General features: G+C 38.9%; 1 protein-coding gene and 1 long non-coding RNA gene across 15 annotated transcripts; both read right to left on the bottom strand.

The window, feature by feature from the left end:
• Positions 1 to 30,434: 30,434 nt before the first annotated feature.
• RBM26 (RNA binding motif protein 26) lies at positions 30,435 to 111,098 on the bottom strand. 14 transcript variants are annotated; one of them, XR_005884921.1, is made up of 24 exons: positions 110,552 to 110,652; positions 88,095 to 88,213; positions 87,271 to 87,407; positions 85,480 to 85,568; positions 83,996 to 84,213; positions 80,724 to 80,984; positions 79,173 to 79,412; positions 78,290 to 78,460; positions 77,529 to 77,684; positions 72,450 to 72,561; positions 71,343 to 71,502; positions 68,375 to 68,539; positions 67,290 to 67,421; positions 66,065 to 66,136; positions 60,469 to 60,594; positions 60,094 to 60,168; positions 57,926 to 58,093; positions 56,456 to 56,560; positions 50,592 to 50,798; positions 47,786 to 47,872; positions 38,463 to 38,576; positions 35,696 to 36,853; positions 35,056 to 35,114; positions 30,435 to 31,321 (listed from the first exon to the last, which is right to left on the bottom strand). XR_005884921.1 is itself a non-coding variant. In XM_040991254.1 (22 exons), the coding sequence occupies exons 1-22, from the start codon at positions 110,620 to 110,622 to the stop codon at positions 36,764 to 36,766; spliced, it is 3,036 nt and encodes a 1,011-aa protein (XP_040847188.1). In that variant the 5' UTR covers positions 110,623 to 111,098; the 3' UTR covers positions 30,435 to 36,763. The 14 variants fall into 14 exon arrangements, 9 of the variants coding, with proteins under 9 accessions (XP_040847188.1, XP_040847189.1, XP_040847185.1 ...); XR_005884923.1 differs by having other exon boundaries at positions 30,435 to 31,318; XR_005884920.1 differs by having other exon boundaries at positions 35,056 to 36,853.
• A 5,203-nt stretch (positions 111,099 to 116,301) lies between these two features.
• LOC121163494 lies at positions 116,302 to 133,807 on the bottom strand. The gene is made up of 3 exons (XR_005884901.1): positions 133,511 to 133,807; positions 132,870 to 132,972; positions 116,302 to 116,405 (listed from the first exon to the last, which is right to left on the bottom strand). It is a non-coding gene; the product is annotated as an uncharacterized LOC121163494 (long non-coding RNA).
• Positions 133,808 to 144,179: the final 10,372 nt, after the last annotated feature.

Raw genomic sequence — 144,179 nt, 5'->3', positions numbered from 1 at the left:
CATACACAACCAACCCAGTGGTTAATTGGCTCCAAGGTGCGGCTGTCAACCCACCGTGTCAAGGCTTCTCCTGTTTCCCAGCTAATCAAGGATTTTCCTCTTTTATGATCTGCTTGCATCCCCAAGAAACAAACAAAAAAAAGTGCTATCTTGTCTGTTCGTTTGAAGATGTACTAATTAGTATCAGAACAGCTTTCAAGTCTGAAGTCTTACTGAATGCAATTGCAGCAGAAGTCAAAGGCGGGCTCTACTTTCTGAAACCACAGGATCCATGACAAGGACTGTCGGTGACGCTTCCGTTTCAAGGACGTGTTGGAAGCCATTCCGCAGCATTTGCGTGTGCAGAACCTACCACCAGAAAAGTGTGAGCTTGAACCTTGAGCCCAACATCGCAAGTTTTACTAAACTGCTCTCAAGTCCTTCTGTTTTTCCATGTGTGACACAGTCTTATTAACAACAGCCTCCCCTTTGGATTATCATGGTACTGGAGGAGATAATGACCATAGTGTAGGTCCTGGCACACAGCAATATCTTAATGTTAGCTATTGGTTTAAAAATATATATATCATTTATATAGTTTGAGTATATCACTATCCTGTTTACATGACCAGTTGTGTGATTATTAATAATTTACATTTTAGGACCCAGCACAATAGCTCAGTAGCTAAATCTTCTGCCTGCAAGCATTGGCATTCCATATGGACACTGCCATCCAGCTCCCTGCTTGTGGCCTGGAAAAGAGGCAGAGGATGGCCCAAAGCCTTGGGACTCTGCACCATATAGAAGACCCTGAGGAGGCTCCTGGCTCCTGGCTTCAGATCAGTTTAGCTCCAGACATTGCAGCCATTTGTGGAGTGAACCACCAGATGGAAGATTTTAAACTCTCCTTCTCTCTGTAAATCTGTCTCTTCAATAAAAATAGAATATATCTAAAAAAAAAAAATACATTCAGGCCCAACGCAATAGCATAGAGGTTAAGGTCTTCGCCTTGCACATGCCAGGATCCCATACGGGCGCCAGTTCTAATCCCGGCAGCTCTACTTCCCATCCAGCTTCCTGCTTGTGACCTGGGAAAGCAGTCGAGGATGGCCCAAAGCCTTGGGACCCTGCACCTGTGTGGGCAACCCAGAAAGAAGCTCTGGGCTCCTTGCTCTGGATCAGCACAGCACCGGCCATTGGGGAGTGAATCATCAGATGGTAGATCTTCCTCTCTGTCTCTCCTCCTCTCTGTACATCTGCCTTTCCAATAAAAATAAATAAATCTTTAAAAAAAAAATATGTTCTAGGGGCCAGCACTGTGGTATATCAGGTTAAGCAGTGCCAGCATCCTATGCGCACTGGTTCAAGTTCCACTTCCAATCTAGCTTCCTAATAACAGCCTGGAAAAGCAGCAGATTATAATAACCTCTTCCTCTCTCCTCAGACCCCTCTCTGTCTCTGCCTCTCTTGTGGTAACTCTGCCTTTCGATAAAATAAATTTTTTGGTTTTAATTTACATTCCGACAAAGTACAAGGATTCAGACTTTGAATCAGGGTAAGTATTTCAAGCAACTAAAACAATCATTTCAAACATCCTCCAGCTGCTTCTTTTTTATTCATCAAAATAAGATAAATTATCTGATAGTTTTAAAAAAAGAATAGAAAGTATCTGATGCTCCCACATTTGAATGCTGTGGGTACAGAAGAGACAACACACGAAGCAGTGGGTCCCCAGGTAGAATATTCACTCTCGCCTGCTTCTATTAATGAGCCTCCCCACAGGAACATGCCAGTCCATGACCAATTGCTGTGAAAGGAGCAAACAGGTTGAGCAGGAAAGCAGGTAAAAGCCACCGCCAATGCACAGAGTTTCCACTCACTCACCTGAGACAAAAACACTGCAAGCATAACATGGCTATGTTCGGGGCAGCAGGAAGAGAAGCATACATAAAAGGGGAGTGGTGGTGCCTGCCTGGTTTGTAAGCAATGAGAGTAATCACGCATCCAGTCTCCAGGTCTCGGTCATTATGATGTATCAAAGCTATTCAGAAAAAAAGCTGCTACCGAACTGCAAATCCAATCAAACAAAACATTTCACAGCAGGTATTAACAGTTTTGCAAAACCTCTCCGAAAATAGTTTCATTTACACCACAATTTCAAGAACTTATTGTAACTTCTTTTTGATCCTAAACTGACTTTGCCCCAGGCGGTTCCCACCTCCTGGTCTTGAGAGCAGTGAAAGCAGGGCCTCATCCTCCAATTCAATCCCCTGTGGGATGGGAACCCTAATTGCTTTAGGCAATTAAGGAATTTCCTTTACATAGGAAAGTGTTACACTTCTTTCAGAGGCTCCTTCCAATTTTCCTCTCTTTTCTTAAAAAATAAAGCATTTCAATTAGTTCCCCTAGTTGCTCTTGTTATCCCCCCTAACTTGCATTTTCTCTCACAGTCAAACTACTGAAAGCAATTATATTCATTGACTCCTGCTGGTTTTTTTCAATTTCTTCCTTCCATTTAACTTTCATATTGTATCTCCAGATTTGCCACTTGAACCAAACCTTCTGCAAAAACAAACAAACAAAGGTTTATTTTTTTATTTGGAAAGGCAGATTTACAAAGAGAAGGAGATGCAGAAAGAAAAATCTTCGGTCCACTGGTTCACTCTCCAAGCGGACCTGACTGCTGGAACCGAACTGATTCAAATCAGGAGCTAGGAGCCTCTTCTGGATCTCCCACATGGGTGCAGGGTCCCAAGGCTTTGGGCCATCCTCGGCTGCCCAGGCCACAGGCAGGGAGCTGGATGGGAAGTGTAGCGTCTGGGGCACAAACCAACGCCCATATGGAATACCGGCACATGCAAGGTGCGAACTTTCGCCACCAAGCTACATCTCTGAGCCCTACTTTCATCTCTTGAGCACCCAATGTCACATGTCTGGAACTGTACACAGCATTCCGTTTCCCCCAGCCATTTTCAGTCTTTCTAGGCAGTTAATCTTTTTCCCAAATGTGAAACATTAGTGAACTTTGACAATTTTCTCTTTTTCAGCCAGAAGTTTTTTATCTGTCCTCAAGAATTATTAACAGTCTTTTTAAATAAAATATTTCTTTTCTGTGTTCTTCCCTTTTGACCATGATTATACTTACTGTGGCGCTTCATATGTCATATTTACACCATTGAAATAATCTTAAAAAAAAAAAAGATTTGGGCCCAGCACGATAGCATAGTGGTTGAAGTCCTCGCCTTGAACGCATTGGGAACCCACACTGACGCCAGTTCTAATCCCAGCAGCCTCACAATTGAGGCCGTTTGGGGAGTGAACCATCAGACGGAAGACTTTCATCTCTGTCTCTCCTCTTCTCTGTATATCTAATGTTGCAATAAAAATAAATAAATCTCTTTTTAAAAAAAGATTTATTTATTTTTATTAGAAAAGCAGATACACAGGGCCTGACGTGGTGGCCTAGTGACTAAAATCCTCACCTTGCGTGTGCCAGGATCCCATACAGTTACTGGTTCTAATCCCGGCAGCTCCACTTCCCATCCAGCTCCCTGCTTCTGGCCTGAGAAAGTGGTTAAGGACAGCCCAAAGCCTTGGGACCCTGCACATGTGTGGTAGACCCAAAAGAGGTTCCTGGCCTCAGATTGGTTCAGTTCTGGTCATTGGAGTCATTTGGGAAGTGAGACAGTGAACCGAAGGTCTTCCTCTCTCTCTCCTCCTCCCTGTATATCTACCTTTGCAATAAATAAATAAATATCTTAAAGAAAGATTTTTTTTTAATAAAGCAGATATGTAGAGAGACAGAGAGACAGATCCTCCATCTGCTGGCTCACTCCCCAAGTGGCCACAACAGCCAGAGCTAAGCTGATTTGAAGCCAGGAGCTTCTTGCTGCTCTCCCACACAAGTGCAGGGTCCCAACGCTTTGGGCCATCCTCGACTGCTTTCCCAGCCACAAGCAGGGAGCTGGATGGGAAGTGGGGCTGCCAGGACATGAACCAGCACCCATATGGGATCCTAGCAGTTGCAAGGCAAGGATTTAGCCTGTCGTGGCAGGTCCTGAAATCATCTAACTAGTTTCCCTTTCTTGCAATTTCAGCATGCCACCTGCACAATCATTCTTCATTGTTTCTTTGATTATGTTCATCTCCAGAGGGGAGGCTCTTTCACAGTTCCCACAGGATAACTCCTTTTCATCATTGCAGCTTTCATCTTGGACAACAGAATCCTCCTAAATGAAATCTGAGGCCAATGGCTGGCATCATGGTGTGCCTGTACTGCTGGCTTCCCATTTGAGTGCCAGTTTGTACCTGGCCTCTCTGCTTCCTATCCAGTTCCCTAAATCCTAGGAAAAAGATGGTCCTAGTGTTTGGGTTGCTTTCATGCGTGTGGGAGGCCTGATGAAGCTCCTAGATGCTGGCTTCAACCTGGCTTAGCTCTGCAATCAATCAGCAGATGAAAGATCTCATCTCTCCTTCAGTCTCTGTAATTAATGTGCCTTAGGGCCCGGCGCGGTGCAGTGCAGTGGTTAAGGTCCTCACCTTGCACGCCCGGGATCCTATATGGGCACTGGTTCTAATCCCAGCAGCCCCGTTTCCCATCCTGCTCCCTGCCTGTGGCCTGGGAGAGCAGTAGAGGACGGCCCAAAGCTTTGGGACCCTGCACCCGCGCGGGAGACCCGGAAGAGGCTGCTGGCTTCAAAGGCATAGCATCGGCCGTTGCGCTCACTTGGGGAGTGAATCATGGATGGAAGCTCTTCCTGTCTGTCTCTCCTCTCTGTATATCTGCCTTTCCAATTAAATATAAAATTAGTGTGCCTTAAATGTCTTAGGAAGAAGTCTTGGATGGGATCACCTATATTCTCTTCTTCTGCTTTCCCTATTCATTACTTCCACCTGATATTCGGATCATCTTAGACATGCTACGCTTGTCGTGTTGAGTCTCATACCAGTGCCTTCCTAAACTCTGTCTGCACTACAGGAATCAGAGCATAACTTGTATGCAAGCAGTCACAGAATAGCAACCCACAAAATGCCCTAGTTTTGGCTTTTCTTAATTTAAACTATGCTTAGTGCTTTTAGGGGGTCAGAACTAGTCTTCAGTTCCTTAGCAAATGAGTTTGAAAACCCAGGATTACTGCATGTCTTGCTGGTAGTATTGTTTTATTTCCTAATCTTCACAATTTTTCAACAATGTGTTTTGTTTATTTTTCTACTAACTTGCAAGTCTCCTAAGGTCAGGGAAATGTTTTATCAAATTAAAAATTTAAACAGCACAAGAAAAGTGGAAAGCACTTGGTAAACATAATTAGCCAAAGAGTTCTTAGATGCAACACAGACTTTATCCCAAGTCCAGGAAGATGTATCAGAGTCACTCGGGGATGGCAATGACTTTAATTGACTTCCACGTTAGTTGATAGATCCCTTCCGCCTTTTACCCCTATTTAAACTTAATACTCAAACAAAAGCTTCTGCAACAGCATCGATTTATAAGAACTGATTAGGAGAAGAAATTTTCAAACAAGGAAATCCAGTAAGAAAAGAAAAAGGAAAGGTTCTTTCAAAGAGCAACCTCAAATTAAGCATGGGAGTGGACAAAAGAACCACAGTTGATTACAATGCTTGGAAGTTGAAAAAGAAACCACCTACAAAAAATATTTTGAGAAAAGAGCAAAGGGGAATATAGTAATGATTGAAAGAGCAAGCAGTGCGTATTTGGATGTTCAATGCCGGCTGATATCATGGTGGCCCTGAAAGACTAGTGTACACCGTTGTTCTTACCCTAAAATGAGAAATGAAATCTCCACAGTATGACCTGAGGTTTCCCAAGTTCCTCACCAGCAGCGTCAAGATTCAAACTAGGACCTCCATTGACCTGAAGGCCTGCATTTTTGGAACTAGGCCAATAGAATAAAATGGAAACAGTGGGCCTGGTAGCTGAGTGTTGACGTACTAGTTTGTAATGGTTGGCTCACGGGACAAGCATTAGGAGTAGTAGTGAAGGCAGAACCTGAGAAACCTGTCACCCCTGGCCCACTGACTGGGTTCAAGTCCCAGTTCCTGCGCCTGACCCAGCTCCCTGCTAATGTACACCTTGGAGGCAGCTGCTGATGGCTCAAGAAGTTGGGTACCTGCCATGTGTTTGAGACCCAGGTTGAAATCCTGGCTCCTGACTTCAGCCAGGCCCAGTCCTGGATATTGTGGACTGGGAGTATCTCTCTCTCTCACTCATTCTCTCTGTCTCTCTTCCCTTCCCTTTTTCTTTCCGCCTCCATCTTTAAGGAAAAAATGAAAACAAATTTCAAAGGTTTGTAAAAACTTTTTGTGTTCAAAAAGGATTAGAAACAGAAATGAAGAAGAGCAGTTCTGTTAAATAAAGAATGGCAGAGAGGGCCCGGTGCGATAACATAGTGGTTAATGTCCTTGCCTTGCACATTGCTGGGATCCCACATGGGTGCCGGTTCTAATCCCAGCGGTCCTGCTTCCCATCCAGCTCCCTGCCTGTGGCCTGGGAAAGCAATCGAGGATAGCCCAAAACCTTGAGACCCTGCACCTGTGTGGGAGACCTGGAAGAAGTTCCTGGCTCCTGGTTTCAGATTAGCTCAGCTCCAGCCATTGCGGCCACTTGGGGAGTGAATCATCAGATGGAAGAGCTTCCTCTCTGTCTCTCCTCTTCTCTGTATATCTGCCTTTTCAATAAAAATAAATAAAACTTAAAAAAAAAAAGAATGGCAGAGAATTATTGCACAGTGAAATGAGCAAGAAAGGGGGTGTCAAGCCAGAAATACAAAAGCCCAAAGCTTAATTTAGCGCATTCTCTGCCTGGCCTGTGTCTTTGAGGGGATGCAGACCACCAGCAGGAAATTCCAGCAAGACCAGCACTGGTGAGGGCAGAGGATATGGCTGGTACTGTCAGCTGGCTCAGTCTTCTGGATGGCGATTGACAAAATTTTCAAAAATTGTAAGATGTTTATGACATGAAACACAAGATTACTTCTAGAAAATGATACAAAATGAATAATATGAAATGTGGAATGGATACAGAGAGTTGCATTTATTTATAAGAGAAAAATAGAGTCACAGGGATTGGTGCTCAATGCTGTGGCACAGTAAGTTAAACTGCTGCCTGCAGTGCTGGGTATCCCATGTGGGTGCCAATTCAAGTCCAAGCTAGTCTACTTACAATCCACCTTTCTGCTAAAGACCTAGCAAACAGTAGAGAATGGCCCAAGTGCTTGGGCCCCTGTCACCCACAGGGGAGACCTGGATCAAGCGCCTGACTCCTGGCTTCAGCCTGATTCAGCCTTTTTAAAACCACCTGGGGTATGAACCAGTAGATGGACGACCTTCCTCTGTGTCTCTGTAACTCTGATTTTCAAATTTAAAAAAATCTTTAAAAATAGTAATCATGTGAATGCTTGGGGAAATAGTAAGCAAACTATGGAATATTAAATAAACCCATTAACATGGTCAATATAAATCTTTGAGACCTTAGAGAAGTATTGAACATTGGTAAGAAAAACTGTAACGCAATACTCTTGAATGCAATGCATCAAGAGACACTATTTTGAATTTGCCGTCAAACTACGCTCTACACCTATCATACACATTGGCTAAGTCAAGTTAATAACTACCCTGTGAACACAGTGTTATTATCAAGTGCACTAAACTGAAGAGAGATCCTAGAGAAGGATGCAAGTTCACATAGCTGCTATGAGAGTGTGACAGGGTTCAGCCTCGCAGGGCCTGGCTCTTGAGTTCATACTGCTAACAACCATGTAAGTCCCGCCTTCACGCGGATCCACAATTCCACTGGCAGAAATGGGAAGCACGTGTGGACAAGGAACATGGAACAGTGCTGAAGCAGAATTGACATGGCTTGCGGTAGCATGCAAATAAAATAGAGTTATTTTGTTACGGCGGTAGCTCATATAAGGCTTTGTGATAAGTGGTTTAAGAAGGAACTCTTGGGTAATAGTTTCATTCAACCCTCCCCGATGTATTATGGGAGGTTTTGTGGACTTCTCTGAACTTTTAGTCTAGAAATATAAAATATCTCATTAACAATATTTACCATTCTGATTCATACACACCTAGTTGAAATATATGTGTACAAAGCCACAGTGATTTGCAGTCACAAAATGAGAAACAAAGACATAAGAATCATGATTTATAAACAACATATCAGGGAACTTATTCCCCTGTCAAAAAACTCAACTCCTACATTTTTCATGCATATTTTAAAGCATTTCATATCATAATCTAACTTCTTTTGAACTGAAATGGGATAAAACATTGTAACATATTTATATGCACTTAACATTTTAAATCATGTTTATTTTTTTTTAATTTATTTTTACTTCTTTTTAAATTGTTGCCATCAATCTATAATACAGCTCCATAGGCCCTGGGTCAAATCCGGCTTAATTCCTCAGCATCTTTGGGCTGTACAGCAAACAGAGTGACATTCTTTACTTGAGGGTTATAAGTGTATAAAATGAGATAGCTGCATATGTTTGTAAATTCATTCATTTATTGACACATTCAAATGCACATGCATTCAACTATTTCTTCCATTGATCTACATCATGTGACCTATTAAAAATAAACCCAAGGGAATAGGGCAATAAGTATTGATACATGCAACGCTTGCTACAGCCAACTTTTGACACGAACAGTCACTGTAATGTCACGTCTCATTTCAACCCGACTTCAAGACTATCATCTTCCAATTCTCAAAGGTGATTTAACCTATATTCAACCTTAAAAGGTTTCAACTTTAGTTAATGTCATCTTCATTGATGCTTAAACATTACATAGATAAATTCCTGGGAATGAATTAATTCAGCAAAGCAATCACAGATATAGTTAGAAACAAAAACACACATTTTTCTTTTGTGACTTCTAGAAATTGAGTTTGCATGGTTTTAAATGGCATTTTTAAAACAACCACCTGGGTGTCCACAGAAAGGAAATACTAAAGTCTATTTATAATAAACACTGAATTGCATTGTGCTTATTGCCCACATAGGTTTTCTAACTGCCCGTGTTGCATCCCATTTAAACAATGCCCCTGTGATTGAGTAGCATAAGTAAAAGAATTTTACTATTGTTTCTCATGCTATTTCAGGTGGAACCATTTCCAATTAAAATTTTAAAAAGTAAATAAATAATGAAAAAAATTATAAAGATTTATTTTTATTGCAAAGTCAGATATACAGAGAGGAGAAGAGACAGAGAGGAAGATTTCTCTCTGATGGTTCACTCCCCATGTGGCCACAACAGTCAGAACTGAGACTATCCAAAGCCAGGAGCCAGGAGCTTCTTCTGGGTCTCCCACACCGATGCAGGGTCCCAAGCCTTTGTGCCATCCTCAACTGTTTTTTCAGTCCACAAGCAGGGAGATGCATGGGAAGTGGAGCTGCAGGGACTAGAACCAGTGCCCATATGGGATCCTGGCACATTCAAGGCGAGGACTTTAACCACTAGGCCACCATGCCAGGCCCGAAAAAAAATTTTTTAATACACTGTTATGACAGGACAGGCATTAGGAAATGAGCATGTACTCTTTAAGATCTGTTATGTAATCTCTATTTTCAGAGAAAGAAAAAAACAGCACATAGATATTAAGGGAGCACAAAGCTAGATACAACACCCATGCTTACTTTATTCCTATGAAAAGATTATATAAAGAAGTAACGTGATCAAATGGACCAGCACATGGAGGTACACACCAGCATTGTAAAAATCAGTTTAAGAAGTGCAACTGCAGTTGCCTTTCCTGCGTTTTTAATTATATGCTTGTTTGCCAGAGTGGCCTAATTTAGTCAGGGATACTTGCCCACATTACAAGCTGGTAGGAGAGGTAGCTGATTCCCAGTGCGGGCTGTGAGTGCTCAAGAGCTTAAGAGCTGCTCAGACAGAAGGAGACGCCAAGACACATTTGAGAAGGGGGTCCACATGACAAACAGTGCAAGGCGAGCAAATCAAATTTTTCACAATTAGTTGAACAACAACTGTGACAGGTTCAATGCTTAGCATTTTCATTTGTGTGCTCAAATTTGGTTATCTGTCCTCTTTTATGCAAATGCAATGTGACAGGAGAAGCTAGGAGCACTGGAGCAGGCCAATCACTCACAACAGGGGCTAGGGCTGCTGGGCTGAGGGGCCAGGATTAAATGGACTGAATGCTGATGGATAAATGACAGGAGCCCCGTTGAAAGCCTCATGAACTGATTTAAAACTTCTAAGGGAGAATGCCAAGAATATAATTATGCTTTATGCCCTAGCCTAAACTGTCAAAAATAAGAAGATAAAAGAAGAATAGAAATTGTACCAAATGAATACTATCAGCATTCATTATTTAACTAAACCCAACATGTTTATCCTGTGCTGGAAAACAGATCAGATTGGAAAGCTGTGTTCTTGTATCACAGGCCTTAGGCCTAAAGCAAAGTTTAAAAATTCACAAGCAGAGTATAGTAGAAAGAAACTCAGGCCAAGACAGGCCTCTTCCTAAAGTGGTTCCACTGTCAGCGAGTCAGGGTGTCCTCGCCAACGTCAGCACCACCCGCTCATCCTTCAATGCACCTTCACTCTGCAGAGAAGCACCGAAACAGGGTGGCATCAATTTGCACACAGGGCCAAGGAGACAGCACGCAGGAGATGCTCAAGGGCCGTTTCCATGGAGTCAAAAGGCTCCTGTCCTCTCTGCCACCCAGCACTGACATGCCATGGACCAAAACACACCAGAGCAGGTTAGCTTGTTTGCTTCACCTAGGACTTATACTTTGTTTGAGTAAATACAGTATTTTTTAAAACATGTTTGAATTGTTTATTTGAGCTAGAGCTCTTATCTACCTTCTATAAAGTTATTTTTGTGTATTATTTATATAGTTTGTGACAGAGGGTTTATTTATGTACTTTGTATTTGATCATATACAAGAATGCAAATAAACAGGCAATGACTTTAAACTTTTGGTTATAGTTTTTAATTACAATTCACTTAATACAATAAAATAATGTACATACAAGAGTACTTTAAAATACTTTTAATTTTTAATTTAATTTTCAAATAAATATAAAAATACTTTCAATTGAAACATGGAATTAAAAGATAAGTCAATCGCAACCTAAATTTTATTTTATTTATTTTTATTCATTTTTTATTAATTACGTTGCATTACGTAACACAGTCTCGTAGGCTCTGAGATTCCACCGACCCCTCTCCATGCCCTCCCCCCATGATGGATTCCTGCTTTCCTCCACCTTGTTGTAGTATTACTGTTCAAATTCAGTCAGGATTCTTTCTTTCTTTTTTTTTTAGACATTTTCTTTTTTTTTTTGTATTATATTTTTGACAATCTTTACATAGTTGATTAGGGTTAAAAGGTTCAAGGGCTATAGGAAAGTAGGTAAGACTATTATTTCCATATTGTTTCCTTCATGTTTAAAGGGGGGTATTAAGGGAGAAGGCCCACCCAATTTCCCACCCTCCCCAGGTCCCGCATGTAGGTTCTTGCTCAAGTGTTTTTGATAGTTCACCAGTTAGGAATTGTTGCCGATTTTGCCACTCCAAGCAATCTGAGGTCTTTGAAGAATCCACTGATTGACATAGTTCATCACAGAGTCTCTGTTTGCCCTGTATTTCGCTCCCAACATATAGCTGAGATGGTTGATTGACCTGTTCTGTCTTCTCTCTTTCCTTGGTTAGGGTTTCGATTGGGGAGATCCCCAAAGAAACTTTGTCTGCGGTGTTCTCAGAACAGATTCTTGCATGTGCTAGCAAGCACAGGGCCCAGCACAGTCCATCGCCCTGATCAGCCGGTGGTTGCAGTTGCTGGGTTGGTTCTGTTTCTATCCCTGTCTTCCTTTGGAACCAATGGGTGTTTGCAGTCCAGTCTGGTTCTGCCCAGCGCATACTTGGCCCTTACATAAACCAGTGGAAGCTGCAGCCTAGTTGGAGCAAACCACAAAAAAACCCAACCAGGCCCACCCCCCACCCTATTTTGCTAGTATGTGTGGCAGACTAATCCAGTCTGTCCCACATTCCCTTCTGCTCTCATACATGTCAAGGGGTATTAAAACCTTGTTCCATCTAACCAGCTCTACTGTCCAGGCTTCATGGATATTGTTGGGTGTCTGTCTAGCCACCCCTGCCCCTGTCCTGGTTTTCATGCCCTCCCATGGGGGGTAGCAACCCAAGAGGGAGGAGCCCACTATTTCCCTCCTAGACCATTCCCACTCCCAGTTATGCACTGTCCAGGTGGTTTAACTTGACAGAACTAGCCCCCAGTTCCAGCTTCTGCCAGCTGATGCTGTGGCTAAGCCCCAACAACCCTCACCCACTCTGATTGTAGATTACACAAGTAGGAATAATCAGCCCAGCCTGGTTTTTCCCTGATCTAGTCCACATGAGACGCACAGGTGTCACAGCCCTGCCTAGTCTGGTCTACCCGCATCCCAGCTCATGCTCTCCAGTAGGAGTAGCTGAGCACCCCAACTCTTGAGCTAACCAGTGGGGCTAGAATTTCCACTGAGTTTGGCCCACACATCCCTCACAGAATCTATCCCCAGTTATGGTTCTCGAGTGCTAGTTAATGTAATGGTCCTGTTTAATGTGACCCGTCTGCTGATCCATCATCATGTCAGGTAACAGGATATGATTCTGCTGGACAAGCCCCGAGCCATAGCTTTTGCATGGACTGGTATTTGGTGGTCAGCTTGTTCAGTGATTACAAGTTTTTCAAAGGAAGAGTTACTGTCATTGGGAACCTTTACGATTGCTTCACATCTTAGAAGCACAGTGGGTTCAACCTGGAGCTACCTAAGCAGCGATTAAAAGAATCAAAACCCCAGAGCTCCCCGGCTGGGCAGCCAGCAGGCAGAGCCTGGCACCAAATGGCGCAGCAGCCCGGGGACAGCTCACCACATGCACATGGTGGCTGGTGTCTGGGATCCAGGCATGAGATGCCCCGTCCTGAGACTCACCACCAGGATTCTTTCTTTAAAAGTGTATACCAAGCATAGAGTCCAGCATCTTATTATCCAGATAAATTCAACAGTTTCTTGGGGAGACCATCTCTTGTCTGAAAGCAGAGCTGGCAGAATATCATCCCAATCAACTGAAAGCCCCAACATAACATCAACATCAATTTACAATATTATGGAATTAATTGACATGGTATTGAGTAACCAATATGTTAAAAAAGAAAAAATCAAGTTCTTAACCACAACCTGTGACTACTTCATTGACATCTCAATTTTAGTTTATATACAGAACCCGCTGCTGTATACCTTAAAATGGCTATAGGGTACTATTCAGCTGTCTCATGTCTATTTTCATTTTAGCAGTTAGCAGTTTATAGTGTTTATGCATAATTTTGCTGAACTTGGCAGATTTTAGGATAGTCTAAACTGGCTTATAAGCCTAACAAGGCATTTGTCAACAGTTGAGCTGCAGAATACTTTTAGGAGGGATGTGCAGAGAAATCTTCAATACCTTAGTGAGGAGTAATTAATCTTTGTGTCCTACCTAGTAAGGTATGTGTGAGTCCATGCTGACCATTTGCTGTCTGGTTCTAAGCTTTCCTTGTTGTTCTCTATATATTCTAATTTGGGGGCCGGGGAGGGGGGCGGGCGGGCACTCTGGAGCGACCCTGATGATCTTTGCAAGAGATGGTGGGGATCCAAAGTTGGAACTAAGTAAGGACCAGAGAAAGTTCCCCTCCCTAGTCCTGAAGGAAGTTCACTGTTCTTCTGTTTCTGCAGACAGCTCAGGGCTCCTGGCTGTTGTTCTGATGACCGTGGATCCTACAAGGAAGGATTTGGGTTTCTTCTATCCCATGTGGTAGATCCAAATGGAGGTGGGTGACCTCAGAGTTCTTGGCCTCCCAAGGCACTCCAATTCCCTGTGGTCTCCTTGGCAGTTGGGATGTAGTCCTTGATGCCAATACTAATAGTCCTTGGTGAGGATCCAGGAGTCTCCAGGGTTGGGATACACGCCTCCTCCACTCTGGGGTCCCCCCTGCTCTGTGCATATGGCCTCCTGTTAAGAGGTTGTCAGGATCACTCTTGATTCCACCTATAGTTCTTTGTAGTTTTACTATTGTCTAATGCTGATTCGAGTCTGTTGTCTATGAGTTACCTGTTATGTTCCTGATAGGTTATACTTCACTTCTTCCTCACACATTCTAAGGTGATGGAAGATTTCTCTGCTCTCCTGCCCCATTTCTGAGTAGCTTAGGGTTTTAAAAGTATATTAGGTTTTACACTTCTTTGATGTAGGTCATAAGCAATCTGACTCACATTGATTGTTGGTTCATTGGTTACATCACAATATCTTATTGCATGAGATACAGGCTGTTTGGGGTTGGAATAATATTACAGTTTACAGGTACTGTTTTTCAGATTGACATTATTTCATCTTAAGTTAAGGCAAACATGTGGTATCTAACCTTTTGGGATTGGCTCATTTCATTTGCCATGATGGTTTCCAGTTGGGCCCATTTGGCCGCAAAAAAAACTGCATTTTGTTTTTTTAATAGCTGGGTAGTATTCCATGGAGTAGCTGAATCATAGCTTTCTTATCCAGTCTTCTGGTGATGGGCATTTCATCAACCTAAATTTTAAAACCTTGAAATCCATGTATCTTTTTCGTAATACAATTTATGATTTATGAAAAGCTCTAATATCAATTACCTTCTTGATAACCTATAATAGCCTTATAATAAAGAAATATAAACCCATTTTGTTTATATATCATATTTATACCTACTTTGACCAAGTTTAATCAACCACTCATATTCATTACGGTCCTTTAACTGAATCAATCCCTTTATATGAAATTCTAATATTAGACAAATCTAATATGTGGTGTATGATAGAAATCAAAGCAGTGGCCACTTCTGATTTCCCACAATTTTTAAATCTCACGAGGAATTGGAATCTGGATCTCTTGTCTGCAAAAAGGCCTCAGGTTTGGAATTTTTCCAGACACCAACACAGACTGCAGAAATTATTTATGAGTTGTTAAAAAATATACAGGGCCCGGTGCGATGGCGCAGTGGTTAAGGTCCTTGCCTTGCATGCCCAGGATCCCATATGGGCGCCGGTTCTATCCCGGCAGCCCTGCTTCCCATCCAGCTCCCTGCCTGTGGCCCAGGAAAGCAGTCTAGGAGGACGGCCCAAAGCCTTGGGACCCTGCACCCGTGTGGGAGACCTGGAAGAGGCTCCTGGCTTCGGATTGGCACAGCATCAGTTGTTGCGCTCACTTGGGAAGTGAATCATCAGACGGAAGATCTTCCTCTCTGTCTCCTCTCTGTATATCCGCCTTTCCAATAAAACTAAAATAAATCTTTAAAAAATATATATATACATACTAATGATGACATTTTCACTCACTGGGATACAATCAGCCCGTTTGTCCAGGACACGCCTTTCTCTGGCAATGGGCTAATCTTCAGCCTCACCCTAACAGTTCCCTTGTAACTTTATATTTCTCTGTCACTCTCCAGCAGGAGACACTGCTTCCCTCTCCACATTCCCAGAGAGAGTGGGTCCTCTTTGGGCTGCTGCTCATTTCAGCTACCGCTTTCCAAACTCCCTGATAGGCGTCTCGAATGTTCCTTCCAACATCCCCATGCACCTGTCTGTTCTCCCTGAGCATCTGGTTTGGAAAAGCACAATTCTAACAGCTCTCTCCCAATCTGTCCACCGGGATTACCTTCCAAGAATACGGAAACTACCCACCTCTCCCAGGCAGTCAAGTCACATTTCCAGGTGCACATTTTCTGAGCATGGTTTGTTAAACAAACATAAGAACAATCACTCACAGGGATACTTCCATTTTGTAGAGTTCATTTCAACTGAAACAATTCTCCCAAATGCAAATAATTTGTGGAAGAAGCTCCCTTTTAAACTAATTTATCATTTTCTTTAAAAGCACTTACAGAAAGAAAAGGAGAGGCAGAGACACAGAAGGAGAGTGAAATCTTTCATCCTTTGATTCATGTCTCAGTGGCTGCAACAGGCAGGGCTGGGCCAGGCCACGCCAGGAGCTCCGTCCAGGTCTGCCAAAGTAGGTCAAAGTGCTACCTCATTACTGCTAGAGGATGAACGAAAGTCATGCTACCCAAGGCTCTCTCCATCTTTCTACACTTGGATTTTGAAATCCACACCTGGTTTCTTTGTAACACATATTGCTTATAAAAGTTTAAAGCTCCCTTATATGTGTGGATTTCAAAAATGTTTGTACTTACCATGCGATTCTAGTTTCCATACTTTTTTTGAAATGCTCTTGTATATAAATGTTTTTTTATATGTATGATGCTATACTCAAATTTTCAAAAGTACAACACACAAAAATATTTTAAATTTGCAAGAGAAAAACATCAGGTAACTTTTAATGAAATTCCCATTAGAATGACAGGTTGCAATAGAAGTACTATCGGCCATGAGAGGATGAAGAGATACAGTACAGGTTATCAAAGAAAGGAAAAAAATGCCAGTCTAGAAATTTACCCTGCAAAGTTCTCTTAGCTAAATGAAGGTGAAATGAAGACTTCAAAAAACAAGCAAAAAAAAAAAAAAAACCTGAAGAAATTATTGATCACCAAAGCACCTTTACAAACGATACTTAAGAATGTAATAAAGAGAGGGTCCAGCACAGTAGCTCAACAGCAAAACCTCCGCCTGTAAGTACTGGCATTTCACATCAGTAACAGTTTGTGTCCCAGCTGCTCCACTTCTGATTCACCTTTCTGCTTATGGCCTAGGAAAGCAAAAGAAGATGGTCCAAGTCCTTGGGCCTTTGCTCGCATGTGGGAGATCAGGAAGGAGCTGCACAAAAGTATGTAAAAATATGAAATCCACTAGAAAATCAAGGACCCTAAAAACAAAAACAAAAGAATTTTTTACAGAAGCTTTATTTGTTTTTATTGAAAAGGTAGAGCAGATTTATACAGCAAGAAGGGAGACAGAAAGATCTTCCACCCATTGGTTCATTCCCCAAAACGACTGTAAAGGCCGCATCTGAGCCAGTCTATAACCGGGAGCCAGCAGCTTCCTCCAGGCGTCCCACACAAATGGCTTTGGGCCATCCTCCACAGCTTTCTTAGGTCACAGTCAGAAGGTTGGGTTGTAAGTGGAGCAGTGGGGACAAAAGCTAGTGTCCATATGGGATCCTAGTGCATGCAAGGTGAAGATGTAGCCATTGAGCCATTGCATCGGGCCCTCAAAAAATTTTTTAAAGGAAAAATGGCAAGCCTGATTTATTATTTATCAATGATAACTTTGAATGTAAATAGAGTATTTATCCTAATTAAAAGATACAGAGTGGCTGAATGGAGTAAAGGGAAAAAAAAAACCAAACATATCCAGCAATAAGTAATTCACTTTATTCACAAAGACACAGACAGAAAATGAAAGCATGAGTATTCCATAAAAATGGAAATTAAATACAAGCCCACGTTTCTTTATTAGTATCAAACATAGTAGACTTTAAGGCAAAACTGCCAAAAAATACAAAGGTCCATTCAACAAGAACGTAGAATCACAAATGCACACATACTTAATGCCACCATAACTACTGTTATAAAATAAATTAGAAGTTCTAGTGGGAGACATAGCTTCAAAACAATATTTAAAAGATGTAGAAAACCTGATTAAATGAGCAGCAATTCTGAGACTGAATCAATGATAGTCTCCAAATAAAGAAAAGCTCATCCAGATAAAGAGGAAAAAATGATGATATTAGTGTGGAAACAATGGTATTACCCACTTTCCTGTAGCCCTTGACCTTTTGCACCCTTATCAATTAAGTAAGATTATTGAAAGAAAGAAAGAAAGAGAGAGAAAGAAAGAAAGAAAGAGAGAGAGAAAGAGAGAGAGAGAAATAAAGAAAGAAAGAAGGAAAGAAAGAAAGAAAGAAAGAAAGAAGGAAAGAAAGAAAGAAGGAAAGAAAGAAAGGAAGAAAGAAAGAAGGAAAGAAAGAAAGAAGGAAAGAAAGAAAGAAAGAAAAGAAAGAAAGAAAGAAAGAAAGAAAGAAAGAAAGAAAGAAAGAAAGAAAGAAAGAAAGAAAGAAAGAAAGAAAGAAAGAAAGAAAGAAAGAAAGAAAGAAAGAAAGAAAGAAAAGAAAGAGCAAGCGAGCTCAGGACCAGATGTCTCAGTGATTAATTTTATTAAGCTTTTAAAAACTCTCTCCAATTCTTCTCAAACTATTCCAAACTGAAAGGGAGGGAACTCTTCCAATCTCATTCTATCAGCATTACCTTAATTCCAAAAGCAAGCAAGGATACAATAAGAGAAAATATAGACCATTATTCCTGGTGAACGGAGATGCAAACATTCTCATCAGAATATTGGCAAATTGGGCCCGGCGCGGTGGCGCAAGTGGTTAAAGGTCCTCGCCTTGCACGCCCGGGATCCCATATGGGCGCCGGTTCTAATCCCGGCAGCTCCGCTTCCCTTCCAGCTCCCTGCCTGTGGCCCGGGAAAGCAGTCGAGGACGGCCCAAGGCTTTGGGAACCTGCACCCGCGTGGGAGACCCGGAAGAGGCTCCTGGCTTCGGATCGGCATAGTATCGGGCCGTTGCGCTCACTTGGGGAGTGAACCATCGGACGGAAGATCTTCCTCTCTGTCTCTCCTCTGTGTATATCCGCCTTTCCAATAAAAAATAATAAAAATAAATCTTTAAAAAAAAAAAAAAAAAGAATATTGGCAAATTGAATCCAACACCACACCGAAAAGATCCTTCACACTGACCAAATGGGATTTATCTCAGAGATGCAGGGATGGTTCAACACAAACAAATCAACAAATCTCACATCTCACATCTAAGGATTTGTGTATATGTTTCTCTTTACATCTCAAATAAATGAATAAGCAAATGAGCAATTCATTAAAGCAGTGAAAGACAAAGGAATGCAATGAAAAATAAGCCCAGGGTAGTTTAAGAAATTAGGAATTACAGAAATTAGAAAATAAGACTAATTGTCTATATTCTTTTTGCCACTTATTAATTTTTATTGGTTTTCACTGTATAATCTCAAAATCTCTCCACCGAGATGGTGCTGCCACCAATGCCAAGGAGAGGCCAGGGAGATCTCAGGACTGCCGTGCTGGTATTTGTTTAGACTGTTTAATTGCTGCAGATGCCTGTCTTTTTCACATAAAAATGCTATGTGTAAGATGTATATATATATACACACACATACACATATATATACAGAGAGAGGGGAAAATAACAACTACATCAAGAAGTAAAGGCAAGACACTGCTCTCTTTGTCAGAGCATGAGCTTAAAATTCTCTGAAGAAATAGACTTGATGCTTCCAAGTGGGCCAGCAGGGATATAAGAAAGAAACAGAGAATGTTGAAATAAATTAAAAGCTCAGATTCCTCAGTCTCTTTTTCTTTGAGCAGCAAACTAAAAGATCCTCTCAGAGAGTCAACACCCAGGACACCTCATTACCAGAAATATAGACGCAAATGAGAAAGAGAGCAAAGAAAAAACAGTCCCACAGTCTGAAAACAGATAAAAGCTGACAAGCAAAGTCCTGGATGGGAAAACACAAAGGTTAGCCGTTGAAGGATAAGCAATGAAATCAACTATTAGCAAACAGCAGTGAGAGCCTTCAGGAAAACAATTTCTGATTTTTTTGTGGACCAAGGGAAAAAATTGTATGTGCCCTCTGGTTGACTTTGGGCTATATGCATCCATTCGTGTCATTGCATGATTCACAAGCGTAGAAGACACAGCAGTGACCCTGTAGGTCTGCTTCTTCCAAGACTGGGGGTATCACAACAAGGTAGCAATATTCCTGTTTTATCAAAAACCCCCAAAGGAAGTGGTGATGGCAGTGAGGTGGCTTATTTGTGTAGTGTCACTGTGACACAATCTAACACATATAGATGCCTCCGCAATGCCAGAACGGGCTCTAAATGGTATTTCCCACACTGATCTAACTGCTGGCTCTAAGTTAGCTTCTACCAATGGGAAGTAGGTACGCTGTGGATCCAGGAGGGAGACTAGGAGGAAGTTCCTGTCTCCTGACTTCACTCTGGCCTAGTCCTGGCCAATGTGGCCATCTGGAGAGTAAAATACAAGATGGAAGATCTCTCTCTGTAATTCTGAATTTCCAACAACAAATCTTTTTTTTAAACTTCAGATATGATCATCTCCCACTTTCTCACTTTTGTCTCTGATTTCCCACCATTCAAACCCTTCCTTTCTTGCAAATTTCCAAAGCCTTTAAGACACATCAAGATGATGTACAGCCTTCTTAGTGTGTGCTACCCCTAAACCATGTTTCCTTCTAGACTCCTGTTCAAGCTCCTTCCATTTTCATTAAACTCATTTGAATTCATGCTCCTTAGTACTCTGAGTAGTTACTTGCATGAATTGATATTCAAGAAGCATCATTTTTCTAAATATGATATAGGGAAGAGGAGTAGACAAAGCAGAAAAGGATTAACTGTGAGTGGCAAGATGTTTGTTTAACCACTAGAGCTTGAGGCATTTAGGCAGAAAGTAGAAGGAACTCTGTTCAGAAGACAAACTTTGACCATGTTTAATGCATATGAATTCTAGGAACAAATATTGACACAGTCAGGTCACTGTCTTCCTCAGACCACAGGGAAGCTTTGGTGCCCTATGGGAGTGGAATAGGAGGGAGGGGTTAGATCATGGGTCTAGGTGCACCTAGCACAGTGGTGTCTTACGGTTGGCATTAAGAATCTTGGTGACTTTGATATGTAAGACTATGAAGGAAATAGTTGAGACTGAATATTTTAGGGGATCTCCAAATATCAGAGGTAAATATGGGGTGGGAGGAGAAATAGGAGAGTTCAGGAGTTACACTGATGGGGACTATGCAGCAAAGCATATCTTTACTACCACTAGTTGGAGGCAGGGAGTCATCTATGGAGACTATTCTTTTGAAGATTTATTTATTTTTACTTGAAAGAGAGAGAGAGAGAGAGAGAGAGAGAGAGAATGATTCCATCTTCTGGTTCATTTCTCAAGTAGCCCCAATGGCCAGACTGAGCTGATTTAAAGCTGGGAGCCAGCAGAATCTTCCAGGTTTCCCACCCTGGGTGCAGGGGTTCAAGGCTTTAGTGCACTCTCCTCTGCTTTCCTAGGCAATTAGCAGGGAACAAAATCAGAAGTGGAACAACCTGGACTGGAACCAGCACTAATATGGGATGTCAGTGCTATAGGCAGGGGATTGGAGTCTTGCATCACTGTGCCAGTTGATGGAGACTCATCCTATTGCCAAATTGAGAAACAAAATGAAAATTGTTTTACATCCCTGAGCCTCAAATTACAATGGAAAATGTCTCTATTCCTGTTAAGATCAGACCCTCTAAATTGGACTGTGTTTTCTTTCCCCCTTTATCCTTTTAAGGAATTTTACATTTTAATAACTGCCCATTTTGTCATCCACCTGGTAACCCAGAGATTTAAGTCTGGCCTCTCTTGATCTCACCTGTTCTACAAATGCTTAGTGTCTCTTCTACCTTTAAAAACTGCCTCAAAAACATGTCTATACTCTATCATCATATCCTCACTTCCTTTGACTCACAAAATCATTATTAAAAGACCATCAAGGGGGAGGCATTGGTGGAGCAGTTAGATGGCCCATTCACATGGGAAACACATGAAACTCCTGGCTCCTGTATTCAGCCTGATCTGGTGTTACTCATTGTGACCATTTAGGCAATGAATCATTAGATGAGATTCTCTCTTTCTGCCCTCCCTGTATGTGTGTTGTTCTTTTCAAATAAATAGATGAAAAAATCTTCAGGGGGAAAAAAACACTGCTTGGGATCCATATCCCATCTCAGAGTGATTTGACTTGAGTCCCAGCTCTGCTCTTGCCTCCAGACTCCTACCCATGTGCAACCTGGAAGTAACAGGTAACAGGCCAAGTCCTGGGTCCTTGCCATCCATGGGGCAGACTTGAGTTTCTGGTTCCTGGGTGAACCATTCCTAAGCATTAAAGGATTTGATGAGTGAACCAGCCTAAGGAAGACCTTGGTGTGTGTGTATTCTAAGTAAAAAGCAACAACAAAACCCACATTCCAGGGTCATCAATGAAATCTAAAGCATTGTTTTGAAAACTCATCTTTCACCTTGCAACATTGTTTATCACTCACTCATTCCTAAAACATTTTTCTTGAATTCCCATAACTTCCTTTCTTACTCTTCCTGTTCCTTCTTCAACTGTCCATTCTCTCTTTTGCAAATCAGCCCACACCAGGACTTAATGCAGAGTTCCTGTGTTACCCTGAATCTGCTACTGTTTCCCAGAAGAGCTGTAGGATCGTCTATCTTCATTATCAATGTGTGAGTGACCCAGCTTCTCTGCAATCTGCAGCATTGTTGTTGTTGTTTTCTTTGGCTAGTCTGATGTCAAGATGGCTCATGGTTTTATCACTGTTTTGCTAAAACTGTGTTGAACATCTCTTAAGGTGCTTGTCTGACATCTTGCCCATCATCTCTGTTGAAATGTTTACACATTTTGCCCGTGTTCACTTGGATTCTTTCCTTTTTTGCTGTTGAGTTTTGGAGTTACACATTCTGCATACTGGTGATTTGACATACAGGAAAGCATGGTATTTTAGTAGAAAATACACTGTCCCGCTGCATTAATGATCTTTTCATCCATTGCAAATAACCATTTTTACTTTCTATGAAATCAAATTTAGTATGCTTTCATGGATCATGTTTTTCATGTTAAATCTACAAACTCTTGCCTAGCTTTATGTCCAAAGATTTTCTGCTTAAAGTTTTATTGAATTAAATAATTGCTTAAAAGGTTTGGTGGGTGGGTGGGTACATAGCCTGGTGCTCACAATGCTGTTTGTAGTGCCAGCCTACCATATGGTGAGCCTTAGTTTGAGCCTGATGTCCTGCCATGTGGGAGGCAGCAGGTAACAGCTAGAGTAACCGAGTGCCTGCTAGCCTCACCATAAACCAGAACTGAGACTCTAGCTCCTGGTTTCAGCCTGGCGCAGCCCCAGTCACCAAGGATATTTGGGGAGTGAACTAGCAGTTGGAAATAGTTATTTTTTCCCTCTCAATAAATTCAACAAAATATTTTAAAGTTTCAAAGGTTTTAAACTTTACATTTAGGCCTATGATGCTTTGTAATGGTTGTGTTTATTAAGATGTGCACACTTCAGTATTTTGCTTCTTCTTCACGATGTTTAATTGCTCCAGAATCTCTTAAGAAGGCTTAATTTCGGCCATTCAATTGCTTTTGTACTGCAACAAAGATCAGTTGCACATTTGTATTGTTTATTTGGGGGTTCTACACTCTTTATTAGATCTAAATACATTCCTCTATCAAGATCTTTCTAACAAGCTGTTTTGATTACTGTATCCATAAAATAGATTTTCAAATTGCAGTTTCCCCCAGGTTTTCAAAATTGCTTCAGCTGTTCCACTTTTCTTTTGCCTTTCCACATAAGTTTTAGGATACTCTTAAAGCATATTAAGATTTTGTATAATGTTATATATTTTATACACACAAAAAATCTTCTATGTATTGTTAGGCTTGTACATCAATTTTGAGACAATGCATTCTGTTAGGTACTCAATCCATTATCACAGACTGTCAATTTCCTAAGATGTTGATTTCATCAGCATTTTGCAGTTTTCTGCATACAAGTTGCACAATGTGTTAGATTTACATCTAAACATGTCATTGAAAAACTGGTATTACATCTGTGTGTTATGCCTGTACAAATAAATACAACTCACTTCTGCATGTTTTTTATCTTGAAATCAAGCTACTCCTCTTACCATGTAGAACACTGGGAATCTTCTCTCCAGGCCATATATTGCTTTTCTTCTTGCTGTACTGCTTTAGCTAGAATCTCCAGCATTATGTTGAATTAACAGTGGTGTAAGCAGAAATAATTGCCTTTCCCCCATCTTGGTGGGAATATTTTAGTAGCTGACCACAATATACATATTAGTCCTATCGCACTCTATTAAAATTGAGCAAGTTGGGCCCAGTGCGATGGCTCAATGGCTAAATCCTCACCTTGCAAGTGACAGGATACCGGCCCTGGTTCCTGTCCCACCGTCCCAGATGTTCTACTTCCCACTCAGCTCCCTGCCTGTGGCCTGGGAAAGCAGTAGATGGCCCAGTGCTTTGGGACCAGGCACCCACGTGGGAGACCTTGAGCGAGCTTTTAAAAAACTCTTAAAAATTTGAGGGAGTTATCCTTTATATATGTATGTACAAATATATATTTCTTATCATGAATACTGACTAGTGAAGGGTTGCTTCTTTGATTGCATGATCATTAATTATGGTATTTTTTTCTCTAGCCTATCGGTGAGTAAATTCTAAATCAGTTTTATAACTCTGGAGTAAAATCGACTTGGCCTTATTAATATTGCTGAATCCTTCATGGTATTTTTGCTAAAGATGGTAATATCGATCTATATTCATGAAAGGTATTGGTCAGTAGGTCTTGGATTTTTCCTGTACTTCCTGTTCTATCAGAACACTATCTTTCTAAGATAAACTATTAAGTGCCCTACTACTTGGAAAATGATCAGTGGAATTGGTATTACTTGTTTAAATCCTTGCTATAATTCTCCAGTGAAACAATCAGACATGGGGTTTCTTTTGGCAGGATATGCATGTGTGTGTGGGCAGGGAGAGAGCACTTTTAAATTACAGGCAAGATTTTCCTAAGAGTTTTAAGACAATGCATCCATTAAACTTTTGGAAAATAAAGAGGAAGTGATGGTGTAACAAGAGCTATTTAGGAGACAAAAGTCCAATATAACAAAATCTGGGTTAAACTAGAGTACTAACTTCTGGTATATATTTTTAAATAAAGATTTATTTACTTTATTGGAAAGGAAGATTAGATTTACAAACAGGAGAAACAAAGATCTTCCAGCCACTGGTTCACTTCCAAATTGGCGGCAACTGCCAGAGATGAGCTGACCTGACTCGAAGCCAGAAGCTTATTCCTGGTCTAGTGGTGCTGAGTCCCAATGCATTGGGCCATCCTCTACCATTTTCTCAGGCCAGATGCAGGGAGCTGAATGGGAATTGGAACAGCAGGGACACAAACTGACATCTATATGCGATCTTGGCATTTGCAAGGTGAGGATTCAGCCATTGAGCCATGATCTCAGGTTCTCTAGTTTCCAATATTGTAAAGCCATGGATTTCTTTGGGCAATCTGAAAGAGAACCAACACAAGCCCAGCTCTGGTTATTTAGGTAGGAACAACATGCACCCCCTTCCTTGGACCACGTTGCCTGGTAAGGGGTACTGATAATCTGGAGGGATGCTATCCTGAGTCAGTTGGAACTACACATAACTACAGGTCTAACTGGGCAAGAGTAGTCAATTTAAGTTATGAGGAACTGTAGAGCAGTATTTGGGACATTAAGCCTTGACCACAACTGTGAAGAGCATGGCTTATACCTTTATGTGATAAGATAAATTGTGCTGTGAAGTGCTTTCGTAGCAGGGAAAATAAAAGGATACTTTTAAAGCCATTCAGATGTTAATTACCTCTATGTTGAATATTACCCCCACGGGGAGCCTGAACTTTTAAACATACACTTTCCTTGAAAATTTTGTCAGTGGCTGATACAGCTTACATAAACTGTACTAAAAAATAACTCATAAATATAGGATTAAACTTGCAACCTAGCTTCCTCATTCAACTGGTCACCTTAAATATTTGTGAGTGGTTTGAGAATTGCCATTATCATTGGAAATGTAAAGTTAGCAGCAGCTAGCTAGCATTGTGGTGTAGTGCGTCAAACTGCTCTCTGCAATGCCAGCATCGCACATGGTCATGTTCTGCCCCTGCCAACGGCCTGGGAAAAGCTGTGTAACATGGCTCGTTTGGGATCCTGCCATCCACATGGAAGACTACAAGGAAGCGCCTGGCTACTGGCGTTGGCTTCTCCTGGCCAAGTCCTGGCTGTTGTGGTCATATGGTGCCTAGTGAACTGGTGGAAGGAAGACTGATCTCTGCCCCTAATAATAAATCTTAAAAAAACAAAAAACCCCAACAACCTGTAACTTGTTCATTACAGCCCAAAGCCAAGTGTCAAGTCTATGGAGGCTTCCCGCCTACGGTTTCAGCCATCATTACTGCCTCCACCAGGGGTGATGCTTCCTAGCAAGAAGCTGAGGTGGAGCTAGGCTTCAGCTAAACTAAACACTGCCTTAACTTCCTGGAATTAGGTTTGTTATTTCCATGAAATGGCAAATACCCACTTATATTTGCAGATAGCCTAAACAATCTGACTTAAACTAGACCTTTTGAGTAGAGACATTTTTACACTAAAAATGTTTTAATACTAAAGACTAATGGCTTGCTTTATCTGGTTAGTTTTGTCTCTGAAAATCTTCAGTATGTTGGCCTTTTCATTAGCCCATGCCATAAACTAAAAACACAGTATATGGTGTATTATTTAGAATCATGCATCAAGATGTATCATTGCACACAAAACACACACTTGTAAAAAAAAAACCAAAGTCTAAGAATTATTTCTGTAACACTGAAAACCTTATGATAAACACTGTATATTATGTCCAAAATGTTCTCATTTTCAAATAAAAGCCAGCAGTGTCTGGGTAGCTCAGGAAAATATTGATGGTCCATAAAGAAGTTATGTAAAACATAAACAATCTACCCTTCCAATAAGTCTTTCATGTTTATAACGGAAAAGATGATGGAAATGCCACTTTCCCTTATCCAAATCTCTCATTTCATACTCTTTTTCATGCTTTGTGTGTAGCAATGTAAATTTTCCCCCCAAAAAATTTGGGAGTTAAAAAATGTAAACTTTTTTTTTATTCTCATGTGGTGGATATGGGTATTCCTTCAGTAAATACAGCAACAGAACTGCTAGTTACAATTCTGTTTCTGCCATTTACTTACAAATTACTTGCCACTCTTTTATGAAAATTTACAAAGTAGTACAACAAAATTATTAAAATTTTGAGGTTCCAAGAAAAAACCATGGCATACTCAACTTTAGTAACTTCACAGTGTGTAAAAGAACAGTACCAGTCATGACTGCTTGAGAATTTAACTATTTTCCCAGCCATAATTTGTTACACTATGAATATGGAATGAATTTAGGAAGCTTGAAAGCTGAAAATTGAACTTGTGTTATTCTCCAAGAATCTATGTATACATGTTGCTTTGTAAAAGATTAAATTCAAAATACTTGAGAAATTTTAGAAACGAATATACTTTAACTAATAGTTCTGAGGTTATCTATCACAGAAAAATCATCAAAGGTAGAAAGATGTTTAAGTTCACCACAACATCATTTATATTAAAGAAACAGAAAGCTGTTAAGTGCCCCCAGTGGGAACTGATTCCATGAGAATTCATTTCCATCTGGAAAAACTCTTAAAACAATGATAACCTTCAAGACTGTCAAACCAAGACTTTGCTTTAAATTCCAAGCTTTTCTACAGTGACACAAATGGCAAATAATTTTTAAAAGATTTTAAAAGAACAAGCTCATTCATACTTTGTGGAGGTATTTCTTGGGTCAAGTAAAGACTTACATTATTCCCAGTGTTCAAGGGCTGGCTATATATATATAGACATGCATGTTTTTACTAAGTGCATTGTTACTAATAATCAAAGCTAAGACAATTTTACATTCAAATCTTTCAAGTTAGATTTTAAGACATATGCACTTCTGAAATGTGACTTTTCTTCCCCCCCACAGAATTGGCATCCCAATCAGAAGACATGTTACCACATTTAATTCACTCATACTACAGATCACAGAAGGTATATCTGCAGTGAAAATAAATATGTAATACTTATCATCCAGTGAAATTTAACATGATACGAACCTGCTGAATGTGAACAATAGGCCAAACAAGATTAGGAGGCAAAAAAAGTTCAGATGAAACTCTAAGAAGTTTGGGGGCTGTTGTGAAGGCTTTTAATGGCTTTGAGAACTGATAATATGAGCACTTCATGGTTAATTTCACTTAGGAATCTAAAGCATTCCTTGTAATTGCAGTATTTTTATACTTAAGAATGCCTGACAAATTGAAACAAAGAACAAGTTTACAGCAGTAGAGTCAGGAATTAGAAAAGGTAACGAAGATATATGTGAGATAAGGAACCAAGAACACACTGGGCCAAAACTGTTTTCAAATCAAACCGTGAGAAAGGTAGGTGAAGACAAAGAGAATGTAGAGCCATTTCTTTCTGTAAATATTTTTGAGGCTCTAACTTTCTTTTCTACAATCTATATTAATATAGCGGATATAAGAGCTTGGGAAATTTTAAAACGTTAACAACTGTTTTTAGTAAGACTATTTTATTTTCAAAATTCTCAAAATATAAAAATAATAAACATGAATATTTAACAAAACATAATTCAACTATAAATAAAAATGTTGACAATCTCACATAAATATGTAATACTATAAACACTCCAAGCATACAAGAGTAATTTTCTAGTTCAAGTTTTATCTTTCAGTTCAAGTTTTATGACCACTTTTTAAAAAATAAACAAAAAGCTGCTACAGCTTAACAAATTGCTTTTGCTCCACTCGAAGAGCAGGGAATATTTTTTCCCATGCCAACACACATTCATGAAATGGGATATTTATGGGCACAGGTATTAAAAATCCAGTCTCCAGACAAGACTCCTTTGGTGTTTTCAGATTCAAAAGTCCACAGAAATTGTGTTAAAATAAACCACTTGTTCAAAGAAATCTGGTGCTGAAGTAATTATCATACCCCAAACAAGTTTAAGATTTTTAAGAATCAAAAATAAACATCTACGAAAACTTTGTTGAGAACTGTATCCTATGAACATTCACTTGGGTGCTGGAATGAAATCTTGGAAACAAAACAAATCTACACATTAAAGCAAAACTTTATAATAAAATAATACAGCTCATTAAAATTCATCAATGTTTCATAAATATTTAGGAATTACTCTTCCTCCTACTGAATCAGACTAATGGAAATTTAAAGCAGAACCAGATCATGTAACATTTCAGGATTTGAAAAATTTTCCATCTGAAATGAGAGAAGAACCCTGCTGGATATTATTTTTGACTCTAGCCAAAAGAACAACTTTGTTCTTATCAAAATAAAGTACTTGGGTGAGGAGGAGGGGGGCACAAAGTGTGCACTTTGCATCGTTTCCTTAATTTATGAGGTGTTTTTAAATGGGCTGGGTAAATTACATAACTCAGCACAGATCACTTTTATAATTAAGCTGCTGGATTAGATTAAATCACAAGCAAACATAAATTAAACCCTAGCAAAAGTCTAAGCAACAGGTTAAGAATGAATACTGAAAGGTTTTGTAGCACCATAACAATTTCCTAAGACACTTGAGGGGTCAGTTTCACTTTAAAGTATTATTCATCTTGTAAACAAGACCAAAAATATTTAGTTGATCTGTATACTTTGAGCATAAATATTTATAAACTCTATTTAAAAAAAAACCCAAATATAGCATGACTAGAGCAGCTAATACTGTAAAATCCAAGTATACTGAAAAATAGAAATATATAAAAGGCTTCTATAATGCAATCATGCAGAGTTAAACTGCTTCATTTAATTACACAAAAGTGATTTTGTACATTTATCTATACATGGCTCCATGAGAATCTTATTCAGGAAAATGAAATAATGTAACTTACTTTAAATTTACTGACATATGAGAATTTAATCATGTAACTGGTCAACTGAATTTTAGCAATTTTCAAAAGGCACAATGATCTTAATGATCATGAAACAACACTGACTTCCAGTTCTCAATAGCTTCTTATGGGAGGAGGTTGCAGGTAGGTGCTGCTTCTGCTTTTATTTTAAAAGCTCAGGGAAAAAAGGAAGATGGTAAAAGACATCTGAAGGTGGTCCTCCAGAAACTAATCAAAATTATTAACAGCAAGTGACATCTTTTCAGAGAATGTTCTATGGTTTCTAGATTGGTAGTGAAACCATAGTGTAGAGATGGAGAATCCTTCATTGAATATGAAATGTAGCAAACTGACCTTGGAAAATATTAACTTACTTGTAGCTACCTAACTGGCAAATATGAAACAAAAGCTTACTTAAGAAAAATGCCTTATCGACTGTTAGGTTCCACTGAGAAGATTTACATAAGCTGCTTCTTCAGCCATGCCATTCTGAATCAATGTGGATCAAAATAGATAGTTTACATGACTTATGTGTTCACTACATTTTATTTTTTATTTAAGACAACTACAATGCATATTCAAGGGGAGAAAAATGCAGAATAGTCAGCTTTGCATACACACACGAAAAAGGATGAGTATGGCTGAATGGAACTAAAACAAGGGCAAACATAATCTGTACAACTTAGACTTTTCTGACAGTACCAACAGTAACAACTTCTCAAATGTCTCCTGATAATCTACAAAAGAAAAAACAAACACTTGGTCAAAAAAATGTTTTATGATGTCCACTATAAAAAGGATATGTGAGTGAATATTCAGGATGAGATTTAATCATATCTGTCATAAGTCTAAGCCACATTATTTATAAATAATTTATACAAATACTTCTTAAGGTGAAAGCGATATTCTAAAGATTGTCTTTGTACTTCATGTCTTGATTGCAAGTAAAGAAGACATAGGAAAAAAAACCCCTGTAAAATTAGACATTTAATAGATATGTTTTAATACTGGTATTCCATATCATCATCTATTATTTTCAAAGAAAGAAAATTTGTTTTGAAGAAATAAGAATAAAAAAGAAAATTAAGTGGCCATGGCAACATCAGTAAGTACATTCAGAAGAAACAGGCAAGTTATAGCATGTAAAAAAAAGTACTTCATCATGTGTTCAAAATTACTTTAAGTGATTCTTAATCCCAGAAATATATATTAAATCCCAGAAAATTTTGAACCAAAATCATATTTAAATTTTTCAATTCATTTTCTTCATTCTAAATTGTTCACACAAATGAACACAGTATCATGGCTTTGTAGAGTTCCCAGACACACTCTGCAATTTAGTTGAGACTGAATGTATCTCATACTACAAAACCAAGAGGTCTTATTCCTTTGTGAAGTATGTTAAAAAAAAAAAGGCTAGAAAGAAAACATTTGAAAATAAGGTCAGAGTACACATTTGGATACATTTCTAGATTCAGAGGTACTCAAACTGTAAAGATGATAATCCTGTACATGTAAACATCTATTCAAATTAATAAAGGGCACACAAAAAATGACAAGATGATAATATTTTAACAGTCGTCTCCAGACAGGAACAGGTCTTGCTCTTGTAGGTCACAAAACTAAATTCAGGCAATGATGATTTCTCTCTGCTGGAAAAAGAGAATACTATTAAAAAAAACCTTTGAAGACAGTAAACATATTTAAAAATTGAATCACACCATATACTGATGTCCAACTTCTACACACATTAAAAGAAAAGCTATTTGAGAAAGAACTTAAAAAAAAAAAAGGTTGCAGACAAATTACACAAAAGATCATCTTTGGGCTAAAATTATTTTTAATAAGAACTTATACTACGCTTCCTGAAGTGACTAGCTTCAAAGATCATAGACCCACCATATGGCTATGATCTAAAATCCTTGGTTAGAAAATCTAGTAACAGCATATTTTCAGAGAGGTGAGAATAGGCAAAAAAAAAAAATTTTTTTAAGAAATCAGGGGGAAAAAATTCTGAAGCATTGTAAATAAAATCAAAAGCAATCTTCTGTTTCCCAAAGATTTAAATTGCAAGGTGTGTGCAATTTCCTTTAAACACTCTATAATAATCATTTCTTTAATCACACTATAAAATGTGAAATTCTACACTAAGCATAAAAGGGCAGAAAAAAAAAGATTAAAGAACACATCAAAATGAGAGTGGTATTTGGAAGGCTAACTTTTGATGATGGCAAGATGGATGGAATAAACAGACAAGAAGGGAGGAACTTAGGAGGTAACAGTTATAGAACTGACACACAAAAGTGAATCAAATTAAAATGGTTTCAATTACATTTAAGTAATGAGTACATAGTACCAATAAACTTCAAGGAAAGTTACATCAAGTTAGATGTCTTTCAGGTAAGCATGCAGTCATTGGAAATTCCTGTGAACGGCAGTCATTTTCACCGAGACTTCTTACTGTCCTAGGACTTGCAGGTTGCTATTTTGGAGGAGCATCTGTTTTATTTGGTAAGTATGTAACGATGAGAGAGAGAGAGAGACTGAGACACACTGACTCCTCTCTGATGGCCTTTATACATACCTCAAAGCAACTAGCCAAGTCAAGAAGTTAGCAAGAACAAGGTAGTTCCTGAGATCGGGGATAAGGAAATGTCCTTTCTGCCTTACATACGCTTTTGATCAGTTTTAATTTCTAACATCAAATTTTCGGTTTTTAGTTGATTGGATTTTTTAAAAATACAAAAGGCCTGTGAAAATGATCAAAAGTGAACTAATTTAGTAACAGAATTCCATACTGTTTTAAAAGGCTGGCAGTCCTTTGTAAAAAAAAAAAAAAAAAAAAAAAACAAAGCAAAACAACAAAAAACATGTGGGGCGTGGAGGGAGGCTGGACCTTACAAATACTTAAACAAATCATAGAAGGACTAAAACTGAAAGGCCATAATTAATCATTACATGTTGGGGGAGGGGTGGAAAGGAAGAAAATATGACAAAGTTTGCATAAAACCCTAAAATAGCCATTGATGTTTCAACATACCAAAGAAGTTGCTTTCTTTCTGAATCTTCTTAACTAATGGCTAACGTCCCAATATTAGAAATATAAGCCCTTCAAACCGATGCTAGTTATAAAATATTTCCTTCATTTAAGTTCAGTCATAGTCTCTACAGTTAATCAGCTAAAACAAAGAAATTCTGACTTTATAGTAAACTACTAATTGTTACACTTAATCATACTACAATGAAACAATAGCTATGGGACACTCTCCCATTCCTATAACATGTTTCCATTAAATCTGTGGCCATCAGTTAAGTAACTACTGAAATATTAACACTGAAAACACTGCTTAGAGCCATAATGATTGAAATAGGTTAAAAAAAATTTATGTAAAATGAAAATGCAACCATCCCCTGAGATGACCCTAATCAATCTTTGAACAGTAATTTATTTTTCCTTATTTGTTCCTATAGAAGCTGTCCACATCATCCTTAATCTTTTACCCATTTCCAACCCATTCTACACAGCCCAGTTCTGTACTAAAGCAAAAAACTTGTTAGAAGAGCTGTAGAATTAAAAAAGGCATTTATAGTTTTAGGCAGCACATTATAAAAGGCATAAGCAAAGTAAACTGAGATGCGAAGACAAATACATAGTGGTTGGGAGACTGATTGTATCTGGATACAGGTACATATCTGTGGTTTTAAACACTGAGTGCAGAAGCAAAATGAAAAGTTCTAATTAGGAAGGGAAAGGGCCAGTGAAAATAGAAGTTATTCCATAAACTTTACGTGGAATTTGTGCTGGCAAATGCAAGCACTCAAGAACACTACATAAAAACTGTACCAAAGAGTACCAAGAGACAGTGTATGAATGAACAAAATCAAAGTTGTTTCCACTGGTAAGAGGATAGAAACAACCGTAACAGCACATGGGAAGCATTGGCTTAAATTTATTAAACTGATTTAGCAAAAACATTAATATTGTACCAGGGAAATTTCTTAATTGAAAGAGACCTCAGAGATCATCTAGTCCAACCCTTTTCAATGAGCAAAGAAACAATTTCGAATGAGGCAAAAGACTTACTGAGGCCACAGAGTCAAACACATAGTTGGACCAAAATTGTCTTAACCACACACTAGTTTGCTTTTAATATAAAGTAGTGGGATGAACTAGATTGGTGACTGTCAGCCTTTATAATCGCAGACACTGATAGAAATTAAGACTTTTTACCCCTGAAAATGACTGCAACATTAATACTCCAAAATATTAATAGTAAAATTACTGTGGAAATTCTATTCAGGATTACATGTGTATACCTCCAGCAGTACTAGTCACACCACTGAGAGAAGCTTAACAGTTTAACTGTATCAGTTATTTAGCAAAATGGTCCTAAAAATTGGACAGACCTTCAAGAGAGATACTTGGAAAACTTATAAGAATGAATAAGACAGGTAATCCTCACTCTATTACTGGAAATTTAAATATGCACTCATTCATTACTTCATCCAACAAACATCTAAGTGCCCACTATGATTCGGGCTTTCTGATAAGCACTAAAGATAAAAAGATGAATAAGACATGGTCCCCTTCCTAGAGGAGCTTGCAATCTAGTGGGGAAGACAGACATATAAACCAGATAAATTAATTACAACATAATTACTGTAACAGAGATATGAACAAAGTGCTATACTAAGAGGCAGCGTAAAAGTAGAAACTGCCTAATGATCAAGAACTTCTACAGTAACATAAACATAATCTCACAATCAATAAGTAGCAAAAGGCAACAATATGTAGTTTAAAAAAATGGCACTGAAATAAGAATGACTACATTTAAATGTAGTCCCTTCCATTTGCTAGCTACAATTTGGGGCAAGTCACTCCACCTGTATTAGTGTAAAGTTTTCTTATCTGTAAAATGAAAATTCACTGCTTCCAGGAAATATCTTAATATTTAAATGAGAACATATGAATGTACATATGGAATTCTAGTATTTATAAATAAATTCATAAATAAAAAATCAAGGAACATAATTACTAGCACTTATAACTCAAATACAAATGCTCTCTACAAGCATTAATTGTGAATCTAATCAATGTTGGTAACATTATTCCCATTCTTTGGGACCAATCTGAATCATACCTGTCTTTTAAATAACTAAAAAATATGGCTTAATACAGTTTAAGTTCCAGCTACTACAGAATTTCACAGTAAGGGAACTGGCTATTTATCGATTGAAATAAACAGAAAAGGTCATTTCAGTCACATTATAAGGGAATTTTACAAAATTTTAAAAATAGGTTAAATTTATTAATCAAATTATAAAGCCAAAAATCAGTATGGAGATATTTAACTGGCCTTGGAAAGATTTACTTTCTTTATAATACCTGTTTGGTGTAAAGAGAAGAAACGTGAGCCTCTGCCAATTTGGCATCTTTCACGACTACTAAAAAGAAAAGAAAAGAAACTTACCTAATGAATCAGAATAGCACATAGTCAACATACAAGAGACTACACAAAAATGTATCATAGAACTTAGTAGAGAAATTTTTGTGTAAAGTCACTATCTTGAAAACTGAAACTCGATTTAAAAATTTTAAGTATAAACATGTGCACCAATTGTTATTCAAGCATTTCTGTGGAATGGTACTAACAATAACACCACTTTAATCCCTAGTGGGGGATGGGGTCAACAAGTTATTCTACTAATAGAAAACTATGATGGTGGCAGAATTAATAGTTTTTAATTGTTAGGATCTCAATATGGAAGTTACTTTTAATGTAATTTCTAATATTATCACTAAATCTCAAGAGAAATACTTGCAATTAAAATGACTGATTTTAAAAGATAAATAGGTAAACCCATTCCCCATGCATTTATTTCCTAGAAACTACTGTATGAACTTTCAACGATCATGTTCACTTGCCAGAGAAATCCACTTAAAATCACAATATTGTTGTAAATTTCAAAGATTTTTATGCAGGAATAGGAAATACACACTTAAAATATCAGACTGAAACACTTACCAAACAGTGTTTTCCTAAAGTAGTATCTATAGTACATTTCTTTATTCATATATCTTCAAATGCTCAAGTTTTCTTTCATACATCCAAAATGTAATGTGATGTTTTCTTATTCACCAAATGTTAGCTCTACTTGAAGACTGGTTCCAAACTAATCAGCCTGCTTTTAAATTTTAAGACATCTGTTGAAATTTATAGGATCAAACCAAACTGAAGTGGTATAAATTTTAAACATTGGATTGAACATTATTGTAAAGGTGCTGGAGTAGATGAGTGATTATAGCTTTGGTGATAACTGAGGGGCACGGGGAAGTGTATCTCGCCATCTGGAATGGTCTTACGTCTTTTAAATCTTTTTTTCCTTTTTTTTTTTTTCTTTTAAAAATGAAGGAACATTGTCTTGGTCTTTTTTTTTTTTTTTGTCATTGCTTTTTCTTTTCTCTTTCTTTTTTTTTTTTAAGAGACCATTCCACTTTATTTTTTTAACATCCAGATGCATAAGGACTCATACGTAAAGCAGTCATACACCATTATCATTAAAACCCATATGGTAAAATACATACACAAGTCCAACAAAAGGCTAATACATAGTAAAGCCTAAGCATACTACTATGTAATATGAATACATAACTTGTAGATTTTAGTTAGAGCACTATGTTATCTACTCAATTTTTGAAAACATTCATTAAGATTTTAAATGCAAATTCATTCCTTATTTGGAGTAAAACAAAATCCTCTAAGTTATAACAAGTATTGGTCATAAGTTTTCAGACCTATTCATTAAATTACAAAGAACCCAAATAATTCTGTAATGTTCAGAAGTATGTAATAAAAACATTGCATATGTTTCTAGTGTGATGTCTTTAGCAACTGTTTACTGAAATAAAACGTAAATATCAATCTTTCAAAATACAGGATCAGAAGGTAGTTTTCTTCTTTTTTGTCTATTTGTGAAATCCATCTTCATCACATTTTAGCAAAAATTGTTTTTACAAATATGTAAAGTACATTAGATAATCCTAATGCAACACAGGTAGAGTTCTAGCATATGCAGATCAATGATCAGGCAAATCATCTTCTCCAAGAACGAGATTCATTGTCCTCTTCTTCTTCATCATCATCTTGAAGTAATGAATCATCCACCAAAGACTCTTCCTGAAACTTTAGGTTAAAATGTATTTAGGAATTTACCCAAAAAAACAAAAAAGAAAAAGAAAAAAAAGGTAACTTTTAAATATTGATCTCTCTCAACAGAGCTGAATACAAAAGGTATTTCTATAGCCAGAATATTAAAGAAATAAAGAAAAGTAACTTATCTACTAAATGGTTTTCTATAGTATCTACTGCTTGCATGAAACAGGCACTACAGAAACACCGTATGAAGTCGCTGTATACACTGTTTGTCCTCTTTACCAAATAAAGCCACTTTCTACATACTAAAAATGTTGCTCAGTATTTTCTTTAAAACAGAAATCAGAACGTTTCTGACTTATCTTGTCTAACCCTGAACACTAGTGAATCAGTAGCTTGTATAAAATTCTACCAAGATATCTACTTCTTTTCTGCAGTAAGTAGCAAATATTTTCTCGTATAGCATTTCTTTTTTTCCACCATTCCATTTGTAAGTTTCTCAGACTGCTTTTTTCAAACTTTAAAATACCTAATACCAGGAGCTCTCCTGCTTTTCTCCCCATTGAATTCAAACTCATGGAAGGACAAAGGTATAATCTAAAATATAAAATGACAAATCATGTATATGAGTTTCATAACATACATTTTATTTTTGCATTTAACTATGGATATGTATAACAGCCTTGAAATGCTCTTCAAACAAAGTGAAGTGTTATTAGCCGATCTAATACAGCCAAACCATGACATACTTTCCTTACCTTAAACTTTTTTCTTACCTTAAACTTTTAAAGACTTTTTCCTATAGTTGCTTCATGATTAAACAAAATATATACTTCTAAGTCTTTTATATCTAAGGGCACTTTCATTTCTCTGTTCTGTATGCACACATCTCTCTCATTAAACTGCTTATTGCCAAGAAAAATGCACTTTTCCAAACCTATCCTAAAGTTTATCATTGCCTGAAATGCCTTTTTTCAACTATAATTTCCAGCCCAGTTTCTGGTAAAGGAAAGCTGTTTCATCACTCAAGGGCCAGCTCTACTGTCAATACCTCCTGTAAGACTCTTCTTGACAGTAAGTCATGTTGTTCAACATCTTTATTAAACATATAATTCTGCCTTTTATCATAATTAGTTTCTCATACATCTGCCACCACCCCTCCTTCCAGATTATAAGCTCCTTTGTATCGGGACCGTGTCTTATTCATTTTTGTGCCTATCACCATATCTACAATATAGCAGACATTCATTTTAATGAACTAAAATGACATGAATTAAAATAAAAGGAAGCTGAAATGTTGATAAAGCAACTGAATCAAATAGATATTCTAAAAAAATATCGCAAGATTTCCTGTGGATAAAAATCTAATGAATAATTATTACAGTCTAACAGAAAATGAAACTAAGTATATATATATATGTGTGTGTATATGTGGTTTTCGTATATTCTCTTTGGATAAGTAACCCAGAGCTCTTCTTATTAATCTGAAAACTTAAAGTTGCCTGTGTTTATCTGATATCCCTTGGCTGGAATATGGCTCGGGAATAAAAGCTTTATGTTAAAAATCACAGCCATTAAAATCACTTTATATAAAAACTAAGAACACTTAAGGGCAAAAACAAGTGGGAAAAAAACATACTTCCTCTTCATCAGCTTCAATTTCTTCTGTTTCCACTGCTGAAATGTTAGCTATTGGTTTATTCCATGCCAATTTTAGATCCTGCCCTTTAAAACGAGCTCCATGAACTGCAGCCTAAAATAATTAAGAACATAGGAATACAAAACATTAGTAATGTCTGAACCAAAAAAATGTTTATGTTGCCTAATATTTAAACAAACATAACTAAACATAGTTGTCTATATTTAGCAGTTATCCACATCTAAATTTACTGTTTTTATTGTAACTTATCATGTTTATGTACTCTAATTTACTATTTTTGGCTATTTATCTCTAAAATTGGACTAGTGTCTGGAAATATATCTCAAAAGAAAAAAGACACAGTTATTTTATCACTGGCTAATACATCTGACCAGGAGAAATATATCTGAATATTTACTACATGATGATAACTATTTAACATAGTCATCCTAAGACATTTCAAGAGTCTAGGTCTCATTTCTGAAATAATGCCATTGGTGATAAGTAGTAATTAACTTGAAGCCTTTCACAAATATAAAAATAATTTTACATGTGTAAGGTAGGTACCACTCCATATTCAAATTATATCAGATGATCACAACTACTATAAAATGTCTGATGTGTAACTACTATAAAACTTAAGTAATCCAATAAATGAGAAAAAAAGCAACTAAAAATACAGTATTTCCTCAAAGCTCAAAACTGAGTATGAAAAATGTAGGATTTGGGAAGCAGTCAACTGTAAATGCTTGCTACCTTACGTGGTTAGTTTGCAAACGGTGAATTCAAATTAAAGTAACACAAAATAACATAAATCAATGTTAGCAACATACAGAAATAATTCATAGTCACAAAGATTGATAGTACAATCTCAAAGTATGGCATAAAATGAAATGTAGAAACAATTACAGGTTCAATGACATTTGAACATGAGCTGTGTGATATTAAAGTCCCTAGGTATAAATTTTAACACTTAACATAAATTTATGATAAATTTAGAAGTTTTCAAGCCCATTAAAATACAGTTTAGGAGTTTTTAATCTATGGTTTCAACACAATGTTAGATAATTAGAATTTAAGTACTCACATATATTTAAGTTGAGAAAGAAATGGCAAATTTTTAAAACCATAATTATTACATTAAACACATCATGCTACTGTAACAAATCCCAACTACCACATGCAAAATGACTGCTCATAAAACTCATCTTCTTATTCAGTTAAAAACAACTTCTTCTAAAAATCAAAAAGTGTCGATGTGTTCCATAATTTGAGAGAAATTCAAAAGATGAGCTGAGCTTCTAAGAGTTTCAATTATGTAACAATCATGTACCGGAGGCAGACACTGTGATAGCGGGTCAAGCCATAGCTTGTCATGATCACATCCTGAAATCAAGTCCTGCCTCTGCTTCTGATTCAGCTTCCTTCTAACGAGCCTGGCAGACAGAGGATGGTGTTCTCCAACACCAAGACACTGCCACGCACATACAGAAGGCTAAGTATATTTAACTTTTTATTAACTTTACTCCACTGCAAACTTGACTATTAGGCTGTGTAAATTTTTTTGAAATAACGGGTTTTGCTTCATGAAAAAGCAAATGCATACAGGAGAACAAAAATTTCTAATTTATAAGAAACATTCATGGTTCATAGTTATTTTCACTTTAATAAATCATTTTAAACTAACAGAAATTAATAGGCAATATCTCAAGTAATTCACTACAGGAAATCTTTAATTTGTTCTGTAACCTACCCATTTTTTTTAAAGTCAGAATTTCAGTGCACATAATGTAGAAATATTCTAACACATGCTTATCCTAATATCAACAGATAACCACTACTCTATGAAGAGTTTGGAATAAAGTTCTGCAAGTATTTTTCCACATATATACTAGAAGCTTGTATATTCACGAATGTATATTTATACATTTTACTTACAGCTTATTACATTATAATGTTCAGATACTTTTAATACCCATATCAAAAGATGTTATTTTTCTTCAACAATTGGAAATTTATATACCTATGCACTTTTGTGCAGATAACATACAGCTGCACATATATGTAGTGTACACACACTCACACAATAATGAGTCTAAGAACAATTTTATATATTTTTCAAAATTTAATGCGACTTTCTACAGGAATAAAATACTCCCCTACACCCTGAAGTAGCCTCCTGGTATTCTTCTAATTGAATGGTTTGTCCAATTTTCCAGCTGAATCTTCATTATGTTTATATATACACATAATGTATGTTTTTACTGAAGGATGGTTTTGTTTCTTCTAGGAAGTTTCAATTTTTTATACATTGGAATTTATCAACATTTTGCTTTATGGATATTGTGCCATGCACTTTAAAAGTCCTCTCCACACTTATTATTTTCAGAAATTCCTTGGTCTTTCCTAGTTCATAACTTCAAATGAAGGTAAAAAAATCTGCTCACTTCAATTAAAATATAGCTAACAAACTAGATAAAAGATTTTGAAAAGAAACTACCAAATATAAAGTGAAGTTTTCATTTAAAAGTCCATAAAAATCATTGCTACCAGAAAGTTTCAAAGGATGTTATAAAAATCATCAGATCTGTGTAATTTCACAGGTGAAACACATCCAAGGCTGTACTTAAATTACCCCAAGAGTTTGAACAAAAATGGAAAGCTTACCCCTCTTTTTTTTTTTTAACCAGGACAGGTAATATAAGTACCTAAAAAAAAATATTCCTCCCGAAACCTACAAAACAGTCTTACTTTTTAAAAAACCGATTCTAGAAGTAAAAATAAAAAGGATAATGTTGGTGATTTATCAAAGAAAAAATACAGTAAAATAGGATTTATACTAAATGTTAAGTGGCTAGTACAAAAAAGCAAAAGATAAACTTAATCCATTATTCTATAAATACAAATGCATGATAAAACAATTTGATAAAAAGTATCTTCATAGTTTTTAATAAAAAGCCAGTATCACACTGTTACTAAATATACTAGAACCAGTATCTTCATAGCTTTTAATAAAAAAAAGCCAGTATCACACTGTTACTAAATATACTAGAACCATTTTCATATATTTACCAAAGAAATCCTATTATCAATGCTTAAACATTTTCTGAAAAGCACTAACAATGAAATAACAGTGTTAAGTGTAGAAAAGTAAAAGATACAGGCAAAACTTAGATTTTGATGAAGTTATGACTGGATGACTAATCCAAAAATATAGAAAATAAAATTTAAAACAATCAAAAATTAACACGGTAGTTATATATCTAATAAAAACAGATGAACACTCGTCCAACAGAGTTAGCATGAAATATAATGGAAGATTTCGTTTAAAATAGCACTGAAGATACGCATTATTGGAGGGAAATTTATAAGCAAATGTGATCTATTTAAAGTAAACTTCACAACTTTATTAAAGGATAAGAACAGACTAAGAACTTAAAAAAAAATGCTGTTCCCAGAGGACGTTATAGTATTAACATGTTGATGCTCATAAATGTTTCTACAAACAAGGTTATTCTAAAGTCTGTCCATAAATTTTTTTTTTAATTTTAAAAGATTTATTTATTTTTTATTGCAAAGTCAGATATACAGAGAGGAAGAGAGACAGAGAAGATCTTTCCTCTGATGATTCACTCCCTAAGTGACCGCAATGGCCGTTGCTGAGCCAATCCAAAGCCAGGAGCCAGGAACTTTCCTCCATGTCTCCCACGTGGGAGCAGGAACCCAAAGCTTTGGGCTGTCCTCCACTGCTTTCCCAGGCCACAAGCAGGGAGCCAGATGGGAAGTGGAGCTTCCAGGATTAGAACTGGCACCCATATGGGATCCTGGTACATTCAAGGCAAGGACTTTAGCCGCTAGATCATCACACCAGGCCCCATAAATATTTTATGACGACCTATGTGGAGTAATTAGAGGTAGGGAGAGAGAGAGGAAGTTGTCTGCATCCCATTCAGGAGTACCTGGGCTCAGATCCCAGCTTGACTTCCAATTTGTTTTCTTCTAGTATGCACAAAGCCACAGGATGGGTCATGAAGTTAGAACATGCCACCAGGTGGAGTGTTTGGCTTCTGGCTTAAGTCCTGGCCAGTCCAGGTTGTTGCAGGCATTTTAAGAGAAAACCAGCAAATGGGAACTGTCTAGCTCTTCTCTCATTCTTACTTTCACATTTAAATATACACACACGCACACTGATTTTTAAACTTAACATTATTACCATAAAATTAAGACATCTGAGAACCATTACACTCCAGTTTATATTCTTCTCACTTGAGAAAAACTTCAATGTTTTTATTACTTTCAAAAGTAAATATTATAAACATCAGAGAAGCTTCTGGCTCACGGACACATTATTAATTTGAGAACTTTCACTATTAAATTCAAAATATTTACTAAAGCAGATGTGGCTATTCCACCTTCAGCCTACTGAGTAGTAAATCCAAACAAAATTGCATGTATTCTAAACAGTAACTCTCATTGGACCCACCATTCATCTTAGTTATTCTGTCATATGTTCAATTTCACATAATTCAGTGCTACTTATTTATTAAACTTAGTATTTTAATCAACATGTACTCATTTTTAAAAAAAGTATCTATCATATATGAACATATAAAGATAGACATGTAAGGTCAAAAACCCAACAAAAACATGTCATGAGGTCTTATTAAACAGCAAATCATCCAAAACTTAGGTTAGGACATTTTTTTTAACCAAGTAACCAAGTAGCCAAGGCATAGTATACACATTGTTTAAAGCTCCTATTAGATACTTAATATTTGTAATATTTGAACATTAACTAATAATAGTAGCTCTTTCCTTAAAAAAAAAATTGAGAAGTGCTGCTCAATTGACAAATCTTGCAAAAGATTTTTAAAGGACAGAGTACTCAGAACTAGTTTTTTTTTTTTAAAAGATTTATTTTTATTTTATTTTTATTGGAAAGGCGGATATACAGAGAGGAGAGACAGAGAGGAAGATCTTCCGTCCGATGATTCACTCCCCAAGTGAGCACAACAGCCGATGCCATGCCGATCCGAAGCCAGGAGCCTCTTCCGGGTCTCCCACGCGGGTGCAGGGTCCCAAAGCTTTGGGCCGTCCTCGACTGCTTTCCCGGGCCACAGGCAGGGAGCTGGAAGGGAAGCAGGGCTGCCGGGATAGAACCGGCGCCTATATGGGATCCTGGGTGTGTAAGGTGAGGACCTTAACCACTTGCGGCACCGCGCTGGGCCCCAGAACTAGTTTTTAAAGACAAAACTCTTGAGCCCAGTGCAGTAGCCTAGTGGTTAAAGTCCTTGCCTTGCATGTGCTGTGATCCCATATGGCCGCTGGTTATGATCCTGTAGGCCCTGGCTTCCCATCCAGCTCCCTGCATGTGGCCTGGGAAAGCAGTCCAGGATGGCCCAAAGCACCTGTGTGGGACCCTGCACCTGTGTGGGAAACCAAGATGAAGCTCCTGGCTTCTGTCTTCAGTCCAGCTCAGTTCCAGCTTTGTGGCTACTTGGGGAGTGAATCAGTGAATCTTCCTCTCTGTCTCTCCTCCTCTCTTTGTCTGATTTTCCAATAAAAATAAATTAAAAAAAAAAAAAAAGACAAACTCTGGAGTGTCAAGAATCTATTCTAAAAATAATTCACTACCTGCTCCATCCACTATCACGAAGTAGACAGTTCCAGGGCTCCAGGGGAACACTTCTCAAGACTCAGTCTAATGTTAAAATGCCTGAGAGCTACTCCTTCAACTACGTTTTCAACAAGGGATCATTTTAACGGCAAAAAAGCAGAGTATAAGTCAATTTTAAATGTTCAAAACTTAGATAACAATAAAAATTTAAACCATTAGAGAAGTATTTCAATCTGCCAATTATACAGAGTTAATTGCTTGGAAAATAATACCATTCTTGAAAAAAAGGGGCAAGGACAAATACTTCATCTTTTCAGTAATTCCTTTTTAAAAAAAATACACTAGGCTATGAAGTCTTCACACTGCTCTCACTTTTGTTTTTAATGTTTTAATCCCAAAATTTGTATTTATATGCATATAAATATATTTATTTATTTATGGCCAGTCTTTGGAAAGACAATTAAGTTATCAGATTAAATTACTAACAATATCTTCAGAGCTAGAACATACGGATGCTTTAAGCATAATAAAGGAAGGAGCAGAGGTCGTGTTGGAGGGTACGCGGACCTGCCGGCACTTCTCCATTGGAAAGCAGCAGGTGGAAGGTAATTATGGCTGAACATCAGGATCAGTTTCTATCTTATCCCTCAACACTCACCTCGTCGAAAACAGATATTGTGCTAAGTCAACTGAGGAAAAAAAAAAGGTGGAAACCGGAAAGGCCTAATCTATAAAATGAAGAGAAAGTTCCAGCAGTAGGCAACTGCCTGAGTTGCTGGGTACCTTGGAAAGCCTTTATTTATTGGGAGAAAAACAGCTAAACCTGGCAGGTATTCTGGGTCTGGTTTATACAAAATTTGTGCTAACTATACCTATGTGCTAGTATAGTTTCCTGTTCAAATAAGAAAAGAAAAGAAAAAGTTAAAACATTAAGATATTTTAAAACAGGCGGGTCTAACATGGTGGCCTAGTGGCTGAAGTCCTCGCCTTGAACGCACCGGGATTCCATACAAGGGCAGTTCTAATCCCGGTGGTCCGGCTTCCCTTCCAGCTCCCTGCCTGTGGTCTGGGAAAGCAGTTTAGGATGGCCCAAAGCCTTGGGACCCTGCACCCGCATGGGAGACCCAGAAGAAGCTCTGGGCTCCTGACTTCAGATCGGCTCAGCTCCAGCCGTTGTGGTCACTTGGGGAGTGAATCATCAAAAGGAGGATCTTCCTCTCTGTCTTTCCTCCTCTCTGTATACCTGGCTTTCCAATAAAAATAAGTAATGCTAACATAAATAAATAGGCAAACAAATAAATAGAGATTTAGTGGGAAATGCCAAACGGGGTGGCAGGGTGTGGGGCTAGGAGGACGTGAGCTCCGTTAGGCTGCAGCACCCACTGGGCCCTTCCAAGACCAGGACTAAGCGCAGAGCATGCCAAGCAGGTCAGTGGCACCCACTGGCACAAGCAAACTATTGGGCTGGTAGGGAAACTTGGGGAACTTCCTTGTTAGGCTAAAGCTCCTGCTGGGGAGCATAATGGTTTGGGCTGGGCTCAGGTCAGGCCAGGCTAGGTTAAAGCATCCACCAGCAAATCCGAGATCCAGGGCTAGGAACTGGCATGGTAGCGGTTGCTGGGCACTCTTCTTCTGGGGAGTCAGGGCTGGGCAAGTTTGCAGCAACCATCCAAATGCATGCAGGCTATGTCGGGGGTTGGAAGGAGGGCAGACTAGGTTCAGCTCCAGCACCCACTGGCACTTGCAAGAGCCAGAATGGATGAAGAACCAGCAGCACTAAGCTGAGGCACTTGCCTCTTCATATGAGAGCCAGGTCAGGGGATGGACAAGGCTGCAAAGTAAGAGCTGGAATGAATGCAGGTCAGTTGGGCTAAGCTGCAGTACTTAGTGGTGAGTGCCAGGACTGGTGCCAGCCATGTCTAACTGGGTCACAGCACCCACCAGCACATGTGAGATCCAAGGGCGGGAACAGACCTGGTATGGGAACTCGGTAAACTACCTTACTTATTGCAGCTTCTGCTGGGGAGTGTGAGAGCCAGGGCAGGCCAGGGCAGGCTGTGCCTATCAACAGCACCCATCAGCATAAGTGTGAGCCAGGTCTGGGGGCAGGCCAAGCTGGGCCAATCCATAGCACACAGGGCACAACCAGCAGCCAGGACAGAGAGCAGACCAGGCCAGGTTGGACCAAAACACCCACCAGTGCACATGTGGGCTGGGGTGGGCCAGCTCAACATGGCAGCACTATCCAATGGCATACATGAGGATTGGGTCCAGAACAGGCCAGCCTGAGCCAAGCTGCAGTACCCATGTGCATGCATGAGAGCCAGATGGGATGCAGAATAGACTGGGCTAGGTGGCAGCACATGCCACACAAAAACCAACATCAGGGGCAGGCCCAGTAGGGGTTATTGGGCTTGCCCCAACTAGGTTGCTTCCCAGAGGTTGTGTCAAGACTGGACCTTTGTCAGGCTGAACTAGGTTGAGCTAGGCCGCAGCACCCATCAGTTAGCATGAAAGATAAAGCTGAGGGTAGGACTGATCAAGTAGCTTCATCCACCAGCACGTGCACTGGCTGGTGCAGGTGAAGGATTGAACCTGATTCTGTACTGGCTGGCACATGCAGAACCAGGTCTGAGATCACCCCAGGCAAAGTTGCTTGGGGAACTTCCCAAGTAGACGGTCGAACTCAAACCCTGGCCACACAGAGAAAATCCTAAGATACTGGTTCGACCTTGGAGTACATGTATCAGGACTGAGCCTCCTCAGTTGCTGATACATATATGGTGCTCAGTATGCCCAGATATACACAGGGAATATAATGGCCAGCTCATCTAGGTCAACAGAGGAGTGAGTACCTCATCAGAGGATGGAAAGTAGAACAGGTTGGATCATTCTCCTGGCCGAGCTTACCAACATATTGCTAGGCCTGGGCATGCACTGAAGTAGACTTGGTCAGCCAACAGACCTTGGAAAGATTTTCTCAACCTGGGGGCAACAAAACCTATGATGTCTCAGAGCTATCAAAACAACTTAAGTAATGCCCTCCAACACTCTTCTCCACACTGGGGTCTCTAGGGCACCATCAAATGAACATCTCCCATCCCCAGGTGCTGATGCAATTTGACAGCAAGGAGTGGGCCCCACACTTTCTTTACAGACACCAGAGGGAAAAAATGGAAACATTTGTCCCACCCACCTTCTTCCACACTTCAATCCTAATAGGAGACCCACAAGGGCATGTACCCCTCAACTATGTAAACAATACTAAAAATAAAATTAAAAACCAAAACCTAACAAAAAGGCAAGTTTTCTGACCAAAGAGAGAGAACAATCTGACATTGAACTAAGTGAATGCCTTGAAGTATTCTAATTATATTATTTTATATACAGATGTGTCTAACTAAACTAAGATGTTTCAGGTGGACATGAATTCCATTTTATAGATTCTACTTATTGGTCAAACATGATTACTCATGTAAGTTTAAAAATATTCATCTAAAGGGAAAAAAAGAAAAGTAGGAAGGAAAGAGGTTGAGGGAGAGCAAAGAAGAGAAGTAGGAAGGGAAGATGGTTATCTTAGAATTGAATCTATAAAATACATGAGTTGTTTTATAATAATAAAAATTTAATCAGTCTATATTAAAACTTACAAGCAGTGTTTACACATTTAAATTTGAATTTTTGGTAAGTTTTTTTTAATACTTACTACTTCAGCGTCTACTCTTGTCTTGAATGTAATTACTGCATGAAGTGAAGAGTCATCAATCTGACAATCTTCAATTTCACCATATTGCTTTAAATTAGAAAAAAGTATTTCCCCCAAATAAATATTTTGAAATATTCAAAAAACTTTTAATGGCATTTACAACATTAAAATAGTAATAAATATAACAGAGACTATGTACCAATTCATTCCGGTTAACAAAAAAATGATCAAAAATTCATTCTAGTACTTGATATTATAAGATAAAGGGGTGGCCTTTTTTCCAGTATTATTTACATAATTCTACTCTTTGAATAATTAGTAAACCTTATAATTAGTTGCAATACTGTTGAACTGAATGAAATAATGGTCAAAACCCGATTTTCTGATACTCATTAATCTCAGTATACACTACGTTCTTTTTAATAGTGTATCAAATTCTTAGATCATTCCCTGAGGTTTTTTGGCATAATTCTCAATAAATGGGAAAAACTGATGCATTTATTTTAAATAATTTTCCCAAAATAACTAACTTCCAGGATTAGATGCAGTCTGATTCAGAGTAATGATATCCAAACTATACCATATACTTTATCATACCACATAATCTGTTACAGATATTTAAAAGCCAACCACATTACATATGCCTGCTTTTAGTGTGCCAAATCTATGTACAGGAAGATTCTTCCATGTGATCAAGTCCTTTGTATATATTTATATATAACTGCCAATACATTTTTACCCCCATTAAAAAATTATATCCATAATCTCACTGAAATACATAAAGCATATGGCGAAATTATGCAACTGACTCTAAAATCAACTATGCCAGTTACTAGCTATATAAATCTAAACAAGTTACTTTACCTCTTCTTGTATGACTTTCCTTATCCTTAAAATACTGGACATAACAATACCTACCTTATAGGAGTGTTCAAACAACTTGCAATAAGGAATTATTATAAGGCATTCAAAACTAATAGCTAGCACACAATATAAGAGCTCTGCAAGTTTCGGCTATAATCTTTTATTATGACTAATTCCGATAGATATTTAAATAAGCATTTTGTTCATCCTGATTTTAATAGTCACAGATTCTTTAAAAATGTAGGGTTTTTTTCCTGGTATCTGTTAACTGTTCAAATCACAGACTGAGATTAAGAAACTTAATGTTAGACCTGCATTCTTATTTAAGAAATAGTTTCAGAACCTGAATTATCCCTATTAACCTTTGAGTGGAGTTTGATTCTCTAGATGCATTTAAGAATTTTTGTTTAGAGGCTCTGAATGTTTCTTAAAGCAAAACCATACTAAGGGTGGGAGTCAGGCACAACGGTAAAATCACCACCCGGGGATACAGGCCTCCCTTTCATGGCCTGTTTTGAGTCCCGAGTCCTCTGCTTCCAACCCAGCTTTCGGGTTAACTCACACCCAAGGAGGCAGCACAGGATGAGGGCACAAGTGCTTGCACTGCTGCTCATGCCACCACACGCAAGACCCGAACTGATTCTGGATTCCTGGTTTCAAGCTGGCTTGTAGGCTTTTTGGGAGTGAACTATTGGATGGAAGATCTGTTTCTTTCAAGTAAAATGTAAGAAAAACATTTAAATTTCACCAAATCACAATTATACCCAACTCATTTTATTTGTATGTATTATTTTAGCAGATTCATTTCTGGTTTCCTGATAAACTCCTTAACATGCTTATGTTACCCAGGTATCACTTCCTTTGTGGAAGGGTATAGAAGTGAGATGCACAGTAGTGAAGAGTTGGGCTATATTATACCCAAACTCTTTTCTTTTCCCTTTGAGCACACCAAGGATAGGATTTCCTATATTTCTTATCCTTAATCATTTTAGTTATTTTTAAAATAATTTCTTCTAATACCTCTTACATCCTAACAGTCTCTAATTGTTGTAAGCCTTCCCACACTTAAATGTGACTTTCACAAGGGTAAATTATTTGTGTACTGATCTACAAAAGCTTATCTTTACTGAATGATCTAAGCTCTAATTTTATTATCTCATTAAACTACCTCTATTTTTTCTTCCATCCTATGCCATTGTAAAAGGCACTTCTCAAATTTAATAAAGTATTTATGGTGTTTAATAAATTTAACTTGATTGTAAATTATTTTCATAGCTTAACTGTTTTTGTGAAACCAATATATGTAAATGCATGTCTTCAGGGTAAAAAACTGATTATTTCCTTCCTGTCTCTGAGTAATTACTGTAAGCTGAGGTTAAAACTGCTGTTTAGTAACTAATACTTGGAAAACCATGAAGAATCACAATTCCTAAGCCAGAAGGGCCTATGGCATGTGGAGTCTTCTCTGTTCTGTACATGAACCTAATGAATCTCAGAGAAATACAATTCAATAATAGATTAGTTATGACTAGAATGTCATTCTCCTTTCTTAGATCAATCATCAGCTCACAGACTCCTTGCTATACCCTGGTACTTAAAAAAAAAAAAAAAAAAGACTGTGCAGCAAGTTGAACAGCTCCTTAAAAGTAAATATTTTATATGATACTAACTAAAGGAATTTCTTCTTTGAAACACTGAGAAATCATTTTTTTCACAGTATTTTTAAAGGCCTACCAGTAAGAGTTGTGACATTCTTTCCAGATAACTAAATAAAAAGTCTTACAATTTGTTTTAGAAAATTTTTAGAAATTACAGATTACTCCAACTCTTTGTTCAGATTAATGGTTTTAAGTTACTCGTGTCGCTTTCATCATTTCCTCTTTAATCATATCTAGTATCTAAATGGTCATCACTGGCATTTATTTGGTGTGTAAGAAAGTACCGCAAAATGAGGCAGAAGATCTTCTCTATCACTCTCTGTAAACGCAGAAATCTCCAACGCCCTGGGACGGTGATCCACCACAGCGTGACCGGGCACACCTCGCCCTCGGCCTCGACCTCGACCCCTGCCACGGCCGTGAGCTGTACCTCGACCTCTTGAATGAATTCCTCTACCTCGACCAGAGGAAAGAATCCCTCGTTTTGCAGCCTATAAGAGATCAGACACACAGGTTAAAGAATGTTGCACTACAACTTCAACACCCCTTTAACAAAAACATTGGGGTCCAAAAATAATTCAGGTTTTACTTTTCCAGATACTAGATTATTTACGTAGTTGTCCAGCTACACTTCTCTAATCCTCAAATCCAAGTCTTTTTAGTATTTTGAATTAGATGTCAACCTGTCTTAATACAAGCAAGTGTTAGAATGGCAGATGAGTCGGAATTTTATGCAATGTCAGCATATTCAAATAATGCTCTTTAAAAAAAAATAAAAGAGGGGCCAGTACTGTAGCTCAGTAGTTATGCTGCCAGCCAGGATGCCAGTATCAACATGCATTAGTGCAAGGCTTGGCTGCTCCACTTCCGATCTAGCTCTTGCTAATGCTCCTGAGAGCACTGTGGAAGATGGCCCAATGCTTCAGTGCCCGCCATCCACAGAGGAAACCTGGATGGAGCTCCAGGCTCCTGCCTTATGTGGCCATTTTGGAAGTGAAACAGTGAATGGAATCAGTCTCTCCCTCTCTTTCAAATACAAAAATCTTGAAACAAAACAAAAACATTATATTAGTTAGGATCTTAGTTTTTTTTTTTTTAATTATTGATTACATTGTATTATGAGACATAGTTCTATAGGTACTGGGATTCCTCCCACCCCTCCCCCCATGGTGGACTCCTCCACTTCGTTGTGAAACCTCAGTTCACATTCAGTTGAGACATGGATCTTAGTTTTTAAAATGCAATCCTTTCAAGTAGCTAGAAATTCAGATAAAAGCCTTAACATTAAAGTTTTGAAGTTATTAAAAGCACCCCCTTTCTAAATTCTTGTTCTCTAAATTATCAGGACACGCCACAAAATGATCCGTGTCTTTAGATTTCTAAATAATAGACAATGTTAAAGGTAATTTCAGAAACCATGAAAACACACAAAACACACCACAAAGTGGAGCTTTCCAGTTTGGACATTTAAGCATAATGTTTGTTTCTTTGCTGATTTAGTGGTGATCTTGAATTAATCATATATCACAACATTATTATAAGACCAATGTATCACACTAATTCATCATATGCATAGTGTGCCATTTCATTATGCTCCAAATATTTAATGAACATTTCCTATTAGAGTTAAGTCCTTGCCATCATGAAAATCAAATCTTAAAGAAGAGATATTAAACAGTATAGTATTTAATTAATTAATGAGAGGTTGATAAAAAACAAATAACTTAATTTTAATATGATGTATAGATATGAACAGGACACAACATTCCAGATAGGCAGTGAATCAACCCAGCAGAATGAAATTTCCCTGAAGGTTTTTTCCTGTTTAGTCTGTGCTTTATTCCTAACATCTGCAACACTTGCTTGCAGGCTGTATTTTACTATTTGTTCAACAAAGAAACAAAGGAATTAAGAATGAAAAAGCCAAGAGATTGGAGTATAATATGAATAACAGCCAAGATGAAAAGAAATACAGTTTTACAAATAATGAATAAAATGCAGTAGAGCTGGATGTGGCTAGAGTGACAAACAAATTCAAATCATGCACCCAATTCTAAGAATTTTGACATTTATCTCAAAACCCATGAAAATCAATTAAAAGATCTTAGGCAGTAAAACAAAGTGATACAATCAAATTAGTTTTGAAAATGAAGACAAAGCTGGAAACCATTCAGCAAGCCACTTTACTAATCTTAGCACTTGAAGACAAAGGCTTGCAATCAGTTATGGTGATAGAGAAGTTTTTACAACAGAGAATTAAACATATTTAAGATTTATTTAGGAGTAACATGCAGTCTCAAAAGGCAGAACTAGAGGCAAAACTGCAGCCCAGTATCCCCACCTGGATTCTAACCATCTCTAACAATGTCACAGGGAGGAGGAACATGATCCAAAGGAGGCAGAGCTGAAGAAACTGCTGGTGCTCTGAGTCCCTGTAACTACTAGTAATAGTCTGAGAGAGTATTGTGAGAAATGGGACATACTGACAGACTGTATGATAGAGACCCCTAAAAATAATGTTCAGAGGCTTTGGTTCTGTGACTTCCTCTCATGTTGAAGAAGTGGATGCAGCAGTGTACCCTTGATTATACAAAGTTAATGGGCATGTACTGGAACTGAGAGCTGGCTGTAGAAGGGACACAATGAAACCAACCTGGTGCCCTTCTAACACTGAAGATTTTTGTTGATAGTATTAAAGAAGATATAGAGAAATACAATTTGAGAGACTACTTTGAGAAGCACAAAAGCAGCGAAACCACAGAATAAGAAAGGCAAAGCAGGAAAAAAGAGATTTGCTTTTGCAACTTTTGATGGTAACACAGGTGATAAACAGGTCCTTTCTAAACAAGAAGTACAGCCTGCTACTGGATTACCAAGAGCCTGTGGAAGTGGATCTGGCAGCTTCATGGGTCATGGAGGAAGCTAAGTTGTAAGAGGAAGCTAAGCTGGTGGATATGATGGCAACAGGAAATTCTAAGCTGATGGTGGATGCAATGATTTTAGATGTGAAGGCAGGCAACCATAGCAGTGGTCCTGGTTATGGTAGTAGAGATAACTCTGGTAGTGGCAGACCAGAATATGGCAAACAAGATGGAGGAAGATGCAATGGTTACATGATGAAGGAAATTTCTGAGGTAACTACAATAATGGTGGAAACGACAAGGACTTTAAAAATTATAGTAGAAACCAATTATGGACTTATGAAAGGGGCAGTTCTGGTAGGAAAAGCCTAGGCATGATGGTTATGGATCTGGTAGTGGGGGTGGTGGGCATGGTAACAAGAAGTTGTAAAAGCAGAGGGTTACAACTTTTAGCCAGAGAGTGAGTGAGGAGTTGTCAGGAAACTTGGCAGGAGTCGGCAGGTTACTTGGAGACAGCTGTCCCAAATGCAATAGAGGAATAATAAAAATCTACCACAGAAAAAATAACAATCTGTAGTCATAAAAATCACTGCAACAGGAACCGTTCTTGTTAAGGACTGTCACAGCCATAGTTTCTAAGAAGCACAGTAATTCAGCATAGAGTTGTTAATTAATGCAATGCAGTGACAATCAGATGCACATCTATGAGGTCTTTCATCTTTGTAGCTTTGTCTTTTTCATCATTATATTGCTCCAGAAATTTTAACAGTGGCACAAATACAAATATTAAGGAATCACAAGAAAAAAAAAAAGTAATCAAGTAAAATCTGTTAATTAACTGAATATGGGCACTAAATAAAAAGGGTAGAGTGAGTTAGATGTCCAGATTTTGGGTTGCACGGACTTTAGGAATTAGCTAAATGAGAACACTCTGAACAGGCTGAGAAGACGCTGAGATTTCCAAATGGAATGTCAAACTGGCACAACTGCTGAACCTCTGCTAGTATTTCAGCTTCTTCACCTTAAGATATTGAATCTTACCATTAGCTAGAATAAGCATGTAAAATCCAAATATAAGACAAGTAAAAAAATCCAGGCACAGAAGTGCAAATACTGCACTAATTTACTTATATGTGGAATCTAAAAAACTACATACACAGAAAGAGAGAACAAAATGATAGCTGTCAGGTTCAGAGTGGGCAGATCAGGGCCTTCCTTGTCTGAAAGCCTTAAGAATCCATAGGACATTTTCTTGAACCTGCATACCATTTGCATTATTTGAGAACCTGATTTAGTTGCATGTGTATTCTGCCCAAGATAATAGATTTGGGAAAAGACTTCTTATGTGTTATTGTAGAAATTGTAGAGATTTTCTGCTAATGTCATTGTGACTTTAAAATTTCATTTTCAAAACGTTGACCCACACTTTTTGTAACTAGGTAATAGTGGCACCAAAATTCTTTATCCAAGCTTTTCCCTCATGTAACTTAACATTGCATGACTTGTTCTGTTTTTGTTTTAGGATAGCTTATTTAGTTTGCAGTACACCTTAGCTTATACCAGTAATTAGTGTGTTCATTCATCATACTGTGTTTCTTGTTAATGGATGTGAAAAAAGGATTTTGAGGTTGTAAAGATGTGGAAGATTTTCTTTTTTTTTTTTTTGAAATCGAAAGGCAAAGTTGAAGATGTCCTCGTGTGAATAGCACATTTATAAATATATACATTTGGGCTCGGCGTGGTGTCCTAGTGGCTGAAGTCTTTGCCTTGAATGCACCAGGATCCCATATGGGAGCCGGTTCTAATCATGGCAGCCCCATTTCCCACCAAGCTCCCTGCTTGTGGCCTGGGAAAGTAGTTGGGAATGGCTCAAACCTTGGGACTCTGCATCTGTGTGGGAGACCCAGAAGAGCTCCTGGCTCCCTGCTTCAGATCAGGGCAGCTCCAGTCATTGTGGTCACTTGGGAAGTGAATCATCTGATGAAAGATCTTCCTCTCTGTCTCTCCTCCTCTCTGTGTATCTGCCTTTCAATTTCAAAAAAAAAAAAAAGAAAATCTTCCACATCTTTACAACCTCAAAATCCTTTTTTCACATCCATTAACAAGAAACACAGTATGATGAATGAACACACTAATTACTGGTATAAGCTAAGGTGTACTGCAAACTAAATAAGCTATCCTAAAACAAAAACAGAACAAGTCATGCAATGTTAAGTTACATGAGGGAAAAGCTTGGATAAAGAATTTTGGTGCCACTATTACCTAGTTACAAAAAATGTGGGTCCACGTTTTGAAAATGAAATTTTAAAGTCACAATGACATCAGCAAAAAATCTCTACAATTTCTACAATAACACATAAGAAATCTTTTCCCAAATCTATTATCTTGGGCAGAATACACATGCAACTAAATCAGGTTCTCAAATAATGCAAATGGTATGCAGGTTCAAGAAAATGTCCTATGGATTCTTAAGACTCAGACAAGGTAGGCCCTTAGGAAAATCTGGTAGCTGCTAAGGATTAATACGTGGAAGGCAGTACTCATCACTGTTTCCTATTGTCAATTCCCACCCTCCAAAAATTAAGTTGTCAATAAATTTGAAAAACAAAAACATCTTCAGGTTAAACAAACCATAAAACATTTAAACTACTGTCACACAATGGTTAAGTACAGACATGTACTAAGTATAGTAACGACACTAATCTCTCTCTTCTGTATTTAAAATGTAACTCTACCTTTCAAACATTTTATGTTGAATTTTAAAAACTGTCATGTCATGAAACAGGACGTAAGTTTATTATATAGGTCATGTTTTTCTTATATAAATAACCAGAACTAAATTAAGAGAATTTATTTTCTTTTATAAACATCAACAGCACCATCTATAGGTAAAACTTAAGTTAGCATGTTTTTCATTGAAAGTCTGATTCTTCAAGCAATTCAATATGCCTTTGTCTACAAAATGCATATGCCAGTATGTGCATGTGTTTCTAGGAATTTCTGAAAAGTCTTTAATAGTCTATAACTCCAGGGAAAAAAAAATACAGAGAACAAAATCCACAAGAGAGAAAGAAGCTAATGGAGGTTTATAGAAGGAACTACCACTAGTCATTAAATGAGATTTTCACTGGCTCTGAAAACTTTAATCCCTTTCCTGTATCAACATCCCAACACAAATAGCTATCAGGAATTGTTGACTACCATGAAAATATTTTCAGAGTAACCACTGCAACTGTATCTTTTAAATGTTCCTTTTAAGTGTAGTCCGGACTTGTACTGAAGCCTACCTCCAGCTGTAATTCTGTATACTTCCTCCTAAGTTCAGTGACTTCTTCTCCAGCTTGCATCTTCTTATATAGATCCAACTCTGTATCAAGCAATTCTTTTTGCATCTAAAAAGAAAAATGAGCATTTTAGGTAACAACGCTCAATATATTCAATTTCTATGAAAATTTTTATGGGGAACTTTTATATATCCCCATTTATATTCCCATATATTCCTTTTTTTATTCCCAGCTCACTGTACTTGAAGCCATCAACCCTCTGTCCCACAATGCTGAAACAGCCTCCTTGCTATTATTTCTACTGTTTTTTCATAATTCATTTTGGGTGCAACAGCAAGAGTGAGATTTGATGGGATGATATCAAGCCATTTTCACAAAATAACTGAGAAAAAGCCGTTTTAACAAAAAGGGAAGGACACAACCAAAAAAACAAGGTGCTAACAAGCAATATATAAAATGCTTTTCTAGGGTCAGAAGCGTGTCCTAGCGGCTAAAGTCCTCGCCTTGAACGCACCGGGATCCCATATGGGCGCCGGTTCTAATCCTGGCAGCTCCACTTCCCATCGAGCTCCCTGCTTGTGGCCTGGGAAAGCAGTAGAGGACGGCCCAAAGCCTTGGGACCCTGCACCCGTGTGGGAGACCCGGAAGAAGTTCCTGGCTCCTGGCTTTGGATAGGCATAGCATTGGCCACTGTATTCACTTGGGGAGTGAATCATCGGATGGAAGATCTTCCTCTCTGTCTCTCCTCCTCTCTGTCTCTCCTCCTCTCTGTATATATGACTTTCCAATAAACAAATAAATCTTAAAAAATAAATAAATAAAAATAAAAGAGTAAGGATCTGTTTAAAAAAAAAAGTAATCCTATAACAGACTTCTGATTTTATATTTTTTGTGGAATATACAGGTATTAAGTCAGTAAAGAATGAAATAAGTTTTTATGTTTACTGCATTTTCATGTTTAGGTGTTGGAAATAGTATCATTGCAGCAATTTTGACACTGTTGAATGTTTTACAGGACTATCTATGAATAATATAATGCCATCAGTAGCCACAAACTGCCTTTATAGAGACAGAAATTAAGAAGAAAAAGAACTACATGGTATAAGACTACAATTAATAGTTTTAATGATTTTACACATATACATAGAGTAGAAATATTGTATAATACTATTTTTCTTTAATCACTTATTAAATCTGAAATCAACTACTTTATTTTTATCTAAAAATTCATCTACCTGGATTTTTTTTCCTTTCCAATCAACGCATTCTGTACAGCGCTGCCAGAGTATTACTTCTCTTTTGTTAACTATTAAATCACAATCCACTCAGTTAAGCCAAACTCTTCACTCAATTACCTTTACCTTTTCAAGTTTATCAGATTGTCCTGATTACTGACTTTGCAACTGTTAATTCCACAGTATTCAAAAGATTGATAGTGTTTACTTAAAGAAGTATGAACACAAATTAAACTACCTGAGTCTTGGTCTTTATACTTTTTGGAAGACAGCGACCAGGAGACGCAGCTTTGACCTCATCTTTCAATTTGGTGATATTTTTTGTCAAAACTTCAAGAGTTTTCATGATTTCTGCTTTATCTTCAGATTTCATTGTTTTATTTTTCTCCAGTTTTGAAATTAGCATCTGTAGAATTTTTAAAGAGAAAAATCTGATAATTACTTCTACCACAATTAAAAAAGCAAAAGTAGCAAAATATGTCTAAAAAGTAAATAATACCACCTTTAGTTTATGCGTTCGACTTAAAACTACTAAATATTTAAAGAGAACAGCAGACTTGAAGACACTAACTAAAACTCCATTCAAGTCTTACTCTCATTTTGTTGTTGTTGTTTAGAATTACATTGCTACTTAAAACTCTCAGAAAATAAGTTCAAAGCACACAACCAGGCCTGGCATGATGGCTCAATTGGCTAATCTGCCCCTCTTCAATCACTGGGATCCCAGCTGGGTGCTAGTTGGTATTTCGCTGCTCTACTTCCCATATAATTTCCTGCTTGTGGCCCAGGAAAATAGAGGAAATAGCCCACAGCCTTGGAAACCTGTGCCCAGGTGAGGGTCACAGAGGATGCATCTGGCTTCGATCATCTCAGCTCTGGTTGTTGCGAACATTAGGGAGTAAGCCAGCAGATGGAGGATTGTTCTATCTTATTTAACTTTCCATTAAAATAAAATAAGCAAAATCAAAACAAAAGAACACACACATACAACCAGCAAAATTTCAACCAATTCCTGAGATGATGTCAATATGAAACATCAAAATTTGTACTTTCTAATCCAGCTGTTGACATTATTATCTCTTAAGTATTCACATACCCAGTGGAGTACACAACCTAGAATTTGCGGTGGGACCATTTTATAAAGCCTATCATACAATAAAGTATTAGAAAAACTGAATGTTTACACTATCACAGGGAACAACTGATTAACAAATAAAATACCTGACATGGTTAGGAAGGTTATTTAAAAAGGATGAAAGAAATCATAAAATGAATAGTTTTAAGTCAAAATGTATTCAGTCTTAGATGCTAAGCTTCATTATTTTCTCCTTATCAACTGCATTCAAGTTTGAATTAGAAAAGAAAATTTCAAATTGAAATGTGATTTCTGTTTTTCAAACTTTTCAATGTTATACTAATACCTTTCATTAACACGCAAAACAACTGACACAATCAAAAACTAATGCTGATTGAATGTCAAAAAATTAGAGCCACACTGTCCAAAAGAAATAATGTGAGTCACATAGATTATCTTTAAGTTTCCAGGAGTAGTTGTGTAAATACACTTAACTCAACATAGTAAGGATATTACATTTCAACAAAAATTGAAATTATTTTACTCTTTTCTTCATCCTTAAAATTCACTGCATATTTTAGACTCACATTTCTATTTGATGAGACACATTACAAATGCTTACTTAGTCCCACTACTATATTGGACAACAGGACTTCAGGATCCCAAGCAAATAACCACATCTATCAACCTTGAGGAAAAGGTTCCCAATTCTTTATCTGTTGAGTAAACTTCTGCACAGCAAGAGCTAAATAAATACTATTTTTCTTCACTTCATGTTAACGCACTTAAATGAAATGCATCTAAAGCATACTTATCTAACTTAAGCTTTTCTATTTCAATACCAGAGTATTTCAAAAGGTATAGAAAACACAGCTAAAAAGGTTTCTTTTGGAGCAAAATATCTTATAAACCCAGGTACTGTTTTTGATAATATGCATTTTCCATGGATAAAAAAGACCTCTCGTGCACCTGAATTTCAAAGCTTTTCTACACCAAAATAACTTACATATATTATAGCTCCATTTTCCATGAGCTTTTTGTAATTACCTTATACTTCAGCTAACAGAAATTCATGTCAATTCCTAAAAAGTTTTCAATTTGAAATAGCAACAACTGTATTTTGTTATTACTGCTTCTAAGTAGTTCTACTCTGAATATAATCTGTAATGTATATTTACATTAATAATAAAACACATTAGACTGATAGTAGCAGAAATATTTCCCTTCACCAATCATAGTAATATAATTGGTCTGTCTACTCTTTTTCAGATTAAATTCACTATAATAATATTTGCAAATATATTCTGCCAAATATAACTTTAATATTTTACCTTTTGTGTTTCAATGTGCTTTTCTAAAATTTCTTGTTTCCTTTTTCTTACATCCTGCTGAAGTTTCAGTGCCTCCTAGAGGATAAAAAAAATTATACAAGAGAAGTGTGGCTGTAATTGTATTAGCATGGCAACAAAAATTAGACGCAAACTTTTGCAATTTAGAGCTTGAACACATGTGTGTTTAAAAAGAGCAATTAACAGAAACTTTTAAATAAGAAAACTGTTTCTAGTACAATATGAAAAATCAAAGTTTTAGTGGCAACCAACACTTTTTAGTCTTTTATTTTATGATATGATAACCTTCGAAATGGCACTTGCACCAAGAAAAGCCCCTCACAAGCAAATTCTGTGCACTATACTCTGTACACTTACCTGCTTCTTTTTCTGTGCTTCATTATTATCAACTGCAGACGTGGAAACCAGTAAGGTTTTTTGTGCAGCCTTCAATGCAGCTGGGTTATACACTGTTTTAGTTAGACCAGTAGATGTAGACAACACCTATTAACACAAATTCAATTTCTTAAAAATGTCATTAACCATTCATCATGATTTCCTAAGTCCTACTTTCTGCAGAAATTTTGCACATTGTGCTAAATACACTCCATACTTACAGTAACTAAATTGCAAATGGTGATTTGAAAGGAGCAGAAATGAGAAAATAAGCCCTAATATTTAAAAAGTTTTCAATTACCAAGTATCTACAGCAAAACAGAAAAAATAAAAAGCATCAAATTAAGATAAAACATTACTCTTGCTATATCATTCTGAATGCCTTACTGCTATTTGAATGGAATAAAGCAAAAACTACACTCAAAAATACGGCACATGAAGAAACTAGGTGTTATCCTTCAAACAATTTGTTATATTTCGCAATCTGCAATGTTGAAATTAATCCTATTACGTTAATTCTCCAATTCTAGCTAGCAAAGTTATCTTCAGCCCGAGGTGATCTTATCCTCTTAAACACAGCTTAGTGTAACAGGATCGAGACATTTACAAACTCTCAACGATTTCACTCTTCTACCCCAGGTCCACATACAAAATCTATTCTTTCAGTTAAGAGATAGAACCCTAATAGTTTCTTTTGGCTAGCACTACCAATTTGGTAAAAAGAATATAACAAAAAAAAAAGGAATGTAATATGTATTAGTTTATGCATCTTTGTGTTGTTTGCTTATAATGAATCTTAAAAGACCACACCTTTTTCCTTTCAACCTGCTTCCAGAATTTCAGACTCACTACATAAATAAGTCTGAGCAGAGATAAGATTAAGCATCTTGGGCCCGGCGCGGTGGCGCAAGTGGTTAAGGTCCTCACCTAGCACGCCCGGGATCCCGTATGGGCACCGGTTCTAATCCCGGCAGCCCCGCTTCCCTTCCAGCTCCCTGCCTGTGGCCTGGGAAGGCAGTCGAGGACAGCCCAAGGCTTTGGGAACCTGCACCCGCGTGGGAGACCCGGAAGAGGCTCCTGGCTTCGGATCGGCATAGTATCGGCCCGTTGCGCTCACTTGGGGAGTGAATCATCGGACGGAAGATCTTCCTCTCTGTCTCTCCTCTCTGTATATCTGCCTTTCCAATGAAAAAATAATAAAAATAAATCTTTTAAAAAAAAAAAATTTATTAAAAGATTAAGCATCTTTTGGGCCCTCCGATTGTTCATCTATAAAAATAGGAAATTAAATATGATGGTGTCTGATTTTTTTTTTAAGAAAAATCCCGCAAAGCTAAAGATTGTTGATGCTGTTGTTTCCACGCATCTTAAAGGTATAAGCAGTGCCAAGGCTCAAAAAAATTAACATTTCTGCAATAAACTGAAATGACTATAAGTTAAAGAGAATATTCTTTCCTATAAAGGATGAATTTTTAAAAAGTGTTCATAGGCTGGCCTTTGTTTCCTTTAAAACAAAAATTACAAATTTAATGGGATGGTTATTGATTACAGAAATAAGCCTATGTATCTTTTTAGCAACATCTACCAATGTTATCAAAACTAAATATGAAAACTTATGTGTGAACACCACCATTTTCCAGAGGAAAAAAGTATTTTTGTGTCTTAGGAGTTTATGATTTAAAAAGATTAAAATAACTATGCAAATGAAGAATAACAGCAATGAGAAAATGGTCCTATCTTTTAGCTAATTAAAGGTTACCTGGTTAAACACCATAGTTATAGTAATCCAGAAGCCATTTCATAAATTTTTATGAAGAAATTAGATTAAGGAACATTACATTTGCTTAAGCAATTCATCACTATACTAAGAATGCCAGCTTATAAAAGAAATAAGTGAAATGAAAGCCCAAGCACGGTTAAGGTATCAGTTGGGACAGCCTCATCTTGCTTAGGGGTACGAGGGATGCAACGTAGCTTTGCTCCTCATTCTCATTTCCAGTTACAACAGATTTTGGGTGGCAGCAGGTGATGGCTCAAGAAAATAGCACCCTCTCAGCCGTGTGGGAGACCAGAACAGAGTTCCTGACTCCTGGGCTTAACCTAAGTCCCAGGTACAACAGGCATTTAGTCAATGAACCAGCAGTGGAAACTGTTTCTCCCTCTGTTTCTTAGATAAAAGATAAAAACTAAAAACAACTAAGTTCAAAAAACAGAAACACAGAATATTATAATTGTTCCACAGTACAACTAATATTTGAAAACGAAAGTTCTTAAATATTACATGATACATACCAAAATTTGGCAAGTTTCTTCAGTGATAAAAAAAAACTCACACCTGGGTAGGTATCATCAATAGTATTAAATGACTGTGTCATTAAAACATAGCATGAACAGATTTAGTTTGTAGTATAATTTCAGTGACTGTTTCCTACAATTCTAGAGAACAACGTCCTTCACCCTCTCTTATCATGTCAAATGTTAAACTTTTTGATGCATGTTTTTAAGGGTAAAAACACAGAAAACAATGTTTTATAAATTTTTCTTCATGAGGGCCTTCTAACAAAGGAAAAATTGAAACCAAAAAAGATTCCTATTGCCAAGTAAGTTGAAAACAATATTACCATACTATTCAGGCTCAATGGTTATTATCATAACAAGAGCAGTGAAAAGTATTGAAGTAAGGAAACCCATATAATTGATCTAATATCGTATTTCTCCAACTTCAATGAAGAGACTATTCCTTCTCAAAGTATCCTCACATCTGAAAACAAAGCACAGCTGGCTCCAAGTGAGTAAGTAGTTGAGAACACTCTTACTCCTACAAGCACTCCCATATCATTTTTCTCCCAGGAACTTCCCTCTCTAAAAATACATTTCCACTCACATATTTAATCAAATCCAAGGAACAATGTCTGTAAAAAATACTATACTTTTATATATCCATTTTAAAGAAAGCTGCCTGTTATAATCATAAACACCAATAGCTATGATATGTAGTCTAATTTCAGAGGTTGTTAAAACACAAAAATGTTTTAAAACAAGGAATTTTATGATTACAGATATTTCTCATTATTTTTCATCTATTTCGTTATAGAATTTGGACAGCCAGAAGACGTATGAAATATACATATGCAGCAGTGACAAATCCACCAGAAAAGAAGATGCTACAATTCCTTGAAAACATAGTCAAAGCACAGAGTGGCCTTTCTAAGCAATCATATCTTTTCCAAATGGAGTTCTGCACGTTGCAGCAAAACAAATATTTTCAAATAAACCTAATTTTCTATAAGAAAAATAACCAAGGTAACATCTTGAGACAGGCAATACATTAAAAGATGAAAATCAAAAATACTAACACTTATAAGAAGGGTGAGGAGCCTAAGTCTTCGTATTTAACATGCAAAACTATGCAACAAATCCAAACTTCAAAATACCAAAGAGTTACCAGAGAAACCATACATGTTAAACATGTTCAGCCTCTTACACTGTGGCAGCTGCTAAGTCAATAGCTAAAGCCTCTATACTATGCAGTGCACTTGCAGTTATGCATACATTTTCCCTTTTTAAAGTTCTGTGATACAGCTGTGATGTAGTTATAAATCACCATGCAAAACAACCAAGATTTTCAGATTGCAAAACCATTATGTGATCTTCAAAAGTGCAAAAAAATGCACATTACGAAAAAAATCCATTGATTTCAAATTTTTCATCAAAATAAAGTTTTAGTTTCGTTTTTCCCAAGAATCTTCTGAAGTTACCCTTAAAGTAATAGTATTAGCTCTAAATGAATATCCATTTATTCCAAAGGTATACAATTCATCTCTAATGGCAATAATGAAAAGAATATACCATAGTATTTTGTAAGTCAGAATTAAACTTCAATTTTAGAGTCCAAATCTTAACATAAAATTACGAAACATAACCAGATGTTTACACACATCCAGCAGTATGTTAACAGATTTTTTAATGTTTTTAAATTCTTAAATCACTTATCAGAGCACAAATCTAAACAAAATGAATATTTGATATTGCGACATTTAGTAGCACAGACTAAATCACACAGAAACTCAGAGGAACATCAAAGTCTAGTCAGATATTGACCTTTAAAGAATGGTGAGATTTTAAACAGGTAAACAAAAAAAGAAAGAAAGAAACAGCAGGAAAAGGAATGAGGAACATCAAGCAGAAAAGTACATCCTATGGTGAAAAAGAAAGACTATATAGCAAAAGTCACAGAACCAGAATAACTGAGGAACTGATGAGCTGTGAATCAAGCAAAGTAAGCTGAGAAACTTAAAGTTTCTATAATGAACGAACATTAAAGTAACCCTGAGAGTAGGATGGTATTAGTGTAATTAGGGAGGAAATTCTAGGATGCTAGCAAAGACAGGCATCCAGAGGCCAGTGATCTAAAAGTAGTAAACAAAACACAAACAGATTACAAAAAAAAAAGACTGTAAAGCTTTCAGATTTTATGGTTTAGGAAGTGGTGGTATCACTTCCAGAGTTGGTAGCTAGAAGTTAATTTTTATGGGACCAAATGAATGTATTTCAGGCATGTTATGACTGAGACATCCAAAGTAAAGTCTGATGCACAAAATGAGATTCAGATTTCAATTTCCAGTACTGCCTGTTTAACACAGCAAATAAGGAAAAAATATTAAGGAACAAGTAAAAAAGAGCAGGTCAGATGTTTGGAGGTTTTCTTCATCTGTGAAGTCAATTTCCGTTGTAATCTTCAGCATGGTAAGAACCATAGAATAGGAAGCCCAGATTCTAATTGTGGCTTGGTGGTAATGCATAGTCTGTAGTGTAATTCGTAATTATTTGGGCTTTAATTTTTTAAGTAGATATATACATTTGAGAGATTATCTAACTCTAATATTCTATAATTCCATATACCTCATTTAAGACTAGAGATCATAGTAATTACTAACACATAAACAGAAAAAAATATCTACACAGAAGACTCTAAGTCAGATGCATAAGTGGTCTTAAAACAATCAGTATTTATGCCTTCATGTAAAAGCAAATGAGTAAGTGTATTGTCAGAGTACATCAACAACTGAGTGCAATAAAAAAACAATTTAGAATATTCTTTCCAGTTTACAAAACGATTTATTTAATCTTTACAAAACCAGTGAGCAAAACAATTATCATTACCATTTTTCAGATGAATAGAAAGATTCAGAAAAGTGAAGAGTACTGCCCAACATCATGCAGTTAGTAAGTAAAGGGCTAGGGCTCAAACTCAGGTAAAACGCTAACTCAAGGCCCTAATAATTAGGCTTGTCAGTGTTTTCAAATTACATAATACAGTATCTCTAAAGAAAATAAGTAAATAAAAAAACAATGGAGCACATAAAAATACAGTGAGGCAAGTATTAAAATGCTGAAGCAAAAATGTAAAAAAAGATAAGCAAATATTCTTTTTCAGCAAATGGAAAGCAAAAAGGTTGGAACAAGATACAGATACTATTAAGAAGCAAGTTTGAAACTATGAAAAAAATTAAAAATTAAGATGCCACCTGAAAACATTTATGAAGCCAAGACAAACACATCATGCTATTCTTCTTACCTTTTCAGTTGCTGAAACAGATGGCTTTGATACAAAACCCAACCTGTCCTTCACAGATAACTTAGTTACATTCTAAAAAAATTAAAATGGACATATTCAGTGTTTTCCCAAAAATATGTCTGCTGGGATTTCGAACATTCTGATTTTATTATGATATACAGAGTCTACGTTTACTAATACTAATACAGAAACGTAGGCCTTTGGTTAAAAAAACAAACCAAAAAAGAGACAATGTGTGTGGAAAACAAACAAACAAAAAACAGTATGCAATATTATTGCAGCATGAAAAAGCATGATGTAAAGTAAGAGGTCTGAATCTGGTGGTTGCTAAAGTCTCTTCCGCTGGTACAGAATCACCAATCTTTAGAATCTTACATTAACAAAGAGCTTACATTTTAAATAACAGATATAATTCAGATAAGTGCCTACGTCTACATAGAAATTAAATGTTCTTTTTCCTAAAGTATGTTTTGTACCTAAATATATTGTATTTGGTGACAGGACATAAGGTTGGGGGAATTTTTAAAAATAATATTTATTGAATTACACTTTGCATATTCTGCATGATACTCTTTGAAAGACCAGAAAGGTGGCATCTATTAGCTAAGTAAGGTTCTACATACTAACCCTGTTTCACACAGTAAATGCTGAAACATCTGGAGACAAGCAACGGTTTATTTCAGAGAGCGAGAATGTAGAAACAAGAGCCTGCCACTCGAGAGTAGAAGGAAGTGGGGAGGAAGTGACATACAGAAGAGAATCCCAGACTCGGGACCAAGTGATGCAAAGGTCTGAGAGTTGGTTAGTGCTCAGAATGGTAGACTATTAAGCAGGATTTATCCATCACAAAACTTTCACATCAGACTACTACAAATATCTTTGCAACTGAATTCTAAGTAACAAGATGATAGAAAAAACAAGACTGAGTGCATTCAATTTCGTTCTTCAGGTGGTTTTGTTGAAAATATCTTTTCCATAAAGTAAAAAAAAAAAAATCAACAAATATTAATTAGAGCAAAGAATTTAAGATTCAAATACTGTAAGAGAAGCAGAGAGAGAATGTTATGGAAATGGTAAAAACACAACAAAAAACCAATAAGTGATAGACAAAGCTCAAACATGTAAAGACCGGTATATCTCTGTGTACAACTTACACAAGTAACTATAATCAACAACCACAGAAACTACATTATGTCACAAGGACAATGGTAAACCTTGCATTTACCTGAGGAAGTTCTGCACTGGCACTCTGGGCTTCTGCTGGCTCAACAGTACTTGAAGGTACTGGACCCAACCGCTCTTTGACTGACTGTTTCACAACAGGCAAAATAGGTTGCTGGACTAAAGGCTGTAGGACCTAACAAGAAGGAAAAAAATGCAAAACAAACCAATTACTTTAGAAACATGAAAATTAACTTGCGATCTTTTATACTAAATTATCCCTGCACAGAAACTTTTAAAAAATGTAGTCCACAGTTGAAACGACTTTTGGATCTCTTACACATGAGTAAAAATCTTCTCTTTAAAAAAAGAATCATTTATTCTTATAGACAAAAAACTTAAATCCATCCTTCAATCAAAAATAGAATTATAATAAACCTCTACAAATGATCAATCTAACACCACACAGTAGGCCTTCTTTTGGGAGATACGTAAGTACACTGTTTCATTCTTATTGCAGATTTTAGTAACTGGAAAACTTCTTCTTTTCCTAATCTTCTTTATTAAGAACTTCCACCTTTCTAACTACTGGAAGCACCTGGGCTTATTTATGGCACAAACTGGTAGTCATCACTATTTTTGCACTTGAATAAAATAAGTTACATGAACGTAAGCATTTCAAGACAGTGACAATGGGTCTAACTTAGTATGTAGCAGGGACAATGGACAAAACGGTGCCTGGTGTGGTGGTTGAAGTCATCACCTGGCACACTCAGGCATCCCTTATGGGCGCTGGCTCGTGTCCAGAGGCTCCACTTCCCTTCTAGTCCCTTGTTTGTGACCTGAGAAAGCAGTAGAAGATGGCCCAAAGCCTTTGGACCCTGCAGCTACCCAGAAAACCCAGAAGAAACTTCTGGTTTTGAATTAGCTTAGCTCTGGCCTTTGCAGTGACTTGGGGTGTAAACCAGTGGATGGAAGATCTTTCCGCCACTCCTTCTCTCTGTAAATCTGACTTTCCAATAAAAGTAAATAAATCTTAAAATCTTAAAAAAAAAAACCTGATGGATAAAAGACTAACTTGAGTTACATCTTGGAGACCTTGCAAGAATTCATTATGATACTCAGAACAGCACACAATTTTTCTCCTACCTTTGGGGAAGTATTTTGTAACTGTTGAGTGCTTCCTTCTCTGTGCCAATAAACCTTAATAAAGCGATTATTTAACACTGCTTCTGTACTTGATATTGCTTTCTTTGCTTCTTCATAAGTTGCAAACTGGATAAGAGCACCTTCAGGATCACCATTATAGGCTACCTAAAATGTAAATTATTAAAAACAATGAATTTCCAAAGGAGTATTTCGCCCATTCCGTAAATTCACTCAAGAAGATAAATAAATGGTAGCCTATCTTTATGCTTCCTTCTATTGCAATTATTGTCAGAGTCTACTTTCACTCCAGGAAAAAACAGTAGCAGAATGCTCATGTTATAAAAAAGAGCCTTTTTTATACATATAACAATAGAATCCTACTTGCAGATGTTACATAAAGACACCTGAAATGTTCTCTTTTTACTCTGAATATAATGCTGATTATGAAAAAATAACACCTGTATCAATCAGTGGCATGGCCAAGATCCACAAAATGTAGGAGTGATCTCTAAAAATTACAGAAAAACCCATTTGTATAATAGTCTAGATTTATAATTTTCAGAGTATTCAACAAAGCTCAAGAAAATTTAAGAACATAAATAACAACCATAACAGACTTGCCACATGAGGAAATCAGAATTCAAGGAATATGATCCTGTAGACTAACATAATACAGTATAAATGCATGAGTTCTCAGCAAATCTCCAACGTTTTCAATAATGAATTTTTTCTATCTTTTTAAAATTATTATTATTTGGAAGTGAGAGTTAATAGACAGGAAGAGACACAGAGAGAGGTCTCCATCTGCTGCTCCCCTTTCCAAGTGGCCACAACAGTCTGGGCTGGGCCAGGCTGAAGCCACGAGGCTGAAGCTTCTTCTGATCTCCTAAATGTACGTAGGAACCCAAGTACTTGAGCCATCTTCTGCTGCTTTCCCGGGCACATTAGCACAGAGCTGGACTTAAAGTGCAGCAGCTGGGTATTACGTTGGCACCCATTCGGCATGACAGCGCCATACCTACTATTCCACAATGCAGCCCCAATAATCAGTGTTTTCTATAGTCTGGAATATAAATCACTGGCGGTATGCAGCAATCCACAGAAAAGACTGAGAGCAAAGTCTGAATCAAACTGTCTGGCTCAAGCACTGGAAGCTGTTCTCACCTAAGCATAAATTAATTATTATTTAAGTTCTCTTGACTCAGTTTCCTCTTTCATAAGAACAGTAACAGTATGCATTTCATAGTGTTAAGAATGAAATAATTTGGGCCCAGTGTGATAGCCTAGTGGCCAAATCCTTGCCTTGCATACACCACGATCCCATAAGGGCACAAGCTGGTTCATGTCCTGGCTGCTCTACATCCCTTCCAGTTCCCTGCCTGTGGCCTGGGAAAGCAGTGGAGGATGGCCCAGAGCCTTGGGACCATGCACCTACATGCAAAACCGGGAGGAGGCTCCTGGCCCCTGGTTTTCGACTGGCTCAGCTCTGGCCATTGCAGCTTTGTGGGGAGTGAACCAGTGAACGGAAGATTTTTCTCTCTATCTCCTCTCTGTGTATCTGCCTTTCCAGTAAAAAAAAAAAAAAAAGTCTTAAAAAAAAGATGGGCTCGGTGGCGTGGCCTAGCAGCTAAAGTCCTTTCCTTGAACACGCCCAGAATCCCATATGGGCGCTGGTTCTAATCCCGGCAGCTCCACTTCCCATCCAGCTCCCTGCCTGTGGCCTGGGAAAGCAGTCAAGGACGGCCCAAAGCCTTGGGACCCTGCACCCGTGTGGGAGACCCGGAAGAGGTTCCTGGTTCCCGGCTTTGGATCGGCTCAGCCCTGGCCATTGCAGTCACTTGGGGAGTGAATCATCAGACGAAAGATCTTCCTGCCTCCCATCCTCTCTGTATATCTGACTTTGTAGTAAAAATAAATAAATCTTAAAAAAAAAGAGAGATGATTTTAAGTAACATGTCTATAATCAAATAATTACCAGAATCTAAAAACATGCAAGTTCACTGTGATACAATGCATAAAGTCACTGCCTGCACCTCCACAGCCCATATGGGCACTGGTTTGAGTCCCATTAGCTCCACTTCCCATCCAGCTCCCAACTAATGTGCCTGGGAGAGTAGTGAAAGAGGGCCCAAGTACTTGGGTCCCCACACGCATGTGGAAGACCCTGGAGAAGCTTCAGGCTGCTGGCTTTGGGATAACTTAGCTTCAACAGTTGCAGCAAGTTAGGGAGTGAGCCAGCAGATGCAGTATCTTTCTCTTTCTTTAACTCTGCCTTTCAAACCAACCAAACAACCTCTTAAAAAGTGTTTAAAAAGAAAGTTTCAGGCTCCTGGCTTCTGCCTGGCTAGGCCTACATATAGACAGAGGATCTTTCTGTCTTCCTCTATATCACTTCGGAGATAGCCAGACAGATAAGATTACATTAGATTATATTATATTAGATTAGATTTAGATTAGATTAGATAGACCAACCTTCAAACATTCATTGAAAATAATAATTACAGTTCTTGGCCATCCAGTGAGCCATTTGGGGACTAAATCGGCAAATGGAAGATCTCTGTGTGTCTCTCCTTGTCTTTGTAATTGTCTTTCCAATGAAATAATTTTCAAAAACGTATAAATGTATTCCATCAGAGCTGGTACAAAGAAATTTTTCTAAAGTGTTATTTATTAAAGTACTCAGATGAGACTGAAAAACTGAAAAACTAAAAACTAAAAGGGCAAATCTTTGTGTGATGATATTAACTTTTCTATAATTTTATGAAAATCTCCAGGCAAAAATTTTATAAAAATATGACCAATTTACACTGCTTCTTAAGAGCTTTTTTAACATCAGAATTTTTCTAAAGGTTGTTTTATGTCAGGCCCAGTTTTCCAAATTTATACTACTTACAAATTATCCCTAATACTCCTTATCTCATTAGGTTCCCTTTAAATAATTAGATGACAATCATTTAGTGGCTCTCACCTGTAGGTTAACCAAGGTTCCAAATCGACTAAAATGTTCATTAAGTTTGCTGATATTATTTAACTCTGGAGGAACTTTTCTAAGTTCTAGTTTGGTGTTCTCATTTCCAAACTGAACCTTCTTCTGAAAGCCTGGGCTGTTCGTCCTGTTAAAGTTAGGTCTACAAACAAAATAAAGTTAATTAATACATTTTTAAGTCCTGACCCTTACTGAACTACAAAATAATAGTTTTACATGCATAGCCAATGTCAAGCTAAATCCACCCCTCCTTTAACACACACAAAAGGGTTGACAAAAGAAATTTAAAATTTCTTCAAAATAACACAGCTCATAATTAAGTAACATTAACATCTTTCATGCAGCCAGCTTACAAGGATTCTGCCCCAGCATTTTTAACTTTCTGCATAACATTCTTGGCAAAAAAAAAAGAAAAAAAAAGGTTCTCTCTGCCTATTTCAATCTGCATGTAACTGATTCTGATTGTGCAAGAGCTGGTTTACCGGAAGAGCTCTTAAGGCTTTAGCGAAAAATATAATCCGAAATTTTACTTTGTTTGATACAAAGAATGACTTTCAAATTCTTTCTAGCTTAAAAAAAAAAAAGAAAAAAGAAAAAAAAATTGTTAGAAATACAAACCACACATTTGGCAGTGATCCTCGCCTCTCAGCACATCCCCTTGCCACCTACCACTGCTTCCTTATCGCTTTCTTTAAAGCCCTTCCTTGATAGTTCAGTGCCTATCCAACTTCCCCAACCCCATGCCTTTTTCAGTCAAGAGAAACTGAACATATGCTAGTCTCTTCCCAGACCTGAGCCACGCCTCCCTCATGAAGAGGGGCTTCTGACCAACATAAATACAGTTTGTATTCAATGACATATATAAGTTAGAAAAGAGTTCTTTTGGAAAAAAGGGGAATGGAAAGGAAAAAATTGTGTTTTCAACTATTACATTTTTTTCTAAGAAAACTCCTTTATAATAAATAACAGGTGACTAGTTTCTTAAATTTTTCATTCTTTAGAAAATTTTTATTTTGTGCAATTTCCTACATAATATAATAAACTTTTTAAAAAGAAAATAATACATGAAATCTGTCAATTTTATCTTACTTATCAAACCAAGTCTTCTTTGTAGGAACTCCAGGCTCCCCAGAACCAATGGTTCTTTTCCTTGACTCTGAGTCCACCACTATCCTCATACTGCTTTTATTAGGTGGCTTTTCTGTTTTAAAACAAAACAAAAACCTGGATTAGTATTTTCTGTTTATCATGCTTACTTCCTTAAACAGTATAATTTTGCTTTTTTGTCCAACTTTATTCTTTGCAGAACACACAGATACAAACCCCCACTCAAGAGTAGGAATTGGGCTAGCGGCTCAGAGATCAAATTCCCGCCACAGACTACCTATGCGATCCCTGGCTCCTGCTCATGACTCCAGGAGACCCCAGGAAACAGTATGGCTCTAGGAACTTTGCTGCCATCCACCTGGGAGACACGCACTCAGTCCCCAGCTCTCAGCTTTGACCCAGCTGAACCAATGCAGGCATTTGCAGAATTAAGCAATAGATGGAAACTCTCAGATTCTCCCTCTTTCTTTCAGCCCCTCAAATAAATCAGTAAAATGCATTTTAAAATAGAGAAACTTGAAAGATTTTTAAACTATTAAAATGTACCCTTCCCTCTTACATTTAACTATAAAGAAAAAAAAATTTTCACATCACATCAAAATGTGACTGAGGTCACTTGTTGTCTAAGCACCACATCACTACTCCCATGTGCATTACATCCACCACAAATACAAAAGTATTCAAGTGAACAACACATCACCTGCAGAGTCAAGAGTTCTGAAACCAGACAGACTCAAATATAACACTAATACAATGATACTTCAGAATTGCTAGCAATTGTGAGTGAACTGCTTATATCAACAGCAACATATTAACTTAACGAAAGCATATTTTAAAAAGAAAATATAAGACAGACACCCTACTATAAGTAATGGTACTTAAACAACTTACTTAATCAAGCAGGATTAGATAAGCACAGTTTAATCTGAATTCCAGAAGACTTCAAAATTTAAAATATCCAAACCCTAAACTACATAAAAATATAATTTTAATTTTAAAATGCTATTCATACTCAACAGTTTGAAGGGCAAAGCATCACGAGAGAGAGAAAATGAACCAAGTGGTTCCAGTCACTACTTCATATTCAAATGCCTCCAACAGCCAAGACTGGACAAAGCACAGCTAGCAACTAGGAACTGCACCTCTGCCTTCCACAGAAGTGGCAGGGCCTGAGCATTCAAGCCGTCATTACCGCCCCCGCAGGACGCACTAGCAGGGGCCTGGAGCAGCAGGCACTCAAATCAGCATTCAAACATGGACTGCCGGCGTCTCAAACCTGCTCTGCAGAACATGAGCCCAGAAACATGCAATTTTTAAATACCCTTTTTAAAGATGAAAAAAATTGACTGTATAAAATTCCACTGTTAACAAATCTCTAAGCAGATCACCAATCAAAAAAAGTTTCAGCACAATTTTTCATGATTACAATTATAATATCCATGAGGAAAACATACCAATTTTTTTAAAGATTTATTTATTTTTATTGGAAAGGCAGATATACAGAGGAGGAGAGACAGAGAGGAAGATCTTCCATGCGATGGTTCACTCTCCAAGTGACCGCAACAGGTGGAGCTGAGCCGATCCAAAGCCAGGAACCAGGAGCTTCTTCCAGGTCTCCCACAAGGGTGCAGATCCCAAAGCTTTGGGCCGTCCTCCACTGCTTTCCCAGGGCACAGGCAGGGAGCTGGATGGAAAGCTGGACCGCTGGGATAAGAAACGGTGCCCATATGGGATACCGGCATGTTCAAGGACAGGACTTTAACCAATATGCTTCTGCACCGGGCCCAAACGTATCAATTTCTGTATCACACAGAAACTGTGTTCTGAACACTTGCCCTAAATTTCTAACTTCTTGGTTTTCTCCAGTGATTTTCTTCCAGAAATCCTACAAGTTATCTCAAAACTCAATAGTATAATATTCAAAATATCTTCATATTAAAATGCTGTGGCCCGGGAAAACAGTCGAGGACGGCCCAAAGCTTTGGGACCCTGCACCCGCGTGGGAGACCCGGAAGAGGTTCCTGGCTTCGGATCGGCATAGCATCAGCCGTTGTGCTCACTTGGGGAGAGAATCATCGGACGGAAGATCTTCCTCTCTGTCTCTCCTCTCTGTATATCCACCTTTCCAATAAAAATAAAATAAATCTTTAAAAAAAAATGCTGGGTTTAAAAAAAAAAACAAACATTTACTTTGAAAGTTGCAGAGACTCAGAAAACTGTCCTCTGTTGGTCTATTCCCCAGACAGCTACAAACAACTGGGGCTGAGGGCTGTTCATTAAGATTCTATGCCAGGTGAAGCCAAGAGCATGGAGCTTCTTCTGGGCCTCCCCTGTAGGTGCAGGTCCCAAGCACTTGGGCCATCTTTCACTGCTTTCCCATGTGCACTAACAGGGAGCTGGATCAGAAGTGGAACAGCTGGGATTCTGGGCTGCTGGCACTGAAGGTGGGGGCTTAGGCTACTCTGTCACAGCACTTTGTCTCCATTCTAAAACGTTTTATCTTGAGACTACTCTTGTGGTATACAAACTTGGACTGCCATTGTGATACCACCAGAATCCCATCGGGCTACTAGTTCAGGTCTTGGATGCTCCACTTCAGATCCACTCCCCCAATGGTGTACCTGGGAGAGTGGCAGAGTGGCAGAGGACAGCTGGGACACTGGGGCCTCTGCTGTTCACAGAGAAGGCCTGAGTGGAGGTACAGACTAACGGCTTTCACCTGGCTCAGCTCCAACTGTTGCGGTCATTTTGGAGATGAACTTGCAGGTGGACTCTCTCCTTCACCCCCAACCCCATCCCCTGCCAAACTCCAGTACCCAGCCCCCGCGGCACTCTCTTTTGGATAAAACTTTTTTTTAAATGTTTTTATCTTTCTTAAACATTTCCATTAATCTTACCACCATTTTACCAATTGTTCCAATTAATCGTATTTCATTCCTGGCTTTCCCCAGATCACTTCAATTCGTATTGCATGCCATTTCCTCTCATTTCTAAAAGCAGCCTTAGTATAAACTTGCCTGATTTTTAATGTACTCTATTATCCTAACTGCATTTTACTTCCAGACTCTCCAGCAATCAATTTACCCTACACATAAGAATATTTCAGAAAGTTCAAGGAAAATGAACGTAAACGGTAAGTTTACCATGGTGTAAACAAATTAAGTTCATGCATATGAGGGGCCTCATAAAACCAACTTTCTCTTTCAGCTACCATATTTTTCTCCTCTACCCACACAGCCATTTTCTAAGAAAGGCCTGTTCTTGCTAATTTTGTTTCCTTTTCACCCCCACTCACTAATCTTTGGAAACTGTCAGCTGCTCCCATTACTGTAGGCAACTTGCTTGCGCTAAAACTGCTATGAGAATGTGTTGCTTAAACCTACAGAGACTTCTCAGCACTTGGCTTCTCAAAAAAATCTGTTGCTACTGATTACCCTCTGTCCTTAGATATGACCTTCCTTAGATGTTCAAGAATCCTCACTTCCTGTGTTTGTGGCTTTTGGTTGTATTTTCTCAGTCCCTTACGGCAGAAGTTCCTTTACACACTGAGGCTTTCTCATTTCACTCTACACAAACTCCTTAAGAGATGGCTTTCTTATCACCACAGCTTCACTCACTGTAGTGCTGTGGGATGAGGGGGGAAGGAGGAAGGGTGGCAGCAGGGTATTAGAAACACAAGCTTCTAGAATCTATGTAAGTCACGCCCACAGGCCTTGGCATAATTCCTTCCATCCACCCTTACCTAACACTGCTAACAGGACGGAAGAAACGATTAAGAACCAAAGTCTGGGCAGCACCAGTCAGCCCCTACCCCACCCGCCTGCACACTGCCTCCTGGCACTGTGCCCAATAGTTCTAGTCCTACTCACCGAAGAAAGAAGTATTCACAATCTCAAAAAAACTTTCTAGTTAAGTGTCTCTCTGTTCTCAAAACAACATATTCCATCTCTCACCTAACACTTTTACTGAAATGTCCATGAACACAACAAACACTTCCAAAATTAATTCCGTTCATCAATCAACTCAGCTCTTCCTAATGAATAATATTACCACCTGTGTAAAAAACCAGGGCAGAAATCTGGTATCTAATTTCACATCTTCCATCATCCAAAGTAAGTAATAAGTGCTGACAATTCCTTCCACTAAAATCTTTCACTTCCCACTTATTTTATTTATTTGAAAGGCACAACAATGGCAATGGGGTAGGGCACATGTCATCCATTGCTTGTTCACTTCAAAAATTCATGCAATGGCTACACCTGGGCCAGGTAACTCTATCGACATCTCCCACCTGGTGTTCAGGAACTTTGGACATCACCTGCTACCTGCCAGGGTGTGCTTTAGCAGGCAGCTGGATTAGCAGCTGAGGCATGATAATATGAGATGCCAGCATCATCCCAAACTGTGGCTAACTACTTATACCACAAGACCTGTTCCACCACTTCCCAGTTATTTCCCTAGTTCAGCTATTACCATTTTTATTGCAGAATTCTTTAAATGTTTTTAATTGGCCTCTTATTTCTCACACCCCTTATTTCCTCTATTTCAGTCACAAAGTTCTACAAAGTATGAGAGAGTGCATGTGCTTTATCTGCCTCCTCTCCAGCTAACATAGACTTGCTCCACCTTTCCATAGCAGACCAGGTGGAAACATCCTGCATTTAGCATTGGTGACACTACAAGTGGCATTTTCTTTGTCCAGAAGTACCTTCATTACAGTTCTACAACAGGACTTTTTTTTCCTACCAATATCTCCCAAGTCAAGTTCACTATCCAGGATAGTAAACTTGGAATTCCAAAAGGGAAAAGATAAGAATGCATAGAGAGGAGGCAGAGAATAGAAAAAGATAAGGAAATAACAACACCGGTAATCCTCAGTTTTAAATGAGTCACTAATAAGTTATCTGATACACACACAAAAAAATTTAAAAACCATGCTATTAATGAAGAGTATATTCTTAAACCAGCTCACAATAGTACATGACATATATAAACAACACCTGAAAATGATCACTATGCATTACACATCAATGATTCTGTAAGAAAAGATGCTCACTGTACCTCTGGGTGGCAAATCCATATCCCCTGATGTCAGTCCTATCAAGTTAGGCCTCTGCGCATGCACTCTGTGTCTGTACATAGGTCTGGAAGTGTTCGTTATACTTGGGGCTTCAGGATTGTAGCCATCTGTGTCATATGTATCTGGTAATACAAAAACTGTAATTAAAAACAATTAAAAACTCCATAGTAATTATTAATATAGATAACAGGAAAAGCAAACTGTAGAACCCATAGTCAATATATTTTATATGCATAAAAGTAATTTCATAAAGTGAAAACTAAAATTAAAAAAACTTACAACTAATTGTTAATTCAATTTATAATCATTATGGCTATGCTGCAGTCTATATAATTTAATAAGAAAAATACTCCGGGGGGGGGGGGTTGATGTGGTAGCTCAACAGCTTAACCCTCCACCATATGACGCCAACTCATGTCCTAGGTGTTTCACGTTCCATCTATCTCCCTGTGTATGCCTGGGAAAGCAGCAGAGGATGGCATAAGGCCCTGGACATGGAAGACCCAGAAGCAGCTCATAGCTCCTGGTTTCAGACTGGCTCAGCTCTGACCATTGTGGCAATTTGGGGAGCAAACTAGTGGATGGAAGATCTTACTCCCTCTCATCTTCTCTTTGTATATCTGCTTTTCAAGTAAAAATAAATAAATAAATCTTTTTATTTTAAAGGAAAAGCACTCCTAGACATTATAAATTTTTTCATTTAAAACTGTATTTTATGAATATAAGGAGGCCAAAACTGCACCTGCAGTAAAAAGAGAGGGTGGAGCTGGAGGAGTTTGATGATGAATGCCAGTTGTTACTACAGTAGGAACAGAACTGGTCGCGGAATTTGGGGGAGCATCCATGCCAGATGGCTGCAAAGGAGGAAGAGGAGGTGGTGGTCCTGTCAAAACCAAAGAATAAGAAATATCATCTGAAAGCAAACAAATAAAATAAGTTATTATATATCCAAACATCATATTCTTATCAAACTATAAAATATACAAACATCAGTTAAGTTAAAATTCAAACTAAATCAATTTCAAAGATACATATCCTTTTAATGCGCTCAAAAACAAGTTTGCTTTAAGCTGTAAAGGAGCATAAATGTATCAATAACATGCATAATTCATGGCCAGTGCAATGGCTAATTCTCTGCCTGCAGTGACAGCATCCCAATACAGACACCAGTTTATGTCCCAGCTGTTCGACATCCTCATCCAGCTCCCTGCTGATGGGCTGGGAAAGCAGCAGACAATGGCCGGGACAATGCACTCATGTGGGAGTCACAGAAGGAGCTCTGGTTCCCAGCTTCGGCGCAACTCTAGCCATGACAGCCACTTAGGAGTAAGCCAGCAGAGAGAAGCTATCTCTGTCTCTCCCTCTCTCTGTAACTGATTCTCCAAGTAAAATAAATAAATCTTTAAAGACCATAATTCACAGAACCAATCTAGACCACAGTAACAGGTTTGACATAAGCTCAAAAATGGAAATACACTCCCCATAGAACATACAGCTCATAATTTTTATGAGGGGTTAATGTGAATGCTTTAGATACTTATAACAAAATCAAGTGTCAAGCTATTAACTTTATAAAAAGATTATGTATGAATACATTACTAGAATAAGCATACATATTTACTTACCTGTGACAGGTGGAAGGCTGGGTGGTAATGGACCTGGAGGTGGCACTGGAGGTCTGAGATTCACAGGTGGGGGTGTAAGAATTGGTGGCGGTGGGGGCAGTCCAGGCGGAGGTGGTCCTTCAACAACAGGAGGTTGTGCTGGAAAAGGCAGCATACCAGGAAGATTCACATCTTCTACAACAACTGGGTCACTTCCATGATCAAAAGGGCACATGTCTCCTCTCATACAAAAACCCTTTTCTGTAAGGATGAAAAATTAGAAACAAATGTAAACAGCACTATAATTATTAAAGTTTCTTTAACAATAGTACTTAAGAAATAGAAATATTAAAATCTACTAGGCAAAAGCATATTTAACCATTTCATAAAAGATCTTTGTTCATTTCCTATAATACCTATCAAGGATAATTATCTACCATATTGAAAAATCAGTCCAGCCATCAAACCCAGTCACAGGAAAAATCACAACATATGTGGTACAACCTTGCAGTGTATGTATCAGGACTGGGCCTCCTCAGTTGCTGATGCCTGTGCAGAGCACAGCATACCAGAAGCAGGGGGGAACATGATAACCAGCTCATCTAGGCCAGCAGAGGATGCCTAGTGCCTTGTCAGAGGATGCAAAGTAGAACAGGTTGGACCATTCTCCTGGCCAAGCTTTGCAACATGTTCTTGGGCCCTGAAGATATACTAGGATAGACTCAGTCAGCCAATAGATCTTGGAAAGATTTCCTCAACCCTGTGGCGAAGAAGCTGATATCTCAGAACTACCAAAACCACTCAAGTAACATCCTCGAAAAACTGTTCCTACATGCAGGTCTGCAAGGCATCATCAAAGAACCATCCCTTATCCCCAGGTGCCGACACAATTTAAGAGCAAAGAGCAGGTCCCTTCCTTCCCTCTCTGGGGACTCAGGAGAGAAAAAGAAATGGAGACATCTATCCCATCCACCTTCCACCATATCTCAATCCTCCCTACCCTAATCAGAGACTCATACAGACGTGCATCCCTCTCAACTACATAATTAATGTTAAAAATAAACTAAAAAAATATTTCTAAAAAGAGTATTAGGTAGCAAGATGACATGAAACATACACTCTTTGAAACAGTGACTTTCATTTAAATCCCTCACTTAAACTAAATGACTATTATACAGTGTTTCTCAAAAAACGTTTACACTAGACCATGAAAGTCTTAAATTCTTTTATACAATCCTTGTATTAGTGACATTTACTCTTCTAGACCCTACTTACATTCAAGTAACCATTTCTAAAGAAGGGAACTTTGTCAGTAATATTACAGAAGCAGATTCCCTTTTAAAATGTTTACTCTTATTTAGTGAACTACAACATATTAAGACTCAGAGGAAAATAAACAATCTTTAAACTGATAATCATCAGCAATGACAAATTAAAGTTTTAGTGAAATTCCCCACTATTCTAGTGCCACAGGGAAGTTTTCAGTAACTACACATAATCTAAACTTAGAAAATTTGTATAGACAGCTGGAAGTATTAAGTTAATACTGAATGAAACAGCTCACAGACTTACCATCATAGTCTCTACATCGTTTCTTTGGCATTGGTTGTCTTACGTAAGAGTTATGGTCCACCTGATCTTCATGGAATTCAGACCAACTTTCAGTAGTGTTGTTACCATGATGAGTAGGAGCAATAACTGTAATAGTGCTGCTCAAAGTGGGTACAGGATAGTGACCAGATGAAATACTAGGTACCGAAGAGACTGGAGTATAATTGTTTTCTAAGGGATCCGTTCTATCCAGGTCATATTTAGGTTTTACCAAATCTCTTTCTGCAATAAAATAAACATTATGTAGAAAGTAATACCTCATCAAAAAATGCCTAAAATGTAAGAAATTATAATTTTGCTAAAGAGGAAAATTTTTATTTTCCACAATGCTTTTTCTTTTAAAAGCTATTTAGTTAACACTCAGATAAGTCACTTCTTCTCAGTATGATCTAAACTACAAAATCACACATCAAGTTGTTTTATATTAAATTTTTGTTTATGGAAATGTACTTTATTTTCTTCATCACAATCTTAATATGCATAATTGCAGCCCACAAATCAAAAGTAGTGAAAAGTATGTCTCTTTGGGCCCGGCATGACACCTCAATTGGCTAAACTCTACGATCATTTGCCAGCATTCCATATGGGTGACAGTTCATGTACTGGCTGTTCTACTTTCCACCCAGCTCCTTGCTTACGACCTAGGAAAGAAGTGGTGATGGCCCAAAGCCTTGGGATTATGCACTGACATGGGAGACCAAGAAGAGGCTCATAGTTCCCAGCTTCAAAACAGCTCAACTCCAGCCACTGCAATCATTTGGGGAGTGAACCAACAGATGAAAGATCTTTGTCTCTGTCTCTCCTCTCTAGAAACTGCCTTTCCAATGAATAAATCTTAAAAAGGCAAAAGAAAGAAGGGTTGTTCTGGTAACAATACTTATCATGTACCAAACCAATCAATGAGAAAAGAATAAATGAGCAAAAAAGGGAAGAAAAGCTCATGCCAAGCATAAACCAAGACACTAGGTTTTATATGGTTCCAACAAAAGAAATAAGAGCATAAGAAAATGAAGAAAGTGAAGCGATGTGCAATGAAGCCTGCTTCACTTGGATCTCAAAAGAGGAACATACTCTTAAACATAGCAGAATATACAGTTACACAAAGGCCAGAGGGCAACACAGTAGCTCTATTAAAGCAAATGTATTTTACTCAGGAAGTGTTTTCTTTTTTTTTTACCATAACATCTTCCTTTCAATAATATATTTTAGAAGAAAAAATATGTATGTCAGAACCAACATGCTCTTACAGATCTTACTAGAATTAAAAATTTTTAGTTTTTTTTAAATAGTTCTGAGGATAACTATCATACAATAATTTCACACTTAAAATGTAATAACTCAAATCAATATTCATCATTCACAATCATCACAGATTACTTGTATCTTCTAAATTTTATGTATCTATGTACTTTCATCTGACTTCTTTCAGTCAACATAGTTACTGTGAGATTCTGTGTTGTGCTTTTAAAGATTTATTTATTTTTATTGGAAAATCAGACATACAGAGAGGAGGACAGACAAGAAGATTTTCCGTTCGATGATTTACTCCCCAAGCAGCTGCAACAGCCAGAGCCAAGCCAATCTGAAGCCAGAAGCCTCTTCTGGATCTCCCATGCTGGTGCAGGGTCCAAGATTTTGGGCCATCCTCAACTGCTTTTCCAGACCACAAGCACAAAGCTGGATGGGGCCACTGGGATTAGAACTGGCACCCATATGGGATCCCAGCACATGCAAGGTGAGAACTTTAGCCAGTAGGCTACCATGCCAGGTCTGATTCCCTGGTTTTGATGCATGGAGCAATAGCTCCTTTCTATCCACTGTATACTATAATTATACTAGAATGCCTTAATCTGTGTACATGATGATAGACTTATTTCAATTATTCTAGCTTTTTACTAATTTTTTGAAGATTTATTTATTCATTTAAAAGTCAGAATTGCAAAAAGTGGAAGAAGGAAAGAAAAGAAAGATCTTCCATCCCCTGATTCACACCCCAAATGTCTGTCAACATCTAGGGCAGGACTAAGTTGAAACCAGGAACTGCATCCTACTCTCGCACATGGCTGCAGGGCCAGAAGCACTTGGGTCATCTGCTGCTGCTTTTTCCAGGTCATTAACAGGAAATAGATGAGAAGTGAAGCAGCTAGGACTCAAACCAGCACCCTTATTGGATGTGGGCATCCTAGGCAGCAGCTTTCAGTGATATGCCACAACAGCAGCCCCAAAGCTTTGAACTGTTATAAAAAAAAGTCAACAAGAACAATTGTGTACAAGTCTGAGTACACATATCCTCTCTTAATTCTGGTTCATGTACATGCTAATCAACACTGAATATCCACTCTTTCACTGCAGCCATTCTATTGCATGCACAATGCCAACTGAGGTTTTGCTTTGCATTCAATTCAATTCTTTCCTTAAAGATTTATTTTGGGCTCAGTACATTAGCTCAGTGTTAAATCCTCACTTGGCAGGCACCAGGATTGCATATGGACGCCAGTTCATGTCCTGGCTGTTCCACTCCTCCATCCAGCTCCCTGCTTGTGGGCAGGGAAAGCAGCAGAGGCTGGTCCAAGTCCTTGGGATCCAGCACCTGTGTGGGTGACCCGGAAGAAGCTTGTGGCTTCATATCAGCTCAACTCCAACCTCTGTGGCCACCTGGCAAGTGAACTAACAGACAGAAAATGTTTTTGTCTCTCCTTCTCTCTGTAAATCTGCCTTTCCAATCAAAAATAAAATCAATGTTTAAAAAAATATATTTACTTTTATTGGAAAGGCAGATTAGATTTATGGAAAGGAGAGACAGAAAGATGTTCTTTCTGCCACCAACAGCCAGAACTGAGGTAACTCAAAGCCAGGAACCAGAAACCAGGAGCCTCCTTGGGGTCTCCCACAGGGGTGCAGGGTCCCAAGGATCTGGGCCACCTCTACTGCTTTCCCAGGCCGCAAGCAAGGAGGTGAACAGGAAATGGAGCAGCTAGGACAAGAACCAGAGCCCACATGGGATCCCAGTCCCTTCAAGGCAAGGCTTAATCACTGAGCCATCACACTCATCTCATAATGAAATTTTTAAATGAAAAATTTAAAAAGCTTTTAATTAAAACATAGGGCACATCATTGTAAGAGAAATAAAGATAACACAGAGAACATGTTAGTAATTTAAAATAAACTTTAAACTTGAAGTTTTCCATTATAAGGGAATGCTGGCCAGAATATACACAGACATGCATATTTACCCCTGCTTCGTGTTCTGCTCCTGCTTCGTGTTCTGCTCCTATCTCTGTCCCTGTCACGGAGTCTCTCCTTGCTCCAGCTCCGACTCCGACTTCGGCTGTAGCTGCGACTGCGCCCCCTTCTTCTGTTGTACCGGTCTCTGTAGGAATCTCTCCGAGGAGGGTTTCGGTCATAATCTCTTTTGCGAGAACGATCCTCTTTTTTCCTCTCATCACGACTTCTAGAAAAAAATGGGGGTGGGAGAGGTTGCTTTTATGTATGTAAATAATTTTCAGTGGATACAGGAAAACTTCTACATGTCAAAGTCATATTTAACGCTTCTTGTAAACATATTACCACACATTTGCATTATATGCCATATGCAATTACTCAAACTAAACAGACAGTTCAAATGTTGTAAAATCTTTTTTAAATTGAAACTATCACTGAAAATAAAAATTAGAAAAAAGAAAAGTTAGTGATAAAACTAACTGTACCAGTGTTGTGATATAGGCAGTTAAGCTGCTGCCTGCAATGCCCTCATTCTAAATAACGCCAGTCAGTCCTAACTGTTCCACTTCTAAAGCAGTTCCCTGCTAATGCCCTTGGGAAGGCCGTGAGAGATGGCCCAACTGCTTGGGCCCTTAAAACCACGTGGGAGACACAGAAGCAGCTCCTAGCTCCCCTGACCATGGTAGTCATCTGGGGAGTAAACCAGGAATGGTTTATGTTCTCTCCTTCTCTTTTAAGTAAATAGCATATATTTGTTAAAATAATAATAAGAGGCCAGAGTGGTGGTATAGTAGGCTAATCCTCAGACTCTGATACTGGCATACCATATGGACACCGATTCATATCCAAGGTGCTCCACTTCTCATCCAGCCTCTTGCTTGTGTCCTGGGAAAGCAGCAGAAGATGGCCTAAGTCCTTGGGACTCTGAAACCATATGTGAGACCCTACAGAGGTTCCTGGCTCCCAGCTGCAGCCATTTGGCGAATGAACCAGCACAAGAAAGATCTCACTGTCTCTCCCTCTCCTCAACTCTGATTTTCAAGTAAAATAAATAAATCTTAAAAAAATAATAATAGGAGCTGGCTCAGTGATGCAGCAAGCTGCTCCACTTCTGATCCTGCTGTCTGTTCAGTCTAGGAAAATAGTAGAGGTTGGTCCAATTGCTTGGTCCCCTGCACTTGTGGAAGACCCAGAAGAAGTTCCTGACTTTTGGCTTTGGATCGGCTCAACTCCAGCCACTGTGGCCATCTGGGGAGTGAGCCAGCAGGTGGAAGATTTCTGTCTGTTCTCTCTATAAAAATTTAAGTTTCAAATAAAATTAAATATATATATATTTTAAGTAATACACAGTCAAACACAGATTTAAACCTCTTATTCCAAGCTGACCTAGGTTTTACTGAAAGAAAAGTACCTATTTATAGAGTACACATTATTTGTTCCTATGTATAAGGTAATCAAAATCTAAACATTAAGCAATAGTTTAACAATCACTCACCTATTTTCTCTGTAACGAGAGCTTGACTGAGGAGGACTATGATTTAACCTTCTAGAAAACTTTTTCTCTCGTTCTTCCTCTTTTGTGATCTTATATTTAAAAAGAAAAGGAAGGAAAAAAAGTTACTCTTTGCCATTTAACTATCTCAATGATTCAATGATTAACTTACATGGGCATAGTGGATATCTATTTGGGCACTAGTTCAAACCCTGGCTGCTCCACTTCCAACCCAGCTACCTGTTCATGTACCCGAGTCAGCAGAAGAGGATGGTGCTAGTGCCTGGGGCCTTACACTCACATAGGAAGCTAACGCAGAGCTCCTGGTTCTAGGCTTCAGACCAGACCAGCTCACTTAAGAGAGTGAACCAGCAGATGAAACATATTTCACTCTCCTCTGACTATCTCTGTCTCCCAAATAAGTAAATAAATCTTTTTTTAATCAATTTATACAATACAGAAAAGTGTCACCTCCTAAAAGTACTCAAACATTAATTTCTTTACTAGTTATAATTATTTAATTTAGCCAGACAACCCACTGAAAGTTAAAGCAAATACTAAAGTCATAAATATCTTCAGATAAGAAATCATTTTAAGTGTCTACATTTTAATATAATTCACAGAAAGACAATTTTACTCCTTCTTCCAAAATACTAATATGCATTTGTTTTGATTTTATGGGATTAGTCTTGTACTAAACACGCCGAGGAACATAGGAAAACAATAGAAATTGCCAAATCATTTAAGGAAAATAGTGGAAAATCGGTAAATTTATAAAGTAAAATAGTTCCCCAGTTTCTCACTGCAGCATGATAGCCACACATAGGGTCCCCACTCATTAATTCATAACATGCCACTACTAGAAAGCAAATATGGAAAATACCAACTTGATTAATGATACCTACTCCAAACTATAATATCTACAACACTGGTTCTGCGAAACATTAAAAGATACAATTAGATGAAGGCTTTGGGGCCAGTGCTGTGGCACTGAAGAATAATGCAGCAATGAAAAGGGTCAAGTAAAACTTAGGTTCCTGCCTCTCATTTTGGAGACCCGGATTGAGTTCTCAGCTCTCGGCTTCAGACATCATCCCAGCCCACCTCACCCTACAGGGTTCATTTGCACTCTCCTGACCTTTCCAATAAATAACCAAAATAAAAAGTGCCCTACAAAATGTATGTAGGACAGAATTAAAGATAAAATTTAATCTAATTATTGTCACAAAACACAAATAAGGCTCCATGTCTTTGAGAAGAATTAAAAGCAGGCCTGAGACTACTATGTTTACAAAAGTATGCTATATAACTGGCTGTTGGCTGGTTTCCGGAAACTGATTTCTGCAGGGTTCTCAACATTCTTTGATAACAACAGCTCAATGTACCTGATGTATGATAACAATAGAATTTATGCTCAACATCTAATTTTCCTCTAGAGTCTGGAACATACTAGGTATAAATGATCATGGTCTCTAGGGAATTCCTTGGATTTGCATATGCTATCATGGAACTTGTTGCTAGGGCAAGTACATCCAATATCATTCCAAGAATTTCGGAATCCTGTATCTAATTTTCTACCACTTTTTCTCACATACCTCCTCCTCTGCTAACTTTGTTTTGTCTCACTTAGACAAAGTTAAATTATTGCTATGCTCACATGCTTCAGTCACACTCGTAATGAAATCATCTAACTAGAGATGGTCCTGGGGGTAGTCTCCTTAACAGAGCTAAACTGAAATTAATTATTCCTTGTATGTGTTTAAAGAACCTGAACAACGTATAAAAAACCTTTACCTCTTCCTTTTTTATATCTTTTTCTTGGTGCTGAAAAAATTCTACCTTTAGGCTTCCTGCTGATGGCTGCTCAGGAGGAGGTAGATAACTCTTTGTATTCACAGCATCAAAAAGTTTCTCCACAAATATCTGTGTCTCTAAAAATAAAAGCAAAAACCACAAATAAAAAGACATCTAAGACATCAACCTTAATTCTTAATGTAATTCTTTACATCAGATTTCTAATATGAGATACCTGAACTGTTATAAACCTAGAAATTATACCAAGACAAAAGGCTTCCCAATTAGGGTGACACAGTGCAAATCCCCAATTCTCAGGATGATGGAGACTTAATTGGCCAAAGCCTCTGGAATGGTAATTGCTTCTACCCACCATTGTTCTTGCCCATTCAGCCCAATTGTGCTTCATGTGTGAAGCACAAGCAGTATGATAATCTCATTGTGAGCAAAAATGCAAAAAGTTGAAAAGCAATGTGACAAGCAATATTCAAAGCAATTTCCTAAGTGGTACAAACATATATTCAATGTTCTTGATCTACAAAGCTATATAAGAAAAAATACCACACCTATGGAACTGTATCATAATAAAACAAATATAATTTTTTAAGAAAAAAAAAGAAAGAAAAAAATACCACCATGCTTCCAGAACAAACACAAGGATATTAATGACAGGATGTTCCCATTTTAAATAAGCTACATTTAGAGATAAGTGATATTATTTGTTCAACTTTGTTATAGTAAGAAGCTGTCTTTCATAGAGTTATTTTAATACTCTGTGGATAATCATATTTTCATAATGAGTAGTAAAGAATAATAAGTTTTACCTTTCTGAAGAAATACATCCAGCTGATCAATACATAATGCCTTTAACTCTTTTTCACTTTTATCTTTCTTTACCAAAGCCAGAACATATTTTGCTAGGGCTGATGGATCTGCATCACAGCTAAAGAAAAAAAATAAGGTTGAAGGAAATTGTGCTATATACAACTACATATTAAAATGAACTTAGAATGATAAAAATAAGTACATACATAAATATATACAAAAAGTACCCAAGTCATGGAAAGCACTAAAGAGATAAATTCTCGCAATCAGCATTGTGACATAACACTTAAAGCCACTGCCTGGAAAAAGCTCCAGAATCTAGCTTTGACCTGGCTCAGACATTGCTATTGCAGCCTGAACCAGCAGATGGAAGATCTCCTTCTTTCTATCTCTCCTTCTTTCTGTATAACACTTTCAAACAATTACGTTTTAACATATATACATATATGTGCTTATTACAGCATCTTCCATGTCATACATAGCCATCACTTCCCAAACACATACCCCATAGTATGTTAATTAAATAGCAGAAAAGAAAGTCTAGAAACAGATCCAATATATTAACAATTTAGACTTCATAATATGGCACCCAAATCAATAAAGAAATAAACTATGCAACAGTGTTGAAAGAACTTGACAGTTATATCTTAAAAAATTAATCTGAATCCATGATTTATGCCATCTAGTACATCACATATAAAACTACATAAAATTTAACAAAGCATTAGGAAAAAATGAGTTATTTGATTATGCCAGAATAATGAAGACCTTTTTGATTACAACACAAAATCTGCATCACAGTCCTTTTTTTAAAAAGACAATTTGCAGAATAAAAAAAGTTAAAAAAAACAAACCATGGAAATGCTCAGTTTAATTATTTTTATAAATTCTTTATAAATAAAGGCAAATTCTTATAAAACATAGTTTCAATTTATCAAAAACACTGTAGGGGGGAAAAAATAGACTAAACAACAAAAATAAAAAATACGACACAGAAAGTTAAGCTGCCACCTATGGTGGGAGCACCCCATAAAGACGCTGGTTCCTGTCCCTGACACTCCACTTCTGATGCAGAGCTCTGCTAATGCCCCTGGGAAAGAAGCAGAAGACAGCCCATGGATCTGAACCTGGCTAGCCAAGTGGGAAACCAGCAAAGAGTGCCTGGCTCCTGACTCCAGCGTGGCGCAGCATGAGCTACTGAAGCAATTTGGGGAGGGAACCAGTAGAAAACATGTTTGTTTCTAGCACTCTGATTCTCAATTAAAATAAATGAATTAATTAAAAAAAATCTTCCTAAGACTACACAACAATTAAGCAAAAGCAGCAAGACTAAAGGATAAATCTCATTCTCCAAAGTTCTTAATCTCTAGACTCTTACAATGAAGTGCCCACAGACCAAACTTCCAAGTCATTTATTCCTATAAACTTTGTGAGTTATAGCTACCAATCTCTATCCGCCACTCACCACTCTTCCAACTTCTTCCAAAATGTCTCTACCTCCCCATATATCCTTACACATGACACAAAATACGGTTTGTCTATCACACCTTCTCCTATATTCTCCCCTATCCCACTTGGTTGCCAAATAGACTATTACTCTGGGGGCCAGCATTGTGGTATGAGTTACGCCACAGCCTGCAAACCTGGCATCCAATACGGACACCGTTTGGAGTCCTGATTGCCCCTTTCAATCCAGCTTCCTGCTAATGTACTTGAGAAAGCAGTGGAAGATAGCCAAACTCCTGCAACTCATACGGGAAATCCAGAAGCAGCTCTTGACTCCTGGCCATTTGGGAAGTGAACGAGCAGGTGAAAGATCTGTCTTTTCTTCTAACTCTTAAAAAAAAAAAAAAGCACTATTACTTTAAACAGTCTCAAATAATTCAACAACCCAGCATGTATCATTTTCCTTCCAGTACCCTTCTCTCTCAGCAATTTGGAGAAATTTCATCCTTTAACTTAGGTTTCACAACTTGCTAACATAAAAATAATAAATAATTTCACACCAACAACATAGATTAACTAATAAATCAAATTTCCCAAGGATATTGATGACACAAAATAGGTTCAACAACAGTGGCTTTCCAAAAACAGAAAACAGAGCCTGAAGGACTGGCTCAATTGGCTAATCCTCCTCATGCATGTGTCAGGATCCCATATGAACACCGGCTCATGCTCCAGCTGCTCCACTGCCCTTCAGCTCCCTGCTTATGGCCTAGCAAAGCAATAGAGGATGGCCCAGGTCCTTGGGACCCTGCACCCACATGGAAGACCTGGAAGAATCTCCTGGCTTCTGGCTTTGGATCAGTTCTCTTCCAGTTGTGGCAGCCATTTAGGGAATGAACCAGTAGATAAAGATCTTTCACTCTGACTCTGCTTTTTCAAGAAAAATAAATGCTTAAAAAAAAAAACCTTAAAGAGTAAAAAAGAACAAAGGAAAGCAAATATTGGGTAATCATAGCAGGAAAAGATAACTACAAATGAGTAGTAAAAAAAAAGAAAAACTTGGGCAGGAACAAGGCTCAACTGGCTAATCCTCCACACCCTGTAGTGCCAGCATCCCATCTGTACCAGTTTGTCCCCAGCTGCCCCACTTCCCATCCAGCTCCCGCTTAGGGCCTGGGAAAGCAGTGGTGGATGGTCCACACCTTGGGACTCTGCACACAAGTGAGAGACCAAGGAGAGGCTCCTAGCTCCTGGCTTCAGCTCTGCTTACTGAGGCCCTCTGGGGAGTGAACCAGCAGATGAAAGATCTTTCTGTCTCCTCCTTTCTCTGTGTATCCAACTTTCCAGTGAAAATAAATAAATCTTAGAAAAATAGTTTGAGGAAAAACAGATTCACACACAATTAACATGACAAAACATCAAATCATTTTGACTGCATATAACTGCTAGCAATATAAACTGTTCAAGTGCTAAAATACTGACAATCTATATACATTAATTAGAAATAATAGAAAATAATATAAGACATACCACAGTCTCCAATTGTCATATCTAAAATATAATTATGTAACAGTTCGATAAAAGCAGAGCAGTAACATGTCAATGAATCAAAACTACACCTTCAATACAGTAGAGTTTGGGACGCAAAACAGAATCATCTACAGAAAAAACCTAACTGCCAGTGAACAGATATGATTCAAACATCTTTAAGACAGTATCAAAATTTAAAACTATTTTGTTAAGGATCTAGAATTAATCACACTTAATATAAGACCTTCCTTATCTGCAATTTAAAGTAGATCATCAAATTCTTAACCCTCTCTTCAAAAATACAGTGTAATTCCTCCACCCCTTAAAAGTCATCTCAACTGAGTGACTTGCTTCTAACAAAATATGGCAGAGATGATAGTGTCTGGTTTCTGAACTCCACCATTAAAGGTACAGCGGGATCATCACTGTTCCCATCCTATTACATATTCTACAGAAATCAACAGCTACAACACAATTAGACACCACCAGATGATGATTAAATGAGGGGTCTAGCCAAAGCCTTGGCAAGAAACTAAGACTATTTGCCGACAGCATATGTGAGAAAGCTTGAAAGCATATTTTACAGCCTCAAAAGAACCCTGAGAAGACGACATTCCCCATCAACAGCTTGACTGCAATCTCCTAAGAGAGCAATCAGACTCCCAGCATATCTGCTTCCAAACTCACAACCCCTAGAAACTGGGGGATCTTCTATGCTACTAAGTTTCAGGATAATTTGTTCATCAGTAATCATAATCACCTCCTCTCATAAATCTATTTCCATTTATTTACAAAAACTTAAAGTGAGCTATAACTTTAAAAGTCAGAAAAACAGTAGTTTACTGCTAATGTGATTTTTCTAAGATTTCCATTTTTCTTTAAAAATGCTATGGAATATACTTATACCAAGAAACTTTTCATTAAGATACAATGAAAATCACTTAATTTTGGGCTCAGTGCAATAGCCCAGTGTCTGAAGTCCTGACCTTGCATGAGCCGGGATCCCCTAAGGTCACTGGTTCATATCACAAATATTCCACTTCCCATTCAGCTCCCCTCTCGTAGTCTGGGAAAACAGTAGAAGACAGCCCAAAACCTTGGGACCATACAGCCACGTGGGAGACCTGGAAGAAGCTTCAGAGAAACTCGGCTCCAGTCATTGTGGCCACTTAAGGAGTGAATCATTGGACAGAAGATCTTTCTGTCTCTCCTCTCTATATATCTGACTTTCCAATAAAAAATAAATCTTTTAAAACAAAATAAGGCCCTTTCTGCTAGTAGCTTATTTTCATTTATCTTAAACATATTTATTCCATCCTCCTAATTATATCTTTTCTTTTTAAAGATTTATTTATTTTATTGGAAAGGCAGATACACAGAGAGGAGGAGCAGCCAGAAAGATCCTCCTTTCAGTGGTTCACTCCCCAAGTAGTGGTGTGCCTGGAGCTGAGCTGATCAGAAGCTAGGAGCCAGGAGCTTTCTTCAGGTTTCCCACGCGGATACACGGTCCCAAGGCTTTGGCCCATCATCTGCTTTCCCAGGCCACAAGCAGAGAGCTGGAAGGGAAGTAGAGCAGCCAGGATAAGAACCGATGCCCATATGAAATCCCAGTGCACATACGATGAAGACTTTAGACACTAAGCTACCACACCACGCCTTCTCAATTATTTCTTTAAAAAGACACTTAAACGAGTTATGGGGCTGACACTGTGGTATAAAGGACAAAAGCCAACACCTGTGGTGCCAGAAACCTACATGGGCACAACAGTTCCAGCCCTGGATACTCCATTTCCATTCCTGCTCCCTGTTAATATACCTGGGAAGCATCAGAGGATGAGCCACCTGCTTGTGTCCTGCATCCATGTAGGAGACCCAGAAGCAGCTCCTGGCTACTGGCTTCGGACCAGTTCAACTCAAGCCATTGTAACCATTTGTGGAATGAAGCAGCGAACAACTTTTGTCTCCCCTTTTCTCTAACTTTTCCTCTAACATATCTTAAAAGTGAGCCAAAAAGTTAGAAGCTTAAATCTGCTTCTATGAACATCCTCTGCAAGAAGCAGAAGATTATGCCATCTATGAACTCCCTCTGCAAGAAGCAATTTGAAACTGAATCAAAATTTAACAGCCACAATAAGAAACTATCATATATAGAAATTCTAAAATCTTGAAATATTCCAAAACTCATATTACTTACAAAAGGTTTATTGACGCGAAAGGCAGAATGACACTGATACACACACACATGCATCTTAAAACTGGCTAACTCCACAAAATGACCACAAGTGCAAATTGGGCCAGGTGGATGTCCTGAGTCCAGAATTCCTTTCTGGTCTCCCAAGTGAACTGGGTCCATCCCCCCTGGTCTGGGCCATCAATTTTCTTCCCAGGCGCATTAGCAAGCAGCTGGACTGGAAATATTACCTGGGACTCAAATCAGTCTCCAATATGAGACGCTAGCATTGCAAGTAGCAGCTTAACATGCTGCCCAGAGTGCTCGTTTCCACACAACTTTTTAAAATTTGTTAACAGTTCATATTGCATAGTAGGGGCAAGGTTGTAATTTCTTTCTTTTTTTTTTTTTAGATTTATTTTATTTTTATTACAAAGTCAGATATATAGAGAGAGAGGAGGAGAGACAGAGAAAAAGATCTTCCTTCCGATGGTTCACTCCCCAGTCGGCCCCAACGACCAGCGCTGTGCCAATCCAAAGCCAGAAGCCAGGAACTTCTTCCAGGTCTCCCATGCGGATGCAGGCTCCCAAGGCTTTGGGCCGTCCTCAACTGCTTCCCCAGACCACAAACAGGGAGCTAGATGGGAAGTGGAGCTGCCTGGATTAGAACCGGCGCCAATATGGGATCCTGGCGTGTTCAAGGTGAGGACTTTAGCAGACCACTGCGCCAGGCCCAAGGCTGTAATTTCACATTGAACATCAAAACAGCAGAACCTGCATTTGGGAAGTCCACCTCAAGCACGTTTTGGGGAGTGAAACAGCCAATGGGAGTGCTCCTTCTTCCTTCCTCTTTTTCCTCTATCCCTTTTACTCTCTCAAATATGCATATATATATATATTTTTTTTAAGATTTATTTATTTTTATTGGAAAGTCAGATATACAGAGAGGATGAGAGATAGACAGGAAGATCTTCCATTCAACAATTCACTCCCCAAGTGAGCGCAACAGCCGGTGCTGTGCCGATCCAAAGCCAGGAGCCAGGAACTTCTTCCAGGTCTCCCACGTGGGAGCAGGGTCCCAAAGCTTTGGGCCATCCTCTACCGCCTTCCCAGGCCACAAGCAGGGAGCTGGATGAGAAGTGGAGCTGCCGGGATTAGAACCGGCGCCCCATGGGATCCTGGCGCGGTCAAGGCAAGGACTTGGCCACGCCGCCGGGCCCTCAAATATATTTTTTAATGTAACTGAAGTCTTCAAACACAAAGGGTAAGGGGGAACAATCACATTTCGAAAATGTTCAAACAGAAGTAAAATGTTAACAGAAGAGTAAGAGTCTTCCTCCCTACTTAAAAATTAGATCAAATTCTCCCTGATTCTACGTTCCATCACTACCTCCCAGTCCTAACAATGAAAATCTGATCATGAGGCATGACAGGGACCACAGAGTGCAGCAACTCCAACTCCTCTGTGTAACTTTGTCTTGATACCTGGGGAAACAACAAGCAGATCAAAAATAAAGATAACCAGAAACTACAAAGAAAGGCATGAAACTTTAATTAACAATAGCTTTTGTGGAAACTAGATGGTTGGAGGTTTTGGGGGGGGCATTTTAGTTAATAGTGACTTAAATGAAAGACTTGAGAGGAAAGGTAAGTCGTAAAATAAGGTGAATTGTAAATAAAGCAGAAAACTGAGAACTGGAGAGAACAATGCTGCAGTACGGAGCGCAAGGTGCCATCTTTTACAAACACAAAGTGTCAGAAAAGGACCAGGATGGGAAATAGACATCATTTTAATATAGCTTGCTAGGAATTCACAGCCTAAGAGAGAAGTCGATAAAGTTTCAAATAATTGAAGGACTATTATAAAGTAAAATTATGGTATTAATTCAATATATTCTCCTTGGGATATAATCAGAAGCAGTAAAAATCAGCAACAAATTTTGGCCTAAATTACAGATGGACTTTAATAACCAGACACCTTCTGAGGGCAGATTAAACTGCCTGGAGGAAAGTAAGTTTTCTATCATTAGAATGGTTTCAAGCACAGACACATCAAAGTTTAGCAAAATAAGCACTGGATTAGACAATAAACGTCCCAAAGTCTGAAAATATATTATCTCCACATTTAATTTTATTTAAGAAATACTGCGAACTCATATACAAAATATAATTTGCTTTTCCATTACTAATCTATGTGTTACAAATGAAAATTAATTTAAAAAATAAATAGTACATTTTACAGATAATATATACTATAAGAGTTACCAAAAAACATACAGGAAACTAAAAACAGAACCTCTTACTAATGTGCGTAGCCTCCAGGTCCAACAGCACCCGAGAAGGAGGAATACACGGACAAATCTGTCTGGACAGCAGGCTGCTTGTGTCAGAGACCCCTTTCGCAGATTCACAAAAGCACGGCTTTGTGATTGGTTATTTGGGATTTGGTGATTATCTTTCAAATGCCGCACTCATTTTTCAACAACATTTAATTTGTACCTACTACGTCAGATATTATTCTAGATCCTGAGTATACAACTCTGAAAAAACTAAAGCCCTCCCCTTACAAACTTACACTGGAAGAAGAGATACTATATGCAAATATACACATACATACTAAATATTATAATGCATTATGTCATATACAAGTACTCTGAAGAAACATCATTTCAGGTAAAGGGATAAAGTATCACAAAGCAACAGGAGACCAAGATGGAGAAAACGGAAGCAAGTGGGAAAATGAACACTGTGACCATCTTAGATAAGACCTTCTGCTATGGACTCTGATGCACTGACATTTAAACAGGGACTGGAATGGAGAGCAAGCATGTTTTTCAATTTTGTAAGAGGGATAGCTGAGTCCAAGTGAACTCAACACAAACAAGTGGAGTGGGGGCCCAACAGATCACGAGGAAAGAGGACAGCGAAGGGTGCAAAGTGATTATTCATAAGCATTCAAATTACATTGCTCACTCTTCAAGGATCTCAATTACCTGCTTCAGTGAGCTTTGACAAATATTCATATTACTACGAAGTCATTCAAACTGCTAATTTCAAACGTACAAAAAAAAGTTAGCAATTTCAGAATACACTGTGTTAAAGATAGAGTTAATAAAAACTTTGATTTAAAAAAAAGACACCCTTTAAAAGCACAGAAGAAATTGTTTAAGAGGGCTGTTCTTAAAGAGAAAAGTGCCTATACTAAATAGAGAAACCAAAGCAATCAGAAAATCAAATGCTATGATAAAACTTCCTTCCTCAGCAGTTTAAACAACATCAATCAAGTCACCCCTAGAAATAAATTTTTTAACACACTTGCCATTTCCTTATAGTTTTTAATTTAGGATTTTCAAATTAAGATCGACAGCAAATTAAAGAAAACTAAAACACTCCAGTACTATATTTCAAAAAGAAGTTTGCTTTGCTCAAGTTTCTTGCAAGATTTAGAAATTCAGAGGAAGATGGCTGACAGAATTGAATGCAAGCTTCCATTTTCAGTAATCTTGAAAGTGAGGAGGAGGTAGTGGGAATTAAAAATTAAATGTAAATATGTTAACTATGTAACTTTAGAACACGGATATACACCCACATCTGTTCCTACCAAATATTCATTTTATATTCAAGAAAAATATCTAATTTGCATCAAAGTCATTTCACACTCTATTTTAAGACCCAATTATTTATTTATTTCAACAGCAGAATTACAGACACAGACAGACAAAGGTATTTCTACCTGTTGGTTCAAACCCCAGATGTCTTCAACCCAGAAGCCAGGAACTCCATACAGATCTCCTCCCTGGGTGGTACAGATTTTAGCAGGAGGTGGATCAGCAGCACAGAGTAGCCACAAGTTAAAGGCACACCAGTGTAGAATGTGGGTGGCTTGGGGAGCACTTAACCTACTGTGACACACTGCCCATCACCATTAATTCCACATTTTATATTTAGAACTAATTACTAAGCCTCCAAATTTCACTACAACAAACATGGTAGACACTAAAAATTTAATTGCTATGGTTTGTCATTTCCTTCAACTCAAATAAAAAAAAAGTAGTGTATGATAATTACTTGAGGCAAGGACTCTGCAAAATAAAATCACCTGTGGTTAAGAACTTGCATTTTCTAACATACTGGTCACTCAATACCATGTCAATTAGCTCCATAATGTTGTAAATTGTTGTTGATATTCTGTTGTGGCTTTTCATTGGACGTGATGATATTCTGCCAGCTCTGCTTTCAGACCAGAGACAGTCTCTCCAAAAAACTGTTAAATTTATTTGGACAATAAGATGCTGGACTCTATGCATGGTACATGCTTGCAATGAAAGAATCATGACTGGATTTGAACTGTAATACTGCAACAAGGTGGAGGAATCCACCATGGGGGCAGGGCATGGGGAGGGGTTGGGGGGAATCCCAGAGGCTATGAAACTGTGTCATAAAATGAAATGAAATTTAAAAAATAAAAAATAAAAAACAAAATCACCAAGATATCTAAACACAACAAATCCATGAGCACCACACAATTCACACGTAAATCCTGTCCAAACTTAACACAATGTCTGTTATTTTAACACTGAAATTTGATCCTTTTATTCTCCTATATCATCCACCTAAATAGAAGTAATTCCACTTCACCTCCATAACACTGGTTCTCAATGTTTTGGTTTCAGGATCCCTCAATGCTTTATAAAATAAAATTCCAATAAGCTTGTTTTACTTTGACAGATTCTGACATATATGCAATATTGAAAAAAGACTGAGGAAGGTTTTTGTTTAAAATAACAATACATCCATTACAACTGATAACCAAGACACTTATTAAACCCAGGTTTCACAGGTTGGGTTAAACACCCACTGCAGGTTAGGAATAAACATAACTGCAAGACTGATAGACAAAGTTAAGAGTGCTGGGATATTTTTGTTTGTTTTAATAAAAAAAAGTAAACTATTTTCTAAACTATTTTGTGAGAACAGCGTTGCTGCACATTTCTGCAAATATCTTTAAGTAGGAAACAGATCAAGTATATTTCTGTTTTTATAGCCTATCTATTGCGATATGTTTTTTTGTTTAAAGTACCTATAGAAAACCTGGCCAAAAAAAAACACCTCTCCTTAGAAATATGTTTTGGGCCCAGCACAGGTACTATGCTAATCCTCTCCCTGCTGCACCAGCACTCCATAGGGGTATGGCTTGAGTCTCAGCTGTTCTACTTCCTCCAATCCTGCTCCCTGCTGATGGCTTGGGAAAGCCAAAGAATCCCCCAAAGCCTTGGGTCTCTGTATCTGCATCGGAGACCCAAAAGAGCTCTTGGCTTCCAGCTTCACATAGCTGACCCAGCTCAGGCCAAAGATCATTTGGGGAATGATCCAGCAGATGGAACAGATCTTTGTCTCTGACTCACCGGCTCTGTAACTCTTTCAAGTAAAAATAAATAAATCTTTTTTAAAATGAAGTGGAAAAGGACTGGTTTCAAAAGCCACCTTTCCAGTTAACTCATCTTATACGTAAAACTAAATTATATAAATATATTCCTTGTTACTAAAAAGAGAAGGCTAGAAAGAACATTTTCTCAAGAAGAGGCAAAATTACCCAGAAGTAACACCAAAGATTAGGGGAAAAAAAATCTCTCTCTCACACACACACACACACACACACACACACACACACATCATACTGTCATTCTGTTACCTGAACTTGGCTGATTCATTTCAATCCTTAAGTCCTATTTCAATATATTTAAAAACAAAAACAAAAACAAAAACAAAAAAAGGCCTGGCTAAAGCTGTGTGGCAGTATAAGGTATACATTTACTTCTAAGTCACCTTGTTTTGGTAATGCCAGCAAAATTGTCTAACACAGCTACCACAATCATATTGAACTCTTTCAAGAAAAAGAGGAAAATAGGGGCCAGCACTATGGCATGGCAGTTTCAGCACACCCAACATGTTGGCATCCCATCTGGGAGAGATGCTGCCTGCTCCTTTTGCAATCCTACTTCCAACAGAGCATGCCCTACATACTTGAACCCCTGCGCCCACTGAGAGACCTAGCTTCAGCCTGGCCAGCCCAGAGCTACTGTGGCCATCTGAGGAGTGAACCAGTGGATGGAAAGCATCTCTCTCTCTTTCTCTCTGTTTAACTCATAGCAATGCACACCAGAGAGACCATTCAAGGCATGGCTGTACTATTCCCAATCCAGCTCCAAGCTACAGGACCCAGAGAGGGCAGTGGAAAGCAGCCCAACTGTTTGGGTCACTGTCATTCAATTCACATGGTAACCCAGGTGGAGTTGCTGGCTCATGACTTTAGCCTCGTGCAGTCCTGGCTGCTGTTGGCATTTCTGGCATTTATCGAGTAAACCAAAATATTCATCTCTCTCTCTGTTTCTCTCTTTCTCTCTCAACCATATCCTTTGTTCCTTTCCTCCCTATTACTCTGGACTTTCACATAAATAAACAAACAATATTTTTAAGATCTGTTAATTTCAGATACTATGTAATACCTTTCTTTCAATACACTTTGTAAAAGCTGAACTGTGAAATTGCCTGACACTATTATTTTCAGTATTGTCATCATCATCATTAATAGAAAGGCACTCATTTGAAGCACTCAACAATAGCAACAAAAACTGGTATTTTGAGCTGTAAGGTCATTTTTCTTCTACAGATTTAGTTACGTTGGGTCCGGCATGGTAGTCTAGCAGGTTAAGTCCTCTCCTTGAACACGCCGGGAACCCATATGGGCGCTGGTTCTGATCCTAGCTTTCCTATTTCCCAACTAGCTCCCTGCTAGTGGCCTGGGAAAGGAGCTGAGGATAGCCCAAAGCCTTGGGACACTGCGCCTGCGTAGGAAACCCAGAGGAAGTTCCTGGCTCCTGGCTTCGGATCGGCTCAGCACCAGCCATTGTGGTCACTTACGGGAGTGAATCATCGGACAGAAGATCTTCCTTCTCTGTCTTTCCTCCTTTCTGTATCTGACTTTGCAATTAAAAAAATTTTTTAAACAAATCTTTAAAAAAAAATTATTTTTATTGGAAAGTTATATATACAGAGAGAAAAGACAGAGAGAAAGATCTTCCATCCACTGATTCGCTCCCCAAGTGGCTGCAATGCACAGAGCTGAGCTGATCTGAAGCCAGGAGCCAGGAGACTCCTCCAGGTCTCCCACAAGGATACAGGGTCCCAAGGTTCTCCACTGCTTTCCCAGGCCACAGCAGGGAGCTGGATGGGAAATGGGGCCACTGGGATTAGAACTGGTGCCGACATGGGATCCCAGCACAAGATAGGTAAGGACTTTAGTCACTAGGCTACCACACCGGGCACTGTATGCTTATTTCTATTTAATTCACTAGTTACATAATTCTGGGTTACAATTTTATCTCTTTAGGCTTTCATTTACTTATGTTTAAAACAGACACTGGGGCCCAGCAGCGTGGCCTAGCGGCTAAAGTCCTCACCTTGAATGTCCCGGGATCCCATATGGGCGCCGGTTCTAATCCTGGCAGCTCCACTTCCCATCCAGCTCCCTGCTTGTGGCCTGGGAAAGCAGTCGAGGACGGCCCAAAGCTTTGGGACCCTGCTCCCACGTGGGAGACCTGGAAGAGGTTCCTGGATCCTGGCTTTGGATCGGCACAGCACCAGCTGTTGCGCTCACTTGGGGAGTGAATCATCGGACGGAGGATTTTCCTCTCTATCTCTCCTCTCTCTGTATATCTGACTTTCCAATAAATAAATAAATAAATCTTTAAAAAGGAAAAAAAAAAAGACACTGAAACACATGAAAAAGTGGAACATTTTCAGGAAAAAATGCTGAGCTTTCATCGACATTGTAATCCTTTCTCTTATTCCAGTAGCATTTTGAACTTCAAAATAATCTAGTATATAGGTAAAAAGGTTTTTTTCATCTGTAACCTTGTTAAGAATCACGGAAACACATATTCTCAGCACTGGAGCATTTTGTGTCTGTCTTTTCCTAGAAACAATCACAATGTTGAAAAGTCTCTACTAAACACTGCACTATACAAGGCATAATGCAATAAGTGCACGGCAACCAAAACAGCAAGCGACTCTCAGGTTATGCTGAATTCAATTAGAGCAAATAAAAAAGTACTAAGAAGTTCACAGATCTGGCAATACACATAAAAATAATAATTGCCTCCAACATTTTCATAAGTAATTCTTTTTAACAGTCTGCATTTTCCTGCTACACTCTCAATGTTGGGAAGGCCTCATACAGGCATACATGTTTCCCAAGAACTTTATTACCATCTCTCCAACCCACACCTGAATTAAGAAACACCACCTGCCAAAGACAAAGTTCAGACATTTTGAGGCTGGCATCAGGGCTCAATTGGCTAATCCTCCACGTGTAAGCCCTGGCATCACATATGAGTGCTGGTTTGTTTGTGTTCCAGCTGTTCCACCTCTCATCCAGCTCCTTGCTAGTGGACTGGGAGGTCAGTGAAGGATGGCCCAAACCCTTGGCATCCCACACCAATGTGGGAGACTTGGGAGGGAGCTCCTGGCTTCCGGCTTCACCTCAGCTCTGGCCACTGTGGCCAACAGGAGAAGAAGATCTTAATCTACTTCTGTCAGTAACACTACCTTTCCAATAAAAATAAATAAATCTTTAAAAAATGTTCAGCCATTTCACAATTCAAAATTTTTTTCAAAGATTTATTTTTATTGGAAAGGCAGATCAGCTTTTTAATGAGGAGACAGAGATTTTCCATCCACTGATTCACTCCCCAAGTAACTGCAACAGCCGGAGTTGAGCCATTCCAAAGCCAGGAGATTCTTCCCCCAGCTCTCCCGTAAGGCTGTAGGGTCCCAAAGCTTTGGGTTGTCCTCTACTGCCTTCCAGGCCACAAGCAGGAGCTAGAAGGGAAGTAGAGCAGCTGGGACAATAACCTGTACCCATAAGATTCCAGCACTTGCAAGGTGAGGATTTAACCATACAGTCATCACACCAGGCCCACCACTCATACTTAAAACTAGAATTAAAACTGTTATGCAATCTTTACCCATAAAACATTATAATCTAATCAAACCTCTATGTGCCACTGGCAAAGTACAAAACACTTCATCATTACTCTCCTGATTTAATTCATCTTTCTGCATATTCCATAAGTCAGTGCAAAAACAATCCAAGTATTTTAATGTGCCTCCTTTCCTTCTCCAATAAAAAAAAAAATCCTCCTGCTAATCTGAAATAACACGTGTACTTAGACGGCTCTTCCAAACTAATGAAAACACACGATTCCTCAAAACGTCAGGTCTCTCACAGACGTTAACAGCTCTTCCAAATTTGGTGTCTCCAAATGCTGACACCAAAATCATGCAAATATTAATGAAACAATTTTATCTGAGAAAGTATTAGACAAATTCACAGAGCTATTTGCAATTTCACTTGTCTTTAAATTGCAAAAATAGAAAAAAAATACTTAATTCTACGACAAGCATGTATTAGAGGTAAATGCATGCCTGCAATTTACTTGCAAATAAATCAAGTGTACAAATAGTGACAACTATATTTTCTTAAATGTTAATGGTAAAATTTGACAGGTGTGTCATTATAAAATTTTTTCAATTTGTTTCAATTTTTTTATAATTAAAATTTTCACAATAAAATTCTGTGAGGCAGGAGGAGTCAAGCAAAAACACTGAAGATTAGTATTACTAGAAGACTGGCCTTAGCAAGAATTATGAACTAAATTCATTTAAAAGATAAGAATATAGCATAATAGTTACAAATAACACAACACATAAAAAGACTAAGCACTTGTACACACAGGAATTAAATACACAGTTAAAATGACATCTCCAGCCATTAACAAAACACAGATTACGCGATCAATCCTACAGGATCACTTTGTGCCGACTTGAATAAAATACATCAAGAATGCTGGACCCATACTTTATTTTATATTTGAGTCTCAAACACATTTCCGGTGGGTAAAAAGATTAAAGAGTTAAATAGAAGATAATAAACAACATGTATAATGCCACTATAGAATGCTGAAACACAATGAGCAGATTCCATTTCTGGCTCACTGACTTTCTGGTAAGCAGATCATTCGTTAAAGTTGACTAACTGTAGTAAGCCAGTTAGGATAGCAGCATACAGTAAGCACCACTTGCAGTCACTACTACTAGGTCATTATCATCAATGATACCTACATTCAAATTTTAAATGATTTTGTTACTGATGACACAAAATCTAAATTTCGTGAAATAAATTCAATCACACAGATTAAACATGTCTGTTTCAGAAAATTACTGAAACCAAAATCAAGACATAAATGTCAATATAAGAAAAGATAAAGTTGTAACACACATTACAACTTCTCTTATGTATGCAGTTTCTATGAATCATCTTTTTAAGAAGCTAACAACCTGGGCCCAGCAGCATGGCCTAGCGGCTAAAGTCCTCACCTTGAATGTCCCGGGATCCCATATGGGCGCCGGTTCTAATCCTGGCAGCTCCACTTCCCATCCAGCTCCCTGCTTGTGGCCTGGGAAGGCAGTTGAGGACGGCCCAAAGCTTTGGGACCCTGCACCCGTGTGGGAGACCTGGAAGAGGTTCCTGGATCCTGGCTTTGGATTGGCATAGCATTGGCTGTTGCGCTCACTTAGGGAGTGAATCATCGGACGGAGGATTTTCTTCTCTGTCTCTTCTCCTCTCTGTATATCTGACTTTCCAATAAGTAAATAAATGTTTTAAAAAAATGCTAACAACTTAACAGAAAAACTATTAAGAGTAAAAACTGCCAACTAAATAAAAAGAGGATTTTAAGGGCAGTCAAAGGGGAAAAAAGACATTACATACATACACTGAACAAAGACTCAAATGACACTGTTGCTAGAAAACACTAGTAAAATAGACATCAATTACTAAGTTTCTACCTTAAGACACAGGGAAAAGGAGAGCAAAGCAAGCTGAATACAAATATTTCAAAAAGAAAACAGGAGGCATTTGGTGCAGCAGCTGACACCACTGGGCTGCCCACATCTTTACTATACTGCCTAGGCTCGAGTTATATTTTTTCTTTTGAGTCCATGTCCCTGCTAGTGCACGATGCAAACCCTGTGACGCAGCAAAATGATGGACAAGTACTTGGGTCCCAGCTCCCAAGTGGAATACCTGGATTGCATTCTAGGCCCCTGACTTCAGCCTGGCTCCGATGTGGCTGCTTCAGGCAGCTCAAAGTGAATCGTGGAAATGAACGGGAGACAGCCCTCTCTCCCTCTCCACCTGTGAATGTTTGTTAAAGGAAACAGATCATCATATGGCACAGCAAGCTAAGCTGCTGGTGCCCCATGTCAGACTGCAGGTTAGAGTCCCAGCTGCTCCTGCAATCCAGATCCAGTACCCCAGGTGCCTGAGAAGGCAGCACAAGACACCCAAATAGTGGGTCTTGTGCCACGCATGCGGAGACTAGGATGGAGCTCAGGATAAAGGCTTCAGCCCGACCCTGACCTGGCTGTGACCACCACCTACAAAATGAACCAACAGATGGTTGACGTATTGCTCATACACTTTCATGACAAAAACAACAAGTAACAAAAAGGAAAAGAAAGAAACGCGTAACTTCCCAAGCCTAGTTTTAAAAGGCAGCTATAAAAACAACTAAAGCTGGGCCCAGCATAAATGTTCACTGGCTAACTTCCCACCTTGCACACACACCAGGATCCCATACCGGTGCTGGTTCATGTATCAGCTGCTGCACTTCCCATCCAGCTCCCTGCCTGTGGCCTGGGAAAGCAGTGGAGGATGGCCTAAAGCCTTGGGACCCTGCACCCATGTGGGAGACCAGGAAGAAACTCCTGGCTCCTGGCTTCAGATCAGCTCAGCTCTGGCCGTTTATGGCCGCTTGGAGAGTGAACCAACAGATGGAAGATCTCTCTCTGTTATCTCTTACTCCCTGTATATCTGCCTTTAAATAAAAACCAAAAAATCTTTTAAAAATTAGAAAATGAGACTTTAAAATGGTTTTGTAAAGCTTCATAAGCTGGATTTAAAAAAATCTAACACAGATCTGGTAAGACCTCCACACAAGAACTACAAAACATGCTTGTGCCCAGATCCAACACCTCAGGGAGAATCACTAAGTAGCAGTTCAAACTCATTCTAATGTCGCTACACAAGAGTTACTAAGTATAACCTTAACCTGAAAATACACTTCACTATTTCAGAAGTTACTATTTGTAAACTAAAAAGGATTTCTGCAGAAATGAAGTAGTAGTAAAAGGGTAAATCTTGTAGGAAGGGTTTAACATTACATATTTCTGTTCCATTTTTTTTCTCTAGGACAAAATATAAGAAAAAAAATTCCTAGAAGCTATTTAGCTCAAGCTTGAGTTAGTCATTCTCATTATACACATACCAAACATGGGAATTTCTTATTTTCCATTTTGCTCATAATGCTATCCCTGGCTTTTGGTTTATGCATATAAAATAATTTTGAGAAGTTGGATAAGCTAACGTGCTAAAACATACAAAAAATGAATACATTTTAATTACTTAAAAACCAAGTAAGATTTTAAGTGAAATGTGGTATTGAAAGCCAACTCATCAAATGTTAAGTGGATGAAAAATACTGAAAAATATTTCATCCAGTAATTAACTGCAAATATCAACGCTTCTACCAACTAATTAATCAATTAGGAAGACAGCCTAGCAGTTAAGACATCAGTGCCCCACCTTAGAGCACCTGCCTTGATATCCCAGCTCATGCTCCTGACTCCAGGTTGCTGCAATGCAGCCCACGGGAGAAAGCAACGATGGCTCACACCTGTAAGACTCCGACTGAATCCCTGATTCTTGGCCTCAGCCTGAGCCTGACCCAGACCTGACTCTTGAAGCATACTACATTCTGCTTATCTGAAAAGGCATAGTGTGCATTTTACAGTTTTGCCTAAGCAGCTGTTTCTTTATTAACATGAATTCACAGAATAGAAATCTCAATTAAAAGCATTTAACACTCAAATATACATCTCATTCAAGTAACTGTACTAGGTACTGTACAGAACAAGAACACAGGTGAATCTGCGGAGTTGACATGTGCTTTCAAAGGCCAGAAATTCTAAAGTCAAATCAACAATTAAACAATAAATGTGTGCAAGTGTCAAATGTCTTAAATAGGTGCCATGCAGGGAGGACAGTCGTGATGGAGAGACTCACTATTTCCAGTGGATCTAACAGTTTTCTGGAAGAAGTGGATCACAGTTTGCCTTTGATTAGTCTTACATAAAGGGTATCAAAATGTCTTGCTTAGAATCCTGGTTCCATCTTAGTAAGCTGTGAATGGAGTTCTCTATTTAATCGTAAAACTTAATCTTCTTATACTTGAATTGATTTAACAGAACTTCACTCATATTCAATAAATGCACAAAGAGTAACATACAGTAACCACTTAATAAACGTTACCCACTAAAGAAAAGATACAAACATGTCAGAAAACCAAACTGGAAGTTCAGCTTAACTAAAATTAAGATTCACAAAAGAAACAGGAAAATATAAGAGGAAAATAATTTGATGGAGATTGTTAGTATTCTGAAATCTAAGCTAAAACCATGCAACTTATTATTCAAGAAATGCTGAATATTTTCATCAGAAATAGAATATGATGAAGTTAGGCCTCCATGTCAGCCTGGAATGGGAGAAAGAAACAAACAGGAAGACTTGTAAGAAAATAGAATGCAGTTTAGATAAGGAGTGTAGGTTTGTTCCCCTCCAAGCAATATCAGTAAGAATTATTAAAAAGATATAACCTGATGGACTATGTGACAGGGGATCACAAGCAGAGGAAAGAAAGCCAAGAAAAAAGAAGTCACCTCGTAAAGGTTCTCTTAGTACTGTTAGAACGGAAGTTAAATTTCAATGTAGGTTTTGAAGGGAGCTCATAATTTACACCGTAATAGAAATGAATGTCAGTTGTAGAAATGATTGAGGGAAAAAGCCCCTGTTATAACTGAAAAATCAGACATGAAAAAAAGGAGATAGGGCCCGGCAGCATGGCCCAGCAGCTAAAGTCCTTGCCTTGAACGTGCCAGGATCCCATATGGGCACCGGTTCTAATCCCAGCAGCTCCACTTCCCGGGAGTGTTTGTGGCCTGGGAAAGCAGTTGAGGACGGCCCAAAGCTTTGGGACTCCGCACCCGCATGGGAGACCTGAAGGAGGTTCCTGGCTCCTGGCTTTGGATCGGCATAGCACCAGCCATTGCGCTCACTTGGGGAGTGAATCATCAGACGCAGGATTTTCCTCTCTGTTTCTCTTCCTCTCTGTATATCTAACTTTGCAATAAAAATAAATAAATCTTAAAAAAAATACACTTTCTTAAAAAAAAAAAAAAGAAAAAGAAAGGGAGACAAAGGGAGCAAAACCAATCCAAAATGAAGCGAAGTATTAGGGATTCAAAGTAAATACGTTTTTTGGGGGGGAAAAAAAGCAGTATCAATGTTGTCTGATACACATACAGGTCAAAGACCAAATGCAGAATGTTTTTGTTTTGTTTTTCCCTGCTACTGCCACTGAGCTTTTCTTCCTCAAGGAATTAGAAACTGATTCGCTATGTGCAGAAAGGAGCCAGTAAAGGCAGACCGATTAGAAAGCATGTATAGCACCTGGAAAGAAAATACTAGTGCCACACCACGTAGCACTAAGGAAGAACCACTCAAGTTTATGGACAGACATTTGGCCTAATTGTGACAGTCACAATCCACACAGGAGTGCCTGAGTTTAGGCCGTAGCTCCGCTCCTGATTCAAGCCTCTTTCCAGTGTACACAGTGGAAGGCAAATATCTGGGGAACAAATCAGCAAATCAGGGACAGTGAGTCAGTCAGTCGGGAGGGGGGGGGGCATTCCAATCCAAAATCCTAAAAAAAAATTGCTTTAGATAGCAAAGTGAAAATTTCATCAAGCCAAGATCAAACGACACAAGTCTTAATGGAGATTAGCATATAAATCATCACTTAAAGGAACTCATCTGAAATGCAAAGGACAGAAACTTTGAGAATGACTCAATTTCACTACAATGTACTTTAGAAAAGAATCAACTGCAATTCCTACCACTGTCTAGACTCCACTAGCAGTGCCTTAAAGGAAATGGCAACAATACTGATTTGAAATTGAGTGCTTAATTTTTTTGACTGAAAACTGAATGTTTAGAACTTCTGGGGGGTGGGGAAGGCATTCCAGTCCAAAATACTCTGAAATTTTGTTTACCCAATACTCAGTGAAAGCAAATAACATACAAAGCAGTACTCTAAGACTTTCTTTATATTTCATCTAACCCCATGTAACATGAGGACGTGAAAGCACTGCGTTACCCACTGTCACCTAGCTGGCCGGCTGGCAGGGCAGCAGTCAAAGCCAACCACCGGGTGTGGGAGTTCTCCCTCCTGAACCCCTAGAGCAGGCTGCACCCTCTGAAGCAGCTATCTGGGCCACTCCTGGCAAGGACACAATTTTGTTCAGATCACCCTGTCAAATCAGAGTCACTTATCTGCCTCCACATTCTTCATTCATCCCACAATAACCCACCAAAGTAACAACTTCCCTCCTATTTCAGCCACTTTTGGACATTTCCAGGGACATACAGCCCAGTTCCCCCACCTCACTGCTGCATCCTCCCACAGCCACACAGCTTTAAATACCAGTGCTATGTGCACACGCCCAACTTCCTCTGACCCTCCTCACATGCCCAACTACCTGAAGCATTACCTGCATGGATTGACAACCTCATATGTAACGATCAAAACCCATCACCCTTCCTTTCCTCCCAGCCTCCTCCACCATCACCCATTCAGTTCCCCAGTCTTATTAGTCATGATTTTCAATTTTTTTTCCTTTCCCTCATTTCCCACATCCAGCTACCAATAAATTCTATCAAATCAACTTTTGAAACAGATTTGGGTCTGTCTCCTCTCTCTCTGGTGCAAACTATCTACAAGCCTGCAAAAAAGGTCTCCTGGCTTCCATTCCTGCCCACAGAGCACAGGGAAAACAAAACCACATAAGTCCTTGCTGCTTTAAATCATTTTGTCTCTCATTACACTTCAAATAAAATCTTCAATCCTGACCAAGGCCTCAAAGATCCTACCTGACATGACAGGTCCCCCACAGGAGCTCCCTGCTGTCCTACTGCCAAGCTTCCTGAACTCAGCGCAACCAACTCTGCCACAGGGCCTTTCCATCTGCTCTTCCTGCCACACAGCCCATTCCCGCTGCCCCCTTCACCTCCTTCGGTGTTGCCCAACTGTCACTCACTGAGAGGTCATCCCTGCTCACCTTACAACACAAACGTAACTCTAATCGCCCTTTCATAAGATCCTCTGTTTTTACAAAAGTCATGGCTCTGTTTATACCAAAAAACGATCTTATTTACCTATTCATTATGTCCTGTGACTCTGGAATTTCAAAGTTCCATCCTCAAAGCATCCCATACACAGCAGGTGACAAATTCATTATACTAGTAAGTTTTTCACACTGCATTTTAGTTTATTGCAAACCAGCCCATTATAACGCAACAGTTGGCCCATGATTTATTCCTCACTATTAAATCCTTAAATCAGTCCTCCAGCTTTCAAATCTAACCTATTTCAGCACTGTAACCCCCTACCCTTCTCTCCCCTGCCCCTGCCCTCAGACCCTCTACAGCCTCCGCTTTAAAACTGCTAAAATAGTCCATATGGATATAGATTAGATGTTCTTCCTCCTTTCCAAGCAACTGAACGTGTAGGCGGAAAAGGGAATTTTACTGGGCACCGTAGCACCTGTTACATCTTCAATCAGTTAAGAGGGGTACGGACAAGCCAGATGGCACATGGGGAACGTGGCCTTTATTTCAGGGCTGGCGTGGGGAGGTAGGCGGACACATGGACCGTGAGCAACTAAAACCAGGGCTGTCCTAATCCGTCCTAAGGGCCCGTAGATTCATGTAGCGAAACAGGATAAAATTACCTGTAAGAAGATGATCATGCTCGAATTCACTAAAAAAAAAAAAAAAATCCGATGCCAAGGCCCGCAGAAATGCCAGGTGCGTCTCGGGTCACACGACGTATAACGGGGGAAACAAGCAGCAGAGGAAGGCAAGCCCCCAGCTCAAACACCGTCCAGCTCAGGTCCCAGGGCTCTCTGGCGAGGGGGACCCGGGGAGCAGGCAACACGAGGGCCCTGGCACCTCGCTCGGGCCTCGGCCACAGGCACTCGGGGTAACGTGCGGAGGTCCGTGTGTCCGCCTCCTTCCCCACGCCAGCCCTGCAGGCAGCTACCCTCCCGCCGCCTCCCGCCCCGCATACTCACATGGGCTCGAGGGTCTTGCTGAGCCAGGACTTGAGGGCCTCGAAGTTTTCAATGATCATTTTAGAAACCATCCACGGCGGCCCCGAGGCCCGTCCCCGCTCGTCCGCCCGCCCCGGTCGCGGCCGCTACAGCCGCCGCTGCCCCCGCCCCTTCCTCCGCGCGCCGCTCGCGCGGGCCGCGCTGGACGGCGCCGGTGGCCGGCTGCCGCGAGCAGCGCCGCGGGGACCGCCGCAGGCCCCGAGTCCCAGGGCCGCCGGGAGCCGTCCCCCGACCCCGTCTCCGCACCTCAGCCCGGGCCGAGGCAGCAACGGTTCGCCCCGGCCCTCCCCCTGCCCCGACCGGGAGCGCGACACGCGCTTACACCCGGGCTCTCTCTCAGCTGCGGGACTGGGTGCTTGTTGGCCACGCAGAAGCAGCAAAACTGAAGGGAAAAGGGGGGGAAGGGAAAAAGGCGAAGACGAAGGACAGCTCAATGGGAACGATTCGGGGGGTCTTCCCGGCTCCCAGCACCCCCAAGAAGATGGCTGCCGATAAATCTCGCGAGAATAAATGAAGTCTCGCGATGACTCCCGGAGCCTGCTGGGTAGAGACGTAAGCTCGGCGAGGAGAGCCCTGAGCTGGGCGATGGTTGGGTTTTTTGACGTGTTTGCGTAGCTCGCGGGCCTTGCTGCTTTCTCTCGGTCCTGAGGCCTGGTGGAACCAAAGTTCTGTTCTTTTGGCGGCTGGCTGTGGGAAGGCTGGCGCCTGGCTTGTGCTCTGTGGACCGGGAGCCTCCTGGGAGCGCTCCCATCCCGAGCCTGCGCCTCGCCGGCGCCCCAGCTGTCCCCGTCCGGTGTGTGCCCAACATGGGGGCCACCGCGGCCGATCCCAGCTAACCCGCCGAGCCCCGAGACCTGGGGCTGCCCCCAGGGAAAGGTGGCAACGCTTGGGCAGCTCAGGTGTGTGGCTCTGCGTGAGAGCACATTGAGCCCTATCAGAATGGTATCAAAAAGAGCCTTCTCATACCAACATCCCAAATGCGTTTCCCTTCTCCTGCATGGTCAAGTAAGTTAGAATGCTTCCTGAATTCTGGTGTTGTTTTTTTTTTAATTCCAATAACATACTAAGTGAGATTTTTATGAAAGAACTAGGATCCATAAACTAAAGTGGAATGATAGCAATTCACACAGCGAGTAGACCAATAAAGCTCCTTATGGACCCATAGTGGTAGGCCACATGAGCCTTAGGAACTGCGTTCCTGACTTGCCAGAATGAAGTGCCCCTAGGTACTAAGTGGCAAAATGATCAAGTACAAAGCTAGATATCTGTTTCAACATACAGCATGTATAGTGTGGACACAAATTAGAATCCAGCTGCTTAAAGCCAAGGTGTTGATTACAGCGCTGTAGGTGAAAGATTAGTTTGCCAAGCCCACTGTGCAGCCCCTTGCCAGGAAACTTCTGAAGATTATTCAGTTTGCTCCAACTAACCTAAACTGTCTCAGCTCCTTATAAAACACATGTTCTCCCGGTAGAACTGTGTGTTTCCCTCCCTTTCATCTGATGGATGCCTTCTTGCCGACCAAGATTCAACGCATACAACTTGGAACTTTTGGAACCCATTTCCTGCCTTGCTATGAAGAAACCCCTCCGAGGTTTCCTCAAGCCAGGAATCAGGAAAGAGGGGGCCAGTGGGAAGCCTGCACAATATTAACCCTTACATTCTCCTCTTCTTCTCTACCTGGAATGGGGGGAAAACAATCTTTTGAAGATTCACCTCTGCTTCCTATTCTTGGTAATTTAGTAACCTTGGGACAAACTATTAGAAAGGTAATGACATAACCCAAGTTAGAGCTTTAAAAGCCATGCCAGTCTTTCTGGAAGCCAGAAACTGAACACAGGAAAGCATCCGGTAACATTAAGATAATACAGGAAACACAAAAATTTAAACTCACTAGCCAATAATATGTGATTGAGCCGTTACAATGTGGCCTGTTAGCATTGTGGTATGCAGTTAAGTCCAAAAAAGTAAAATAGCTCAGTATTTTTATAGTAATTGCACATTTTAAGTATTTTAGACATTTAGGCCAAATTAAAAAACTAATCTTTGTTTTACATTTTATGTCTTTTAAAATAGGGCCACTTTAAATTTGCCTATAATATATATGGATCCCACTATATTTTTATTGGTGAATTCCTTGTTGCCTACCAAGGTTCAATACATACAACATTTAACCTTTGGAATGCAATCCTGACTTGCTGTAAAGCAACAACCTCTCTGAGGTTTCCTCACATCTGTCTCTTCCAGAATTTAAAACTGTCTGTCTTTTTTCTGTGGAATAAAAGAAAGATGCCGGTGTACTAATAACACAACTTCTAGTCCTGCTCTTTACTGCTGTGGTATTTTTTTTTTAAGATTTACTTATTTATTTTTAATATTTATTTTTATTGGAAAGTCAGATATACAGAGAGAAGGAGAAACGGAGAGGAAGATCTTCCATCTGATGATTCACTGCCCAAGTGACCACAATGGTTGCAGCCAAGTCAATCTGAAGCCAGGAACCAAGAGCTCTTCTGGGTCTCCCATGTGGGTGCAGGGTCCCAAGTCTTTGGGCCATTCTCCAGTGCTCTCCCAGGCCACAAGCAGGGAGCTGGATGAGAAGCAGGGCTGCTGGGGTTAGAACCAGCACCTGTATGGGATCCTGGCACATTCAAGGTGAGGCTTTAGCTGCTAGGCCACAGCGCCGGGCTCTGCTATGGTATGTTTTAAGACCTTTCTAAGTAAGGTGCTATATAGAACACACCACTGATATTTGTTCAGTTAGAGAAATTTTGAGGGCAGAATGGGAGCCACCACCCTCATTTTTGTGAATCTTCAATGATGCTTACCTCTCAGCAGATAAACTGTAGAATCATTAAAGAATGAGTACTCAAAAGCAGATAAATTGCATGGAGACAAGCATTAGTGCTATGGGACCCCATAGCTTCTTTGAGCTCTCTGTCCAGAGGATACTCAGAGGTATGCTACTCTAATTCAAGGAGAGATTGCCACAGCTACGTGACTTGATTAAGGATATCCTGTAGTAGATTTGTGTGAAGAATGGGTAGAACTCTGAGAGAGAGATGGCAGTAGGGAAATGCAATGGGGACTCAAGAATATAACAATTTACATGATATTGTTTGTACTGGGTGTTGAAGGTGTCAATTTTAAATGGATGATCTGGATTCTATCATTGATTTAAAAAAATAATTTGTCAACTCCTTTTCATCTGCAGGTCTGCTTTCAGCTACCACTTTCAGTTATCATTCTTCTCTATATAGGCAGGTATTTTTTGTACTCACTGTCTGCTTTCTCATCACTCCAATTCAATGTGAATTGGATTTTATCTTTTTACCAAAATACTTTTTGTCAAACTTATCCATGACACCCTACTACTGATGTTGACTAAATCTGTTATTCACATTTAGGCCCACATTGTTTTACCACCTTGTTCACATCTTGAAATACATCTCCTGCCCCCAGTTTTTCTTGTATCACACTCTACCCATTGTTTTCTATTGTTTCTCTGGCTAGGCTAAAGTTTCTTTCCTATCCTCAACCATATTTCTTGTCAACTAAATGTTGATCTGCCTCAGAATTCCATTAATTGGCACTTTGCTCAGTCTGAACGTTACTCAAGGTCCAAGCTCATCCAATCCTATAATTTCAATTACTATGTGCGTGACAGTAGTTCCAAAACACCTTTATGGATTACCTAAGTCTCCTTCATAAGTTTTTTCCTGCATTTCTAATTGCCAACTCTGAACTCATTTTCTCTAATCAACTTTGCCCTTCTTTGTGTTATCACTTGTAGAAAGTCACCACTGTTCAATCAATTTCCCAAGTCAAAAACGTAGGACTTAGGCGGGAGTTATGGCCCATCAGTTTAAACTGCACATTAGAGTGCCCAAATGTTGTCCTTTCAATCCTGCTTCCTGCCCATGCACCTGCTGGGGTTGCAGATTATAGCCCATGTGCCACCCACATGGCAATTGCTGATAGATTCCCAGCTGATAATTTGAGCCTGCTTAATCTCAGGTATTGGGAGGATGTGGAAAGTAAAGCAATAAATGGAAGAGTCTCTTGTTCTCTTTCCATCCCTCCTTTCTTCCTCCTTTCTTTTTCCTTTCCTCCCCTCCCTACTTCCCTCTTTCTCCCTGTCATTTTTCCCTTGAATAAAAGAAATTTTTTTTAAATCTAGCTTTGAGGCCAGAGTTGTGGAAAAACAGATTGAAATGGAGTCCCAGCTGCTTCATTTCCCACATAGCTCCTTGTTAATTGCCTGGAAAAGTAGCAGAAAATACCAAATTCTTGAACTCCTGCACCCACTTCGGAGACCCAGAAGAAATTGTTAGCTTCTGTCTTTAGCCTGGTCCAGCTCAGCTCTGGCTGTGGTGGCCATTTGCAAAGTGAATTAGTAGATGGAAGATCTCTTTGTGTCTCTTCCCCTTCTCTCTGTAACTCTGCCTTTCAAAAAAAGAACAAATCTTTAAAATAAATCAATTCAGTATCATCCTTTTCTCTCAATAGTGTCCAGTCAGTTGTTAATCTCTGCCCAGCTTTGCTCCTAAACACTTTTGAAATCTACTCATTGTCATTCAATCCTTACTATACCCCGCAGCTGAAGAAATTCATTAACGCCCACTGTAATCATGTTAGATTGTATTTAAAATCCTTCATTGTAGGCACACATAGTGATGCAATGGGGTAAGTCATTCTTGGGACACATATCCTAAAATGTATAGTACCTAGGTTAATACACAGTTACTCCATGTCCAATCCAGCTTCCTGCTAATGTATACTGGTGGGTGGCAGCAGGTTGTGGTTGAAGTACTGGAGCTCTTACCTCCCACATGGGAGACTCAGATGAAGTTTTTTGCTTCTGGCTTCAGCCTGACTCAGAACTGATAGTGAATGAATGGGCCATCTCAACTCCATGCATCTCCCTACCTACCTATCCATGCCTCCCGTCCTCTCCTTGGCTCTGCCTTTCAAGTAAGGAAAAATAAGTTAGTGGTTTTTTTTTTTTTAATATCCTTTTGTGACTCCCCAGTTCAGGCTGAAATCAAGTTTATTTCTAGTACTAGCTATTCAAAATTAAATGTGTTTTATGGCATTAAGCATTGTGCTAAGCCTTTTGTATATATTATGTAATCTTGACAGTTTAACTTTCCTGTTTCACAGCTAAGGAGATTAAGGCCTTGGGTTGCCCAGAATGTGCAGTGTACGTAGTACTGAATTCAGGTCAGTAAACATGAAACACTACTTCTTCGACCACGTGCTTCACTAGGTCTGTAGCTGACCCCGGCTAGGCTCTCCAGCTTGATCCGTCACTCTTCAACTATCACACTGCACAGTGCTGCCATTCCCCAAGCAAGCAGTAATGTATCATGTACTGGACAAACTGGTATGAGGTGTAGAAAACATCAAACAAGGACAGAAATATACTTTTATTTTATTTTTAATATTGTCTGCATAGTTAAGAGGAATGCATGCCCATCTGGGCCTCTGAATAGGGTGGGAAGAGTTGAGGTGTGGAGGCAGGTGGGTGAGAAAAATGTTTTTAGTTCTTTTTTTTTTCTTCCCCCGTGTGCATGGCAGGAGAGGATGGGAAGGAAGAGGTGAGGGAGCCCGCTCCTTAGGGTCAGACTCCATCAGCTCCCAGGGGTGGAGATGGTCATTTGCTGTGGCCTTAGAGACAATGACGTGCGGACGTGTGTTCCAAGGATGCTGCTTGAGCGATCTGTGTAGTTCTGAGATGTTGGCTTCATTGCTCCCAGGTTTAGAAAATCTCTCTAAGGTCTATTGGCTGCCCAGGTCTACTTTTTTTAAATATCTAAATATAATGAGGAAAATTAGATAGCATTTTACATATATTTTAATAGCTAGCATTATTTTTTTATTTTGAATTTCAAATGGAGCACAGAGCCTTTAAAATCTGTAGTCTGTTAGTGGGTCATACTGTCATCATCCTTCTATTCTTTACACGAGGAGCTCCTGTTTGGACAGACATTATACCCAACCTAGTTCACCTAACTCATAATGACCACTCAGGACGATACTAGAAATCATTTTCTTCCGAAGTCTTCCTTGACTTGGGTGAGAATTCACATTGTTTGTCGTATTATATTACATTGCATTCTTTTTTAAAGGTTTATTATTTTTTTGGAAAGGCGATATACAGACAGGAGAGACAGAGAGGAAGATCTTCATTCTGATGGTTCACTCCCCAAGTGTCTGCGGCGGCTGGGGCTAAGCCAATCTAAAGGTAGGAGCCAGAGGCTTTTTCCAGGTCTCCCAAGCAGGTGCAGGGTCCCAAGGCTTTGGGCCATCCTCGACTGCATTTTCAGGCCATAGGCAGGGAGCTAGATGGGAAGCAGGACCGCCGAGATTAGAACCGGAATCCATATGGATTAGAATGCGCCAGGATTAGAACCATAGCATTCAAGATAAGGACTTTAACTGCTAAGCTATCATGCCGGGCCCTACGTTGCATTCTTAATGCTTGTCTATCTACCACATTGAAAGATTAGGTTCCTTAAGCAGCAGAAGATGGCCCAAATGTTTGACCCCTGTCCCCTCTGTGGGAGATCTATATGAAGCTCATGACTCCTGGCTTCAACTCAGCCCAGTCCTGACCATTGCAGCCTTCTGAGGAATGAACGAGTGGATGGGAAGATCTTGCTCTCTGTAACTCTTTCAAATAAATAAAATCTTTAAGAAAGAAAGATAAGTAATTAGGTCCCTGAAGTCAGAAGCTTTATTCCATACACAGTTCTATTCCCACAATCTGGATAGGTAATATATTTGTTAAATAGACATAATTGTGTTGTATTTGTCTTGCTTGTTAACTGACACTTGGATTTCTTGACTTAAAACATTGGTCTATGGGCCCGGCGCGGTGGCGCAAGTGGTTAAGGTCCTCACCCTGCACGCCCAGGATCCCATATGGGCGCCGGTTCTAATCCCGGCAGCCCCGCTTCCCTTCCAGCTCCCTGCCTGTGGCCCGGGAAAGCAGTCGAGGACGGCCCAAGGCTTTGGGACCCTGCACCCGCATGGGAGACCTGGAAGAGGCTCCTGGCTTCAGATCGGCATAGCATCGACCGTTGCGCTCACTTGGGGAGTGAATCATTGGACGAAGATCTTCCTCTCTGTCTCTCCTCTCTGTATATCCGCCTTTCCAATGAGAAAATAATAAAAATAAATCTTTAAAAAAAAAAACATTGGTCTGTAAGGCAGAAAATTTCTTTAAAAATGGTGTTTCTTTGATATTTATCTTTTTCACATAGAGAAGAAACAGAATGAACTTGTTTTTAAAGAAGACTAGAGAGCTCTTGTTTGTTCATTTTAAATTTTAAGGAACTAGAGGTGTAATGAACAGTAATCTCTCGCGTTTTCCAAGTGCCTGATTGCTACTATAATGACCCCATAGTTTAGCCATGCTTACCATCTCAGCACCTTTGGCAGCTATTCCCATGCTGATTATAGACTTATGGTTTGGAGCAAATGAAATTAAATACAAAAAGATAAAAATAAGCGTGGTGCAAGAAACATCTTGGAAATTGTACACTGGGGCTTGCCCTTCAGGAATACAATGGAATCCTTAAAACCCTGAAACTAAGGGTGACTCCCACGGCAGCCTGCCAGCCAACAAACAGGTAAATGAGACCAGCCACAACCACCCACTTCTCCAGCCAATCCACAGTAAAAGAACTGATTGTTAAAAGATAACTAATGTTTATAAGTTAACTTTGGGAGAGATAGCTACACAGCTAATATGACTGATACGAGGCCCCATAAACACAAAAGCTTGTCATGGGGGTTAAGGTTGTGGCAAAAGGTTAAGCAACTGAAGTGTCAGCATCCCATGTGAATGCAGTTCAAGTCCTGGCTGCTCCACTTTCTTTTCTTTTCTTTCTCTTTTTTAAAAAAAATTATTTATTTGTATTAGAAAGGCAGATATACAGAGAGGAGGAGAGACAGAAAGAAAGATCCTCCCTCCACTCCCCAAGTGACCACAACAGCTGAGCTGAGCTGCGTGACTTCTTATCCAGTCCCTAATAACACACTTCAAGAATGCGTGTGTCAGAGCTGGGCCTCCAGTGGACAGCGTATCCAGATGCACATGGAGGATATGGCAGTATACTGGAGTCCTGCAGAGGACAACTGGTACCATAACAGAGGATGGAGGACAGAACAAATCGATCAACCCCCCCAGCAAAGAGTTGGCAGTCAACACCTGGGCAAACGGAGACTAAGGAGGGCTATGTCGGTCAGTGGAGTCTGGAGAGATTTCATCGTGATTGGAGTGGCAAGCCTGGCAGCAATTCAGAACTGCTGAACTATCAAAACTGCTTGAGCAGGACCCTCGGAACATGCCCCACATCGGGGACCTGGGATGGGTGGGAGGCTGGATGTGGCTTCTCTCCTATCTCCCTCCCCCCAGATACAGAAAGGAAAGAAGAAAATGTCAAAACAATGGTCTCACCCACTTTCTTCTAGCCCTTGACCCTTCACACCCTAACCAAATATGTAAAAATTATCAAAAATAAAATTTACAATTAAAAACAGATCAGTAAAGTTACGTTATTGTTATAAAGGTGTTTGAGTAATCACTTTATATCAATAATTAATCTGATCTATATTGTGTCATGGAAAATTATTTTATTTCAACCAGATATTTTAAGCCTTCTTGGCATCCTTGACAGGCATTCAAAAACCCCAAAAGATTAAATTTTATGCTTTGATATTTGCAGTGAGGTCTCCTGCAAATGTCAAAGGATTTATCTCTCATTTTGTAAAGATAACAACTGATTAGGCTATTTGGAGTACATTAAAAATACTGTCAAAGTAAGGCCTGGTGCAGTAGCCCAGCAGCTCAGGTCTTTGCCTTGCATGTGCCAGGATCCCATCTGGGCAATAGTTCTAATCCCGGCAGCCCTGCTTCCCATCCAGCACTCTGCTTATGACCTGAGAAAGCAGTCAAGGATGGCCCAAAGCCTTGGGACTCTGCACCATGTGGGAGACCTGGAAGAGGCTCCAGGATCACTCCTAGCACATTCTAAACATTAGAGTCATTTGATACCAACCACACTCAGGGTGCAGTAACTTAGGCTTCACCTTTATGTAGGTCTATTAGAGAATTTGTGGGAGTATGTTTTAAAAAAATTTTAGAACTTTTATAATGTTTACTTATGTGAAAGAATTACAGATACACATATATGTGTGTTATATACATATATATGTGTGTGTACATACACACACACACACACACACACACACAGAGACTGAGAGAGGGAAAGAGACACACATTTTGCACTGGCTCGCTCCTCAAAAGTCTGCAACAACTGGAGCTGGGCTGGCCCAAAGCCAGGAGCTGAGAGCTTCATCCAGGTCTCCCATGTGGGTGCAGGGCCCCAAGTATTTAGGTCGTCTTTTGCTGTCTTCCCAGACATATAGCTGTTTAGAGTTGGAGTAGCTGGGATTCAAACCAGAATCCATATGAAATCGCACAGCAGGTAGTGGCTTTACCCGCTGTGCCATAGTTCTGTCGCCCACACCCAGCCTGGCTTCTCTTAAGCCTTTTACATTGTTTGCCTGACCTATGAATAAAGTTGATGTGGACAGAATAACAGGTGAAAAGCATATTTTATTATTTGCAAATGCACAGAGTACCACAGAATATGAAACTTCCTAAAGGATCAGATGACTGAATCTCATTCAGAAGTGTAGAAGTATAGAAGGAAATAAGGGCTTTAGGCTCCTGGGCACAGGAGGCAGGTGATGGCAACTTAGGAGAAGGGGAGGGCAGGGGAGTGGTGAATTAAGGTCTTGTTACGCAGATAGCAGCTCTCCCAGGCAGTCAGAGCTTCGGAGCAGCCCTCCGGGAGGCGTGTTATCCACCTCTAGTCTGCACTCCGTGCCCCATTTAAGCTTCTCTGATGAGGAGTCCTCAGGAAGAAGCTTCATGACACTTAAATTTGTCTTTGGAGGACCCTTCCATAGACAGACAAGGGGAGCTCAGAGAATGCCTCTGTCTAAATTCCGAAATCTGCTCTTACCCAAGCGCTTGCAGTTCAAAGTAATCAACATATCCAACTTCAACTTATGGAGTGGCCTTGCCTGAACTCCTGCAGCTGTTTGCCTATCTACTTTTTGGAGAGGATGCACTGGTGTTTTAGCCACTGGATTTCTAGAAAACAAAATATACAGATACATATGTACCTATGTACATTTTACTGATGTGAGGAACCTGTGGCATACAATTCCAAAAAACATAATGAAAAAAATGCTTAATTCTATTACAAATTTAGTGAACCCATTGGCTTTCACAATATACTAACTTGATTTTTCCCAAATGTTTGTATCTATAGCATATTCCTAGTCACTTTCTTATATCAGGACAGTCATCAAAATAAATGAAGGCGGGCCCAGCACAGTGGCCTAGCAGCTAAAGTCCTCACCTTGAACATGCCAGGATCCCATATGGCCGCTGGTTCTAATCCCGCCAGCCTCACTTCCCATCCAGCTCCCTGCTTGTGGCCTGGAAAAGCAGTCGAGGATGGCCCAAAGCCTTGGGACCCTGCACCCACATGGGAGACCTGGAAGAGCTCCTGGCTCCTGGCTTCAGATTGGCATAGCACCGACCATCGCGGGCACTTGAGGAGTGAATCATCGGACAGAAGATCTTCCTCTCTGTCTCTCCTTCTCTCTGTATATCTGACTTTGCAATTAAAATAAATAAATATTAAAAAAAGAAGTTAATAAAAAAAATGAAGGCCAGCTTTGCAGAATTTTCAATTTCCATGATGCAAATGTACCTACTGCTTTATTCTCTCACTGTAGATAAATCACAGGATGCCAAATTGAGAAAAGATTCAGAGTAGCACACTATATGATATTTTCATTACACAGACACAGTAATGTAAATAAAGTGAGGAGTACAAATAATAATAAAGTAAAATGACCAGAGAATTAGTACTGTTCAGTAGTTATAGCTTTGTTTTCAGTGAAAGTAGTTGCATTAAAACCTATATGTCAATTTTTAATAAAGGGTATATTTAAAATCTAGTAGGCAAAATTCTTGAAAAATTGACAGTCAGTTCTCATAGTCTGGTAATAACTGGCTCCCACACACCACTCACTAGAAACTGCCTTCTAATATATGTGGTTTCCCAATATCTTAACATTCAGAATTGAGCTCATGAGCCAACCAAGAAAAATAACAGTTTGCGTAGCAGTCTCCAGCAGTTTGAGAAAGGAATATCACCCAGGAGGGGGAAAAAGGAAAGAAAAAAACAGAGAAACTTAAAAAGACATAAAAACCTGAATTGTTGTTTTAAGGGTATTGTTAAGGGTATTTAAGTACAAGTTAAAAAAACCTAAAGAATATGGTAAACAAACTGAAAGATGAGTTGGTCACTACTGAGTTGCAAAGAGATCAGGAAGATAGAAATCATGAAGTGAGCAAGGTCAATGTAAAACTTTAAAAATTAGATAATAAATCTGTACATCATATCTTGTTGTCCCAACATAAAATGTAAAAATATTTGTAGCCAGAATGTATAAATCACTGCTTAAATATGCTAGTATTTAATATTCCCCTGACTTCAAAATTGGCATATGGTCATCATGGCATATTTTATCAATTTAAGTGTGAATACATGAACAATTGTACTGCATTTTGAAAGTCTTTGTATATTTAAAAACTTAAAATCCTTCTGTACATAATTGCAGAGTTTACAGAAATTTTCCTTTACAATATATTTAATGTGGGGCTACATGTAGGAATCTACCAAATGGTTCAGAAACATAGTCCATAAAAATTTCAAAGCAAGGCACTAATCTTAACTTGTCAATATCGGCAGAATTTAACATAAAATTATGGGAAAACATGGAGTTTAAAGTATTCTCTTTGATATCATCAAGTTGAACTAATGGCATAAAACATTTGCCATCTTATTTTCAAATAAAAGCAGAACATACTTTGATGTATTACTATAGAACCAGCAGAGGGAGCTCATACTGTTCTTTTGTATTTTACCAAAGAAACTTTTAAAAAAAATTATTGGGGCCAGCAGGTTGGCTCAGTTGGCTAATCCTGTACCTGCAAGTGGTGCATCCCTTATGGGTGCCAGTTGTGTCCTGACTGCTCCACTTTCCATCCAATTTCCTGCTTAGGCAGCAGAGCAATGGGACTCTATCCATGTGGGAGACCTAGAAGATCCTTCATTCTGTCTCTCCTGCACTCTGTGTAGAATTTGCCTTTCCAGTAAATATGAATAAATCTTAAAAAAAACTATGAAAAAAATAAAAATTATTGGAAAGTGATGAAATTATAATTTAATTAATAAAAATGTGTTAAACAGAATGCTACATTTGTTTTAAACAATACATTCACTCCTATGTTAAAAGCATAGATTGTTACATAACAGCAACTAAAATTACATACTTTCCACTTATCTTACTAATAGCTTTTATTTAATTTTTTTTACTAAGAATTCTAGTTCTGAAAAGGCAGACTACAGCAAAATGGAAATTATTCAGCCTCAACTGAAACATAACATGACAGATTATAGCTTTTTTTAAGATTTATTTTTTAATTTTTATTGCAAAGTCAGATATACAGAGAGAAGGAGAGACCGAGAGGAAAATCTTCTGTCTGATGATTCACTCCCCAAGTGAGCAAAATGGCTGGTGCTGTGCCAATCCGAAGCTAGGAGCCAAGAACTTCCTCCAGGTCTCCCATGTGGGTGCAGAGTCCCAATGGTCTGCCTATAGCCCCAACGCTTATGCTCACCAGCAAGAGGTATAACCTAGCAGAGGAGTTTCCTAAGTTTCCCTGTCAGGACTGTTCCTGGCCCAAGATATTGTGTGTGCCACTGGGTGCTATGGCTGAGCCTGGCTCCTAGCCCTGGCAACCACCAGTGGGTACTAGGGGGTAGCCTATCCGGACTGGCCCACATCCATTCCAGCTCTCCCTGATGGGTACTACAGCCTAGCCCAGCCTGTCCCACCCCCATACCTGGTTCTTCTATAAGCTGGTGGGTGCTGTTGTCTAGTGAGGCCTGTTGCATACATTTTTTGGCTCTCATAAATTCAATATGGCCTGTCCCCAAACCCAGTCCTGGACTTGCAACAGGTGCTGCAGACTTGCTCAGCATGGTCTTCCCACAGTCCTAGCCCCTGCGCTCCCAAGTGGGACCTGCAGCCTAGAGGGGAGTCTCCAACATTCCCCTAAAAGGCCTGTTCCTAGCCCCCAGTTTTGAGCATCCTGGCATGCACAACCCAGGCTGGTTTGGCCTGCCCACTGTCTCTGCTCTTGTTGGAAACAAGCTGGGCGCAGCCCACACCCTGTCCTGGCTCTCCTGTGTGCCAGTGAGTGCTGTGGCCTGGCCCACCCGGGCTAGCCCCCAGACCTGGTCCACACAACTGCTGAAGCCTTGCTTGGCATGGCCTGTGTCCAGTCCCAGATCTCATGAGTGCTGGAGAGTGCCACGGCCATGCTTGTCATGGTCTGCCATCATTCCTGGCCTTTGCGTGGGTCTGCAGGTGCTATAGCCTGCCCCAACTTGCCTCCTTCCATCCCTGGGTCCCGCAAGTGTCAGATGAGTTCTGTGACCCAGCCTGACTCAGCCTGTTATCACATCCAGCTCTGCACAAACCAGTAAGTGCTGTAATCCCACAGGGGTGAGGCCACAAGTCCCCTACAGAACCTGCCTGACACTCGTGGGTAGATACTACAACCTAGCTCAGCCAGACCATGTTCCCCAGTCTCAGCTTTTGCATGTGCCAGCAGATGGCAGGCCGGCAATGCTAGTTCGCCCAGTCCTGGTCTCTCAAGTAGTGTTGGACATGCCCTTGGGGCTCCCACCCTTGTTAAACCACCTGGTCTTAGTGCCCTCACTTCCCTGTGCGTGCAGTGACCTAGTTTGTGGAAGACCCTACAAGTCACTCCTCCCCTGTTAAACATGCCCTCAGCTGCTCCAACTCCAATTAATAGGTTCCCTTCCCTAGGTGATCTGCAATTTCCCCCACCCCAGGGGCTGGGATGGCACGTCCAGCCTGGTGTTCCCTGCCTTCCCCCTATATCTTGAGTCCTTTTGCAATCTTTACAACTACAAAAAAGTTCTTCAAACTGACTCCTTATAATCTATCTTATTGTACATGTGAAGACTACAGTTGAAGGGTAATGAGATTTTTAGGTAAAAGAACACAGGGGCTTGTAATAATAATCAATGTTGCCAAATCACCTTACATGAAGTTTACTAACTTGTAGTCCTGGTGCAATATTCTGTTTCTTTAAAAATATTCACAACTGACTCTTTTAAGCTTTTGGAGCTTGCTAATCTGATTGATGAATCAAATATCTCAGAGTTATGATGTACATTTCTCTTATTATAGTGAGTTGAACATTTTCCCACCTGATCAGATCCATTTGTAATTTCTTCTTATATGACTTTTCTATTGGGTTGTTGATCCTTTCCTCACTAAATTATAAGAAAATTTTATTTATTAGAAAGATCGGCCCCTTAAGGTGGACTTGGTCAGCCATAATAACATCATTTCAGTCCCCCAGACTTGGACAGATTCTGTCACCTCTGGGACAAGGAAACCAACAACTTCTCAAAACTATCAAAACCACTCAAGTAACACACTCAGGATACTTTTCCCTACTTTGGGGTCTCTACAGTGTCATCAAATGACTGTCCCCCACTCCCTAGTGCTGATGCAGTTTAACAGCAAAGAATGGCACCCTTCTCTTCCCTCTCTGAAGATGCAGGGGGCAAAAAATGAAACATTCATCACACCTGCCTTCCTCAATGTCTTGACCCTCCACACCTTGATGGGAGACGCACATGTGTGTGCATGCCTCTCAACTAAGTAAACACTATTAAAGATAAAATAAACACACACACACACACACACACACACACACACACACACACACACACACAGAAAGTAAGATCAGCTCTTTATGATATGTGTTGCCAGTTTATGAGTCTTTTCTCTTATGGTACTTATTCGTATGTGGAAACAATTTAATGTCATTTAGATTTGGGGTCATAAAGAGGCCATCTCCACTTCCAGGTTATAAAGACTTGTCCATGTTTTCTTCCAGGATTCTTATGTTTTTTCCCAATGAAATGTTTAGATCTGGATATTACTATTATGTACAATGTGAGTTATAGATTCAATTATTTTTCCAAATGGTTTAAAAAATGATCCACTATCACCTATGCCAAATGCTACATCTTATGTTTGTAATTCTATTTCTGTAATTTACTCACATTTAATTATCAACATATGTGTTCTTGCCCTGCAATTCTAACCCCTCTTCATTACCCTTCTTTTACAGAGTTTCCTAGTTGCTTTTGATTGCTTATGTTTTCATATTAGTTTTGGGATGGAATTGTGCACCAAAAAAATTAAACTGGATTTTTTTTTGTTTTGAATTGAAATTCTGAATAAGCATTGCCCAAAATATACACAATATTTATTCTTGTTTTTTCTAAATCTCCCTTTTATTTCCCAGAGGCAGATTTTCAATTTTCTACATGCACACGTTACATATTCCTTTTATCTTTTTTTGTTGCTATGAAAGATTTGATTTATAAAACTACATGGTATATTGTTTGTAGAAAAAGACACTTATTTCACTGAATATTTCTTTTTTATTGTTTTTTATTTTGAATTTTTTAATTATGTGGCACAATTCTGTATAGACTGGGATTCCCCCTCCAAACTCCCACCCCTCACTGAATATTTCTTCTCAAGAATTCGATTGAACTTTTTAAAAGCCAATTTAGCAGCAACGAAAAGTCCTTATATGATCTAGGATCAAATGGTTCTTCATTGCCTGTGTATTATTTACATTATTTGCAGTTGTAGAATCTAATATTGAACCTTTTTTGCATTATTCGGATAAATCCCAAATGGTCGTGGTTAAGTTCACATTTTGATGGTGGATTCTAATTGTTATTGCTTGAGAGTTGAACCCATTCTTAAATAGACCTGTATGTAGTTCCCCATGCACTCTTTTTAGTTATTGACATCAATATGAACTATTTAGAATCAGCTTAGGGATTTTCCTTCCTTCCAGCTCTGGAACATTTCAGATAGCAGTGGAATAATAGTCTTAAAAGGTTTAGTTTAATTCCCCTCGAGGTCTCTGAGAGCTTTTTAAAGTCAGTTAGGTCTTTAATGACTTCCTCTACTTCTACAGTAATTAATCCCATTACATTTTTTGTCTTCAAAGGTCAGCTTTCTTACAAAACTTTCCTGGGAAACTGTATTTTATGTTCAGGTTTTCTAATTTGATGATAGTGTGGGAAGGAGCAACGTTTTTGTAACCAGTGTCATGATTCTTTTCCATTTCCCCATTTCTTGTTTATTTTCCCCTTTTATTTTTCTTTTGCATGTTTTGTATTTATTTTTTCTGAACATATTTGCTAGACCATTTGACTTCAAATTACTAGCTATATAACTATTTCCAAGCTCACCAATATTTTTCCTTGTTAAAACCTATCCTGTTTTTCTTTATTTTAAAATTATCTATCTTTTGAGTAAAATGCTTGAATCACTTCTTTTTTAAATTCATGTCTATGCTAGGAATTTTTCTTTTCAGAATTAATTGAGAAAACTATTTTAAGATTGTGGTTTTAATTCTGCAAATTTATATTTTTCAACAAACTGTTAATTTTTCAGCACCATTCTTTTTTTTTAATTTTATTTTGACATTCTTTACATAGTTAATTAGATTAAGAAGGTTCAAGGGCTACAGGAAAGTGGTAATACTAGTATGTTTTCCATATTGTTAGCTTCATATTTAAAGGGGGGTATTTAAGGGAGAAGCCCACCCAATTTCCCACCCTCCCCAGGTCCCGCATGTAGGGCATGCTCTGAGGTTCTTGCTCAAGTGGTTTTGATATTGCCACAGTTATGAATCGCTGTCAATCTTGCCACTCCAAGCACTAAGAGATCTTTGAAAAATCCACTGATTGACATAGTCCATCATAGCTGAGATGGTTGGTTGACCTGTTCTGTCTTGTCTCTTTTCTTCGTTAGGGTTCTGAGTCCAGCATTTAGATTAGAAGATCTCCAAAGAAACTTCTTGTATGTGCTAACAAGTACAGGGCCTGGCACCGTCCATCTCTCCAATCAGCTGGTGGTTGCAATTGCTGGGTTGGTTCTGTTTTCACTCCCGACTTCCATTGGAACCAATGGGTGTTGCAGCCCAGCCTGGTTCTGCCCAGCACATACTTGGCCCTCACATAAACCAGCGGGAGCTGCAGCCTAGGTTGGCGCGACCCACAATAACCCCCACCAGGCCCACCCCCTACCCTGGTTTGCCAGTAAGTGTAGCAGTAATCCAGTCTGTCCCACACCCCATTCCACCCCAGCCACTATCTTAGTTTTATGTCCTTCTGTGGAAGTGGTAACCCAAGAGGGATGAGCCCACTATTTCCCTCCCAGGCCTCTCCCACTCCCAGATTCCAGTTGATGCTGCGTCTAAGCCCAAACAACCCTCGCCCACTTTAATTTTGTTTGCACCAGTAGGAATAATCCGCCCAGCCCGGCTTTTCCCTGATCTAGTCCCATGAGGCGCACAGGTGTGATAGCTTTGCCTAGTCTGGTCTGCCCCCATCCCAGCCCATGCTCTCCTGCGGAAGTAGCTGTCCTGCAAAGGAACCCTCCCTTATTCCCCTGCCAGCTCTGCCCACTTCCTTTCTTGTTCTCAGGCTGGTTGGGCGCTGCGGTCCCTTCCGGTACAGGCAGCCTCACCTCGGCATTCCATAATGTGCACTAGTCTTTGTTGCGACCGAACCTGGGTCGACCCATACTGGTGCCTGGATTTGCCAGTGGATGATGTGGACAGATTCAGCCTGGTCTTGCCCCCACGTCTGCCAATTGTATGCCAGTGGGTAGCTTTCCATGGCCTTTTCTAGGCTGTTTCCTATCGTGTTTCTTGCATTTACCTGCTGGGTCTGTGTCCTGCCAGAGGAGTTGCCCAGGCTCCTCCATCAGAACCTCTCCCAATGCCAGGTTTCACGCTTACCAGTGGGTCCATGAGCCAACCCTACTCAGTCCACCTCCTGTCATAGCAGGAACTGTTTCAGCACCATTCTTAACTCTATAAACATGTGTGTTAGCCCTTAATTGTCTCACAGAACACTGAAGTTTTATTCACTTTTATCTCAACCTTTTTTTTTTTCAACATCTTAGAGTGGATTATTTTGGTGTTGAAATCTTCAAGTTCAGTGAACCTTCTGTTAACCCAAAACTACCATTAAGCCCACAAAATGATTTCTTCTTGTTGTTAAGATTTTAGGTAATATTTTACTTCTAGAATTGTCATGTCTTTGCTTCACAGTTTCTATTTCATAGCTGACATTTCTTATTCAATCACTGTGCACATATTTTATGTCCTTGAGCAAAGAATAACACTGTTTCAAAATCTGTTTAGGACTTGTGTTAGAATGGTGGCAAAAGCTGGTGCCTATGATGCTGCATCTTATATGGGGCCTGTTCCTGTCTTGGTTGCTCCACCTCTGATCCAGCTCACTGACAATGGCTTTAACAATATTGGAAATCAGCGGCCCGGCATGATGGCTCAATGGCTAAATCCTCATCATGGAAGCAGGGGTCGCATATGGGTGCTGTTTTGTGTTCCGGCTGCTCCACTTTCAATCCAGTGCCCTGATTATTGCTGTGGAAAGCAGTGAAGGACAGCCCAAATCCCTGGGTGCCTGCACCCACATGGGAGACCCAGAAAAAGCTCCTGGCTCCTGAGTTGGACCTGGCCTTGTTCTGGCCATAATGCCCATTTGGGGAGTAAGCCAATAGATGGAACATTTCTATGTCTCTCCCTTTCTCAACAACTCCACCTTTCAAATAAACAAAAGTAAATCTTTAAAGAAAAGTCTTCATCTATTCCAGTATCTGTGTCATCACAGAGTTCATCATCATTGATGGTCTTTTACCTTAAGAATAGGAAATAGGTGATAAATATGTTTACCACATATTGTAAACATCACACTGTATTGACTTTGGTTTCTACTATATTTCTTGTAAGACTATAGATTTTTTTTTAACTGAATGTTATTTTTCACAGTTTCAGGTTTACAGAAAAAGTGAGCAGGAAGTAAACAGTATACACATATGTCCTCATATGATGCATGAACAACAGTCCCCACTGTAGCAGTCCTTCCATGGTAATACATTTGTTGAAATCGATGAGGCTATGTTGATACATCATTATACCCAAAGTTTATAACATTCATTAGAATTCACTTGTTGTTGTCCATTCCATAGGTTTGAACAAATGTGTAACAACATTTATCCCCATTATGGTAGCACAGGATGCTTCACTCCCCTAAAAATCCTCTGTGCCCTGTCAATTCATCTCTTTCTCCTTCCAACTCATAATAACTATTGATCTTTTTCCTTTCTCCATAAGTTTGTATTTTCCATAATGTCATACAGTTGAAATTATACAATATATAACATATTCACATTGCATTCCTCAATTAGTAATATGCAGATAATGTTCTTCCATGTCTCACAATGGCTTAATAGTTCATTTTTATCTTGTGCTGTTCCTTCTATATTGCCATCCCCTTCAAATGTTAACTTCTTTCCAGCTTCTGACACATCTTGGTTACTCTCTGTTTACTTAGGTAGTTTTTTTCCTAAGTAAGGAATATATTTATTTTATTTGTGTATATATATTTTATTTATTTATTTTTATTTTATTTGTATTTCAAAGGCAAAGTTATAGAGAGAAGGAGAGACAGAGAAAGATATTTTTCATCTGCTGACTCATTCCCCAGATGACTAATTGATTAAAGCTGAGCCAATCTGAAGCCAGAACTTCCTCTGGTTCTCCCAAGGCTTCAGACCATCCTTTACTGCTTTCCACAGCCATAAGCAGGGAGCTGGGCACAAAACTGTGCGACTATAGGATGGCTACTATGTCGTAGCTCTGGCACGCTAAGCAAGATTTTTATTCTTGAATTACATAGAATGTTTTTTCTGATGTCAGTGAAGAAAAGAGCCTAGAGAATAAAGATTGGACACAAGATGCCTCAAGCAGCACACTGAAATGACTGTGGTCTGATACAATACCATGACAGTAAGAACAAAGAGAAGGCAACATATTAGGAATATTGTCAAGCTTAATTTAAAAAGGTTTTGTAGTGGGCCAGCACTGTGGCAAGTGAATCCACTGCTTTCAATGCTGGCATCCCATATGGGCACTGGTTCATGTCCTAGCTATCCCATTTCAACCCAGTTTCATCATAATGACTTGGGAAGAGCAACAGAAGACGGTCCAAGTGCTTAGACCCCTGATTCCTATATGGAAGACCTGGGAGAAGTTTCTGGCTCCTGGCTTTTGCCTGGCCCAGTCCAGGCTGTTGAGGGCACTGTGATCTCTCTTTCTGTCTTCTTGTAACTGTAACATTCAAACAAATATATATATGTGAAAGAAAGAAAGGAAGAAAGGAAGAAAGGAAGAAAGGAAGAAAGGAAGAAAGGAAGAAAGGAAGAAAGGAAGAAAGAAAGAAAGAAAGAAAGAAAGAAAGAAAGAAAGAAAGAAAGAAAGGAAGGAAGGAAGGAAGGAATGTAGGTCTTATGATTCTTAGCTGCCATATTTGAACCACTTCAAACATTATTTCTTATTTAGATAAAAAAAAATGAGAAAGGAAGTTAGGGTAGTAGTGGTTAACATTGATTTCCTTTTATCTAAATCTCATAAACGAAACAAAAATGAAGTGATATACCTATAGTTTTAGCAAAAATATTTTGTCTTGCTTCTTATATTAAATCCACGCAAAATAAATCAAGCAAGTCCATGTAGTGCAAGGGTTGTTCAATTGAAGGGACATACTTAAAATCAGCTAGGAATTTTGTTAGTTTTTAGCAATAGAGCTAGGCAAAATGACATAAAAACTAAGAATTTATTCTTTTGCATTAAAAGTTCAGAAATAGATGGTACAAATTGCTATAGAGTACAACAAAGATTGCAGGAATCAAGTCCTTCTGCCATGTCTTTTTGAAAGCAAGGCCTCCATCTACAAGACAGCCCCTGGAATTTGAACTTATGCATTCTAGGCAGGAATAAGCATGTGGGCAGAGAGCAAATGGTCTCACCCAAAATTCATACTAATAGCAGCTTTCCAATGCCACCTGAATATGGGTGGGATTCTGGGGCTGCTGGGTTAGTTGCTGCGTGAGACTGCCACATGCTGAATTGCAGTGCCTGGTTCGAGTCTTGGCTATTCTTACACTCCAGTATCCTGCTAATGCATCTTGGGAGGCAGCAGATGATAGTTCAAGTGGCTGATTCTCTGCCACTCACTTGGCAGACACTAATGGGATTCTGGCTCTCAGCTTTAACCTGGCATCCCTAGGTTGTTACGGACATTTTGAAGCATACCAGAGATGGTTGGTGTGTATGTGTGCCTCTGCCTTTCAAATAAATAAAAATAGATGCCAAAAAAATAAAAAGATATGTCAATCTAAATATGTTTGGTACAATTACAATTTAAAATAGCTGTGCCTCTATCTCATGACTAGTACTTCTTTCATTGTCCTTTGTGTAACAGAACAAGCTTTGAAGTTGAGTTTATAAATTTACATAATTATCACCATGAATAAAATTGAAATGATGTTGTTATGGATAAGAAGGAAATGAATCTCTGCCATATGTACCAAATGACTTCGTTTCCTAAATCAACTTAAGCAAAAATAAAGAAGGAAGGAAGGAAAGTGAAAGGGAAGGATGGAAGTAAGAAAAGAAGAGAAGGGAAAGAAGGGAGAAAAGGAAAGAATGAAAATGAAAATACATTAACCCATGTTAACAACTTCAGGCCTCTTTAAGCCAAAATGGAAAAATATGGCTGATACAGTGAATCTTGCAAGGTTTTTTTTATTGCTTTTAATAATGCAATTTCATCAAGGAGAAAGTTATACAGCTGGTAATATTTTAAGTTTCATAAAATGTACTTACAGTTCTAGAACAACCACCAAAATATCAAGAAGTGAATTTTCATAAGAATGCTATTTATAGGGATATTTATGTATGGTAACTTCCTTAATACCAAAATTGTGGAGATGCAAAATGATCATAAATTAATCCTTTCAACACCCGATAATATAAGCTCTGGGTGAAAGATTATGAGAACAGGAAACAAAAACAAAGATGTGGTTTTTTCCCAAGGTCATGAGTTGAATCAGCAGCCTGCCGAAGCTGCTGACTCCCAAAATACATGACTCATTATTCTGCACATTTCCATACCTTATTTTAGCTTCTCATAATGACTGGTCTTTTTTGGAAACTTTGGGTAGGTGATTGGTAGGACATGAAATGGCCATATGCTTGAAACTCAGCATCATCTGCCCTAGAGAAAGAACAAATCTAAGAGGAAAGCACAAATACAAAAGAAGTAAATAAGGTAGAGCCTTCCTCCATCCCCCAAAAAATCTACAGAGAAAATAACGTAATAGATGTAATTTGAGGTGTCAGAACTTTCAATATGCAGTATGACAGTGAGCACACCTAAAACTAAATACTCCTCTTTTCCTTTAACATAATTTTGTACTTAAGCAAAGATTTCCAGAATAAATGCTGCAATTATACTTACATCTTTCTTTCTTTCTTCCTCTCCCATTCTCTCTTCCTCTTTCTACCCTTTCCCCTCCACGTCCTGCCACATACACTTTCTGAGCCATTTAAGAGTGGTTTGTAGTTACACCGTTCTTCTGCTATACTCCCCAGTGTGTATTCTATAAAAATGGCATTTGTTATATAGGGTTAGAAAAATTAGCAATATTAAGACATTAACACTGATTCAAAACTATTTATTTAGTATAGAGCCTGAAGCCATATTTCATCAATTGTTGCAATAATGGGAGATGAAATGTAGGATCATGCATCACATTCAGTTGTCATCTTCCGTTACTTCCTTTTATTACAGAAGTCCTCAAGCTCCCTTAGTACTTCACAAGACTGACTTTTATTAAGTATCCGACTTTTGATAGCACATCCCTCCAAGTGGGTTTTGTCTGGTGTTTTCTCTCAATTGATTAAGTGAAGTACTTGTGGCAGAAATATCCCAGTAACAATTCTGTGTTCTCAGTGTGTCACACTAGGAGGCACATGCTGCTGCACTGTTCTATTGTTGGTGATGTTAACCTTTATCATCTGACTACAGTGATGTCCACCTTGAGGCTCCTCTGTAACCTAATCACTTCATTTTTATAATCAGTACATGCCTTATGGAAGAATACTCTGGGATGATGTAACTGTCTTATCACTCCTCCACCTTTTACTCAATATTTTATTATCCACTGAACACTCTTGTCTGAATCAATTAGAATTAGCATTTCTTTAAATTTCCTTCTAAAATGTTGTTCCATTTATTATAAAACTTTTATTACAGGATAATCCTACAATCTAAAAAATATTAAAATAAGTTCTATGAAGAGGGAGCATGCAGTTTTAGTATGCCTAACTAATGATCACAAATGAAGGATCTTATTTGGGGATGAAAATGTCCTAAAGTTGACCTACAGTGCTGGTTTATCACTTGACAAACTTAACAGAGATCATTGGCCAATAAATTTTATAAGATGTACCTAAAAATATATATATATAAAGATGTACCTTGTACAGGATGTTAGAAAAAAGACTAAACTGAAATGATGAGTGACATCACAAAAGCAAACACTAGTGAATGTCATGATTTACATAAATAGCAAATAATTTTCCTCTAAATAAGACTTTCTTAACTTTCTTCCCATTATGGATGTCTTCAAAAACCAGAGGAAATATGATTAGAATATATGAAATGTATATAATTAGAAATAAAATTAATTATAGTAAAATATTAGGCTTACTATATAATTTAGCAGCTTTAAAAAATGTGTTAAGTAACAATAGATTCAGGCCTAGCACGGTAGCCTAGAGACAAAAGTCCTCACCTTGCATGCACAAGGATCCCATATGGGTGCCGGTTCTAGTGTATGTGTTACTGAAGTGAGCACAGGGTGTGGGTTCTAATCCCAGCTGCCCTGCTTCCCGTTCAGCTCCCAGTTTGTGGCCTTGGCAAGCAATTAAGGACGGCCCAAAGCCTTGGGACCCTATACCCATGTGTGTGAACCGGAAGAGTCTCCTGGCTCCTGGCTTCAGATAGGCTCAGCTCCAGTCGTTGCAGCCACTTGGGGAATGAATCAGTGGACAGAAGATATTCCTCTCTGTCTCTCCTCCTCTATGTATATCTGATTTTCCAATAAAAATCATTTTTTAAAAAAAAAAATAACAATAGATTCTAACTACTGACAAGCTTAAGCCAAATTTTAGCTTTACTAGATTTGTCAGTATGGACATTTTTTTTTTTTTGAAAGTTGTTATTTACTGCGAATAAAACCTTTCTTCTTAGGGTAATGTGCATCATGTAAGACTTCCAGTTTTAATTTTTAATTTCTATTTTTTGGTTACAAGGGATGATAATCCTAACACCAGTTCTACTTAGTTTGGCCTGTGATAGAAAGCTACTTTAACAGTAGATCTGTGTTTTTCACAGTTCTGGAAGCTGGAAGTCCACCATCAGAGTGCCAGCAGTGTTACCTTCTTGTAACAGGCCTTTTAGGTTACATATCACCAACTTGCTGTAATTTTATCTGGCAGAGAAAGACAATGCAAGCTCTTGTCTGCTTACAAAGACAATCCCATTGTGAAGCTGCAGCTACATTACCTAATCCCAGCCCCAGATTCCTCCTAATACCATCACATTGGGCGTTAGGATTTAAATATGAATCGGAGGCCTGGAGCCCCCACATGCTGTGGACATTGCTTCAAGTTCCAGTGCATCTCCCTGCTAACACACTTTGAAAAGCACAAGATGGCCGAGTTCCTGGGCTCCTGCTGCCCATGTGGGAGACCTGGCTTTGGTGTGGTCCAGCCTGGGCTGCTGCCACCTGGAGGGAAAACCTGTGATTGAAGTGTTTTCTTTCTGACTCTCCTTCTCTATTTCTGTAGATTTGCCTTTTCATATAAATAAACAAATCTCTAAAAATTTTTTTATTAGTTGATACAGTTGGTACAGTTGGTACAGTTCAGTTGGCACTGGGGTCTCCCATCCCCCTCTCCATATTCCCTCCCCCTCCCTCTGTTTTTCCCTCCAGTCTAACAATGGGTGTCTTCTGTGAATTTTCACAAGTCTATCATGATACTAAATAAATAAATCTTTTTTAAAAGATTTTTAAAAGATTTATTTATTTTTATTACAAACTAAGATATACAGAAAGGAGGAGAGACAGCAAGGAAGATCTTCCATTCAATGATTCACTCCCCAAGTGACCGCAATGGCCAGTGCTGTGCCGATCTGAAGCCAGGAGCAAGGAACCTCCTCCAGGTCTCCCACATGGGTGCAGGGTCCCAAGGCTTTGGGCCGTCCTCGACTGCTTTCCCAGGCCACAAGCAGGGAACTGGATGGGAAGTAGAACTGCCATGATTAGAACCAGCATCCATATGGGATCCTGGCATGTTCAAGGTGATCACTTTAGCCGCTATGTCACACCACCAGGCCCTAAATAAATAAATTTTTAAAAGAAATAAATGTATGTATTTGGGGAACATACATTCAATACACTGCAAACACTAAAATTCTGCAAATCTATTTTAGTTAAATTTATATTATGAGGTTATACAACTCCACCATTTGGAAACCCAGAATTGTATTCTATTGGGCCAGTTCCAGTGTGAGAGCATCTGTGGACAGGAAGGATGAGATAGCATGCCAGAGTAGTTTTGAGGGAGTGATGAACACAAATGATGTCTTGAGATATCTGCAACAAGTTCTCTGTGATATGAATGTATTTGTGAATTCCGTTGGTGACAGGATCATAGGAACTAACATTTTGGGCAATATTTGCATGTGAAGTGCTTTCTAAATCTTAAATGTTACTGAAAACACAGATCCCTCCCCCCTTCAACCTAATCAAGTAAAAGGCTTCTCTGAATTCTCTCCATGTACCCTTTGTTCATCTTAGGACTGAAGCTTAAGTATTCCTACTATAAATAGAAATTGAGCCTCACATTTTTACCATTTGGTAGAGTGACAGCATCAATACACCATTAAAGTCAGAACATTTTAAGGAAAAAAAAAAAAAAGGAAAATTCCTGGTTCTAAAAGTCAGCTCCAAAGACTTAAATAGAGTCCCAATTCTCACTTTATTTTAAGATTCTTCCTCATAAAATATGGTTAAAATACTTAGTGCCTTAAAAAAATGGTGCTGAGACATCCCTTTCAGCCTTCTCATATCTAAGCATTATTCCAGCCTGGGGTTTTTGTGCCTTGTCACTTGAGATAGGAAGAAATCAATCCCTCGTTCTTTATTCATTTGTCCATTTCAGGGCTTGCTTATTTATTTATTTATTGCATTCTCACCAAGATTTTCATGTTGAATACCTTTTTTAAACTAATTACAACAAGTTGCACAGTTACCTGTACTTAAGCATTTAATTCTATCCTCTAGTTCTTTGAAAAAGAGAGAAATACTATTTCTTCTAAATATATGCAATCAAAAAAGAACTTTGTGGAGTTATGAATTTATATGTAATAAAAGTTCTCTCCTTCCTTTTTCCGTCCCTTCCTCCCTTCTCCCCTCCCTTCCTCCTTCCCTCTTTCTCTTCCTCCATTCCTCTCCCCCTTCCTTCCCCCTTCCTTCCTCCCTCCCTCCTTTGTGTCTACCCTCCCTCTCTCCTTTCCTTTCTAGCTTGCTTCCTTTCTCCTTGTTTTCCTCCCTTCCTTCCTTTTTCTTTTTTTTTCTTTTTTAAAGATTCATCTATTTATTTGAAATTCAAAATGACAGAGAAAAATCTTGCATCCACTAGTTCACTTCCTAGTGGCTGCAATGGCCAAAGCTGGGCCAGGGCTGGGTCAGGCTGAGGCTAGGAGCCATTAGCTTCATATGAGTCTCCCACTGGGGAAGGCAGAAAGGGCTCAAACACTTTGACAATTTTCAGATGTTTCTTCCATCCTGATTCCCCCAGGACATTGGCCGAGAACTAGATCAAAAGCAGCTGGGACAAGAATCAGAGTCCACATGGGATGCTGGTATCACAAGCAGTGGCTTTACCCACTATGCCACAATGCCAGCCTCTCACTCCATTTTGCAGATGTGGAAAATGAGTGCTAATTTCTTAAGTGGTTTCTAAGGTACTTTCTACATCTAAAATTTTAGTCAATCATGTCTGTGTATAACTCAATTGTGTAGTGGATGCTGTTCGTACCCTTGCCAACTGACCTGGCTGGTTTGCCCACCCCCTGGCTGTTATAAACGTTTGCTGCTAACTACTCACAGATGTCCCCATTTGGGAGAATTGCTCTCTTTTCCTGAATAAAACACCGGAGCAACACCACCCGGACCTATTGTCTGTCCTAGAGCACAGAAATCTGCCACTTCTCCAGTGAACCAGTTGCTCCTAGGACTAACTGAAGGGAGTGTCCTGACGGGACGCCCTTCTCAACAAGCCACTTTCCCCTTACTGTCCTGCCTCCCTCCCCTACTCTTCCTGAGCGCACGCATTCTAATCTTTTAAACAAGAATTATCATCTCAGGTTCTGCTTCCAGGGAACATAACAGACAATATATATGATGGCACTTGATACAACTTGATAGATAATATCTTATAGTAGATGTTCATTAAATTTTTGTGGACTGACAACTGAATGAATGAAGGCATGCAGTCAATCTGCTTAATGTTAATCACAATCTGAGAAGTATTTCTTAGCAAGCATTATAAGCATACCTGCAAATTGGCCTGTTTTTTTCCCTGATAATAATTAATTTGTTCATTTCTAGAAGCAGCTTTCCCCAAATGATTATTTAATGCGCAGCACAGGAGGAGTAAAGCACTTGCCCAAATCATCATAGTGAACTCAGTGTGTAGGCAGAAGCGCAAGCTCATGTTCCCAGAGTCCAGCACTGTCAATTAATTATTTATTTCTAATATAACGGGGTACATTATCAATTTAATAGCAATGCAATATTAAGGATGTATGAGAAAACAATGCAGGAAGTGCCTAAATGTAAGGCTAACTTTCAATTATTCAGCGTAGGGATGAGTAATGCAGCTGAGTGGATTGGGATGGATTATACAATTTGTACCAAACCACAAAGTGCAGACAAATCTCTCATTTATTAAAACATTTCTTCTTTTAACTAAAAGCCCAGACCTTTTTTTCTTTAAGTGGAAAAAGCAATTTTGTTAGTTTGTAAGTCGCTGATTGCAAAGAAATCCTATGTAATTATTCTTCAGAAGAATCGTAAATGCAAGTCATTCCTGTTCTTTAAGAGCAATAAAATCTTGCATACCACAAATTGCATGATGGCTCCAAAGGTGCTTAGACTCCGTCTTGCACTCAGTCATGTTATCAGTTCCGGGGCCTCAAATTCTTAACTTTCAGTTGGTATTCCATTAGAATTGAGCACCTGTTTGGCGTTCATTGTGACATTCTCACTTAAGTGTAGCACAAATTTTGCTACTTTTGCTTTGATATTTCCTGATACTTCAGTTGAACTGGAAAAAAAAATTTTCATTTTCATCTTTTTAAAAATATTTATTTTTTCAGGGGGGAGCCCAGCATGGTAGCCTAGTGGTTAAAGTCCTCACCTTGCAGGTACCCGAATCCCATATAGGGGCCAGTTCACATCCTAATTGCCCTGCTTTCCACCCAGCTCCCTGCTTGTGGCCTGGGAAAGCAGTTGAAGCTGTCTCAAAACCTTGGGACCCTGCCCCGCATGGGAGACCTTGTAGAGGCTCCTGGCTCCTGGCTTTGGATTGGCACAGCTCCAGCCATTGTGGCCACTTGGGGAATGAATCATTGGATGGAAGATCTTCCTCTCTGTCTCTCCTCCTCTCTGTATATCTGTGTTTCAAATAAAACACAGAGAGGAGAGACAGAAAGACCTTCCATCTCCTGGTTACTCCCTAAATGGTCACAATGGCTGAAGCTGATATGATCCAAATCCTGGAGCCAGGAGCCAGGAATCAGGATCTTTTCCCAGTGTCAAGGCTTTGGGCATCCTCTAGTGTCTTCACTAGCAGTGAGCTGGATAGGAAGGGGAGCAGCCAGGACAGGAACTGGCACCCATGTGGGATCCTGGCGCTTGAAAGGGGAGGATTTAGCCACTGAGCCATCATGCTGGGCCCCATTCCTTCCAATGTTAACCTAGGAGAAATATGTTATAAACCATATAGCCTAACAGTGTAAGTTGGCTATGTCATCTAGGTTTAAGTGCATTCTATGTTTGCACAGTGATGAAACTGCCTCACAGTTTGTTTTTCAAAATGTATCCTATTTGTTAAGCGACACATGATTGTGTGTTTATACATGTGTGTGTATGTATGGATGCTAATGTATATGTACACATACACATAAATACATCCTTCAGTTTATCAGACAACGCAAGATCTGTTGTCTTCAATGTAAGAGTGGTAGTCTTTAATTCAGTTAAGTCTGAGAAATCTAAACTTAACTGAGATAATTTTATTCTCTTAAAATTTTATTTTTATATTTAAAGGAAGAGTTATACATAGAGAAGGAGAGACAGAGATCTTATATCCACTGGATCAGAAGTGGAGCAGCTGGGACCGGAAGTAGCATGCAAAGGGGATACTGGCATTGCACACGGTGCCTTGACTCACCATGCCAGAATACGGGCTCCAATTATCTTTGTCCTTACACTTTGGTTTTTTGTTTGTTTGATAGGCAGAGGCACAGCGACAGAGATAAATAACTCTCCAAATATCTAAAACAGCCTGGGCAGAGGGGTGAAGCTAGAAGTCAGGAACTCAATGTGGATATCAGAGACCCAATTACTCGACCCAGCACCTGCTGCCTCCCAGGTGTGCACTAGCAGGAAGCTGGAGTCAGGAATCAAACTCAGAATTCAAACCCAGACACTCTGAAACAAGATGCCATCATCCTAAGCAGCACCTCACTGCTGGGCCAAACACTCGTCCCTAGACTTATCTTTTAGTGTCATGAGCTTTTTAAGATTTCATTCATCTTTATTGGAAAGGCAGATTCACAAAGAAAAGAAGAGAAAAAAGAAAGATCTTCCATCTGCTTGTTCCCTCCCTAAATGGTCGCAACAGCTGGAACAGACCCGATTAGAAGCCTGGAACCAAAAACTTCTTCCGGATTTCCCATGTCAGTGTAGGGTCCCAAGGCTTTGGGTCATCTTTTACTTTTTTCCCATGCCACAAGCAGGGAGCTGGATGGGTGGGGAAGTGGAGCAAGGCATTTAAATTTGACTCAGACAACTGTTACTTAAAAACCTTTAATGGGACCTGGTGTGATGGCTGAAGGCATATGGGTACCAATTCCTGTCCTTGCTGCTCCACTTCCCAATCAGCTCCCTGCTTATGGCCTGAGAAAGCTGTAGAGGATGGCCCCAAACCTTGAGACCCTCCACCCCCATGAGAGAACTGGAAGAAGCTCCTGGCTTCTGGCTTTGGATTGGCTCAATTCCAGCCAATGTGACCATTTTGGGAGTGAACCAATGGATAGAAGATCTTTCTGTCTCTCCTTCTTTCCGTAAATCTGTCTTTCCAATAAAAATAAAAATAAAAATAAATCTTTAAAAAAAAAACCCTCGAATTTGCTCATGGTGTCTAGCATACTCATAGACTTTATTATGCATTAATTCCATACAAAATGACACACAGTGACTGGTTGACTTCAACAGCCAAAGTTTGATTTTTACTATCCCAGAGTCTAACATCAAGGGCCTGGCGCGGTGGCGCAAGTGGTTAAGTCCTCGCCTTGCACGCCCGGGATCCCATATGGGTGCCGGTTCTAATCCCGGTGGCCCCTCTTCCCTTCCAGCTCCCTGCCTGTGGCCCGGGAAGGCAGTTGAGGACGGCCCAAAGCTTTGGGAACCTGCACCCGTGTGGGAAACCCGGAAGAGGCTCCTGGCTTCGGATCGGCATAGTATCAGCCATTGCGCTCACTTGGGGAGTGAATCATTGGACGGAAGATCTTCCTCTCTGTCTCTCCTCTCTGTATATCTGCCTTTCCAATAAAAAAATAATAAAAATAAATCTTTAAAAAAAAAGAAGCCTGCGGAACTGGTTGGTTGCTTCGGCAGACTCTCCTTGGCTTGCACATGGCCACCTTTCTCCTGTGTCTTCACATAGTCTCTTCCTCTGTGTGTATGTGCAGGTCTATCTCTTCTACCTCTTCTTATGAGGACATCAAATTGGATTAGGGCCTACCTTTATGACCTTCTTTTATCCTAATTATCCCCTAAAAGGCCCTTTTTAGGCAGGCACATTCTAAAATACAGAGGATTAGAGCTTTAACATAGGCAACTTTAGGCCAAATACAATTCAACTTATAATATTCCTTCATGTTAGTCTTATAATTTTTACTTGTCTTATTTCTTCTTCCTTTAAAAATTATTATTATTATTATCATTTTATGATACAGTTCCATAGGCTCTGGGATTTCCCTTTCTCCCTCCCCAAGTTCTCCTCATCACTCACTGAGTTCCCTTATATTATTACTATAGTATAGTTCTTCATAAACAGTCATATGTCTATCATTGCGGGCATGGACAATGGCAGAGTCCAGCATCCTACTGTCAAGATATAGTTAACAGTGTCACTGGGAGTCCATCTTTGTCTGGAAGTAGAGATGCATACTCACATCTGGATATGACAGTCTCCATTATATAGTTACTACTGTACATCCCCTAAATGAAAAACCACAAGACAAAATCAACAACTGGAAGATAAAAATAAATTAAAAATACTATGAAATTAAATAACATGCTATTGGAAATGATAGTCTTCATTACACAGTTATTGTACATCCCTTTAAATGAAAAGCCACAGAACAAAATCAACAACAGGAAGAAAAGAAGAAATTAAAAATGCCATGAAGTTAAATAACATGCTACTGAATGACTAATGTGTTGCTGAAGAAATGAAAAAGAAAATCAAGAACCTTCTTGAAGAAAATGATGCTACTGTATGATGTATGAGTCACTGAAGAATTTAATCAGAAAAAGGTGTTTGAAGAGGTGAAACTAAAATTTTTTTTACTTGTCAAGCTTCCATATTAAAAGAAAATAAAAATAAGTGCTTAAGTTTCTTAATGATATGATTTATAAGATCACATGCTTTCTAGCCATTTGTTTGAAAAACTGTATATCCCAATTTTAGTCTAGTGGTTATAAATGATATTAATATTTTATTTGGGCAAAAGCAAATATGTACTTACATTACTGAAGCTGCTGAGATAAAATGAGCTTCCATTTCCCAAACTCTATACAAGTAGAATATAGAATTTGCTGATTAAAATGAATCTGAGCTTTTTCATTGACATGCCTTTCATAAAGGTAATAGCAGTATCTAAAATAGGTTTTTGGAACTGAATGTGCTATGTTTCATAAGCAAGTAAGATAATTATATTATCTTTTCAGCATACAAATTATAAAATTACGTGAAATGTGACATAAATGAGGAAAATATAATGATATTTTTCATGACTACTTTTCTTTACTATAATTATAATGAAAGTCATTTCATTCAAATGAGAATCCTCTGCCTTATTTATAACTAGCAAAAAGATAGAAGGGACACTGCTTTGCAAGTTGGCACATTTTTAACCACCGCTGGAAGACAATGGTTCAACCTTTTAGGTAGCAGAAAAACTGGAAGACTTTTTCTTGAATTGCATATTAAATGTGTGATCCATGTTACATATTAAAAAGAAGTTTTTATAAAGTTTATAAACTATGAATATCTTACACATGGCAAATTGTAATATATGATTTGAGTTGAGGCAATCCGCGTTGTATGTAAGCCATATGTTTTGTGTAGAAGCCCTTTTCAAGGTTGAAGAAGTTCCTGTCCAGTTTGTTGAGAAATTTTTAAATGATATATGTGGAATTTTGTCAAATGTTTGATAATGATCATGTGTTGTTTCTTCTAGCAATTATGAAACACAATTATTGAATAATGAACATTGTCGAGCCTTACATTCCTTGAATAAACTTCATTTTGTCATCCTATTCTTTGCTGGGTCTTACAGCTAACATTTTGTGGAGGATTTATGTGTTTCTAAAAGTTAGTAGCTCTGTTATTTCTTTTGGTAGAATTCTCTGGTGAAACAACTGTGGCCCGAATATTTATCAGAGTTTTAAACTATGAATCTAATTTCTCAAATTGGAGTGCTCAGGTTATCTGTTTTAACTGAAATAAATTTTGGTAGAATGTGGTTTTCAAGGTTTTTTTTTTTCATCTTATGTGCATAAAGGAGATTAACTGTGTACAGATATTTATGTGTACAGAGTATTTCTGGTATTCTTCCAGTATTCTTTTAGTATTACATGGTTTTACATTCCTGAATTTAATACTTATGCTCCTTGCCCTTTTTTTTTTTTTAAATTTTTATTGGAAAGGCGGATATACAGAGAGGAGGAGAGACAGAGAGGAAGATCTTCCTTCCGATGATTCACTCCCTAAGTGACAGCAATGGCCGATGCTATGCTGATCTGAAGCCAGGATCCAGGAACCTCTTCCGGGTCT

The sequence above is a fragment of the Ochotona curzoniae genome, unplaced genomic scaffold, assembly GCF_017591425.1.
Source record: "Ochotona curzoniae isolate NIBS_2020 unplaced genomic scaffold, NIBS_Ocur_1.0 contig_64, whole genome shotgun sequence".
Lineage (NCBI taxonomy): Eukaryota > Metazoa > Chordata > Mammalia > Lagomorpha > Ochotonidae > Ochotona > Ochotona curzoniae.
Note: the sequence above shows the minus strand (reverse complement) of the source record. Positions and strands in the feature narration are given on the sequence as shown.

Excerpts from the sequence above, each read along its gene's own strand:
- RBM26 (XM_040991251.1), bottom strand. The coding sequence starts at position 110,622 with ATGGTTTCTAAAATGATCATTGAAAACTTCGAGGCCCTCAAGTCCTGG. Across the intron at positions 88,214-110,551 it reads AGCAAGACCCTCGAGCCCAT|CTGTGATGCAGATCCATCAG; the intron begins GTGAGTATGCGG and ends TTTTTTCTTTAG. Across the intron at positions 68,540-71,342 it reads GAACCTTGGTTAACCTACAG|GTAGCCTATAATGGTGATCC; the intron begins GTGAGAGCCACT and ends TTTACATTTTAG.